Source organism: Chamaea fasciata, unplaced genomic scaffold, assembly GCF_029207755.1.
Source record: "Chamaea fasciata isolate MVZ Bird 193981 ecotype frontalis unplaced genomic scaffold, bChaFas1.0.hap1 SCAF_3, whole genome shotgun sequence".
NCBI lineage: Eukaryota > Metazoa > Chordata > Aves > Passeriformes > Sylviidae > Chamaea > Chamaea fasciata.
The window spans coordinates 75,180,124-75,324,302 of record NW_027094088.1 but is presented as its reverse complement, the minus strand read 5'-3'; the positions used below and the strand labels follow the sequence as shown (position 1 = coordinate 75,324,302).

The following is a 144,179-nucleotide window of genomic DNA, read 5'->3' as shown; positions in this document are numbered from 1 at the left end:
AAGACTCAGAAAGATCTTATCAGTGTATATTAACATCAAAAGGGAGGGTGCAAAGAGGACAGAGACAGGCTTTTTTCAGTGGTGCCCAGTGACAGAACCAGACGCAACAGGCACAAACTGAACACACAGATGTTTCCTCTGAACATCCAGAAACTCTTTTTCACCGTGAGGGTAACCAGGCATCCGTACAGGTTGGCCAGAGAGGTGGTAGAGTCCCCATTCTTGGAGATGCTCAAAAGCCACCTGGACATGGCCCTGGGCAGCTGACTCTGTGTCTGTGCTTGAGCTGAGGGGTTGGACCAGATAATGTCCATAGCCTCAACCCAAATTTGGTTCTGTGAGCAACACTGAGAGGCAGCAGCTCATTCTCTTCTAGGCAACTACAAACAACCTTGGGTAGTGAAGATCCATAGCCTTGTTTATATGAGAGCTAGAAGACACCATAAAGAAGTGGAGACTAAGTAGAATGAATAATAATAATAATGAATAATAGCAAAATAAATAATTTTCTTCATTTTTTAACAGAGCATGACGTTGACCTTGCAGATAACAGTAAGGCAAATAAATAAAAGTGTATGTTAACAAAAAAACTAAAAATACTGTAACACAAGTGAGAAAAGATCTCAAGGAACTAAACATATATGAATTACTCATAATCACAAGCTGAACTCCATCCCAAAATTGTGGAAGAACTGAAAACTGAAGTTGCATGTCAGACAGCATATATTTTAAGATAGCTTCCATTAGAGGAGAACAAACCTGAAAAACACAAAAATACTTGTATTCAGGAGAAAAAGAACAACCAGATAGAGTTTTTCACATTACTGAAATAATGTGCAAGGGGTCTGGACACATTCTCCATTCATCTATAGACTCAATTTTGTTTGTTTAAAAATGTTAAAATATAACATGAACTTTTAAATTTTTTTTTCCCCACAATAGGGCAATGAATTAAGGGCTTATCCATCTGGGATCTAACACTCTGACACACTGAAATCTAGTAGTCTAGCTAAGCAGATAAAGATAAATAGAAGTCTAACCTGAACAAGGGACTGGTCTAACAGGAGACAACACTGAAGAGAATTAAACAGGAAACTCCTGGGCAAGATTAATTGTGGAAGAAAAAATTAGCTTTAGGCCTGATCTCTTTACAAATTTCCATTGCTAGAAAAGGAGTTCTCATCCCAAAGATAGGAGACAATGTTAGCAAAACATAAGGGTAAATGTCCTGAAGGACCATGTCAGTGGACATTCAGCAATACTAAATACACATCTGTACAAAAATAACTGAAAATACTCAAAGTTATTTTTAATTTCAAATTTATTTTTACCATATGAAAGCAGAAGGACCTAATCCTATTTGTTGATCATAGGTTAAGGGGATACTAGGATATAAATGTGATGCAGCTACCTAAAAGGCAAATGCAATACTGGCACACCATCATTCAGAATATGGTGACTGTCAATCTTAAGACAGTAAATGAAAAGGAAGAGAATTAGGTAAGAACTATTAAGTTGGTAAGGACAACAAAATTCTGCCATAGAAAAGAGGACTAAAAGACCTCTAGATTTTTTTCTTAGGCCAAAATGAAGTCTGAGGGGCAATTTTTCTCCCTAAAATACTTCAGGACATAGGCACTAAAGAGGAGGAATAGTGACTTCAAGGGAGGAACATCATCAGCACAAATGCGGATATGAATAAACTTTCAAGGAGAAGGCAGGAGAAGCCCTCAAGCAGCTTTCCTATAGGAAATGGAGTAGAAATTGAAATGGGTTTTTATACACTTATGAAAATATAGCCAGCCCTCTGCATTTGCAGTCATCATTCAGAGACATCTATAAACTCCCTTCTAGTCCTGGTCTTCTTTTGAGGGCATGGCCTGAGATCTCATAAACAGAGTAAAGAGACTGCTCAGATTGCCATAGCACATTGGCATACGGATGTGCTTTCAACAATTTGACAGATTGGCTTAGCATTTCCACAGTTAGGCAGTACCTGTGCTACTTCTCTGAGGAAATTTAGATATTTTATTAAGTTAGGCAGCAAGTGAGAGATCTGAGGATCTCAAGTGATGCATAAATTTCACTCATTGGCCTGTCAGGGGTTCTAGCCCACAGTGATCTATGCATATGCACAATAAACTATGTGGCACCCTTCAGCTCCATCATGATAAATCATTTAAATTGCTTTCTGGTCCATGAACCAAGGTAATTACTGCTTCCTATAGTGTGGTTTGCACTGTACACACACCACAAGTATAGTGCCTGTAATGACAAAGAAATCTACAGCAGTAGACAGCTCTAGTAACTTCTGAGTGTTATTACAAAATAGTTCACATAGAAAGTCAGGTCTCTTCTTTCCCAGTATGAACTTTCTAGAAAAATAGGGGAAAAACTAAGAAAAGTCAGTCAGGCATACCTACTGAACCAAGCAAATGACTAACTTCTTAAATCATTGTCATCACTTTAGTACTCAAGCTTGGGGGACAGAATACCTAACACCCCTGGCTTAGGGTGTTAAAAAAGACTTACAATAAATGAAAACAGTCAAAATATTCCACAATAACAGAATAACTGAGTGATTTCTAACTAGAAATTTGGAACAGGAATTGAATGAGAATCAAGAACAATGCAAAAGAAGCATGAAGTGTCTGTGCTTTTGATAGATTTAGACAAACCTTTGCAAGTGGATCAAAACCCCTAAAATATATAGAAAACTTAAGTAAATTTTAAGAATTTAAGAATTTTAAGTAAAATTCCTATATTGACAATACCAGCTCAACAGAACTGTAAAAGAAATCAATGGAGGTGACCTGGGGGGAAAAAACAACCACCACACAAAAACAGAAACCGAGGGGTGTTCAATAATTTCTTATTGCTAGGACATAGAAGGACATATAAAAAGGTAATAGGAAGCAAGTGACAGAGAAGATGCAAGACAGAAAGTTGGAATTGAGTGGATGAAATCAACCTATTTTGAATTGAGTAAATTCATAGAATTAATTATAGACCAGCAAAAAAAGTAACAAAATATTGAGCATTTTGTGCATTTTTTATGTAACACATAACTTCGTATGTTACAAATAAGGTATATTCCAATTTATCTACATTTTGGAGTTGTGTTGTTTCATTTCGTTAATAGTGCAAAGAAAGGTGTTTCCTTAATTATATCTTTGACCTTTGATGTGGTGAATGCTAAGTACATAGTATATAATAAGTTCTAACTTTACACTGGACATGAAATTAAATACTGACAGAGGAAAAGCAAAACAGAAGGTGTTCTATCAGATCTGTGTCTTGTAGGAAAGATGGAGGAAGAAGGAAAATTTGTCCTATCCTGTATACAATGGGTTTAAAGTTAAATACCAGATTTTTGGATCCAGGTATTCACCAAAGAAAAAAAAAAGGAAAAAAAAAAAAAAGGAAAAAAAAAAGAAAAAGAAAAAAAAAAAAAGACCATGACCCTTGTCTTCTGTGCTGGAAAAATCTGGCTTTGACTTTCAGACCACAGAAGCAAAAATTAGGCTTGATGACAGTTTTCCACTGCTTTTTGTACATGTAAAGGTTTTCTTTTCTGGAATGAAACAAGTCAACCCTCTTGTGCATTCTCAGGAAATCCTTCTTTTGAGAAGGTGAGGATGTTGAATTTTGTCAAACTGTCATCAACATGAAGCAAAAAAAAAAAAAGATGATGCATAGCCATGTGATTTAAAATAGTAATGTAGTAGGGTTTAGCAGATGCTGTCTCATTAGCAGAGCTGTTAAAAATTCTCTCAGTTAATGCAAATCTCTGATCTATTGCAATAGAAAGTAAAATGTTTCAGCAAGTTACTATGAAAGTGGACTAGATACAAAATTTATTGAAAATGTATTTGCATACGAAATAATTTACAAAAGTTATTGGTTTAATTTACTCCATATAATTTATTCAGGTACTCATGATAGAGATTTTAGGAATATATTCTTAAAACTGTTCTGGTAGGATTTCAAATTAGATTTTTTCTTTTTTTACTAAGAATACTCTCAATGAGTGAATACCCATTTTCTTTGGGGTGCTATTTCACACAATAGAGCTGTCTCCAGGTGCACTGAAAACAAACTCACAATTACCTTTGAAATATTCATATTGTTTCCGAAATCCCCAATATATAAAAATTCTATTATATAATTCAAACTATAAAGGACCTTCAGAAGATGTCTACAGCAGACTGAAAGCCTTTAATTTAAAAATCAAGGATCTTAGTAAAGTCAAATAATTTTTATAATGCCCTGGTAACATTATGAAACCTAAACACTAGTATGGTTGCAAGAAAGTACTATGTTCCCTAAGAAAAAAATGTGTTCAGAAATCATTTGAATCTCACTGCTTCTAAATTTCTGTTGTTTTTTCACTAGTTTCAGCTGCTTCATTTGCTTCTTTTTACCCATACCTTGTCTATTTTACTCACTCTCCTATCCCCATTACTAATAAATCATCCCTTTATAGAATTACTTTTCATCTCTCTTGTTCATCTTCTTTTCTTTGTCTGAAGTTTCCAAGGTTTCTTTTTTTACTGAGGTTCGAAATAATAGGCTAGACTAGCCAGATTACCTCTGCCCTTATAGCACCATAAAATTGCAAGTAATGAAAAAATTCATTTATTGCAGTGTTATGGTTCAGAAGTAATAGAAGAAGATAGTAATTTTTTTGTTTAGTTTTCTTTAAAGAAAATTAATTAGCTGTTAAAGCTGTCACTTCAGCCTTTTTAAAACACCTTGATTTTAAGTACTATATATTTTAATCTTACATGATTACCTAATTGAAATAAAAATAATTCTAGCTTATTTAACAGTTATCTTTTTTTTTTTTTTAGAACCTAGTTTTCCTTTTTATTTTGTGTTACGTTTCTGCTTTCCCATCTCTTTCTATCACCCAAAAACTGGTGGAGATGGCTGGATCCCAAAAAGCTCTGCTTGTGCCCTACTGCTGTGCACATAAAGTCAGTGCTCTGCTGTAAGAAGCAGCCAAGGAGCCAAAGGTGTCTGGGAGGCAGCCTTTAAACCCTGAAAAGTTTTAAAACTTAATTTAATAGAGTTATAGTTGAAATTTCTATAGCAGGCTTGGGAGTTACTGAGAGTCCTAGCTCTTGAATCCGAATGTTAAAGCATTAAGAATGCCTATGAGCTAAGAGCTGAAAGGGACCATCAGGCCATAAAATAGAAGTTCAAAGGAAGAGTCAGATTCTGTTAAAATAATCCCTAAAGTCAAAGGAATTCCTCATGAAGGACAGTGGTAGTCCATTCAACAGATATAAGCTCTCACTGAATAATAACTAGATCATATGCCACTTAATCTGATGATCTAATTAGGTGAGCTAATGCACTTTACAAATACTTCAGGATTCTACTGTGGTCCATCACCACCTGTAAAGTGGAAACAAGAGCCTAATAGACTTCCACTCACCAGAAACTTTAATGAATTTGTGCTCTATGCACTATTAGAGAAGTACAGGAAAAAAAGAAACATGAATTCTGTGAGTACAATAGGTAAGAAATAAAACTTAAATTTTCTTGCAAAAACACTGCTTTAGATATGCATCACCAGTTTCAGTCTCCAAATCTAGATGTCTCAGTCTGTGTCAAAACTGACCTGTAAGCCTTCAGACCCACCCTAGATATATGAGGGGGGAAGAACGAAAAACTCAAAAACCATCTCCTTTCCTTCAGCCATGTTGAGCTCATTTTCTTTACATAATTTCAGCTACAATTTAAATCTCCACACTCAGCAGAACTTGGACCAAATGACCTTCAGAGGCCCTTTCCAACCTGAATTACTCCACAGTTCCATAACAGATTTTTTTCTCCTCCTTTTTATACTTTTGGTGAAAATAGAAAACTACTCAACTTGCTGATTTTGACTTCATCCCATGAGATGGAGTGTCTAAGCATAATCTATGGTTCCCTGAAAATGCATAAGCTTGAAATCTCTTTGGTGAGATTTCTATCTCAACGACAATAAAACTGGGTGGCAAGGGCAGAAAGAGATGTTGCTGAAGTTAGCTTTAAAAATAAACTTTAATTATAGATGAGCTCTTAGTCTGAGGGCATTTAATTTGACAATAAACAAGTAGCAATTTTTTTGACATCTAAATGCCAAGCATCGTATTTCCAGCAGTTTGAAGCACTTACATGCAAAGTTTTCATTCCCCTTGCTTCCAACTGACAGTCCCACGTGGATTTCTAGTGCAAAATTAACTATGACTGGCACAAAGCATATTCCTGCAGGCAAGGAGACTGGAAGAGGCATACAGATTTTGCCTTGGCTGAAGCTTTTACTAGTTGGTAACTTCAGTTACCTTCAAAAATGGTCTTTTGCAGAATGCATTGGTTTATGCTGGAAAGCAGACCCTTGAGTTTTAAATAAATCAGTGTGCCATGTTTTAATTATTCTCCTGCCTCTTTTGTCTAGCTGCATCAGATGCTGTGTATTTTCCAGCATTATTCTTTGTAATCAAATTCATACTTCAGAGAAACACATACATTTTACAGTAGCTTTTCTTGTTTGTATCATTATAAACTAAATCAATTGCTTCGTTTTACATACAGAGCAGAAAGTTTATGGTCTTATTAAAACTCCAGTAACAGCCTATTCAATTTATTGTTAAGCAAAACAAAAGACATCTTAAAGAGGGAAGTGTTTTATTGTTTGGAGGGGCTTCCCCCCAAATTTCAGCACAATATTCCCCATCATCATGCTTATAATAATTGCAATAGTAAAGAGTAAAGGACATGAAGAAAAGTAACAATTGAATGCTACTATGATACTTCATTTCTGAGTTCCCTAATATTCAAAGATATTACAGTCCTAGAATACAGTCACAAACGGCTGCCTTCTCTACTATATCAGACCTCCCGTAAAATAACCTCCTGATAATTCACTTCAAAGTCTATTTTTCCTTAATTCCCATTTCATTCTTCTTGAATCAGTGTCCTCAGAAAGGCACCTGACCTACTGCAAAAATATATTTCCCACAACCAGCATTGGCACAGGTCCTTGCTCTGCTCTATGGCTTGTGGACCAACAAATTTCTGCATCAGGAGAAACAAAGAAAGGAAGCTGAATTAATAACTACTCATCTCTGCTGGCTCTATTTGTCACTTCTTCTGCTATTCTATCATAACTAGAGAGACACATTGAGCATTGGCGCTCCTTATTGCTCGGAACAGTCAGTGGAACAAAAATACACAAAAACACAAGAAGAATTAGAAACACACAGGCTTGAACTCGATGAAATCAATCACAGAATTTTTGATATCAAGTAAATGTGAAAGGTGCTTCCTCTGCCTGAAAAATGAAGCTTACTGTGACACTCCAAGACAGGTGCTTTCACTACAGCTGTCCTGAAGCAGTGAAGCCCGTGAGCAAGCTTGCTAGCCTTCGGCATGCTCCCTGGCCTGACTACCTACCCAGGCTTTGACTGTCCACATTGTAATAGGGAGAAAAACCACAACTTTGTCCTCTTTGGTGAACCCATTGCAGTGTCAGCCTGATATTTCAACACATAATCCTGAGAACTGTCTAGGAAGGTTGTGGCACAAGGGATGGCAGATGTAGCCAATGCAAAGAAATTGCCCCAAACCTGCACATTAACTTGCCTGTCTACCCCTGAGTATGAGCCTGTATCAAAGTGCCTGTATCACCTGGCTTAAGGGTGGTTTCAGGCTACCTAGCTGGATCTTAATATGGAAACATAACTAATGAAAATGAAGTGTGCATTTCTGGAGAAAAAATTGGTACAAAATTGTGTTACCCCTGCATCTGGTACAAATATACCGTTTGTATAATACCATGTGCTGACAGTGGCTGTGTTTTAAGCAACATATTAGTGATTATTTTCTGACTAAAATAATCCCAGAAAAGGGTAACAGTCTGAGAAGGGCACTCTATACAGGGTTTCAAAGCTCTCTATTCAGTTTGTGAATGATCATGCCTAGGAATATTGGAATTTGTCTCTATTGAAGGTGTTACTCTTTGATTATCATCTAAGAAAAGTTACGTTTCCTGCAGTTGGCTATCTTTATGTGTAGACCTCAGTATATCGGTACCTTGTAGCAAATATACATAAGTTATTAGGTTTTTCACAACATGTATGGGTTCACTACATCTAAAAATATGAAAAACTATTGTGCATAACGTAATTCCTAAATAATAGTGTCACATATAGTAAAAGTTGAAAAGGATATGGACAAGTAATCTAAAGTGGTAATAGATAGCATGACTGTATATATAAAACACAAGGGAAAATTATGTTTCTCCTTATTTATTACCAGCAAAACAAGACAAAATGAACCCGTAAAATGACATTGCCTCACTTTATTAAACAAAAGATGCATTCTTACAAAAGACATCCTGACAGCTTCAATATTACCTAGTATCTTCATGTACAGACTATGAATCAATGTAGATATATTTGAAAGGGTTTCCTTCAAGTAAGTTGAGAGATTTCTACACTGAAAACAGTGACCTAATGAATTATATGTCATCCACATTATTGCCTTTATAAACTATTAAAATTTTCCTTTCTCGTATGCTCTACCCATTCTTATGTTAAAAAACTAAAAATCACAGCTATTTTTTGTGGTTTTTGAGAGTATTCCATACACCAAACTTTCTCCTCTGTTGTAGAGAATAAGATCATTTTCTGAAATGTAAACATCTCTGACAAATCTGCTTGCCTTCACTCAATCCTAAAACAAAGAACCTTTTATAACAAGATCTGAACCTGACAGACAATCCAAGAAATTACAAAACTTTGGTGCATTCACAAAAACCAATAAATCTGTTTCTATAGGTTCTGGAGACTTCTCAGGTGAGGGCCCAATATTTTCCAGCATTAAGGACAATACTATTGGCATCTGCTTGACTCATAACTCCCCCTCAGTACCCCTGCTTATGGTTCCAGCCCAAAACTCTCCATGCTGCATGAATTGCTTTCACAGCTTCTGAACACTCATGTCTCTAAGAGGCCTACAGTTCCCAAAGTGGCAGATCATTCAACATGCACCATTTGTTCCACCCCGACATTGGTCAAGTCATAACATCAAAAAATTGACATTTAGACTAAAACTGATGACAGTCCCCTTACCTACAACATTTGTTATAACTGTACAGGGAACACAGCTTAAGAGATTAACATTTCAAGCACTATTGATGAGTCCATACATTTCTGAATTAAGCCTGAAATTTCTTGGCTTACGTTTTAAATGGAGTTGCTTCTGAATGTGCTCCTTAGAGGAGGAACAGCTAAGCTACACTAGTACATGCACACAAATTGCTGTGCAAGACAAAACTGTACTATTAGCATAAATATATTCTTAGAGCAGCAGAGATACCAGGAAAATTTTAGTACTTAAATCAAAGATATCTAAAAAACATGACCAGAAATAATTTTACTTGATGTGTAAATCAATTCTCTCTGCTTAAATCAAGACATTTTATTTTGGCACAACATAGGAGACTTTGCAAAAGTAACTGAAGTGATTTGTCATGGTGGGTTTTTTTCACCCTATAAGTCTTGTCCAGGAAAAGACATTGATTGTCATGAATTCCATCATTCAATCTCCAATATTATATTTCACTTTCCTCCCTACTGAAGTTCAAAATGAGCATAGGATGTCAGGCACTTAGCACTGCATTGCAATGATGTGAGGCCTTTAGACAGACTATTACAAGTTCTTATCAACTCCACCATATGCTACAAGACAGAATGCACATAAATCTGTCAGCACACATAATTCTCGTTTTCCTATTAAAGAATACCTTATAGAGAAACCACACATACTCCTTTCCTCCAGCATTATGACCCTGTTTATGGGTATACAAATGCAATTATTCTGCCAGCGAAAAAAACAAACCAATGTATTTGAAAGAGGGAGGACTTGATTAGCCCATGAACTACTTCAAATGAATTTTTTGTATGCAATTTCATTGCCAGTCTTGTAAGAACACTTTTATCTAAACATATTAACATTCAGGAAAAGGATATTAAATAATACCTAATCTCTTTTTTTTTTTTCCAAATTTGGATGACTTTTTAAATGTGATTATGGACAAAAAGTCTTTCTTCACTTTTAGTAATAATTTTATCATCAGTTCCATAAGGAATATACCAACCAAAAAGAAAAAAAATCCATAAAATGTGTGACAAAAACTCCTGTATAATTCCCAAATAGCATATGAGTTATTTCTAAAGGGAAAGCAAAAACAAAAAAAAAAGAAAACAAAACCAAAAACAATAACAAAAAAATCAAAATCAAAAAACCCATGCAAACAAAATAAAACCACACAAAAAACCCAACAAAAAACCAAGAACCAACCAAACACAAACAAAAACAAAACAAAACAAAACAAACAAAAAAAAAATAACAAAAAACCCCTCCAGTCTTTGCATTTATAATTTAATTTTTTTTTTCTTTCAGCTGGGTAGCATAAAAAACTGAGAGCAGTAAACTCCACTGGCATATTGTATCAGAACTTTTCATTAGAAAAAAAATTTATTGTCATTGTAGCTTGATGGTCTGAGAATATCAAGAAAAGGAAATATCTTCTTTCATGTATAAAAAGATTATCTTAAAAAAAAGGTGAAAGAGTAACAGTGGATTCCCCAGGACTCTAAGAAGTTCATGGATCACCACTGAAACATGGACTTCAGAGGTGTGCAAAAACTGCTGTTTGAGTAAGGAGCAAAGCCCCAAAACAAAGAACAAGTATCTCACCTACACAAAATATACTATGTATTGTAAATTAAGACATATCATAGAGTTGCAGACCAATTAAAAAAAGCAAGATGTAAATCTTTTTAGAAAACATTAAACTACCTCAAACAGACATTACAATTACATGAAAAAAAATATATATATACTCTTTCAAAGAGAAGGGAAAAAAATCATCACCAGATTCAAACCCCACCCTTTCTCGAATTCTGGATCCCGACAACTCACTGCAACCCCACCCTGACTCATTTAGGATCACAGATGCCAGAAAAGGATGACCACAAAGCTTAATATAACCATTTAAAAGACATTGATAACAGCATCTATTTGATATTAATTTGGACAGTAACTGTTAGTATAATTTCACCTGGACTAATCATAATATCATTGTTTCATCTTAGTAAAATCTGTTAGGATTTTAAGGAAATGACCAATACATTTCCTTGTTTTACATTTAATGTATGTCCCCCTTTTTGTCCATTGCAATATTTTGAGTTTAACACCTATGGTAGGTTGGGTATACAGGAATGCAATTTAAAGGCTACATAATGCTGTAACATGAAAAAACAATATACAAATCAGAAAATAGAGAAGATACAAGTGTCCAGCCATACAGGCAGCATAGTGGTTTTCCCATCATTAATTAGACCCTAGTGATGAAATGATACTCTGCAGAATAACTTTCTAAGTTAACTTGGATAGTTAAAGTGACAAGATGATAAATCCAAACTATGTCTGTAAATATATATATTTATGTATTATTTATATTTATTTTCCATACATGTGTGTATTTTGCCTGGGAAAACAGTCACACATTCAAGAGGAAACAGGCCTTGACCTCACAGGTACAAATTCCAACAAGCAGCATTATGAACAAGACTAATTAGGTGTTAGCTAAACAAGTAAAAAGAAAAAAAAAAGAAATATATTAATTGAGCAAGATTACAGAGAGGCAGCATGACAAAGATGTTTTCAAGTGACAAGATGCCTTTTAAAGAAATACTGTGTTTGACAAAATATATTTAAATTACTATGCAAATCATATTTGCATGAAAGATGCTTGCCAGAAGTTCATTTAACTTTACTTCCTTTCCTCAGTCCTGGAATAAAAAGTATAGCATAAAAGGGCAAATTAATATATTTGAACCTTCTGCCACAGTTTTCTTGAAATTCACCTTTTCCACTCCCTGTATTGACATATTTTCAGCCTTTAATAACTTTAACCTTACATGACCTTTGAGGACCTGATTTATCTTTTCTAAGCTGCTAATAACAAAGATGGGAGCCATAGTGGCTGATTACAGGGAACAACCCAGCAAGTTCCAGACCAGGATTTACAGAGACATGCTGTTTGTTGTCCCAGGAATTTAAGAAGTTTAACTTATTTGCACTACAGTCTAAGCTAAAAGAGCAACAAATGATGTCACCTGCAGCATGTTATCACAGTTGTAAGTGGTTTAATGGCAATGTGCCTGCACATTTCTATACCAGATATAGTACAATAAGTTACTTCCAAGGTCTTCTTCTCTTAATTGCTCATTGATTACTCACTATACTTTACAATGAGAACCCCTGAGTTTAATTGGAATCAATGGTGACAAATGGTGTACTGTTCCAAACCCTGACTACTGACTTAATTGGAGAGATATACACTTCCAGTTTCAGTTTTAAGTATTAAATGCTACCTCACCTGTTTTGCTATTGTGCTTTACAGCAACACTCGGTCCTTTACTGTTTTGTTTGGATATTTGGTCTGAACTGCTCTGAAGTGCATCACTTCAAAATGTTTTGTTTATTTGCTCTCTAACGCAAAAGTGTTCTTCTCATGTCTTTTAGAACACTTTTGCACCCTTCTGCAGGAGAAGGTCATTATCCTGTGTTCCACATGCATTTTTCAATCTCAATATCAAAGCAAAGTAGGGGTTATTTTCAGTGTTCAGCAAAAGCAACAGACCTCATCTAAACCAGTGGAAATAGGCTTCCATCATGCATGTACATATTACCCTCTAGCTTAGGAAAAGTTAATATAAAATGTGCTGTAGTTTAAGCTGCAGGAGATCCAATTATGAGGAAAAAGCAGATTAGTAGACTAGGTACATCTATATACATCACTAAGGCAAATACATTTTTAGACAGGTGTGCACTGAAGCAATTATATTCTAATTATGTACCTGCAACATTTTTATCACACTTAATTTAACACATGACATAACCTATTCCAGAGGAATACAATTATAAAATTTTTAGTGCCGTGCTACTACTAGGAAATAAGAAGAATTTCTGCAGTGTATCTACTCAAGATTTTAGACTTAATTTACATTCATCTAGGAAAAGTAGAAAGTAAGTCTTGGAAGGATCATTGGAGCGATGCAAAATAATACCAGTTAAAATCAGAAGGTTCTCAAATCATGTCAGAACTTTAAAATCTAACTTTTAAAAATATAAGAGATGATAGATTTATGATTTTAAGCTATATCTGATATCTAATCCTTGGAAAATGATGCCATATGAAATAAACGTCATTAATACAAAACAGAGAAAACATACAGCAGTACTTTGGCTTAATAAACAATGACTTAGAAAGACCCTTCTCAGCTTAATAGTTCACATTTATTGATTATGCCTAGATTTTCTATTTAGCCACTTTAACTCAGATAGTTGATATAACATTTTGGCTATTATACTTTATTGCTTTAAATTATCCAGGAAAGGAAGTACAAGGGCAGACAGATAAGGTCTTTTTGTTCTTGCTATAAGTTACACAGTATATTGTCTTCCGCTCTGCCCTACTTTCTTTCTTCCTCTCCAATTTTCATTTTGAAGCTCTTTAATTGATCACAGTCTGATTTCAATATTTAGTTCTTTTTTTTCTGAAGTCCAATAAACCAAATAATTAAAGAAAGTACAGTGATATTCTTCTAGATACAAGAGTGACAAAGCAATGCAGAAAACATTAAGCTGCCTTGGAATTTGCAATCTAGTTTTGGTCACCTGCATTAGTCAAAATGAGGTTTGGATTTTTACAACCTCACAGCTAAGAAATTTGCAGGTATGTAATACTGTTATATGCAGCAAAATATATAAAAAAATACAACAGCTATTTCTAAAATGTCATTATCATTTTTATAATACCATAAGTTTACATTGGTAGGAAATTTAGGATTCCTGCTTCAGATGCAGTGTAAATGTGAATACTTTTCTTCTCCACTGACAAAACTTTCAAATTATTAATGGATGTGCTTAAGCCCCTGAATTACCCTTTTAGTGTACCTTTTTGAATGTGTCTATATTATGGTTCCTATGAGGGGCAGGCAGTATGTATGAATACCAGTCAAACAAAAAGGGAAGGCTTCATCATTTACTTGCTCTGATAATGAAGATCAAAAGGTCTTTACAAACCTCATAACAGAGTTCCCAAGCCAAGCCCAGCTTAGCACTAGGCTGAAAAGCTGAGGCAGAAATAAAACTTCTATGTTTAGATTATCCATTTGATTGAATAAAGCTTATTCCCATTTCGTCCTGGGAAAATGCAATCTGGTCCTCAGAGTATCTTCTGGAACACATGGGAGACTATGAATCAATCTCTAAACTTGCGTAAGAAGAAAGTTAAAGACAGAGTAAAATGTTCCCTCTGTTTCGCCTCATCCACTTAAAAAGAAAAATATTTTGTTTCTTACCACGTCATTTTGACATGTTCCCAGGTTGTTACCTCTGTTCTATGTTGAGACAAGTTATTCAACTAAGTAATTGTCTGTTATTTATAAATAGGCACATCTCCTGCACAAAGTTTAGAACACCCAAACTCTTTATGTCATAGTGCCCTAACAAAAAAAGCAACTAAAGTATCAGTTTCTTGATGCAGGATGTTAAAATCATCAACTAACACTTGTTAACTAAAACTTGCAATATAATAAAGTGAATTATTTTTTGGAAGAATTTTTGGTCAGAGATCATTACCTTAATTATTGATGCAATTTCTAATGAGGGAATTCTAGCATTCTGAGTAATTTTCAGTTACAAATTACATATAAATGTTAAATCTTGTAGCTTAGTATTTTGAATTCTATGGCATACATCAAGACATTTTAACACAGCTATTCAGCTGAGCATGGGGCTAAGAGCCTGGAAACTTGGCTTACCACCTCATAGTAGAAAGGTCTATACAGTGTAACAGGAATTTGTGGGAATTTCTTAAACTTTTTTTAACCTTATGAAACTCAACAGTACATAGTCTTTGAATGTTAGGCTCTGTAGGGTGTCTTCATTTTCTTGAAAGATACAGAGAAGCTTAAAAAAGTCCTTGGTGCACAGGAAAAGATGGGAATTGTGATAGACAATCTTGTAGCAACTTTTTTTAATACTATTAAGATTGCTGCTATGGCAGGAACACACAACACCAAGGTAGATAACTTTGATCCAATTCACATAGCCTAAATTCCACAAGAACACAAAACACAAAGTATTATTCTCCAGTTTAGGGGGGTTTATATTTAAACATACCCAATGTTTAAGCATTCCCTTCATCATTCAGTGAAAAAAAAAGAACATGCATAATTAATAAACATCCATACAGAATCATAACTTCCTACTGAAACCATGACTGTCTTGGTGGCAGAATCATTAATGGAATTGGGAAAAAAAGCGTACATACTTTCGTAAAAAGAAGAGACAAATGATAACTATATGGCAGTGACATGCAAGAATGTGAAGACTGTATCTTGCCCTAGAAATTGTTCTATGGATTGGGCCAAACATTTACAGTACTACAAAATTATTATATCCATTTAGTATTTAGGCAACTCCCTGAAAATGGGCTGATTGTACTGTCTGACAGGCTGGTTTTTGGGCAAATCAGTCAGGTTTGATACCATCTCCACCTCTGCTAAGACCTAATTGAATCTGTAAACAATTGCTTTAATTTTCCAACAATGGGGCCACAGCTCAAGTGCTGTCTCTAGTTCTGGGCCCCTCACTACAAGAAAGACATTGAGGAGCTGCAGACTATCCAGAGAAGGGCAATGGAGCTGGTGAAGGGTCTGGAGCACAAGTCCTATGAGGAGCAGATGAGTGAGCTGGGGTTGTTTAGTGTAGAAAGAGGAGGCTGAGGGGTGACCTTATTTTTTTCTACAACTACTGGAAAGGAGGTTGTAGCCAGGTGAGTATCAGCCTCTTCTCCCAGGCAACAAGAGGATATGGCCTCAAGCTTTGCCAGGAGAGGTTCAGGTGGGACATTGAGAAGAATTCCTTCACTGAAATGGTTGAGAGCCATTGGAATGGGCTGCCCAGGGAAGTGGTGGAGTGTTCCCTGGAAGAGTTCAAGAAACAAATGGATGTGGCACTTAGTGCTGTGGTTTAGTTGATGTGGTGATATTTGATTGAAGATTGGACTTGATCATCTTGGAGGTCTTTTCCAACCTTAATGATTCTGTGACCACTATCACTAATCTTAGGTATCAGCACCACTGAATACTCACTATTCCCAGAGGAGAAGTTACATTTAAAACTAAATTCAATACATCAGCTTGCACAGCACAGAAAGCACATGCGTTATTTCCAAAGAAAAGTAAACATCAGTGATACAGAAGTAACTCACATTTATGGCAGCTGCCACACATGTACCATAGTTTATACAGTGCTATTGTTCTCATTTCTAGTTACTAGTCTCCATATATTTGAAGGACAACACTCTAGACATTTAAACCTGGGACAAAGCTTCAAATTTGTAAAAAGAAAAACAAAAAAAAAAACCCCAAAACTTGTACTCTATACACTATGATTTAAACAAGGAATAAAAACTGGTTATGAACATGGGAAAATTACGACTAAAACCTCGACCTCCTGGTATGCCACATATAATTTTCAAAAGGCAGAATGCAGAAAGAAAAAATAATATTCAAAGACACAAGAAAGCATATAGCAGAAACAGTAATTAAATCACATTTAACATGTACCAAAAAACCAAACAAAAGCTTTTTCAAATCTGGAAGAATAATCTCCTGTCTCTCTTCCTCTCATTTTCCAAGTCCTTCAGGCAGTTCCAGTGACAAGAAGTATGGTCCATATGTATGTTCTGGTACCACATTTATAGAATATCAGGAATAACAGCTTCAAAGTTATTATATCTCTAAATTACTTTCTGGTAATACAAAATTGAATAATCTATATAGGCAATATGATTATATACATATATAATTAGAAAAAAAATCAGGTCATGGTCAGAAAGCCTTTCCTTTAACAAGAAACATAGCTTCAGGGTAATGATGTCTTCCACCATTAGAAAGCAAAAAAAAGGCAAGCCAGGCTAATCATTCTCCATGATAAGCTGGCTATTACACAGTAACTTCAGTGATTCTAATGGAATTTAGTTAAAGTCAGAAAACCTGAGGCTGACTAGTCAGGCTTGACTTTCCCTGCTAAAAAGGTTCCTTCATCAATTATACTTAGCAAAAAAAAGGATCTAAAATATTTTAATGAGAATATTTTTTTCCATCTCTTTAAGACCCTGTATGCTAACTGCATAAACAAGACAGCATGGCGAAGCCAAGCTACTTTTGGTGTAATCTGGGACCCTGTCAGGCCTCTGAGGCAAATCATACACCTGGTTGAGTAATTTCAATGCGCAACCCCCCCCAGAACCATTCTGTCTGAGACTTTAGATTTGCCCTATCTCATCTGAAAAGTACTTTGCCTCCAAAACATACAGACATCACGAAGGCTCCCAGATGTTGAAGACATCTCTCAGATGTCTTGAGGGACCTGAAAGACCTTGCTCCTCTCACAAATCCCCCATGGGTCTCCCTTCCCATGTAGTTCTGAAAATAAGAAGAGAAAGTGGTCCACAGCACAGAAATGCTCCAAGAAAAAAAATATTACATCTCAATTATTTTATCAAAATTACCTTACCTACAGAGAAATGGATAATATATAAGAAATATGAAACTTCCTAGTCTTGAATTTGGCCTTGACTTTCACCCTTTGGTGTATGCTGTACCTGTGCCTTTGCAGGATAGTTTGGTTATAAGCAAACTATATCTTCCTGTAAAAATCATATTATTATTAAATGTGTGAAATGTTTTTTATGCAGCTACTATTTTATGAATTCATTGGAATTAATCATATTTTTAATGAAAAATTAGAATAATTAGAAAGAAGCTCCTAATTGCAGTGGTTTGAACATTGTATTTAGAAAGTAATGTTACCATACAACATAATCACAAGCAGTATTTTGTACATAATTCAAGAGTTTTCCTAGTTTGGGAGTTAAAATAAAAAGTATTGAATGGAAACATAATTTCCAGTTTCCCTTTTGGGATCTCTGTGTTCAATTATTGATAATCAAAATAGTGATTCAATCACTTTCAAAACTAATTAATTCTAAATTATCCATTAGCTGTTCCAACTTTTTTTTAATTAAAGTAAACAGCAAGCAGCTGTTCTTTGACAGTCACTACCTGCTTCTTGTAACTGAAGCCCTTTCATTTTCTATCTTGATGGAAATTAAAATACTCTTTTGCTAATTCTCTTTAATTATTTTTACCCTCTAGTATATAGAATTCCATTAAACTTCAAGCATCTTTGGAGGCAAACGAAGGGCTACACAGAATGAGGGTGTGCATATATTTAACAAAAAAAATAGGATCTTCTAAAATCTGAAATTATGTGGGCAGAATCAAAATACTTATTATGTAGGCATCATAAAATTGAAAATGTAAAATGTCAATGAGTCCATTAGGCTAAAGCAAAAAAAAGGAAGATAGGTCTCTAAAATGAACCTCATCTGCTGCCCAGCTTTAAAAACAAATGTTCATTCTTATTTCTTTGGAGAATTCACTGTGACTATAGGATGAAGAGAGAGAAAGAAATGTCTTATGACCCATAGAGGTTTTGAGAAGCTCCCATGGAGAAAGGTACGATATATATTTTCATAAACTTTGTGAATTTTAATGAGAAAATTTTAAGCATTGAAGCAATATTCCACTGAGATAAAAATAAATATTGTTAAATTCTACCCCTTCATAAACATCAGATGAGAATTTTTTTCTTGTCTTATAATCACCTCCTTCTATTTTGAAAGAATAGGCATGTACTTTTTTAAAAATTTATTTCAAAAATTACTCTTGTTCTTTATAACTGTTTGGGCTCTTTTATTCCTTAGCATTATAAGCATTGGGTTTTTTTCCTTAGCACAGTTTTGCCCAGAGCTTTTGCCAAATTTTTTGGCCATGAGGGAGGTGATGGGGGGATAGGGAAGGGGAGGGGCAAGATTTTTTTTTTTGGTTTGGGTTTTTTTGGAGTGCGTGCACAAGTTGGAGTCTGCTAAAACAGGAGATATAGAGACAGGCAGAAGAAGCAGAGAGAGAGTCTAAAACAATTCCACTGAGAGTTTGGATGTGTATATCCCTTCTTCAGCTCTTAGGAAAATATGTGCTGTCAGATGTTCATGCTGTGTTCACTTAAAATATTGCAGACATTGTTTCAACAGTTGTGAAAATTATTTCTTAAAATTTCAGAGAATGTGGAAAAAATGTCTTGCTGCCTAAAAGTAGAATTTTCTGCTGAAATTAGAATGAATCTTTATTCATATAAAATATAGAATTCAAAAATAAAACCTTTACATCAGAAAGTACTTCGGGAAGAAATATGTTATACAGTTATCACATACATAGCTTTGAACTTCTTTTTCCTCCCTATCCTATCACCAAGGACTTCTCAGGCTATTTCATCCCCAGGATTCACATTTCTATACTGTAAAGCATTGAGTGCTAGGAGAAGCAGGAATAGTCCATTCTGAAAAGGAAATGCAGGGTCATTTTATACATCTAGGGAAATATGAATTATTTCCTCTGCCACCCTCCTTCTCTCCCTGTCAAGTTTCAGTCACCAGACTGCCCTGCCCTCTCCCTTTTCTGCATCTATGCTGTCCTATTGACAGTCAGTCACATCTAAATGATAAACAAATGCCTAGCATATTAAATCACACCTATATCACACATTCAAAGTTGGTCTGACTCTGGGTTTGTACTTGCACACTGTTAGATAGGTCTGAGTACTCTGTGGAATCCTGAATCTCAGGCCACCATGCCAAAGTGATACGTGAGCTGAATATTTTTGAAAAGCAAGTTTAAAAAGCTCTTTTGAAGCTGTTTACTGCTCTTTCCTAAAATCAGGAGAATGGAGAACAACTCCTGTTCCCTTGGGTCAGACTAAGGCGTGGTAAAACAACAGTTTTTAACAGCTGATATTGCCACCCCTGCTGCAGATCTGGCTCTCATTTCTGCTTCTCCCAAGAGCAAGCAAGCACAAGATTTTGGGGGAAAAGTGCTGTTATTTCCCACCTCTCCACTGAAATCAAAGCACAGATGCAGTGGCCCTACCACTCACCCCGGCTACTGGGAGGAAAACCCTTTCCAGGACAGTACCTTCAAAAAGTCTGAATATACATCAATACTCAAGCATACTAGTTATAGTTTAAGCACACAACCCATTAATGCAGGTGAGGTTTCCAAATTCTGACTTTGCTGGCAGGTAAAGAAGGTGAAAGGGTTGTGATGTTGGCAATGACTCCTGTCACGACTTCATTAAAATTCTATAGCATACTTCCTTCTCTTTTGTTGGTCAAAAGAAGAAATAATTCAATGTTTCTCTGCTTTCACTATAATGACACCCCATAACATAGAGGGGCAGTGGAAAGTGCCATCAAATTTCCCCTGTCACAAAGGCTCAAGGAGTAACATGAAGAGTAAAATACAGGAAAACCCTGAAGCACCTAAATATATTCCCATGTGGAAAGAGTAAGGATAAAAGGCTGTGGTCCACTGAACAGGACACTGATCAAGGAACAAAGGACTTCTGATTCACACCTTTCTAGCTTCACTGTTAATACAGTCTGCACTCATGTGACCTTAATCCCTCATGACTCAGAATTCCCATATGGGCAAGAACTGCAATAGTATTTTACAGATAGCTTGTTGCACCAGATTGAAATCCAAATTTTTTAGACCCATTTGTTTAAAGCTAGATTTTTTTCTAAGATTTAAAGTGAGCAGAATTTAGTAGGAAAGAAGCCACTTTCAGCTTTTACTCTGGCTTGCAGGAGCAGAATGTCAGTTTCCAACAAATATTGTGTGTCACTCAAACAGCAAAATGCAAAACTAGGAGGCAAAGTTTACCTATCCAAACATGAAGATTTCATTTCAGCTGCTATGATCTTAAACAGAAAAATTATAGATATTTTTCCCCATTTTTCTTTTAAATGTTAAATCACAGTATTTCAAATTTGGATCAAGTGAAACCAATTAATCCTTTAACTAAATCAATGATGTTCAATAGCACATTATCATCTCTAGAAATTTTTCACTAAACTTAAAACATCTCTCCTAAATTTGCTATAAATGTAGTGAAACATCTGCTTTTATATATTGTTGAATAGAATGATGTAGTTTAATGTTTACTGGAACCATGAGTTCAATTAAACACAAAAATCATATGAACAACAGAGTTTAACTGTTCAAATGAAATCTTGGATTTTTTTTTTTTTTTCAAATCCCTTGCAATGCATCTGTGAACACTTCATTGTTCTCATTTGCAATAATAATATGTATTAAGGCTCCTGGTTTGTCCTCTCTAAACATTTAAATTATAGCAAGTGCATTAGCAAGTGACATATTACCCTTTAAAACCTTTAAGGAATACCATTGCTTTTAACATATACTCTTCCATATTTGTTAATGAAGCATAATTTGAAGTAAGTGCATGATGTCTACTGCAAAGCACAACAGCAATCATTTTCCAAGGATGTGTGGATTACTTAATTTATAATTTGTTCTAAAATTCATGTGCTGATTTCTAGTGCTTGAAAAACACACAGGGATCACAGGAGACTTGCATTTTGGTATAAAACGTATAGTAAGAAGCTTTAGCTCTTCTGATGAGGTCTGTCATCTTGCAGGCACCAGTTTCTTAATACTTATCACAGCTATAATAAACTATTTTATGCATATACAGAAAAATACTAAGATATCCAAGAGGGCAGGGTGGGAAACAATAATCATGAGCGTTTCTATATTGATTGCACACAGAGATTTCAAATCAACATTTATTATGATTTACACTATTTATAAAAATCTGCACAAGCAAGCATGCGACAAAATTGAGTTTGCTAATGCTGATACCTGTGCTGACAATGCAAGTCTAGTCATTAAGTGTTGAACGAATATACTTTATGTTAAATCTTTAAGAACAGAGTGAAAAATAGACTAATGGCCTTGTGCACGAAAGCTTTGACTTAATGGACATGAAACAACAGCATCCATCTTACTGTTTTCTTAACTCAATTTTCTTTCTCACAGTCAAAGTCTCATTATTTAAATAAATTCATCTGGATGGTAAAAGTGCTGATTTTCTTCCAGGCTGTTACTTTAGATACTTATCTGCTTAGCAACAGTGTACAGCACCTAAGAACATTAGGGTTATCAAGAAACTCCATTACCTGGCCCAGGGACAGAAATGATGCCTTACACAGTGAAATGTCTAATGTTTCAATGTACTCTTACTGCATGGGAAGATTAATAAACATCCTCGCACAGAGAAGCCATAGCTTCTACGCTGAAAGATTTTGTTTTATGCATAAATCAAATGTATAGGCTGAGTTGCCAGCAGCTTCTTCTGAAAGCAGGCACACCAAAGGCCCTATGAATCTTTAATGCCCACATATTATTAGAATACAAATTAGAGTAAGTTATCTTTTAAAGGGACAAAGCGTGACTCTCCTAGTTGAGACAGATCAACAAGCGATTCGAAAACATTTTTTTCCAGGCCTGTTTGAAAGTTTAGAGAGTCCGTCCTTACCCTAGGAACTTTCAGTGGCTTTACATATTGTATCAAACACAGTCTACCCATTTGCTTTCCACACCTTCATACTCCCCTTCCAAGCCTCTGAGACCTGCCCGTGTTCACTTCCTGTTAAAAATCCCTTCTGTCCAACACCCCTATTTCGCTCATTTCTTTTTGGCCAACCTGCCTATCAGAAGGTTCTTTCAGGTGAGTAGTGTAATTTATTCTCAAGGGAGACATAGTCTCATTTCTCTCCATGAACTGGCAGGCAGACTTTGAATGGGAGCCATGCTAATCTTTTCTGTGTCATTTCATTTGGACTTCCACTTTTTAAATATGCACTACTTTCCTCAGCTGTAGATAGTATGAATTTCTTGGCTTACCTCAGTCTTCAGAAGAATTGTAGTTTTTCATGAAGAACAGAAGGATTCAGCACTTACTTAAATACATAGATTTATCAACAAATACCACTGATAACAAAGATTTCAGTGAGCCTTTTTAAAAAAAATTAAAATCTGTTTGACCTGATAAGATGTCCTTTTCTCTTGGTTATATTCAGCAAAACAATTTTTTTATCCACCATATTCCTAAATTTTTGGGAAAGCCTTTTGAATATTTTTCCTTTCGCTTTTGAAAGAAACCAAAAAGTCACTTAGTCATTTAATAGTTAAAATGTTAAACAATATCTGAAACAATCTCCAAGTGCACAAGAAAAAGGTTTATACAATTCTCAAGTAGTGCTTTGCATTGTCAGAACATCTTCTAACCATGTAATGAAAAACTGTTCAATAATACATACCTCTACCTCAGATGGAATTATTGAATATTATTAGTATTTGTGTAGTGCTCTGAGGATGTGAGAGGCTCTGTAAAGGACAAATTTTACTGTTATAGATGATAGCTGGAGCACAGGGACTTGCAAGACACAGGGGACAAATACTGTCTAATAGGTAACCCTCCAAAGAAATATTTTAAAAAAAGCATCAGCTTCCATGGTTGCCTGAGTGAATTTCACTTCGAGGGACTAACTTCAGTTCTATAAGATAATGCCAGTAGATGTGTTAAATTTGGCCATTTTAACCAGCCACTGAAATTATTTTTGTCTCTCAGTTAAAATGTGCAATGAATGAAAAAGTCTAGGCTGCAGTGATTAAACCCAGTTTTCAAAGAGTTTAGAAGTCAATTTATTCAGATAGAAGCCTACATATGTCATGAATTTATTTTATCGTGTAGACATTTAAAGATATTATATAACAGTATTTTTAATTAATATTTATCATGCATCTCAAATATTTACTAGAAGGTGATAAGGAATGGGATGACAGAGTATTTACAGAGAAACAGAATACAGGTTAAACCAGGAGAGGAAAGGACCTTTACATTAAATCATGTTAACTCTTTATCATCCACATCAACAAGGAGCACAGAAACCAAGCAAACTGAAACCCATGGCAAAACAGATAAAGGAAAATATTTTGCCTAAACACCCATGAGGCTAACAATGAGAAAAATTTTCTAAGTCAGAGATAATATGAATGAAAAAGTTAGCTGGCATATGAGGACTTCATAACAGTTATGTCCTTTGGAAGTGATATTTATGTCTCCTATTTATGACTCCTAGAAGTGATCAATGAGGGGACACCACCAGAAGAGAGATTTGTCTTCAGTTTGGCATAAAATTTGGAACAGAATGGGACACTTGAATATCATAATATAGTCAAATTTCAAATCATCTAACAAACTTAAAAGTTAAAGAAATTCACTAGTATAATATTTTAACTTTTGAAGAAGTATAAAAAATTTATATAAATAGTATTTTAACAATTGGTTGAAAGATAAAAATGGTTGGATAAAAGTGGTTGGTATAGAGACTGTTAAAAGGCACTCATTTAGAAGCTGGTAGTAAAAGAATATCAAGATCTGAATACACTCTAAAGAGTAAGTGGATAGATGATTAAAGGGGATAGATTATTAAAAGAAAAGATGATTTTAAAAATTGCCTATGATAACAGCTGAGTGGAAATTAATGTATCAGAAAAAAAGTCTATGAAAACAAATTCATAACAAAACAAACTGAAAAAGTAATAAAAAAAAGCAAAATACCAAAACCAACCAGCTATTTATTGCTAAAGAAATGGGCCACAGAGATAGTCTTACAAAAAATCTAATTTGTTGCTTAAGAGTGATCAGAAAATCAAATAGCATGTCAGAAAGAAATAAAGAAAAAAACATAAAACTAGTATCATGCCACGGTATAAACTCAGAATTGGTACCTATGAAAAATACTGTGTGTGGTCCTGACCTGCTCATCTCAGTAAAGTTATAATAAAAACATTAAAATAACATAGGTGGAAGGGAGGAACACAGAAACAAAAGAGCTTCTTTACAAGAAGGATCTAATTGATAACAACTCTCCTGCTGGAAGGAAGACGCCTGGGGGGAGATATGATAAATTATTATAAAATCATGAATCATGTAAACCTGAAATACCTGCTTGCCATTTTCTCACAGTGCAAGATCAAAAAAAAAAAGAAAAAAAAAAAAAAAAAAAAAAAAAAAAAAAAAAAAAAACCCTGTAAATTTTCAGACAACAACAGGTTGGAGGTTCTTCAAACAAAAATTAAAGAAATTTCATCTTACACATGCAACATACAGTTGAAGTGCAGAGCCACGTTACTACACAAACTTACATGAGTCAATGGTATAAAAGAAAAGGCAGAAAACAATTCAAAAGTTAAATTGACAAATCCATTGTGAAAAGCCTGTGAAGACAGTCTCTGGTATACATCTGACTGCTGGAAGCAAGCTGGTGTTCTAAGGGACTCAGGATAGGTTTGATTAATTCAGGTATTTCGTGAGTAACTGGAAAAAAGACATTATGGGCTGAAAGAGACTTGTTGTCCATCCTAGTGCTGAAAAGTGTGATGAATATCAAAGTATGTCACAGACCTGATCCTTGAGGAGATGACATATCAAACTCTTCTGAAGTTCTGGAGAGAAGATGGATGTCACAAATGTGCTGCTTGTCCAGATGGATCACACGTGTTGTTTACAAAATTCACAACTCATGTGCAAAATATAATTTTCCCCAGCAGTTATAATAATTGCAAAACTTGGCAGCAATACAAGCTCTTTCTTCTGAATTTATTTTCTATTTTCTATTAAATTAGTACAAAGCATCATATGCATTAAACAGTAGCACAGCTGCAATACCAATAACAGGACAAAACCTGGCGTACCATTTTTCACTGTAAGAAGAAAAGGAAATCAAGTAGCACAAATGCTGTCCCCAGGTTAATAAAACACTGGAGGACTGTTATAGTAATAAACAACATAGCATCCTATGCAAAACAGGTAGTATCAACTTGTTATTTCATACCATAATCATTTTTTGTTTCAAAAAGATAAGTCAAATTACAGAATACTTTATTTGGGTCTTCTTTAGATCACAATCCATGTGAGACTAAAGGAAACTATAAGGTCTTTCTTAAGTCAATGGCTTAGAAAATCATAATGAAGCCCTGCTATAAAATAGATTTTCTGCTGTTGGGTATTGAAGCTTCTCAGGAGACTATGGCTTTCTTAAAGTATTTGATTTTACTGAAGTCTTGTGAAATACTATATGAAATAACAGTAATTTTAGGTTTGGATGACACTGTTCTTAGCAAACTACAGTTACAATTTCAACAGATGTATTCAGATTTATCTTGCAGGAAATTAGCGACAATGTGATACTGTATTTTCTACCTCTCAAGCTGTCAGAGAAAATACCATGTTAGAGAAATCTAAATACTACACAGAGAAAAAAATGTGTATTTCTTGCTTATGTGATCTATTTATTCCATTTATTATAATACAACTATAATTATTCCATTAGTCCCTTTATTATCCAGTTTTCTGCCCTATCATGGGTTTACACATAGTTCGAGAAATTTATAATGGGTTAGGCTTCTATTCATTAGGAAAGCCAGTTGTAAAAAAATCAATGCAAAAAAAATTTGAAGACTGTTATAACTATTTATTAATTATAGATGTGCTTCTCTGAAGATAATTAAGAGAGAAAAGTTTAGTTCCCATTTTCCTCTTTTCCCTATAATATTCTTTTACTCTTTCTGTATTATCTTGCATCAGAAATGCTAACTAATAGACTCTCATCCCTGAATACACTGTTAAGATTCCCATTCATTTTAGCCTTCATTATTTTCATGTTGCTTCTCAACCACTGATCCGCCTAAGGTAATTATTTCCATGTTTTGTTTGAAATTTTTTAGCTGGACTTGTGTGTCACATGCTTTCAAGAAGCCCTTTTGTGTGGCAACATCTAAGCAATTATGATCACACACCTGCAGTCTTTCCCAGACTTGAAGCTCATTTACCCAATAAACACCATCCTTCTGCCTCAGAACAGTGGTATTTCAGCTGAGAATTCACATAGCCCACTTCTTTACCCTCCTCCAAGTTCTCTGCTCTAGTCTGCTTGTGTCGAAGCTTTGCAAACTGCCATCCATACCCACCCATTTTTGCAGTTGCCCAAGCCTTTCTCTCACCTGTCAGGTTCCAACCTCATCTCCTGTTCTGAGGATTAAAGAAAGCTAGGCACAACAAACACTCTCTGAAATTCTGCCTAGGTAGCAAGCAAAAAAGAGACATGAGAGCTTCACAAATAATGATGCCTAGTTTATTTATTTATTTGCAACTTGCATTGTACTGTATATATTTTACTTTACTTTAGAAATTGCTGTTAAATCATAGAAGTTTGTTGCGCTGCGTGTGATTATGACCATTTGCAAGCACCATCTGGAATTCAAAGAAAAGCAATAAAGATTTCCAAAAATATTAAAGAATACAGATATTCAAAACATAACCTGCAACCTAAATGAAAAAAAAAAATTGTTACTATTAATGCTAGCAGGAAGCTGTTATTGTCAAGTCACATTAGAAGTTTATGCAAGAGGTTGAAAGTGGACTGTCAAGAGCATGGTGAAACACACAAAATGGATAAAAGCCACTTTGCCAGTAGCAACCTGGAAGGAAAGTACTTTTCTGCAAAGCAGTATGAGTGAGGCATGCAAAGATTTATTTGCAAACTCACATTTTAAGTGTACAAGTGAGATGGATTTTTTCAGCTTATCTTTTCCTAGTTTAACAAAACATAATTTAGCCATCGAACCCTCTCTCCCCTTTTTCATGAAAATAATCTCATGAAAAATGTGCTGATCCACCTTAAAGCTTTAGCCTACATTACTTTGATGTCTGTACATCTAAAATAAATTTGTAATTTATAAGAAAAAGCTATTTGTTGACTACTAGGGATAGGAAGAGACACACAAAAGCAATACAAATAAATAAAAACCACTCCTCTTTAGTTATTTGTGGAAAAGATTTGTGGATTCTACTGTGCTAAGGACCTTGCATGAAACTACTCCTAATTGGCATACTATTTTAAAAATAAGAAGAAAAAAACATTAATTTTTTGTGCATTCATTAATTATTATGACAGAAAAGACCAACATGATACATCTCCTCTGGTATTTAAAAGTTACATGAAGTAGATTTGCTATACAGTAAAAGTGATTTATTGTCCTGCTGGGTAAAGCAAACTGTAATAAACACATACAAAAAGACCCTAAGAGTTGAATTTCCCCGTTTTGGGAGATGGTATTTCTCAGCATGGAAAACAGATTACTTGAACAGTCTAATTTTATATATTTTCTCCTCACTTCTTAGTGTCTGAAAAATTAATTTATTGTACTTTCCTTTCAATTCTTTCTTGATTATTTTGAACATTCCTCTATTTGATTCTATGTACAACATACTAGTCCTCCAAGAACAAGAACAAGTCCTCTGTGGACTACTGGCTGAATGAAGATTATCAAATGAGAGGCAATAAGTAGAATAGGAAAATACAACCCTGCTTACGGCAAATGAGGGAAGGGAACTATTTCTCCTTCCTTATTAAAGTATTAAATAAATTTCTAAGGATGTCATAATCCTCAGCATTATACACAGAAATTATGTAAAGCCTAATCCGGATGCAGAACAAGAGTGACACTCATTCTTGTCTTTCACATGGAAGGATAAAAGTTAAGTGCTCTAGAAACAATATATATTTGAACCTATAGTTTTCACCTTAAAAGTAAATACATAAGGACCTAAAAGAAACTGTCACTACTATTAGCCTGCTGGGGAACAAAATATTTTCCAGTCTGATCGCCATCAAAGTGGAATTAATACGGTTTCATGTCAGATAACAAAAAGAAAAGCAACTTTTACAGTTTGTTAAGGATGAATGCAAGACTAGACTGGATAGCAATCAATACTGAAGAAAAATATTTAATATTCATTAAATTAAATTATTTAATATTAATATTATTATTAATTTTATACACTTGATCACAGCCTCTGAACAAAAGTTGAAAATATCAATTTCCGGTGATAAAATGTAATTCTGGGATTTATATACAAGAATGGAGCATTAAAAACATTCAGAATACATCTTGCCATGTCAGTACTCTTCAAGCATCTGCTGGCCCTTTTTGTGGTTGTTGTTGTTGTTGTTGTTATTTTGAAGGAATACAGCTTAGGAAGGATATGGAATAATTTGAGACAGCCCAAAAGAAGCAAATAGAAAGAATTGGTATACATATCTTGACCTACAACATACACAATAACCTTTTAAGAATGCAAGAGGAGGTCTTAAAGAAGAAAATTCATCCATCTTTGTATAGTCTGAAAACAAAAAGCAATAAGGTAAAATTACAGAAAAGGAGATTTAAATTAGAAATCATGAAAATATCTTGAAGACTGAGGACAGTGAAGTACAAGAACAGGTTGCTTAGGAAGGCTGTGCAATCTGTTAAAGAAAATCTTTTACAACCAGCCTTTAAGAGTAACGCAACTATAGTATATTCTGTCCTCATGCACAAAATGTATCTAAGGACAAGGTAACAATTTTTACTGCTATTTATTATTCTAGTGATAAAATGTACCTGTAAATATATCTGTATAAGATGTACTTTTCCTGGGAAAAAATGCCACTGGAAAAAATTATTTTCAGTTAACATAATTTATCTAGCTCTTATGCCTAGAGTTTGCACTGGGCATAAGCAGAGAAGATTTGGGAATGATGCACAAGAATGACCACAGCCATATGAGGCATCTTTTCTACAGGTATGAATTACATTTAACTTATCAAACAAAAGAACAAAGAGTGAATTAACCTCTCTACCACCACAAGAATGTAAATTTCTAAAGTAACAGGATCTTCAAAGCAGCAGACTAAGATATAAGGCACTGTAACAGCTAATGAACAAGAACACAAATTTTTAACAATTAAACATCAAAATAATTTACCAAGGACTATAACAGGACATATACATTTATAAAACAGATATGAAAAATATGCTTTAACTATGAATTTAGACTCAGAACAAGAATTTTATATTGATCCATTGATATATGAACTTTCATTCAATGTCACAGGTGCAACATCAGTAGGCAGGAGCTGAGATGCTGAAGTGTTCAAAGCACCTGGTGAACTGTGAATACATGAAGAAAGAAACCTGACACACCATATAGTTAACCTTATCCAGAAAGTGCACCTGGATTTCAAGAACACAGAAGTATCTACATCACCCTCGAAAGGGGGAACTGGAGCCTTGCAGTCCATGTAGAATGTAGAAAACACTAGGGAGGCAATGCAAGTGGAAGTCAGCTGTCTAAACATATTCAGTCTCCTGATGCCTTCCTGTTCAGTATGTTTAATTCTAAGACATGGATGTTTTACCAGAAGGAGGCAGTGAGAATGTGTTGTGATGGACCAAAATCTTAACAATCTTTCCTTAAGGAAGGATAAAAAATAAGTAACAAGTAAATAAGTAATTATGGATTCACTGCCCAGTGAGGTCACTGAAGGTTCGAGGTTTGAATTTAGTCACCTCCTAAAGGAGTCTGTAGTTGTGTTGAAACTTTCAGCTCCAAATACATGGGAGTTTTATGAAGATTTAGTGGATCTTAGATGGCACTGAGTGTCCTTGTTTAGGTGACATCACAAAGCTGAGTGCTAATAATTTATCTTTTAAATCTTTTGGTGATATTTTTGTCATAGCTGTGGTGGAGGTAAATTAAGCTAATACAAAAACTGTCTAAACCACTTTCCAAAAAACTGAATGTCTGAGGACTTGAACTAAATATGTTCTGCTTCAGAATAAAAACAGGAGTAATGAAGGAAAATACTGACAGAAAGTACTTGTTTGTGTAACACACTTATTTTAATTTCAGTGGCATGCACAGGCTGTAATCAAGGATTAAATCCAAATTATTCTACATAGTTTGCATGCACAGAACACAAAGATCATTCCTTCTCTCTAAAATTTTAATGTTCATAGTCCATTGGGGTTTTCTAATAAATAATGAATTATAAATAAAGAAGTAGAAGGGCTCTTTCTTTGTGCTATTTTCTAATGCACTATTATGTAACTTAGTTCCCAGCACATCGCTAACCACTCATTAAAGATGATCAAAATGTGTACTTGCTCCCTGATTCCAATAGGCATACAAAGAATCAATCACTATGTATACAATATATCATGTTTCTTTTATAATTTTTTACATATTTTGCTATTTTCCTTTTTTTTAGTACCAGCTGGAGAACAGGTCACTTCCAGCCCCACTATGAAAAGCAAATACAGTGAACTATTTGCTTTTTTTCTTGTCATCCATTTTTCACGGGAGGCTGAGGCAAACAGTTGTTTCCTAGCATCTGCTGCTTTTACTCACAAATTAACACAACAGAATTCTAGAAGGCCATCAAAATCTCAAGGTTAACTTTCAGAAAGCAGCAACTGAAATGCATCAGTGCTAACATTAAACACTTCCTTTTATCTCCCTCTTTGTGCTGCATTGTTTTTGCTTCATGTGATACCATAGTGCAAAATAGGTTACAAATTATTATCTTTGATTCAGTGATTTTTTGTGTTAGTTAAATGAGTCTTTGTTTTGCAGGGTTTTTTTGAAAGTGTGTAGTAGAATATCCCTGAAACATAAAAGAAAAAATCCATATAAATATTATAATGGCCAGTCATGTCCATTAAAAAACTTTCTACTCCCTAATACACCTTCAAGGCAGTAGAATTAATCACCTAGTAAGATTTCATACTACAAGTTTATGTAAAGAAATGTCCTTGAATCAAGAGTAGAGGCTGAAATGTGCCTACAGCTCAGAACTTATTTGAACACTTTTGCAGCTGTGTTAGCTTTTCATAGCATACCTGACCCTCTGCTGACTCCTGTGGATAAAAAGCCTTTTATAATGGTTTCTAACTTAGCAAAACAGAAAGTGTAATTTCTCATGATCTGCTACTTATTTGTGGGAAAATTGCAAAATTACGAAATGGATTGAATTGCTTTTAATCAAGGGATATGTTTATTCCATAAAACTCACTTGTTTAATCTCCAGTGACTTCCTGGAAGGAATTCAGTCCCACAGCAGAGTTGCCAATCAGCATCTATATTGCCTGTAGCATAATACTGTATCATTAAGCAGGGCTAATTGTCTTTACAATAGAAAATCAGTAACTACAAAATGATTTTCAATTCATCATCTATGTTCTGAACTGTATTTTAATTAACCTCTTGGCTCACATAAGCTGATTTAAAAAAAATGGGCAGAAAATGAATCCTACAATAAGTCTTAAAAGTGAACTGCTCATATGTTTTGTTAAAGAGAGCAGAGAAAGTTCTTCCCCAAAGAAAGACACTCCACAGAAAAATCAAGAAGTCTAAATATTTCCAAGTGAGCACCAACTGGCATGTAATCTCTTGACAGTATTGTTTCCTGAGAGTAAGCCATAAACAGCTATACACATGGCTACTATATTTGTTTTAGTCGAACAACCACAACAAAAAGGCAAAACCTGTGCTCCTGTTCGGTATTTTGCTACCAGCTTCCACACCCATCTATGTAACTGTCTGTATTTTCCAATATCCTACATATATTTTCTTCTGAGGTGACTTGCAGTGCCCCTAAGGTCCTCATTCAGAACAATTTATTTTGGACATCCTACAAGAAATTAGCCAACCAAATCTAGTGTCTTATCCTATTTTTGGAAATACCAATATAAAAACGACAGTTTTACAGGATAAAGTCATCAATGCCCTTGACTACATCTCACTTCTAACACAAAATTAAATAACTCTTGAGAAGCCCTTAGGCTAGGCAGTATCTCTTCTCACCTATTTTGAGAAGCACTTTCATCCAATTAGGTGCTACAGTAATAAATTCTTATTTTTATTAGTAAAGAGGCACTGTTAATAATCTAATGCCAAAAGTTGTTAGTGTTTGTAATAATGAAAGCTGTAGTGTTTGATAATTTGCTAGCTTTATCAGGGTTCCTCTTCTCTTTGTGATAAATCAGATGACAAGTTTATCTACAGTCTTGAGACACTACTAACGAGCTGCCTGAAGTTTCTCTCTCACTATAAAATAATATGATCTTCAAATTAATCAGAAGCCTTCATGATGAAGACAGTTTTAACTGCATAATTATGGAAATGACTGCACTCACTTGGCAACTTTTCAGGCATCAATGTTTTGCTTTGGTGTATTTTGCGAACTGATGCAATCATTAGTAATTCCTAGTCTCCATGATCTTTCTTTGCTACTCCAAATTCTGTTGTTCCAAAACAAGATCCCAAACACAGAAAAAACATATTTGTGTAGAATAGATCTCCAAGTGCAATAGAAAATGACTGAAAGAACAATAGAGATTCTCTGCCTGTAATATGCTCCTAATGTTTTATGCATCTCAATTACATCCACCCAGACATACAGATGGAAAAAAAGTGCTATTTTACAGAACACTGTAATAAAAATGGTAAAACACTTCCCATTCTAGCTTATGAGCTCTAAGTAACTGGAATGGAAGACAGAAATACTTTAACACAAATTTTTTTTTTCTTTTCTTTAAGAGGAAAATCTGTGTTTCATAGTGCTTCCATTATTGGAAGTTCTCATTCCATCCTCTAATTCCACATATTTCCTTCCATTCCTTTGTGACTGCTTTAATGCCAGCATCTTTAACAGTGCAGCCTAATTAGGCAGAATATACACTGCTTTGTAATCTTCTGTCATCACAGCTGCCGTACCATTTTCAGCTCATGCAATACATTTTGGTGGCTTACAAAACTGCAAACTTTTGGCTTGAGTCAATATTTATCCTTAATATATGAAAGTCTTTAAACTTGTTTACTGGGAAATAAGATAAATATCTTTGCTTATTAGCAATCCTTAAATTTTAAAAAAAAGTGTATCTGTAACCATTCACTCACCTATAGATTAATCATGTACCTAGTGGTAAAAATGAAAATGTAATCACTTTTGTATGACAGTTACATGTTTCAATGTGAAATGTATTAATGATTCATTGATTCCTAAAATAAAAGATAGCAAAAAGTTGGAAGTGCAAGTATGGTACATTATTTGATACTTTTTCATCCTGATGTTCCACCAAACAAAAAAAGTCACACTAATAATGATAATACTGATTTGAAAAGGCAGCAATTAAGTATGTGGTCCCTTTAAACTTTAAAATTACTGTATCAAAGTTGTCTTTTGAGATTTGTAAAGAAGCAAGAGTATAGTTCTCCAAATAGAACGAAACTGTATTTGTACTGCTACAAAAATCTTCCAGTGAAAAACTGACCACCACTTTGCCACTGTTTTGTTTGTTTGTTTGTTTGTTTTTGGGGGGTTTTGTGGGGTTTGTTTGTTTGTTTTTTTATTGCTTGTTTTTTGTGTTTTTTTTTTTTTTTTGTTTGGTTGGTTTTTTGTTTTTTATAGCATAAAAGAAAGGTTGTCTTTAGCTTATGCTAAGGAAAAATATGGGATGCAGCAGTAAGAGGCTCTGGGAAGAAAAATACAAAGAGATGGCTATGTATCAGATAAAGTGGCAGAGATTCATAAAACTTCGAAGGAGGAGCTTTGGCTTAAGAATGATTGCTGGAAGGAAAATAGATTCATTATTTGGAGACAGATAGGACTATTGAGAATAGAAGAAAAGGCTACATGCACACACTATTCCCTCTTCTGTGTTTGTTCCAAAGCCAGAACAGTGTATCACAGCTACTATATCCATAAATAGAGTACAAGTGAGAAGACACAGGATATAATGGAGAAGAAAATAACAGAAGCTACAGGAAAGGTAAGAATATCAGAAGGTAAACTAGGGAAAAGTACATCTTGACCTTACACAGAAAAAAATTAGGAGTCACAAGACCAAGGAGGGAAAATAAATTCAATGCAAGACATTAAAAAAGAAAGTTAATCTTACCACAAACATAATAACATCCCTTGTTCCACCTAAAAAACTGAACATAATTACTTCATTTCCTTAGAGTGCAAAAAAGTTTGGAGGAAGTTGTGTGATATGTGATATTTCTTGCTTTTTAAAATCTTAGCCAGTAGATTCAGTCTAAACAGCAAAAATCCTCTAACATAACAGAACTATGACAGAACAGCTTTTTAAGGATTTTTTCCTTCTTTTTAAATGATTTCTTTTCTACTTATTCTCTAACATTAGTATACTTTTAGCCAAGTGAACATGTACTCTTAATGGAACATTATCAAATGCTGCAGGTTTTTTTTTTACATTCTTTAACTTTCTGATTATCTTATTTTCAAACAAATTTTCTTAGGTCCAGTAGAAGTTCTTCTACATGGTAAAGAGATAGTGAAAATCAAAGTTAGGTCCTCCATATAATAGAAGCCAAGAGCACCCCTAGAATACCTATTGTTTTGAAAGAGAGAAGTAAAGAAGGAAAGAAGAAAAAAAAAATAAAAAAGAGAATGGAAAAGATAAAAGAAAGAAAGAAAATAGTAAAGGAAAAATTGGGGAGACTATGAGGAAATAGAAAAGATATCAAGGTTTAATCTCCAGACTATTCATATGTCAACTAATTTATTATTAAACATGTCATTTCTGAATCACTTACAACACATTCTGCTAATGAAATTATTCAGATACATCCAAGAATTATCAGAAATCAGAATCACTGCAAATATTTTTCCCATAAGATCATACAGACAGCATAAAGAAACAATATGCAACAATTCCTTCAATTTTCTCAGAACTCAAGGAGAACCATGGGAGCTATTGTATTTACTTGTTTGCATCTACAGTATGAGACACTCATTCCAAGTCTTTTCATTCACATACGAGGTGAAATCCTGTTTCGGTTGAAATCAATGAGACTTTTGCTATTGATTTCAATGAAACCACAATTCTGATCAGTGTTTGTACTCTCTCATAGCTGTGTGAGATTCTTAACAAAAAATCAGGCAAACTGCACCGCAGGAATCCAATTCACTACAGTCATTTTCACGTGGCAGAGGGAAGAAATGTTTTGATTCAATGGAAAGATTGTGATGTTTACCGAGTGCAACAATTTGCATTGAGTCAATCTGCAGTGCTCACACACAAGTGTTCTTCTGTTCAGACTTCTTCTTCAGACTTCTGCTGTTACAGTAGACAACGAGAATATATTTCTTTCATTGATTTGTTTATTAATCTCATTATGACAGCTATTCACAGACCATTTCCACTGCTTAGGAAAAAAAGAATAAAGCACACATGAAATGTTAGTGGATGAAAGACCAGAGAAACCATTTTTACAACATTCCAATCATGTGTAACTACAAAATGGCTATATAACAGGATTATTTATTGAACTTCTATGCACATATTTTTTTCTGATTTATGCCCATATGGCTGACAGGGTATAAAGATGGGCAATCCTCCTAGCGCACTGACTTTCTCAATGTATCACTGTATTGAACACCCTACTCTAATGTAAAATTGAAAAACTACTCTTGGGGTGCAGAGGTGCCTTACACAACACTGCATAGAGATTCAAGCCCCAGGCTATATCCACCCATTACTTGGCCATCTCTGTCTTGAACCCTAAGTGGTAGGTAACAAAAGGTTAACTACAAGTAACATTGTAACAAGATGTGCAAGTAAAGCAAACAAGGTAGCAAAGCAAGCAAGATAACAAAGCCAGTGATATAACAAGTGCCATCAGGAGCAAGTTAGCAAGTTTTAACAGAACCTGCAAACTGCAAAATTAGCTAAAAACAAGCTAGACCGAAAAACAAGGAGCACCAGACACCTGCTGAAAATAGAGGTAAAAAGTTCAAACGTGAGGAAGACTACAGAAGCCTTCACCAAAAGACCACCAGAAGACTGATGACCACCACAGAAGGAACCGACTCATGTGTTGAAACAAAAAACTTATAAAACCATGACATAGCTTTATGCAAATATGAGTATGCTAATGATATGTTTTAATTGTGATGTTGTCCAGAAAGACTTTCAAAATGTATCTGAAAGCTAAAGAGAATTGAGTGAGTTTTTGGCAGAAAGACCTCCCTCACTCCCAGCACTGAATAAACAATTTGGCTACCTGCTCTGTAGCTGTCTGTCTATAGAGTTTTATTTTCTTGCACAGTCTAGAGAAGGGCACCAAAGCAGGTGAAGGGCCTGGAGCACAAGTTCCATGAGGAGCAGCTGAGAGACCTAGGGTTGTTTAGCCCAGAGAAGGCTAAAGGGGCGAAAGAAGGTTGTAGCCAAGTTGGGGGTCAGCTTCTTCTCCCAAGCAATCAGTCACAGGATGAGATGATATGGAGATTCAGGTTGGACATTAGGATGAATTTCTTCACAGAAAGGGTGACTAGACATTGGAACAGACTGCCCAGGGAGGTGTTGGAGCCACTTTCCCTGGACGTGTTTGGGGAGACTGGATGTGGAACTCAGTGCCACGGTCTAGTTGTCAGGGAGATATTCGGTCATAGCTTGGAGTCGATGACCTCGTCCTAAATCGATTCTGTGACTACCACTTCGCGGCTGAAAAGCAACCAACAATCCAGCAAAGGCTTTTAAGGAGTTAAAAGATTATTTTGGGCCTTTCGAGTAAAAAAAAGAAAAAAAGAAAAAGAACAAACAAAAAACCAAACAAACCAAACAAACAAAACAAAACAAAACAAAACAAAACAAAAAAACCCAATAGACAGCAAGCACAATCTGAAAGCCCAGCGGAGGCCGTTCCGGCAGCGGCGCAGCTCCGCGGCTCCCAGCGGAAAAGGCGGGAGGGCAAGGCCGCCCACCCCGCAGGATAACGCGGCCTGGCCGCCGCCGCCCGCCCCGCGCATGCGCTCCGGCTGGCGCACGCGCCGCCCCGGCCCACCCCCGCCCGCGCGGCTCCCGCAGGACCAGCCCCCGCGCGCGCCGCCAGCAGCCGCCCTGCCTCCCGCGGGTGAGTAGGGGCGCCGGCCCGAGCTGCGGCCGGCCCCGGGCACTGGGGAAGGGCTCCCGGGGGCTGGGAGAGGCCGGGAGAGGAGGGGACGGCGCCTGACCCTGCCCGCAGCCGCTGTCAGAGGGGCCGCGGCGGCCTCCGGGCGGTGCCGTCCCTCCTGCGTAAGCCTCGCCGCGCCTTCCGCCCGCGGCTGAGGCTCCTCAGGTGGCGGGGGCTGGCGCTTGGCTCCGCAGAGTGAGAGAGAAGTGTGAACGCTCGGAACTTGGCGGCTTGCTCAGGGGATGGGAGCAGCGCAGCGGGCTGGGTCTGCTCCCCGCCCCTGCGTTCAGCTCTTGCCAAGCAGCCTGGCCTGAAGTGTCCCGGGGAGCTCCCGGTGAGGACTGGCTGGGGGTCGCTTTCCTCTCATGGCCTGCAGCCGCCCAAAGTTAGGTGTGTGTTTCCATGGCCTTTCGAAGCAGGAGAAAGCTGGCATGTTGACGGCAAATACTCCGGTGTAATGCTGGAGGCTGTCTTACCGCGTTTACAGCAAAGAATCCAGAAGGATTGTGTTTTGTTACTGCTGCTGTCTTTCTTAAACTCAGATCACATTTACTGTTTTCTGGTTGCCAGATTTCAAATACCTTTTTCTAAATTGGGTAGACCAAAAAGAAATCTTCTATTTTTGGAAGTCTTTAAAAAGATAACGTTTTTAGCATGTAACACAGCTGTGAAGTGTCTGCATGCCATGCCTAATGTCTTATATCTTTAATGATTTTCAAGCTATTCTTTAAAAAGTCTTTAGAAAAAGACTTTGCATATATGGAAAGTTTTTGAGAAATTCCTTGGTTTTTTCTAATACTAGAAACACTCACAAGGTTCCCGTACATATAGTCAGCCTCTGTTGCTTTTTGTTCTTTGTGATCTCCAGATCAAAATGTGCTATGTAAATGTGGTGCTTTAAACACTCTTTCCAGTCTTCAGTAAATAAACCTCACCTGGTCTATCACTTGGAAACGGAATTAATTTTTCTAGGGGCACATCTGCACTGTAGCTCCAGAATCATGGCTTTAAGGCCTAGGAGCTTCAGCTCTGTCTAGAGCTGATCTGTCACTTCAGAGTTTTCAGTTTCTTTGAGCCGAGAAAACTTAGTAGAAACTAAGCTTAGATAACTTAGTTGAGAAGCTTTGATCCCATCCGTGAGCTGCCAGCCTCAGCGGCTTCTGGATGACCTTACCCTTGATCAATAAAATCAGATTTTCAGAGCTCTCCCCTATATTTCATTTCCATTTATTATGGTTAAGGAACATCAGAGCAAATAAATTACAGTATTTGCTGGTTTTTATTAAACTAGATAAATCTGATTTTATCTGAACCTAATTTTTTTTGCACAGTGTATTTCTCTCTTGCAATTTGTAAAAGTGAAGCAACCCACTGGGCAGGGCACTGAAACTTGAGTTGCCTGACCAAAATTATCTCATGTAATTAAAAACCATCACCCCTTCCAAAAAATTTTTTTTTTTAAATTGCTTTTTCATCCCTGACTAAAGAAACATGCTTATTTGGGAAAAAAATGTCAAGGGAGAAAAGCCTCATCATCTGTACATCTGTATGCTTTTTTTCTTCATATGGTGATAAGGACAAACAGAAGGTTCCCCTGCACAATAATTTAAGGGTATAAAAAGCAGTAGTGAGGGAGGAAAAAAAAATCAATGTCAGGTCAGAGCTTGAGAGATTTAATTAAGTTTGCAGAACAGTTATGAAAATACTTCGGATTTTTTCATAGACCCTTTTTTTCATGGAGGAGTTGTTTTAAGAAGAACAGCTCGAAATTTTGCCTACCATGATGAATTTCATGGTATTTATTACCAAAAAACCCAAATTAATTTGGAACAGAGATGATCATAGTGGGATAGACTTACATGTATTTTGTGCTTTAAATTATGTGCAGTAGCTTACAAACTAAAAAGCAAAATAACTGTGTCAGATGTTTTGGGTTTTTTTGAGTAGGGAACTGGATGTTAAGGAACTTTTCCTGGTAAAGCTTCATATTTTTCTTATTTTATGAAGGAAACTACTATCTGTATTTATTAAAGGAGAAACTCTGACCTGTAACAGATTTTTTTTTCTTCTTTTTAAAATTTATTGAGTAGGCAAGAGAAAGAGCCCAAACTGCTTACATTTTTGCCTGGTGTGTGTCAACAAGCATGGAGTTTGAATCCAAAAGTTTCTGAGTCAGGGTAACTGCATGTAAGATCTTAACCTTCATAAAGCTGAAGTTACTCAGCCTGACTTTTTCCTACCAAGAAAGTCAATTGCTGATCCAAGTGCACCCAAAAGTCCAAGGCAAGATTACTTTTCCCAGGTCTGTAGGAGTGACATGTACCTCAGTAAGTTGCAGTCAGACTCTAAAATTTGAATGTCCACGACAAATGCAAAATCACAGCTATGCTTTGCCTAATGACTGTTGAATCATAAATGTATGTGTAAGGTTTTTCCAAGGATAGACATAATTTCATATAACTGTTTCATGGGCATGTTTGCTCAGTCTGTTTCCCCAGTGTTGCCATTCTGCTGTGGCACTAGCACTGATGAGAGTAACTTGTCTGTTACTGCCTCTGTAAAGTAGATCTGAACAAGGTTAAATGACACATGAAGCACTGCCAGCTTGTAGCACTTCGATGTAGCTTTTACAATATAGGTGTTTGTGCCAGGTCTGAATTATGTTATTATCATTGAGGATGTCTCCCCAAAACACAAGTGTTTACATAGATATCACTTACTTGTTCTAGAAATTTTGCACTTTGATGCTGAGCCTCTGTTTAAGCATAGCAGAAGTTCATAGTACAGTATGGTAGACCAAGGTCTAAGTCAATGCTAATCAAATGATAATAAGCATCCTGCTCATTTTTTAATATACTTCAGTGATGAATATTCCATTGAAAAAAATACTTGTTGAAATAGTGATGTGGAGCACGAAGATCAATTCCAGATGAATGACTTAATGATAGTGAAATCTTCATCTAAACAGGAGGAATTGAGTAGCTGATATGTCAACTTAGAAAAAAAAGGAACGGCCTCTTTGGTATGGAATAGGAAAACCCAAATGAAAAACCTTGTGAACATTCCAGTTATAGGCATTGCCGTCATTAATTCTTTTTCACTGAAGAGATAAAATAATAATTGCAGAGGTAGTTTATCTCTGGCAGTCCTGTGTGTTGTTTAATGAAGATCAGTGGCATCTGGGTTAAATTAAATGGAATATATTAATACATTAGTCAGATGAATAATATTGTTTCCTTAAAAAAATCCTAACCCTTCAGAAAACCTCAGTTTATCTAATCTGAAAATTGAGGTAAATTACCAGGTAGCAGTAGCATAATGTACTAGAAAGAAGACTGGAAAGGTAATGAAAAATAGCAGGAGCAGTTTGAGTGTATTTAAAGTTAATTACTTATTAAAGTAAGGTGTTTTTGTACTCCAAACAATCTCTGACTGAATTCTAAAATCATGGGATAGATTGTTAGCCATAGAAAAAGAACCCTGTAATTTGACGTGAAGTGTTGCGAAATCCTCTAAACGTGTATGGAAAAATCATTTTCCCTGACAGTAGCCAAACGTATGGTATCAGAATCCAGTTGGGCAAAATGAACAATATTGTTTTCATAGTCTGGCCTTGCTCCATCTGTTCTTTGTTGGCTTTAGTGCCGTGATACTCATTCAACTGAGTCCACTTTCTATCAAGGTAAAAGTTCATTGGGATTTTCGTGTTGTTTGTTTTTGAAATGTTAACCGGGTTTTGCTCTTAAAGTAAATGAGTGACCTTACTGTGAAAACCAAATGAGTCCCAGAAGTAAGAATAGACAGTAGAATGAATGAATTAATATTGGAAATAGAAGCAGAAGTTCCCATTGTGGCAGTGTAATACTGCTAATCCAATTTAGACTGTATTGTTAAAAAGCATATTCGAAAATTGCTTAACTAAAATTATCATAGCAGTAGCAAGCAGCATATTGTGACAACTGAGCTTTGTGTTAGTCCAGTATGACATCAGTAGGAAATTATGGTCAAATAATTTATAAGTATTTTAAAATTACCTGTGTATATCTCAGTAAATTAAAATAAGATTATAAAATTTGGGGGTCAGTGATAGGAATACAAATCACAGCTATGCTATGTCTAATGACCCTTGAATCAGAAATTTATTCTTAAAGTTTAGTGTTGTCAGTTTTATGCATAATCTTGTTCCACATAATTCTGTGGTAACCTAAATTTTGTTAATCCTTTTCTCTGGTTCTCTTGTAATAATGTTGTACAGGAATTAAAGTTATAAATAAAGTAGTCAGGCCTTCCATTAGACTGATTTTCTTCCCCCCACTTTCATGGTTCAAATCTTGCTGTGTAGCATTGGTCTTGTTTTGAATTTAGCCCTGGAACACTACATGAAGTGTCAGGCAGCTGTGACATTGTACTAAGTGACTGCCAGCAGCTAACTTGCAGGCTTTCTGCTTGAGGTACATCCTTAATGCTATGCTGGTTTTTGCTTACATGATTCAGAAAAAGAATAAAAATTTTAGATCGGTAAAGTTGCAAAGGATCATGGTTTCAAATTTAATTTGCCAAGAGTGTTTTGTTAATATATTGGTTAACAGAACACAAAGTGGTTGGTCTGAAGCCAGTAAATAGGTTAGTGAATGAAACCTGCATTCTGAACATAAGCTGTAGCTCTGTCATACCCCATATTCTTTTTACTAGTGTTCTGCTGTTATTCTCCTTTCATGGCTTCTGCTTTTTTCTTCTGTTTTCTTTATTATTTCTACCTGAATAGCACTTATAAAACATAATAGTTCTGAAATAATGTAACCAGAATTTCCATTTCATGCGTTTTATCTGAGTTAAGATAGAAATTAAGTTCAAAAGTAAAATACTTTATAAAATATTTGAGTCCTTGGTGGTAGAAGCTCAGAATGTGACACATGTTCTCAAAGAAAGAAAGGGGGGGGAGGGGATTTGTGTACCCTACCCTCCACCAAGACTGTTAGTTTTGCAGTCAGTGTATGCATCACGTTTGTCTCTGTGTTATTTTTATTATGTAGAGATTTTATGAAGCATTTCATGCTGCTGAATCCTAGGTAATAAGAAATCTGACTTGAAAATATTTGTCTTTTGATCAGTTGCGGCCAAAGTCCTTCTGTTGGGAGTCTGAACTATGACATCATGGCAAGATTTCGCAGAAGAACATGCATCATTTTATTGCTTTTTATTTTGTTTATTTGCTCCATAATGATGGCTTTGAAGACTCTGAGACCTGACAGAGCTGGCTTTGGGGATCCTTTTGGACTTGGTTTATTGCCGGAGCTTCAACAACGGACGGTGCTCTTAGACAGGAAACAGAATTCACTAAATAGGGCTCAAGGAGATACTGTAACACATGTCAGTAATTTGCACAGTATTGCTGTCTATACTATGAAAGCATCTATGTCTCCAGTAAAAAAGCTGGAAGAGGAGCTGTCTTCTCCTAATTATAACTTTCATATATTCTACTACACTTGGTATGGGAATCCACAGTTTGATGGCAAATATGTTCACTGGAATCATCCATTGTTGCCACATTGGGATCCCAAAATTGCAAACAATTATCCAAAGGGAAGGCATAATCCTCCTGAGGACATTGGGGCCAACTTTTATCCAGAGCTTGGATCTTACAGTTCCAAAGACCCTACTGTCATAGAAGCCCACATGAAACAAATGCGTTCAGCTTCAACTGGTAATGAATGTTAACGTTTCAGCATATTGTTCATTTATCCAGCCTTACATATGTGAATGAGCACAACTGAGTTATCCTTCCATTTTTCTGTGTAATCCAGGAAATGTCTGAAACTAGTAAATGTCTTTATGTCTCTGAGTTTTAACCCCTAACTGGAGCCTACATCTTCAAAGCTGTGTCTGATGAGTGTAACTGCATAGAAAAGTAAGAATGGTGTTTGTAATACTGTAGGTATATGTTTTTCATGACTTACTGCTGAACGCTGATAACATAAATGAAAATACAGAAACCTTGACTAGAATATATTGTTTGTGTATTTTATTTTTGGAGATGAATTCAGGTTAAAGAACAGGTTTCAGTAAATTACACGAATATGGTTAAGGAACAGTCTGTTCAAATATGAGTGGGCTTTTTTTCTCTGAATGCTATGTGTGCAATAACAATTATGTATTAATTCATTACTGTCCAAAAGTATCTTTTTTCAATACAAATTGATGTTTCCTTTTTCTAAATAAGATGAACTGTATACATAAGAATATTCAATATATTTTGGTGTCATTCCTAGTTGTTGGGCTTTATGGTCCTTTTTATGTTAATCTTCTTAAAATAAGCAGTCATGTAGGCTAGTACTAAACTTTGAACAGCTTCTGTAAATTTAGTTGGAGCAACATGACCAAAGCTCATTATTGATATTGCTAATCACCTTATATTGAATCTCCTTCATTCACCTGATCATTAAGGTTTAATGTAATTGTTATATTTTGGTTAGTGATGTTTACTTGTGTAGTGTTTACTTCTTGGTTGTTGTCATCTTGTGGGTTTTAACCTAACCTTTATTTTGTACAAGGCTTAATACAAACGTAGGAAATTTCTCACCCTCTTCAATAATATGACTCCATCAAGAGGAGGAACAAGACTGTTGCAGAAAAATCTCAGATATAAGTTGCCAATAAACACTGTTTTATCTAAAACAAAATAATGTATGATAGTGTGATGAAGGCAAGGGAAGCACTTGCAGCTTTAGAAGAATATGTGATATTTCTCATCCTCTTAATGCAGATGTCTAAGAAAGTTGAACTGCTGGTGGAAAAGGTGCCACTTACTAGGAAAAATGCTTTGCATAATAATTTTTTTTAGTAACTTCAGTTAGTTTTCGGTTTAAAATTCAGCAATCTGAATGAGTAGTTCAGGCTTCCTGTGACACTCTTTGTAACATAACTGATATTTATAAAGAGTCACTTTTTTAAGTTATTCTGACTTAAGAATTTAAGTACAATTGAATTTCTTCTCTTCCATCTAGATTTGACTAACATAAATTGTCTACTTTTTTTTCCCTAAGAATTATACTCAGCTCATTTTTTGTGTTTTGTGAGGCTGACTATTTACAGTTTCTCCTTTTTCTCTTGTTGCCAGTGTCTCATCCATGACTGTATTTTACAGTCACATAATCATTTTTTCTAGCCTTTTTGAGGCTTTATCAAGGATCTTATGAAAAAAGAAAAATGTAAGTGGTTCTTTCAGCAAATATTGTCTAATGGTTGAAGGCACATAAGAGATTGGGGCAACAGGAGTCTCATGCAGTTCTTCCCTGTATTCTTCTTATATTTTACAATTCTTATGTATTAATTTCCTAATATTTTACAGATGAATACAGTCAATTTTATTCATGAGATTGCTTGGGGAAATTTATTTAAACTTTTTTCGTGATAGTCCAATTTTTTTTAATGACTATTCTGACCCTAAACATTTATGACACTGTTTTTAGTGTCAAGTCCGTCCTTTTTTTTTAGACTCCTGAAATGGTACGTAACTTTATTTTTTCAGTACAGGAAAGAAAATGTGTAGTAGTCTTTCTCAGGAAAAGACAAATGCAAATGTGAATTTAGGTTCCTTGATCAACAGTTCTGTCTTCTGAACTTTTTTGTATTTCCTAAAGGTGTAAGAGAGGGTCTTGTCAGATGTATTCAAGATATCCAGATTTGTTGCTGTTCTGCTTGTCCTTTATACCTTACTCATTTGCATTTCGTCCTTTTGTTTTGAGTGAAATAAAAGATAATTGATAAAATGCATTAAAATACTGCATTTTGCTTTCCTTGAGAAGACTGTCTCTTGTGATTATCTGTTGTGATTTTCTTTTTTATAAAATGCAGAGAGAATGTGTCTAAGGGTAGCTGAACTCCTTTCTGTGTATAGCGAGTGCAAATTTCTGGTTTAGATAGTATGTGATTCTGTATTCACTGTAATTTATGGTTTCTTTTCCCTAATTTTGGAATTTTTGTTGGAAATTGTTGGTCAGAAATGTTACAATGTTAGTAAAGTTGGTGTAATTTAGGATATGTACTTACCTAGCTTAGTGAATTTATTCATTTACTTAAATCATTACCTAGTTAAAAAGAACCATACTGACTTGCTCTTCTGTGTGTTCTAAATAGCATTGCTAGGAAAATATTTCTACATCAGTATTTCATCTATTTCTTTCAGGCTTAGCTTCTTTCTGATATTGTTTCCAGCTGCGCATCTAAGAGATCTAATCTGTTTATCTGACAGCATTTTATTTTAGAGGGAAAGGGTTTAACCTTTCTGAAGAGTGTGTTCTTGGAGAGCATCAGAAAAAATTACAGTATGAAAACATGGGGGTTTTTTGTCTTTTTTCTCCACAGCACTGGTAACATCCTTAAATTGTTGAGTTACTCAAGCATTTTTGAAGATAATAAATTTAAGAACTAATTTCACATGCTTCGAAGGATGGATTACACCATAGTGACTGTACCAGCACAAAGAAGGTTGTGGGTTTGAAGTCACTGCTTCTAGTAATAAATAGTTGTTTTGTATTTGAGCTAGAGGTACAATGATGAAATATGATAGGGAATAAAGTTGCATAAGATGAGAATCTCCTTCATCACATGCACAGCTCTTATCTCTTGAGTGTTCTATAACCTGTGTATCTTGATATTCTCTGCCTGTATCGTGGTGTAGCTATAATGTTTTAGCACTCTTCCTCTTGTACAACCTGAAGGTTGGAATGCTGCGCTGAAGAGTGGGAGGGAGCAGCTCATAAGTGTCAGGGTTAGGATGCTGAGTACGGAATTGTTCCCTTGACAAATAATTTAAACACTGTTTGTTTTGCAGTCCTTTAAGGAGAGGAGTTAAAGTCCACTCTGACAATACTGAGATTTTGTAACTGATTAAAAAGTAATTTGAGATTTTGATTTATTTTATGTAGATTTCACATCAATAATTGTAACTTGTGACAATGTTACAGTATACCTGTAATACGTTAAACTACATGATTTATAACTCAAGTTTTGTATTTTCAGGTGTAATAGTGCTTTCATGGTACCCACCAGGCATGGCTGATGAAAATGGAGAACCAACTGATGATTTGGTGCCAGTTGTTTTGGACTATGCCCACAAATATAACCTAAAGGTAAAGTATTTGTAAATGCATATAATAAGACCAATTAGGAAAGTAAACCTTGCCCTTCTTTTTGGTCATGGAAGCCTTTGAATTGCACTGAACTTTGATAGGACATAAGTAATATTCCCTTGTAAGTGGAATAAATATTGTAATCTGCTTTAGCTTGCAGAATCTAAGGCATAGTGTTGTGGATTTTTATTTTTTTGAAATTTCTTTTCAGAAAGCAGTTTGTAAAATAAGACATTGTGTTGTTTTCCCATGAGTCTTGGGAGTTGAGGGAAGTATTAAGTATTCCAAAATACTGTGAAATACACTGAGCTGTCAACTAAGGGCCTGTGAGAAAGTAGAAAGACTTATCTGCATTTTGCATTATTTCATGGCTTGCTAGCACCTGATCATAGAGCTCAGAAGCAAGCATCTGTGAGGAACAAAGATAGATTTGGAATATCTAGTTTGAATTAATGTCTTTATTCCAGAAGGTACAAGGAACACTTGCCTTGGACTGTAAGGTCAGAGACATTCTGCTCAGACTTCAGGGTTACTTCAGGGCATGACAGCATGAAAAATTGTGGTTTGGGTTTGTTTATTTTTAGAATAAAACTTGTATTTCCCTTTTGTGATAATGAAAATGTGTATTTCATTTTAATCTCTCCCGAGTCATAAATTTGAGTTTTTAAGTAGCTGCATATGTTTCATCTCTGGAGTGTGCTGTCTGTACTGTGTACTGAAAACACAGCCTGTTCATCTGCTTGGGTTTTAGTTGGTTATGCAAGTTGCTGCTTCTCAGTGAAATTTCCTGTCACTGGGGGTAACTGTAGATTCCTTAGCAAGCAGGAAGAAAACAGGATGATTAAATTGGATACAGAAGTAATTTTGAAACTGTTAAAAATACTGTGTGATTTGCATTATATGACACAGGTTGCACTCTATCTAATAATAAATTTCTAAAAAGAGAGGAAAAGGTGTTACCCGTTCCCAAAATTTTCAGACCATCTAATAGAGTTTGCTCTCACCTAAAAGAACTTGTTAACATTCAAGTCTCAAAGGAGTCAAGGCCAAATGAAATAAGCTACCGTGGGAAATACAGTAGTGTGTTATAGTTTGATAGTGATTGCAATATGGATGAGGCTGCTGTTATCACTTGGAAGAATTACTGGAATACAGATATTCAGTATAGATATTGCAGTAAATGCTATCTTCACTGTAATGTTTTTTAGCATTCTTGCACTAGTAAGTTATTACAATAAGTGTTAGGAGTCTCAGTAGACCAAAGCCAATATACAAAATATGTTTCTGTTACATCTGGTAAATAGAAGTCTGGGAGAAGATATGCACTTTTGATTTGCCTGGTTTTGGTAGTTGAAAGATGAAATTATAGTGCTCTTAAACTCTACTGTCAGTCTTAGTGATTTCCTCTAATGCTATTTTTCTATAGTTTCTACTTAATAGAGAGAAAGATTGGCTCTGCAATGGAAATTTTCTACTGTTGCAGAGTTGTCAAAGACTTTATTAAATACATTTTGCTCTAAAATTGCTTCTGAAAAACTTGTTGCTTTGATGAATGTAATGTATTCCTCCATGATTGTCTATTTGAAAACAAATTCATTTTTACATTGGCATTCACACATGCTGGTTAATCAATTCCATGAGCTCCAAGCTTGCCATTCAGAGCAATAGTGGTACATTATATTACATTTTGTTCCAAGAGCTTGTTGCTGATGATAAACCTATAAAATTTTAAATTAAAGTTTTCATTTTCCATATCTTAAAATGTATTTTGACTCTGAAAACTACCCTTGGAGCATTATCTTTAGCACATTTTAATACATTCGTTAGAAATTAAATATTAAAATGTTTCATTGGTTTTTAAGTTCTTTGACATTCAGATAATATTTTGGTTTAGGTTTTGTAGCTTCTAAAGTTTTTCTGAATCATTATTACCATTTGCTGTGGTCTAGGGTAAACCAAAGCAGTGTTCTGTTTTAATGTAAAAAACCTAAGTATTTAATACCAAACTTTCTGGAATCTGAAGCTTCTAATATCAGTTGTGCAGGAGTTATACTAGGATTGGATTATTCTCCATGTTTGGTCTGTAAAGAATTGTTTTTGTGGCTGGTACTTGCATCATATAATACCCAGTGCCCACGTATTCAGTAGTGTTTTACATTTGTGTTGCTCTTACATTTTCATCTTTCAGGTCACTTTTCATATTGAACCTTACAAAGACAGAGATGATCGCAGCATGTACCACAATGTCAAGTACATCATTGACAGGTGGGTATTTCAGAATGGTTTCCTTGGAGTTTCTTACATGCTGCTTTAGGGGACTTCTGTATATGAACTAAAGCTTATAAAAATATATCACAATGTCTACTGAGACTTCAGAGAACTGAAAGGAAATTTGTTAGCATTTCAGTGCTGAAAAACTCTGTTTTTTAAATATTGAAGTATTTAAATTTTACATAGATTCTGAAATTTAAATTGCTTTCAACATTCTTTTAGTATCACAAGTCATACTTCAGATATTTCAGGTAGCAACATGATATATAAATTAAATTAAGTAAAATGTCCATTTTGATAGTGATATACTAGCACATTAGAGGTTATTGTGTAAACCTCTAATGATTTTAATTTATCTTGACAAATTTTATACACCTACTAGTTGTTTTGCTTATCAGTGCTGCTTAGACTGTCTTTATTTCATACTGCATTAGAGAATCGCCTTCCAGAGGAAACTGATAACTGTAGCACAGTTTGACACTAAATTACTGTCACAATTTAATGCCAGCCAGCAACCCCTTACTTCCACTCTCTCAGCATTGGCAAAGTGAACCAGAAGGAAACAATAGACTTTGTGGGTTGAGATAAGATGACTGATTTTTGATTTAATGATTGAAACAAAATAGTATTATAATATGCCAATAGTACTATTACGAATGATAATGGAGAGGAGGAGGGAGAGTACCAGAACCCAAGAGGAATTGCTCACCACCTACAAAGCAGTAGCCAGCCCAGCCCTGGGCAATGTTCTGTCCACTTCCAGGCAGCTCCCTCAGTTTATATATGGGCATGACATTCTGAAGTGTGGCTTTCTCTTTGGCCAGCTCAGGTCAGCTGTCCTGGCCTTGCTTCCTCCCAGCTTTTTGTGCAGCTCCTCACTGGCAGAGCAGGAGACACTGCGAAGTCCTTGACTTAGGGTAAGCACTGCTTAGCAGCAGAAAAAACATTAGTGTGTTATCAATTTTATTCTCATGCTAAATAAAAAAAATCGCAGCACCGGACCAGCTACTAAGAGCATGAACTCTGTCCCTGCCAAACCCAGAACAGTTGCTAATTTGTGGTAGTTTAAAGGTTCTTTGAAGAGTCATTGTTTGATATTTCAGCAAACACTGGTCTGAAAGTGGATATGATGTGCTGTGTTTCAAAGTCCATGTCCTGTCTTTTTAAATTAGTCTTTGGGAAAAGTCTTCAGCTCAGATTGTTCAACAGTATTGTCCAAATGGCAAATTTTGTCTTAACGATACTTGTTTGCTTTATAGATACGGAAGCCATCCAGCCTTTTATAGGCATAAGACCAGCACAGGCAGACTTCTTCCCATGTTTTATGTTTATGACTCTTATGTAACAATTCCTGAAATATGGGCAAATCTGTTAACTGTCTCTGGATCCCAGAGTATTCGAAATACTCCTTATGATGCATTATTCATTGCACTTCTTGTAGAAGAAAGACATAAGCATGACATTCACAGAAGTGGTTTTGATGGAATGTACACCTACTTTGCCACCAATGGCTTCTCCTACGGCTCATCTCATCATAATTGGGCAAGTTTAAAAGCCTTTTGTGATAGTAACAACTTAATGTTTATTCCAAGTGTGGGACCAGGTTATATTGACACCAGCATCCGGCCATGGAACAATCACAACACCCGGAACCGTGTCAATGGGAAGTACTATGAGACTGCCTTCAGTGCAGCCCTTCTGGTGAGACCAGAAATTATTTCCATTACATCTTTTAATGAATGGCACGAGGGAACTCAGATTGAAAAAGCTGTCCCTAAACGGACTGGACAGGTGGTTTACCTTGATTATAAACCCCATAAACCAAATGTTTACCTAGAGCTAACTCAGAAGTGGTCTGAGAAGTACCGAAAAGAACAAGAGCAGTGGCTTATGTGAGCTGTCCCAGCTGCAGTTGTTTCCTAATGCATTGACTGTATTGAGAAAGAAATGGAGAGCTGAAGAAACTGTTACTAAATGTCTTTATTATATCTTTTGAATGTATATGCACTACTACTGAATTTTAATTTTGAAAAGTAGAAAGAGTATAAGAATATTGGCAATTCTGTCTTACTGGATATTTTAGTTCAAAAATATGCAGGGAAAGCTGTTTGTTGTTCAGTTCTTTTTGTTTTATTTTAACTTTGTAACTTGCATGCTGAGTTTTCAGAACATCTGCATGGGATAACACTACATGACCAAAGTATAACAAAAAACTGGCAGTTTCTTCCTTCTTTTATTCACGTGGTTGTGCTTCTATACAAACTGATGCTGTACTCTAAATCCTCATAGCTTCTTCCAGGATGCATGTCTATAGTGTGTGGAATAATCTACATGTACGCTTTTTGATGCTTTGCATACAGAGTTCTTGACATATGACTGGCTTGTGGTAAAAGCACTGAAGAGTTATGTGTTATGCAACACCACTGGGTTTTTTTTGATTTTGGTTTTGTTTTTTTGAAAAAGGTATTTCAAAGAAAGTTCCAAAGAACTGCTGAAAGATTTCTAGTTTACTTACATTTTTTCTGTTTGGTACATGGTGTAGACTTTTGCAGATTACTGGATGCTGACCAGGAACATTATTTTTTCTATTACTTTGAATTAAAAAAATAAAAAAAAATAAAAAAAAAAGTTGAATTAGAGTGGAAAATATTTAAATATTTTTTGAGGGGAAAAAAACCCCTAAAGATGCAAAAAATGTGTTAAAACTTCCATTGTTGCTTATTACGTTATTAGCTAGTTGATTGCATACACAGATCTAGTGTGCTTTTTTAAATGTTTAAAATTTCTAAACCCAATATTTTACTCATCCTACATAACTTAATTGTGGGAAATACTTTTTTTGTTTCTGATTTAGGAGCAACCTAGTTCAGTAGCAATGAGACCAACTACCCATTTGTTTAATTTGAAATCTGAGATTTCTGTTTTTCATCTAGTCCATTTAGTTGTTCCAGGATTCAGAATTGTAGATACTAAAATCTTGCTGTTATTCACATAAGCACCCTGCCAGTGCTACTTGTAAGACTGTGGTGTGGCTGGAAATGAGTATTTTCAGTCCTAAGAATCTCACGTGTGAAATGTTGTGAATATTAACTGGCATTTTTTATGAGGTTTGAAAGGTTGAATCACACAGACATACCTCCTCAGCAATCCTTTTTTTTGGGGGGGATTTTCATAGAATTTCATAACAAAGACGTAAACTTTGGGATAGTAGAAGTTGCATTATTTTGTTTATTTGCAGCAAGTGTTTAATCCTAGCAAAGTGGATTCTTTCCTAGTTGTCTGTTTTATTTTTTTAATCTACATATAAGGTTCTGATCCTGTGTTTTAGTTCATATGCTCAGATTGTTGTAACAGCTGGAATTCCATTGATTTCAGCACAACCTGTGGAAATTACACTCTTTACTCAGATCTCACTGTAATCTGTCTGTTAAATGGTAAGGTGAATGTGAGAACTTCTGTTAAAACAGAAACCAAAATAGTATATTTTTTCTAGAAAACTTTGTCATTCCAAATAAATATAAACCAGTTACCACTATAAATTCTAGAATATTTCTGGTATGAAAAAGGTTTGTTTATCTATCTCTTGCTTAATTACAGTTTAGATTTTTTGTCATTTCTTTGTGGTTGCTCAAGTGATGAAGTGTCACCTATTGCCGTCAACTGCTTGAAAAAATACAGAAATTGGATGGCAGATACGTAACCTGGCATGTTAAAATGTGCCTCTAGACTTACTGGAGTCTTATTAATCTCTCTTCATATTTTTTTGCATTTTCCTATTGCATTTCTGCGAGGTCTGAAATGCCTCTAAAGTACTTACTAATGCTTATTTTGTTTTCTGTACTCAGATGGTAAACTGACATAGGCACCACAGTCAAAAAAATGGTGTCTGCGACGTAAAAAGCACTTGTTAGACTTTGACCACTTCCTAGTTAACTACTCCCTTTTTTTAAGGAATCTGATATGACTTGTTTTACTATAACTCCCTTAAATAGCTATACATAACTCATTTTTATAATTTGTTGTGTGTTTATGCTTTTACAGCCCCGAGTCCATATATTTATTTTAAATGTGAGGGAACAATTAAATGTTTTACATATGTTACTAAAAAATCTTCTGAAATCAAACCTTTTGGAATGACGAGTCTCTTTGCTTAAACTATTGTCATCCACTGGTCTTTTCTCACTGTAGTTACCTGAGCACTTTACTGGTCTTGACAACTTTGCACTCACCTGTCAGCCCTTACTTTTTCCTAGCAGCAGTTTATTTGCTCTGTGACTATGAAAGTCACTCCTTTGTTGCTGTGTATAGAAACATTTGGAATCTATTGTATGGTATTGTACAACTAAGGTGATCAATCTTGTTTAAAATGCAATTTATGGTAACGATGTAATGGATCTTCATTACTCTGAGAGACTTTTGGAATTGCTGTAAAGGTATCATTTAACCCTTGCCATGAAGTGGTTTGGGCCATGGCACACTGATGTTTTATGGGACCTTCAGAAGAATTTACAGAATTTCTCTAGAAAAGAATTAAGTGCCTAGAAATTCATCACCCCTGAACACTTACTGTATTTTTATGTGCTTGATGTGTTTTAAAACATTCACATAATATTTCAGAGCTGAGAATTTAATTTGATGATCCCAAGGAAAGCTGACGGACTAGAACTACCCCACTGCCTGACCAATAACTTAGATCAATGTGCTGCTTCTTGTTCCAGGGAGTGGGGAGTTTTGCTTATGGACTGTTGCTGCAGTCATGATACTTGAAATTTGAGTAAAAATAGGTCTGTGGGGAAGAATTTGAACAAATCAAAAGAATAAGATGGTCACAAGAGCACAGTTACTGGGGCAAGGGAGAAGAAAAGTGAATGTATTCAAGAAGATGTATACATTACAGTAGGGAAGAAAGGGGGCTCCAGTGTACAACCAAAATGGAGAGACAGGGAAAAACATTTGAAATGATTTTGAGGTTTTAAATAGATTTAAGGAATATCCAGATCCCATTTCACTTTGCTGTCCCACCAGTTTTACTACTTGGCCAAGTGGAACAAAATACTGCAATGACCGTTTTTAATATTTTTACACTGATAAAATGCATTTGACCCATCTTGTTACGTGTAGTGGTTTGAAAGCAAAACAAATGAGAGGCTCCAAGTCAGAGATACAATTTAATAGGAAGAAAGGAAAGAAAGTAAAATTAAATTGATGCAATAATACAAAAGACCACTGACAGAGTCAGAATACAACCTGAGCAGGGTAATGGAAGCAGTCCAGATGAGGTGGTCTTCCTGAAGCACTGATCCTGTAGAAAGGTCTGGTAGCTTGGGTCCTCTGGGAATCCAGTGGGTAAGGGCCCCCTATACTGTCCCAAACCCCAGATAATATCCAAGTGAGAATGCTTGGTTCCTCCCCTTGGGCAGAGCATCTCACAATGGGATGATGGGTCATGCAGGGAGCCTTGATGGCCCATTAAACAGTGATAACTCCCGGAGGGAGTTATCTATGCGTCATGGGCAAGGCAATTGATGGGCCATTAACAGAAGATAATGGCCCAGAGGGAGGGGGTCTGGGAAAACACTGCCCCACCTGGATTCAACAGTTCATGAAGATGATGATAGAATACTTTGTGCACATGCTATACTACAACTCAGGACATTACGTTATTTCATAGTATTTAGAGTGATATGGAAAGTTTTAGAAGAGATTGTGCCATGTTGTGCCTCTGCAAATACAGAAATACCTAAAGTAATCAATCACATCCTACTGAATTGCTATCACCAGGGGGTAAATGGTTTCTAGACAAGCAGCAAGTCCTTGTGGTAAAAAGAGAAAATATTTTTAAAAGAAAATCTATAGGTTCATTTCTGCTTCTGTGAGTTATGATCAAGTAAATTGTTTTAGTTCTGTGAGTTGTCTCAGAACTGAAGCTTAGTGTGTCAACTATGAAATAAGAATGTATTAAATCTTGTACAGTAGTGCATGTTTGTCAGATCTATAATCTTGTACTGAATTTTGTGGGCAAACACGTGCTGATGCTGTTACTATTTTAGTGGCAAGCTGTAGATTATTGTGAATATAGTTTTTGCACTGATGTTCATCATATTTGTCTAGTGCATTTCTTTTGAGGTGCCAACGATTTGTCTCTTAAGAGGTTGTTGAAGCAGAAGGTTCTTCAGTGAAAGCATTTTTGTTATGAAACTTGGTATGTGTATGCTCTGCATAGTTTGAATTAACACATTCACACATGGTTCTTAGATTTAATTGAAAACATCTCTCAGGAGTGTTTTCAGCTCTGTGTTGCCAGTAAATGTATCTCTGGGCACATGGATAGGGACTTACTGTGATTTAGGGCAGGTTTTTTTTCTGAATCTCATGAACATAAAAAGAGGAAATAAAGAATTTATAAACAAATTATTTGCCGCTGCATATAAGATGAAAATCTCTCTCCCAGTCCTACAAGTACTTGTCTTCATCTTTCTACTTTGTTAAGATTGTGTCAATGTTTTCTTTCTTTTGGTCTTTTACTTTTGACCAGCATGTTAAATGTTCTATAAATTTCTAAAGTGACTGTATTTCTAAGATTTCATAGTTGGAATATTCAGTAAAGAGAATCTACAGGATTAGTGACACAGCAGAAAAGCCTGATGTGAATTTGATATTGTGTAGGTGAATTTGTTGTGAATGGATAATGTGTCTTTGATATGCATTGAACTCAAATAAAAAATACCTTTCTTTTAATACCCTACATGGTTGTGACAGAGATGAATTTGCCTACATAAAAATGAAAAATATGTGTGTGTCTATTTAATATGTGCATATACCTGATGTCATTAGTTTTAAAGTAAATGATCATTTACAAAGGATTCTGCTACTTTTAAGTAAGCAGTGGTTTTAATTCCCTATGATATTTACAGAAGATCTTTCTGCTTATGAATGTTTTCATGAATAATAAATATATTCCCAAAAATTGTGATTTTTAAAGGAATGTGTCATAGTGGGGTCTGTTCGTAATAGGAGTTTTGAAAGTTAATTTTTATTTTTCTATTACAATGTGTGTGTAGAATTTATTAGACTGAAAACAGCAGTCTTATCACATTTTTTTTTAAATAGACAATACTCCTGAAGTTTTTAGGCCTAGTTTTATTTCATCTTATTAGGCTGGTGAGTTTACTACTGCATGTTATTGCAACTGTCTTTGGGGTCCTGAGGTACAAGTGTATGTTGACAAAGTAAAACAGAAGTTTGCAGTTCATACTGAAGTTTTGGAGGGAGGGGCACACAAATAATTAACCTTGCAGGAGAATGGTTTACAGGTGATTACTGCAGAAGGGTGAATGAAATGTTTGTTGCATTCTGATAGTATACTGTGCTCTTCAGGTATAGAGGGTTTGGAAGGCAAATGTTGCCATTTTATTTTTTCACAGCAGTGTGAAATTACCTCCTTGGTGTTTGAAAAATGTGTTTTGTCATTCCAACAAACTAACTGCACTGGTATGGAAGAGATTAAAGCTGATTCACACATAGATTGTTGTGTATTCCTGTACATACAGTTATCTGCAGTATGATGATCTTATGGAGGGATGAGAATTCTATTTTGTATATTCCATTACTGCTACTATTCAAAGCTGGCTTAGCACATTCAAAAATGAGGAAGTTTGGGGTTTTTTTGTTTTTTGTTTTTTTTTTTTTTTAATAATTTAGATCTTAAAATACATGTGTGCAAATATGTGCACACAATATTTTCCTCACATCTTTTTGTGAAAAATGCTACTGCCCTTGTATGGATAGAAAAAATCTAGAGCAGTTTTAGTCAGTTCCTAGACCTTGTTAGTGTTTAAGGAGTGATCCAGAGTGGCTCACTTCTTAATCCTAGCAGTTAAGTAGTGTGGAACGTCAGAAATAATCAGAGTATTCAAGTTCATTTCCAATGATCTAAAATTTTTGGGTAAAAAAATGTTTTATTAGATAAGTTGAGGCCTGCTATTGCTGATTAAGAGTTGATGTACCACTTTCAGAAAACAATTTTGTTTTTAAATTGGTCTCTGCCTAGAGTATTTAAGACATTTTTATTTAGTTATAATAGCTGTTTTTTAAAACCTTGAAGAGGTGTATTGCTAGCTCCTCATAGAACCAACACAAGGACAGGTGGTTTGTTGTTTTTTGAGGGGGGGTTTGGTTTTGGTTTTGTTTGTTTTGGTTTTTTGGTTTTTTTTAGTCCATAGAAATGAGCACTATGTATCTGACAGCAGGACCTTGTCTTCAGAGTTGGTTTTATATTTTGAAGTCATTGCTATGGAAACACAGCACAATCTCTCAAGACTAATTTCTTAAACTGCAGTGTGATTCAACAAACAAAGAACCAGCCATAACTTCAGTTGATTTTTAGAATACTAGAGAAAATTAGGATGTTGGCTTGTTGTGATTTTAATGGAAGTTTCTTGGAAAATTCTAATATACTTTGGTAGAAACTGTGGTGGTACTGTGGTACTTCTATCATAGAGCTGAGATTGATTTTTCATTAAGATCAGATAGACAGTTAAAGTTTGAGAAGTATGACTTTAAATACGCTACATGTATTTCAATAATACAATATTTCATAATATCATTGCCACTTCAAAATAATTATTTGCCATTATTCAAAATAATTTCATAACAATAAATACTTATTTTTAAAGGGGAAACTAAAGGGGGCTTCTAAAGAAGCCAATAATCTCAGGAAGCAGTGATAATCAGTGAGAAACAATACTAACATTTTTTGGGGAGAAAGAAGTAGCCAGCCATTTACTTTGTGAAAAGCTCTGCAGTCCTTATTTTCTCTCATATGTATGATTCTTGGTGAGTACTCAAATTTTATTCCAGGTGAGTGAAGAACCTACTTTCCAAATATAAAATACATTCTGTAAACACAAATGATAAATTGTTTTAGTTGTACTCTTAGCATACCAAAAGTGTATGCATATGCTTTGCTACTTAGGTCCAGTGTTTGGCTGTCCAGCTTCCTGATCTACTAATTCTCTTGGAATTTTTTTGGATATATGTGGGGGTGTGGGGGGTTTTTTTGTTGGGTGGTTGGTTTTTTTGGGGGGGCGTGGGAGGGGAGGTTGTTTTCTTGAGGTTTTTTTTTTGTTTTTTTTATGAAAACATTGGTGAACAAGTGCAAAGCAAAATTTTAAAACTATTGCAGTAACATGACATTGAAAAAGATAAGCTGTATAGAAGGGAGGAAGGTAGTTAAGAGATGTCAAAATTATAAAATGTCTGGAGGTTTTATGCAGACAGTATAACCATATTCAGATTATTATATAAATCAGAAGATTTTTAAGAGACCTGGAATAAGTTCATGCCGTTAAACAACAGAATTAAGAAAAGTGTTAGAAATAAAAGATACTTTAAAATGCAGATTCTAAAAGAAAACTAAGTTCTGGCATTCATTCTTAAGCTAAAAAAAGAAAAATAAAAAAAAATCCCCTACCAAACCTGAAGGAGCAACTTTCCTGACCAAAAAAAAAAAAAAAAAAAACCAAACCAAAACAAAAAAAACCCAATAATTAAGTTTCCCCCATCCATCTCCCAGAAGTAAATACAGCAAACCATTGTAGGCAAAACATAATACAGTATTAAAGAAAAAATACTGAAACAACATTTTTTAAGAACAGTATCCTAGAGTCTTCTTTAATGCATGTTTCTAAAACATATCACAAGCAGGCAGAAAGCTGGTAGTGTGCTAATAGTGCTGGCAGATAGCAGAGCAGCAAAAGAATCTTTCAAGGATCCTTTGGATCATTGATAAAGCTGTAGTAGAGAAGCTTAAAGTATTTTGTGTGTAGGTTTATTACTGAAAAGGGTAGAGATTTTCATGCTGGAACCAGAATCCATTGGTATTTAACCAAGAAATATCCTAAGTTTAAATGTCATACAAATGGTCTTGTGACTGGATCAATAAAACAAACAGCAATGAATCGCCCCATCTCAGTAGTACTCATTCAGGGGTTTTCAAAGAACTCAAGTATGAAATTCTTGGAAATGTGTATACTTTGTTGTTTAAGTTAACGGTGGCACATGAAGGAAAGGGGACAAATGTGGTGTCAATTTTAAAAAGATTTCTAGGAGGGATGTTTGGAACTGTAAATAAGTCTGAAATCCATCCATGATTAAAAAAATAGTAAGAATAGACATTTAAGATAGATGTATTGGGCAATATCAATGTAGTTTTCCAAAGTAAAGTCATGCACCAAAAATCCATTACATTTTTGAAATTGTTACTAGAAATGTGGTCAAGTACAGTAAAGCTTCTGGCTAAGTACTTGGCCTTCAAAAGATACTAAATTTTTATGTAAGTAGAGGGAAGAATTTTCAATACATTACTTGCCATTAAAAGTTAAGAATCGTATAATAGAAATATTAAATTTTCATAGCAACAGGCAGGTACTTGTTAGGTCCCAAAGAAATCTGTTGTGTCATTTATGCAGTTCAGAAAGTCATTTAAAAATATATGTGCTAGTGCTGAACAATTTCTAAACATAGCCAAAATGAAAACCTTTATTATGTAATAGTAACAAATTGGGTGATAGAAGAGCTGGAAAAACATAGTATCATGTGCATATATAGTATCAGTACATACTATACACGCACAAAGCTGTTCTACATTATAGTGATCTACTGCTTAAAATAGATTTGGCTGTCCATTTGGCTAGTAGTGTAAAAAAAAATAGGCTCAAAGACAGTAAACTATATTATTCGGAAAGACAATTGAAAATACCACTATACCATTGTATAAATGTGCATCATGCTGGTGTCTGGAATACTGGTTTTCTATCTCCTTTTTTAAAAAAGATACATGGAAAGATTACAGAAATCAGAGTAAGAGAGATTTGAACCATTAAAAATACTCAGCTTCAAGAAAAGTTGTTCCTCAGAATGTGCCATGGATCATTGAAGGGCATAAAGATAGTTAACAGAGAACAGTAACAATTTTCTGTTCTTTATACCAAAGAAAGGTCATCTAATTAAATTTTCAGATAATGTATTAAAACACAGAACAGGAAGTTGTGTTTTTTTCACTCAATATAATAAAATTACCAAACGTGCTGCTACAGGATATTGTAGAAATTGAAAGTATAATAAATAGGTACAAAGTCACAATAGCTTTGATAAGACTTCATAAGCAGGGTGGTCCAGGTGCAACTTTTGCCTCAAAAATCTCTAAACAACTGATTATCAGAAAGCAAGAGAAAGTATTTTTGGAAGTAAATGAGTTCTAGTTCATATAATGCTTTAGGTATTTTGCAAGACATTTTGACTTACGTGTGAAAATCAAAAATGTCTTCATCTGTTTCTGAAGTTAAGAGGAATATTCATATTGGAAAGCAAGAAACTGATTTAGTGGCAGCTAATTAATATTTTGGTTTTCTTCTTTCTGTAAGGTTGAATTTGCTAGCTTTATACTCTGGACCATCACAGGAGTAACCACTCAGGCTATGCTGAACTAATGCCATTTATTCTTGGAGATAAGAAAGCATTGTGGTGTTGCTGCTTATGTGTTATAGAAACTAAACCCCAGAGGGTCTGGAGATAGACCCCACATATTGCAGAAAAGTTCATCCTATCTCTATGTACCTTTTTCAGCCTGGTGCTACAGATGATCAGTCTGATTGCAGCAAGTTTTGGAGTTTAGCAGAGAGATTCTGTGGCATTAGGGGCCTTTGAATATAGATTATTGATGTAAAAGAGAGAACCACAACATTAATGATAGGGCTTCCAGACGACGCAGCCCAGAAGACTTGATAGATACGTAATTTGATTTATAACCCCACAAATTTCAGTTTAGCAGTCGGGAGCTTTGTACAAATTAATGACTCTTTTTCCTTATATAGCCATTAATGTTTATATATTGAATTTCGCCTGCAAATTTATTTCATGATAAAATTAAGTTTCATAAAGTTTTCTTTTCAGAATTTGTGCAGTTTTGCAAATTGGTCTGTGATTAATCCTAATTCATGAAAAGAGTAAGTAAATTATTTAATCATTATGTGAAAAATGAGGTTTATTTTCTTGGTAAAATTTAGAAGTTTAATAAGGACAGTAGTAGAAAAAGACAGTAAAGCAAAGCCGGGTGCTTGGCATTTAGCTAAGAGCACACCTGCCATTTTGGAGACACCTTTTAAATACTTTTTCTATTGCATCAGCCTATTGCATATTCATAAACTAATATGCATATGAAAACTTTTCTAAAAATTAGTTTACATATTCCAGGAACTGTTTAGCATGGCCCTCCTTGGATCCACCTTTTTAGAGCATTAATGTTTTTTGGTTGTGTTTTTGGTCAGTGCTTCTTACCACTTCTAGTTTGGGTTTTTGTCTCTACTTCTTTCAGACAGCAGATGCTAATAGTTGGCATATCAGTAGCAGAGTCTTCATTATATGTTCACTGGATGTTATCCCAACTAAGTAGACAGTTTAAACATAACTATGTCAGCTATTTTATTATTATGTCTAAGTTTTGTTGATAGCAGAAATAACTGAATCTTTTTTGCAAAGTTATTTTAACATTATACATTTGGTATTCATTTTAATATTTATGAAAAATACATATTATAATATGTATTTATAACAATCACATCAAAACTTTTTGGACTGCTCACTGCTAGTTACCACTTATGATAAAGCTAGGTAGGTGACTGTGGAATCACTTCTAGTAGATTTTAGTGTAAAATAAAGCATGGCTTAAACTATCTCCAGCTACATCTGAGGTGAGAAACTGGATTAATATAATTCAGTGGGAGTAGAAGTATGTTAGGTCTTTACTAGGACGCAGCATTGCACGAGCAATGTGAGACTGTTCATGTGTTGTGAAGTAGCCAATTCTTAAAGTGGAATGTTTTCAACCATATTTCTTATTCATCCAAAGGCTTTTTGAATTAATCTACAAAACCTAATGATTAGACTATCAATTTTAGCAACTTAATATTTAGCAAGTGTGTTCTCCTGAGTTAAAATACTCATTTGTTCATTATAGGGATCTGTACTGTTTATTTTATTTGTTTCAGGAACAAAAGAGGGATTGCACACATCCCATAGATGCATCTTGAATATGTGTAATACAAAGGAGTATAGGGGTGACACGAAGGGTTTGTTGATAATTTTATGCAGATCAAATCGTACTTTTATCTCCCTGAAAATGTAATGCTTAAACAAATTTTCTCCACAGTAATATACTACTAAATATGGTACAACCAAATCTGTTCAGTAAACACATGAACAATTCATGATACTGAAAAAATATGCTCTTTTCAATTATATTCATGTTGTCCTCTACATTTTTGCCAAATGATATGATTCTATGTTCACAGGCGCTTAAATCTCTTTTTTGTGATTGGGAATATTAAGTATATTTCTGTGCCAAGTCTTTATTGATGAAAAAATACATAAAAATTTTAAATTCTAAGATTAATTGTTACATATAAAAAACTTCTATGACCTGACTTGAGAAGTTTTAATAGTTTGCATGATTATAAAGTTTTTTCCTCTGCCGGTATTCAGCCTTCAATAGAGACTTAGGATAAGAAAGTGAACAAGCAGAGAATGCAAAATATAGGGGGCTTGTTCCTTTATTTTTTTCTGCCAGTGCTTGAAACCTACAAGGTAAGATTGTCATACGATACAGAATCCATGTGCTCAACACTATGCACTCAATATTTTCTTTAGTTGAGATTTCATAAAATTTTAACCTGTAACATGTACAGAACATTAGAATATTAGGGTTTCCCATAAGCCCTTCCCCCACTGTCTCCTTCTTTACAGGAGCATATTTTATTGCATCACAGATGCAGAAAAATAGCTGTGTAGTATCTTTTGGTAAGATTCTTAGAGAAAGAATTTTTTTTTATTTTTTTTTTTTTTTAAATTTTTTTTTTTTAGTTTGCATGAGACTCAAGATACAAGATTTAGTTCCCAGCTGTGTTACAAAACTTGCTGGCCTCAGGCAATTGCCTTAGTCCCCAGTGTGTAAAACAGAAGTAATATTCCATATCTATTATGATCTGGCTGTCTGATTTATTCAGTTGTCAAAAGTTGGGGTTTTTTTCAGGCAAAGACAGTTGCTTACAATAATCTGTGTGCAAAGCACAGAGGGTACCCTGTCACTGTCACATGCTTATCTAGATGCTGCTAAAACAAGCTGTCTTCAGAAGCTAAAATCTCAGAGCTTTCTTCTGGAGGGGCCTGATGTTTCTGGTTTTTATGTAGAGCAGTTAAAGCTTAGCTTTAGATTCAGCTGCACAAGAATTGGTCTTCTAACCAATACCTTTGTTTTTCCTAAACCAGGAGAAAAAAGATGCCATCAGAAAAATTATTTTATCATCAGATACTATATCTGTACCATCTGGGCTGTTGAGAGGATGACGTATATATTGCAGTTCCCTTAGATGAGAAAGCAATGAGGGACCCTGAGGACCTCAGGGAATGCTGCAAATTGCGTGCGCTGATTATCTGAGGAAAAGGTTGTGCCAGAATTAATTCCTCTAGAGCTGCAGCCACTATTTGAGGTGACTGAAGAACTTGCCTTTTTCTTACTTTTCTGGTTCATGCCCTTCTCCTATAATTCGCAGGGTTTATGACATCTATTCTTCCTGCAGTTGGCATTCCTTTCTCACTGTTCTGTGCCAACTCCCATGCTTGCTGCCTCCTGTTTACTTCACAGTTACCTCTCACTTAAGATTTTCTAAGTTATCTAGTAGCTGATTGATTCAGCGAGAAGCAAAAGGGAGGGACAGCTGGAGAGAAAGAGAAGATTTTTTGAGAAAAAATAATAGCTTTCATTTTCTTTGGTGGAAAAGGGGCCTTCAGCAATGTAAACTGAGAGTGGTGTACAGGCACGGAGGGTAACCTCAGCACTGGACTGCAACATGGCATCCAGGTGTTTAGCCACAAAACTAAGTCCTATGGGTCCAATATGTAAAATAAGAGGTTCTACTCTTAACACTTTGCTGACTGACAAATCCACTTTCAAGTGCAAGATGAAAAATTACCCTGAACTTGCAACTATCTTAAAACCAAAGTATTGTTTCCCAGTTTTAAATTTCTGAATAGGTATTAACCTACCAGTAAGAGCAAAGTTCTGAACAGGAGTCCTTCCCGTATGCTCAGATGCATAAGCAAGACTTGCTCATAAGATAGCAAATGAGATAAATATATTACAGACAAGAAATTGCACAGTGAAAGTCAGAAAGTCTGTCAGAGTATGGGTGGTGAGGATCTAAGGAAGCAGATTAAAAGGAGTGGGATAAGGTTGAGACGTTAACTGTCAGAAAGGTGAAAGAACAGCAAATATAGCAAGAAGTACTACTACTATCTATATAGGTGTTCCCTTCATGAAAATAACAATGGTTGGGCAGGTTATTGAGTGCACACACTCAGGAATACAGAGTTAGCTGTGTTCAGGCGAGACTTGTGCTGTGGAGAGTAAAGAAAAAGCATGATAAAAACTGGGAAAACCTCCTTAGAAGTATGCGGTTGACAGACTTTGGAAAGAACATGACTGTATGTGACTTCCTTTTATGCTTTGTCTGCTCAAATTGCTAAATGGATGAGTCACTGTGGATTGCTCCTTACTGTCAGAACTATTGCTCAAGAATGGGAGCAGTTTGTATGAAATGGAGAGCCTTTCTTGCAATTTTCAAGTATGTTTCTTCTTTCCTAGCACAGGTTATGAATGGCTTGGTCGTGGGGTACTGTGTTTTTAGACATCCTTAGCACATTGCTCTCTTTTTCATACTGTAAGCAGACATATTATTGGTTTTATATGGGATAACCAGAGTTGATTTCCTCATAGAGCTCTCAAATTAATGACTTTTTAATGTGTAACTATAGAGTAGCTTTATGCACACATAGATGCTTATTCCCATACAGTTTTTACGTAGATGTAGAGACGCATTTAATTCTTTGCATCCCTTAGAGCCCTTTATTCACCTCCTCATGATACCCAAGTGCTTCAGTTCTCTTTTGTTTTAAATGGGTTTAAGTAATTTTGAAGGGTTTACAAGCTCTGCAGGTTTCATTATTGCGTCCAGGTGAAACTTGGTCTGGAGCTGTGGCTCATTTTTTAACCTCCGGGTCTCACAGAGGAGAGAACTGCATACTGCAGGTTGTCTTATTCCATATGATAAGTCCACTGCACCTGCACAGAGCAGCTGTGGCTTTATAACAATAAATCCTATGTTAATGGCACACTCACAAGGCAATGGACTTTTACACAAGCAATAACTTGGTCACCTGTTGAAAGCATTAGGCTAATTGCTGTTCAGCAAAGGAGCAAGAAAATGGTTGTGAACCCTGGAAGCACCAAATCCAATGTGTGTGTGCAGGGCTGAGCTATTGCATGTGCCCAGGGTGAGTGGTGTGCAGGGAAACAGCCAGACTTGAGCAGCACCAAGCAACCCACACAAATTCAGTAACTCCAGAGCTCCCAGGACATGCCAGTTCTTTACTGGTCCAAGGGTGCAAGAGGAGAAAGGCCTGAGTCCCCTCCAAAAAGGCAGCTAGGTGCTCCTATATCCACTTCCAGAGTAGTTCCTGCAAGTGCCCTCAGGTAAAATGGGGCCAGCACCACCAATGGCTGCATAACTGACTTAGGCCAGGAAGGCACAGAGCGTGACTAGAAACTAGTGCAAACTGAAAGGCAGCTGTGATCAACAATAAATGCTCCAACACCGTGCCTAGGGTGACTGCAATAACATTTTTATTTGCTAATTCATTTCTTCTAGCAATCAATGTCTCAAACTATAGTCTGTACAAATCTCAGCAATCTATTTAGGATTTAACATAGATATATTGCATTAAATTGCCCTTGTTAAGTGGAATGCCAGCAGTATTAATTACAAAATTATGCCATACCTAGAGCATTTTATGTAATGTTTTGCTAATACTCCATTAATTTATTATATTTTTGTCTCATAATTTAGAACATTTTGGCTAAATGATTTATATTCCCTTTTTCCTAATAATTTATATAACAATAATTTTTAAAGCATAGCTATTTTATAACTTTTTATCCAACTGAGCAAGAGTACTCATGATATAAATTAAAGGAGATATGTAGGAGTTGAGACAACACTTGGGCCATTAAAATTTTTTGGGCACGTAAGTTAATACCATTTCACAAAACATACTGATTTTTTCTAACAAATAAAATGTTTCAGGAGCTCTCTTAGTATTTTTCATTTAATAGAATGCAGAGAAGGGAATAAATTTAGTTTAGCAGAACCTCTCAAAATAACGTGTCATTAAAAATTGAAAATCAGCAAAAAGGCAAATAAGCATTCAAAACACAAGTATAACCTATTCCAGAAACAAACTGTACTTATTTCTGTTTCAGTGCATCATCAGTAATATTTAATCAAATTGTCCAGGACAGTCAAAACAAAGTTGTACAGATACAGTTGCGCACCTCTACCAACTTTTCCTGAAGCAATGTTTGGATTTGGAGGGAGAGCTGAGAGAGGTTTAGAGAAAGGGTGATGTTTCACTGTAATGCCACCTTTGTGTAATGCATGTACTCAGTACTTTGTATCTCATATCTATGAGATACTGAAATTTCTCATTACTTGGCTGTAACCTGTGTTCTCAATGTTAAGGTATTTCCTGACATTTCATCTCCTTTCATTTAGAATACTCAAAATATTGGGAAAGAGAGAAATGCGTAATGATAAATAATACACAACACATACATGTATGCATATATGTTTGGTGCCACGTTCTTCAATTTTTTTTACATGCTTTGGGAAGACAAAACTCATATTGGCCTTTTTAAAGCCTTTCTACCAAGCAAGTAGCACTTTTGCCAGGAGAGGCTATTTGATATAGGACATGAGAAATTAGCCTGATGATTTAGTCAAGTACCCTGTTCCTCACCCTATCACCAGTCTTCAGCATGGCTTTTGAAAAGCCATGTTCTCACTTCATTCTTCCAGCTTTGGCCTGGCTTTGAGACTAATAATACTGATTGTTCTTTTTACAGCACTGTGAGATCTACAGGTGACCAATGCTTTGTGAGTCTTTTGTTGGCCATATTTTGTCTCATTTGGAAATCTTCTAGCCTTTATGTCCCAGCTCCACTGATAAATTATGCAGGAATATTCATGTAATTTTCATTTTACATACCTAAAAATGGTGTTATGAAGAAACTAGAAAACTTGTTGCCCTGATGATTTGCATGATTACTGGTGAAAGCAGACAGCTTTAGGAGAAGGTTTAGAACAAAGTACATTCCATGAATAAGTCATTCCAAATATATTGCATTTTCTTGGGCCAGAAAGGGCTTGGCTGAAGCTGAGGAGTAGAGAAATGAGAATGGAATACAGAGAACAAAGGCAAAGGAAAATACACACAGAAAACATGAAGAGAATAGGACAAGAACAGCAGAAAATAAGCCCAAAAATAGGCTTAGATTTTAAACTACGTGTTGACCTTTTCCTTTCAAATCTGATGGCTCGTTTTTGCAAGTCTTTTTAATGTTTTTGAAATTGATTATTTAATTAAAACTTTATCCTAGTAATAGGTTGAGGTTGCTTCTTGATAATTTACCAGTACTAATACTATCCTTCTCTAATATACTAGGAGGCTTTTGGCCTCAGAAATTAGCCTGAAAATTATTTTTGTTATCTAATAAATGGGGAACTTCCTCAAGCTATCATGATATTATTTATAAATCTTCAGACTACACTAATAACTGTCCTGTTTTATCTTGTGAAGGGAATAAAAACATAGTTATGTGAGATCTTGCTATGTAGATCACTCTCTGTCAGTCAAAGGCAGAGGGAAATTTCTGGGAGAATCTTTCAATGCAGCCTTGTGGTACCTAAAGGGAGCTTGCAGGAAGGCTGGAGAGGGACCTTTTATAGGATGGAAAGGGCTTGTAATAGTAGGACAAGGGGGAATGGCCGTAAGCTGAAAGGGGGTAGATTTTGATTAGATATTAGGAAGAATATCTGTAATATGAGGGTGATGAGGCACTGGAATAATTTGCCCAAAGAGTTCGTGGACTCCCCATCCCTGGAGGTGTTCAAGACATGACAGTGCAGCTCTGAGGAAGGTCATCTCTCTATAATTAACAAAATGCTCATAACTTAGTCAATATGAGCTACAGATTTATTCTTCCCATGTGCGATCTTTCTGACAGAAGTGAATGTCAAGACAAGGTGTCTAATTTTCACTCATATTTTGTGATAGATTGCATTTTCTCTGTCACACCTTTAGAAGATGTATCTGCAATAGAATTTTCATAATGGCATGGGCCTTGCTTTGTTTGTATTCAATTCACATCTGTGATAATCCTTTAGGACATAGTACTGCAAGGTGGTGAGCAAAACTGGGAAGTTACTGAGCAATGTCAGTTCTCATAGAAACCGGTGAAGTTAAGGGCAATTTGCTACCCAAGGAGACCTTTAGTATTTCAGAGTTAGTTAATCCATTTGTCTAGTAAAATAAATGGATAAGACTAGGGAGGAAAGTGTCTTACCTGTGGCTCCCCTGAGGTGTATCTCTGCTGCAGTCACAGGACTGCAGGCTGGCTGCTTTAGCACAAAGCTCTGCATAGGCTGCAAAACCTGTCCTGGAGGGAAAACAGCACCTGCCAGCAGGGTTGAAGTGCTGGGCATGTGACAGAGTTTCAGAAAGCATCTGCCAAATCCAATCACTGGTAGAAAGTAGTTTCTGAATCTGACAAAGCACAGTCATGAACTGAATCCAAGTGTGTGGTGTGCTTGGGCCTGTTGGGAATTGGGCCACTCTAAGTATAAACAGAAGTAAAAAATCTTCAGTCTGGACCAGCAACATTTCCTTGGTATTTCATCTTAAGAAGCCCGATGTACACTGTAATGCCCTGTTCTGCTGCCCCTTGTCCCAAAGTAGTCAGCCAAGCCTGGATCCATATTTCTTTATAATAGGCACCTCACTAAGCCTTATTTTCCTGCACCCTCTCTACAGATAATGAAAAAATATTGAAATCTCTCATTTCCAAATTGCCCTTGAAGGCTTTGCTGTGTAAGTAAAACAAATTATATTAGGGAACATTTCTAGGTACTTCTGCTGACCTATGCTGTTGTTGTCTTAGGAGGGACCTGGCACAGTTTTAGCCAATGCTAATAAACTGTGCTAATGACACAGTTTTAGCCAATGCACCCATTTCATGTCTTCAACAGCTTCTGGTATAGTTTGAGCTTCAACGCCATCAATAGATAATTTCCAAATGGAAGTTTGGATGTGCCTCTGTTGTCAATGGTGAGAGTGTTCAGGAGTGTGACTGCAGGATGTTCTCTGTCAGCCAGCAGCAGCAACGGATGAAGATTGAGAGTATATTTTATTTGCTGGTAGAGAGAGCTTTCCCCTCTAATACAAAACACAGGTGGAAGAAGTGAAACCCGCTGTTATTTAAGTGTCGTAATTTCAGCATTCACACATGAAAAAAGATCCCTAGCCTCTAGTGTCTTCTAAACATTTGGTTTCCAAACACATTCTTGTATTTCCCTGGAGGCTCTTCTAATTGTCAGATTATTGACATGGATTGGGTTGAGAGCAAAGCTATTTGACACTTAAGTCTTGTGAATTCAAGCAATGATAGTGGTTAGTGGTGCCTTGTGTTCGAATCCTGACTGTAGAAGTTACATTTGGATGGTCCAAAGAAGGAAGGAAATCTTCCTTTCTCAAACCAGAGAATCACTTTTCCCTGAGTGGAGGTTGAGCTCAAACTAAGGAGAGCCACAATCCCTTTGAAAGTGTATTGACCACTGAATTTCATGGCCAAATCTGGCCACAGGTACTTTCAATTTCACATGCTGTACAAGGGACCTTGACCTTCTGAAATGTGATTAGATGGAGACAGCAAATGGCACAACCAAGTCAGACACCTCATGTTTGGCATTTCCTAAGCACATCTGCAATATTGCACATTTTTTTTCACTTAAACCTTTATTTCTGAGAATAGTCCTTATCTTTGCAAGAAATCTGAGTTATCTCCAGAGATTACTAATAAATTTGTTAATATTCAGATAGCATTTTGAATCCTTCTATGCTCTTTTACATCAAAGAAGGTTAACTCTTCTATGTATAACCTCATTAGTTTTGTTAGTTTTAAGTATATGCCTGGCCTTGTTCTTGGCTTTGGGAAAAGCTGAGCAACATTTGCAGAATCATGTTTAATGAAGCTTTGGCATTTAAGGGTATTGCAAATGCAAATATCATGGTATGAAAGTAGTATTTGTGTGTTACAGGAGTTGAATCCTGAAATACATTTAAATATAATAGTATGACACTTGGGCTTTTCCTTGAAGTTTACCAATATCTGCCAAGTGTTTGAGAAAAGAGGGGAGGGGAGGGGAAAAGAAGAGAAAAGAGAAAGAAAATTTTAGTATGCAGGAATCAATGAAAATGATCTACATTTGCACCTAAAGTACAGAAGCTAATTTTTTTTGTTTGTTTACTCATTTTCTACTGTTGGTTTTTACTTTGTAAAAAATCTTGTCTTGTATACAGTCAAATGCAGAACAAGTGCAGGGAAAGGCAAATGAATTCATGTGAGTAGCATATCCAGCCTGTCCTAGATGCTGAGGGTACATCTAGCTTCCTTGTAATATAATAATTTGTAATCACAATATAATGTATAATTGTAAGAGTATAATATGACAATAGTACAACATATCTATGTAGGGAGGCATCTTTTTAAACAGAGAAATGGGTGATATATAAAGCATAAAGAAGCATAAAGATTTGAATTCACCAGACATCTTAAGCTGACTCCTGAGTTATTTTATGCTTCTTTCAGTCTTACAATAGCATTTGAAATACCATTGTGCTCTGGTTCAAAGTCAAGTTAGTGCTGTGGTATATAAGCACATTCCTTTCTCCATTTTTGAATATGGGTTCAGCCAATTTTTTTGAGGGCAAGGCTCTGAGAAAAGATAAGCAGGAGTGCTTGATGACCTTGTCTGTACATGCATACATTCTCTAAAGCGTGTCACTTCTCATTTGTCCCAGTCGCACTGCTCAAACACAGTATCTTCTTTTCCCACTGTAGCGTGAGAGAATGCAGATGTCAGGACTGCTGGCCATGATCAATTTTCCAATCATAGAAATTCACCGTTTGCACCTCTACTTGAACAGCTGTAGGATTTAGGATGATGTGGCAGTTTCTAGTTCCCTGTTATGAATTATTTTTCTGTTCACTGTCAAGTGTGTGTGTGTGTGTGTGCAGGTGTCTGTTATGATGGGACAGCCAATGGATCACCATTTGGAAATTACTGCTCAGGCTAAGCTTGCACAGCCATCCTAGCTAAAGATAACATTTAGTTCTCCTCACACTGCCTGCATGGCCCGAATACATTTTCAAAGTGTCAGTCTTGATTTCTGTCTTTCTCTCTGCCCTTCCTAATCTCTGATGCATGTAGTGTGCATCCATGAAATGGATTTTTCTTGCATTTGAATTTCACTGATTTCCTTAATCCTGTTTGCCTGGAGGCAGAATGAGAATGTGATTTCCTCCTTTTCCACTTGGCCTTCAGAGGCAGTGCTCCGGACAACGCTATATGTAGTCACTTAAGCGTGACCAGAAGTACTCCCCACTATGGCCGGTTCTTCCCTTCGTCCTATTTTGCTTTCATATTTTTATAAAAACTTCACTGCTATTTCTTGTGCCCATTCATTTCTTGCTGCTTAGTGTCCTGAGCCACTGCTCAGATCATCTTACCTATTGAGAACAGAAAGGGAGGCCGTGCCTCAGGGCGGCAACCAGCCCAGACTGAGGGTGTGAAAAGCTCATCCCACCAAACTGTCATCATGCTGTTCCCACAGCTTCTGTGAACTTCTGTTTATTTTCTTAGTTTATGTCAGAGGCATACAAAAGCAGAAGAGCTTTTGCTGGATTTGGATCAGAGCTGAAGAAGGAGCCTGGTTTCTTCATATGTCATTGTGGTTGCAGGGTCTTCACCCCTGAAATTTGTCGTGTTGGCAAAGGTTTTTGAATAAAATCCAGAAACAGGAAACATGCTTTTATATCAAAGGTAAGCACCAGGTTCAAAACTGCAATTTGAAGTCCTTTCTTCTTCCTCCACTCAAAGGGCAGCTGCTTAGTCTTCAATCAATAAACATATTTTATTTTATTTCGTTTTATTAACTCCTAGTCTTTCTGGTGCATAGAGTTTTTCCCTCTTTTATGTGACCAGATTAAGACAACCTTGACATAGTTAAGTAATTCAGTGCCTAGATTGACTTGGTGTCCAGCAAGGATCTATCAGAAAGAGAGGTCGGTCTTCTCACAGCATTTCTAAGATACAGCAAAGAGATTATCCTGCTTTGAAAACATGATTATGGCAACTGTTTTCCTTTGAGGGTAACTGTAGAGTGAAAATAGCCCTCCCTTTAAGAAAAGAGCCTACTAAACATTTGGCAAGGAATTGGGAGAATCAGATCTGCTGTCCTGGAAGGTATATCTTTCTAGAAAAACTTTTGTAGTATTGTGCTACAAGTTATTTAAATTAAGGACACTTTCTACTTTCCCTCTTAATGTTATTTTGTGGTGGAAAAAAGCCATCAAGATTCAATGACTTAAGAGAGGGAGAGGAAGAACATTGACAAGGGAGCATCTTAGCCATACCGTTCACTGGTCCTTGCTTCCATAAGTGGTTATTTTGTCAAAGACAGCATTGGAGGGCAAATGTTACAGATAATCTGATCAAACAAAGGAAGTGGGTGATGCCTTTGATCAGGGAATTGAACTTTAAAGTTAAATTAATAAAAGGTCAGAAGTCTATTAAATTATTCCAGGTGCAAAGCATAGTTGTAAGGAAAATAACTTTGGCCTTAGGTACCAATCTTCACCCAAATACAACTAAATGGACTGATATGCAGTTTGTTGGTTTTGGCTTTTTTTTCCCCCTGGTTCTTGTCCTGAGGCAGCCAAGGAAGATACATGGAACAGCTGGATTTTTTTAGTACTTTTTCAATAACATAAAGTGCATTTTGTCTGTGATTCTTTTGGCACTGTGGGGATTACCAGTGCTATCTTTATGATGAGTCAAAGTTCATTCTTAGGAGGCCTTCAAATTGTCTAGTGCTTCAGGCCTGCTGTTGTATGTATTAATTTTTAGTGAACCTTTCCTCTAATTATAGCATAGCCACACAGCAGTTCTCTGGACTCTGTATTAAACTTTGTGTAAAATCCTCATTGTCTCTGTAGGAACATAGCTACCAGGAAACTCAGGGGACAACCATGTCAGACCTTTGAACATTTCAAAAACTGAAAAACAGTGTGCTCCGAGGAGCCTGCATAAAATGTTGCACTTGGATTTAGCTGATATTACCAAGTCAGCATGAATTGCTTGAGGGAAGAGAGAACAGCAATGCTTTTCTATTTCTAAACACTCTCTTCTGCATTTGTTTAGTTTATGCAGCATAGTTTCATTTCAATCTATGCAGTGTTATACTGTTGGCATGTTGCTTTCACTATTCACTTAAAATAGAGAATATAAAACAGGGAAAGTAAACTGTGGCAAGTAGGACAGATGGAATTTTTCCTCTTATGTAAAAACCAAGTAATGAATATGTATGCAGTCACTTTTTTACATGTGACATACAATGAATAGGTCTTTTTGTCTCTGTCATACCTCCCTAAAATGCTACAACTTCACAGAAATTCCTATGTAAATCAAATTAGGCAGAATCTAATGTCTTCTCATTAACAAAAGGGAAAGATGCCTCTTTTTGTGGCAAAAATAAAAAAAAAAAACACAGATATTTCATTAAAAATAGTAAAGCTGTATTTTTTTAGCCTAAAATAAAAGAATGCCATAATAAAAACAAGTAGCCTAGGTAGGAAACAAAGCACACTTTCAACAATTGATCTCTTCTACTCACTATCAGTTCTTCCGCAGCCATCATCCAAATAGCTGAAGGGCTTCTTTTAAGCCTCTGCCTGCATCTCTTTTTTATCTGATTTCTGCATTAATTTACAAAACCTGTGAAAGGAAATGTAATCACACCAACTAACAGTAGGATTCACATTCTGCAATATTTTCCCAGAAAGTTAGGGTCCTATTTTGTAAACAGTGGAAATTGTATGCAGTAAAGTATTTGATCAAGTAGTTTGAACAGTCAAATATAGTGAAAAGTTCATAATGAAAACATACGTTTTCAGAACAGAGTCTTCAAGTCAGTGCATATCTTTGAATACCTCTGAAGCTCCATTGTACAAACCAACTATTCAAAATAAGAAGTAAAATATGCAAAAGTGAATTTTCAGTTGAGTCTAGTGAGACAAGCATCAATCCCATTTTTGTCTCTACATTTGAGTGATGTGAACATGAATGATTTTATTTTCTCTCTAAAAATATGTTCAGGAGAAGGCAATGCCTAGACCATTGATTCAAATGAAATTCAGTAATTGAGTAAACAGTAGCTCATACTATATCCCCTGCAATATCTAAGTATGGCTCAGGAGTGCTGTTGGAAAAGATAAACTCCAAATGATTTCTGGACTGAATTCTTCCTCCTTGCTTACCTTCTACTGCCTCTGAACCCACAAACCTAATGCCCAATATGTTACTTGAAAGCAGGTGTGGCAGGTTCTTATCTAACATTTAAATCATGAGACTGACTAAATGGAGCCTAGTTGTTACAGTTTCTGTTCCCTGGCCTTTTTCTGTCAGGTTACTGTATATGTGCATTTCTTTTAGAACTTACTGTTTAGTTAAGTCATAATTGCTAAGCAAATATATTCTTTCGGTTACCATAACACTGAGCTATTGTTTTGAAAATTTGTGCCACTCATTTGCAAATCCAAGATTATTTCATCTGCTGTCTTTTCCAGCAACACAATGGACTTTGCTAATCATTGCACTAAATTTGCTTAAGAGATAAGAGTTAATATGAGCCCATTCAGCTTTGCCATCTATCATGCAGCAGCATTGAGTGTCCTCTTTAGTATGCAATATAATTAAATGTTGTCCTTGTAATTTACATGTTGCTTATTTTCATTCTCCTGTTATAACAGAAAAAATTCTTCACCTTATAAGCTTGATCTCTACAGTCCTGTATGAAAGATGTGCTTAGTTACTGTATTTTAAAATAGAAGAGATATATTGCAGCAGGTAAAGACCTTGTAAATGTACTTGCTTTTAACTGAACAAAAGAGGTGGTACCATCATATGTACCTGAGGGGCCAAATGCTGGGAGTGCCCAGTGGGCTGGACCATCCCTGGGGAACTGGCTCTGCAGAGCCCTGCTCCTGTTCAGCTGCTGCAGTGTGCTGAGGCACCTCCAAGACCAAGCCAAGAAATGAAGCATCAGCAAGGTTCATGGCCAGGCACAATCCTTGGTTTGTCCTCAGTGCAACTGAAGGCACAGGCTTCAGCTCCAGCACGGCTCCCAAGTGGAGGGACCTTGTCTTCCCACTGCTCTTGCTCACACAGCCTAGCCACATCATCTCAGAGCTGGTTTGAGTGCTCACAGCCAGAGCTCCAGGAAGGGCAGAGACACTTCAGAGCCTGTTGATGCTCTCAGGGCCCATCAAAGAGTTGAAACAAAGATTGCTTAGGCTGCCATAAAGTGCTGTAGTGGTCCTGTATTTTGTAGCATCTCAGAGTCATTCCCACAGTGTTTCCATGGGAAAGTAGAATGGGTGCTAAAGAGGTATCATACTCTTCAGCTTCTTCTGAATCAGGATGTAAAGCCAATGACAGTGTTAAACTGTACCTGTACGTAGAGCTAAAAATCTCTATAATTGTTTCCAAGACCACTTTTCATAGAATCATGGAGTCATAGAATCTTAGAATCATGGAACCACAGAATCGCAGAATCACAGCATGGCTTGAGTTGTAAAGGACTTTAAAAATCATCTAGTTCCAATCCCTCTCTGGCAGGAACACATTGCACTGGACCAGTTTACTCAAAGCCCCATCCGACCTGGCCTTGAACACTTTCAGGGGTGGGGCATCCACAACTTCTCTGGCAAACCTGTTCGAATGCCTCACCAACCTCACAGAAAAGAATTCCTAATATCTAATCCACACCTGCTGTCTTCTAGTTTCAAGCCAGTTCTGCTTGAAGGACACCTACTGTTATCCTAAACCTATAACTACATACCTTTGGTAAACAGTCCCTCTCCAGCTTTCTTGTAAAACTCCTTTGAGTACTGGAAGATTTCCATAAGTTCCCCCTGGCACCTTCTTTTTTTCAGGCTGAACAGCCCCAACTCTCTCAGCTTCTCTCCATAGGAGAGGTGCTCTAGCCCTGATCATCATCATGGCCCTCCTCTGTAATCAGTACAGTAGCTCCACATCTTTGCTATGTTGGGGGTATCAGAACTGGATGTGATTGTTATTTTGAAAGTTCTTTGACTATTTGAGTTGCTTTGCTTTTAGAAAACCAGAATTTAAACACACACTGTACTTTGTTTTTGCAAGCACAACTCATGTAGGACTAATACACTGTGCAAATATAAATTCCTTATGACACGATTTAAAGTATTCTTCATCTTGTGTCAATACTGAGGTTTGTCCATGTTTTTTTACACAGGCAGATTTGTATAAATATATATAATTTATTGTAGTTTCATACAACATGAATTTGCCAATTAAAAGCAGGGGGAAATGAGCAGAGAATTGCACAAGCATTAGTTTATTGAATGCTTTGATAAAAATTACTATTGTAGGGAATGATGTAGAAATACAAGAAAGTGTTTGCAGGAAAAACAAAAAAAAAACTACACAAACAAAAGATCTGAAAAGCAGCAAGAGAATCAATATTAAGTCACAAATCCATGATGTATGAAAACTTCTGGTTTTCCAAGTGATCAGAGAAAGACCAAAAAGGGCAGAGCTTGCATACATGAAGGCCATTCCATTACAATGCCCTATTCAAAACTTTTTGCAGCTTCCTAAGAGAGAACTTGCCCTCTTCCCAAAGGTGCTCATTGAGCATCACCCTCTGTTATGAGAAATATGTATAATGTACCATCAAATAGCAGGAACATAAAAATTAAAGAAAAACAAGACCTGCGTTTTTAATAGGTTTTCTTCCTCCTTTGTACTTCTCGATAAACTAGGTAGAGATTTTTAAATGTCATGGAATATTTAAGATCAATTCTTCTTCTAATGTTTGTCTAAGTTATCAATCAGATGCCCTGGTCTACAATATTTAGAGGCTGTTACTGGAATTTAGCCCGTGACACATCTGTGTCAAATCAGTTTGTCAAAAATCATGAAAATGTAAGTGCTGAAGCAATCTGCAAGGATGTGCCATAGTCTCCTGGTCACTCTCAGATAATATTCAAGTCACATGCCTTTAAGTAAAAAGGGCAACAATAAAAGTAATTTCTAGAACTTTGTAAAGTCTTTCAAGCAAACACTCACATATCTTTGAATATTCTTGTTAAAGGGTTTGCAGTCTCTAAACAAAAAAAGGGGGAAAAGTATTAATTGCTTCTGCTGTCTGGCCTGAAGAAGTAGGAAGATTACAGACAAAGCTACAAGAGAAACTTCACAAAATTGGAGTCAGATTTTTCCTGTATTTAACAGGGAATTACAGGATTTCAATTCACATCACAAAGTCTAGGCCAAGAGAGGAGCCTGTTTCCTTTATTCATTCACTGCTTGGTCTTGTTCAAACCTGTCCTTTGAAGCCATAATTTTGAGAACTATTTCACACATATCACCTGTCAGTAGGTAGGACAGAAGTGACATGAGGAACTCTGCTTCCCTTGGTGTCTGAGCTGGCAGGAAGCTAGTGAGGCTGCTGCTTTCCACCACCTCCTCAAAACTGAAGCAGATTTGTAATTAATTATCAATAATATGCCTTCTGTCTTTCCAGAACAGTGCTGCTTAGCAGTGTTTCTTTTGCTATAAGTATGTTATAAAGTTACAATCTACATTTCCTAAGCATTCAGGAGTGTCCAGAATCAAAGTCTATACGGAATCTACTTTATGAGCATTCTTCTGAGAACATCTGCTTGAAGTACCCAGCCATTTGTAGGTGTTAGTCAACGCAGGTTTTCACGGAAGATTAGAATCATGAAATTTGCTGAATTTTATATGCTAGAGATTTAGACAGAGATTCCCTCAAAACTGACTGGAAAATACATTGACAGCCTATTCTTTAGGCCTGTCAATTGTTGTTTTTCGCCTGCCTTATGTTTTCTCTATAAGATATCAACACAGAGCTGCTGCCCACAGAATGGTGTGCTTCACTTTTAGGCCACCCTTTTTACAGATATGCTAAGTAAAGGCCCAAACCAGGGTCAAAGTCTAACAGTCATTTAATTTATCTGCCTTTTTTCACCTTCCTGAAATGTTGCCTTGTTTTTAAAGTGGTGTGGTTTATAATGGAGACAGGAGAATGTTCCTTCAAAATTTTAAGAAAATTTCTAATCATATCTTTGAGTTAAAGACTGCAGACTTACCCTGACTTGAAATCTGAAGATTTGCATGGGGTTTGTTTGGTTTTGGTTTTTGTTTTGTTTTGTTTTGTTTTTTCCTTATTGCCTCAATACCTTCTTGCTGACAGCTTTGCACTAAAATCAAATCTCCCAGGACTCTTAGACACTAGCCATGTTTTTGACACAAATTCCTCACTTAGATAATTTCTTCAGGTGAATCTTTTTAGGTCCCAATTCTATGAGAACTAATTAAATAATAATTTCTTGTATATCAGATATACATGAGATATATATATGATATACAATATCTTGTATGTCATATCAATGGAGGGTCAACATCAAATTTGCTGTATTGTTTTGCTGTTTTATTTCATGGGCAGATTGGAGCTCTAATTGTTGGAGGGTTGCCATCAATTGTGAGTTAGACAGCTTCTGTGCAGCTTCTTTAAAAAAATCCAACCAACCAACCAAAGAAAAAACATCAAAAGCTCACAAACTAAATCTAACTTTTCACCTCCCAACTAGTGCAGTTGAACCAAGAATAGTTAATTTTCTTTCTGAAGGATGATAGATATATGATATGAACCAGAATCCCAGTTGGCAATTGCACCTGTCTAGTTCTGTAGGTACCTATTTTTTCAGGTGTATTGGCAGCACTGTTTCTCACGGTTTACAATAGCCCTGAGAAACAATGGCAGTGTCTGCATGAGAGAGGAAATGTCAGCTCAAACTGAGGCTGACATTGAATCAAGAAAATTTTGTGAGACTTAGATTATGGAAAACAGTGATTTCTTTCTCCTGATAGATGAAATGAAGTCATCGCTAATTTCTTCTGTCAAGGAATATTGTTATTACAGGACAGTGTCTGTACACCATTTTAAAGAATAACAAATTTTAGTTTTAGATTGGACTGGTCATTTCTTTCTGAATCCTGTGACTTAGTTACACAGGGAGCAGACCAGGCTGCCTTCCCAGCTCCAGCATCTCTCCTGAGTTATGACAAGAAAGGTTGTGTTATATCCTCACCCTATGTCTTGACATAGCATTCTTTGTATTTCACACTTCAGAGTGAGTTATGTAACAGTTATCATTAGGTAAAGCCCTAATATATGAGAGTTTTAGTAGAAGGACCTTCCATTCTATATGCATACAGAAAGAATCAACTTTCAGCCCGCTTACTAAACAAAAATCCCCTTGATTAAATGTGTAGTCATAATTGCATACAGATCAAAGTGCTAATCATCCTGGCTGACAGCACCAGTGATGCAAAGCACTAATATTCCATCCAATATTCCCTTTGAAAAATGCCCTCTGACTATGAAATACAGATGTGCTTTCCATTTGCTGCCCTAATATTTTTAGAGGTTCATCAAGCTGTGTTTCTATCTTACAAGATTTTCTTGGCAGATGTTTATCAATCAGCATCTTTTCATTAAGCTAGCTGCCTCTGTAAAAACCATTAAATCTCTGAGCAGTTCTGTTCTAGGCAATCTGTCCTTCAGTGTGGGTCTTTGCAGAGGTGCTTGTACTAAAAGGTCCTTGTAAAACTCACGCCCTAAAGCTTTAATTCTGTAAGGATCTCTCTGTCTAAGGATTCCTGAACCAGTGAAGGATTTATTATTTTGGCCTCTCCCCATACGGAGGTATCAGGAAAATAGGAACTAATGATAAATTAAGTGATCTGGGATTCAGAGCCACAGTCAAGGAATGAAAGATACTAATATATTTTTTTCATGCTTAGAGTGAAAAAAGAGGACTCTTGCTGCACTGAGGTATATTCATGTCAGTGATAAGCTGGCAGGCATGCTGGCCGGGAACAGTATTTTTTGGTACTCGATTCAAAGATTTGGTTTCTAAGCAAGTCTAAAAGGTACAGCACTAAATCAGGTATCAGCAAAGCTTGGAGATTCTGGAGAACACTGCCATGACCAGGCTCATTGGTTTTGTTAACTTGAATTCTTGTTACAGGTATTTCATGATAAGAAATTGAAACATGTTTCCAAAACAAGGATAAAGCCAGGAGAAAATAAAAATATGAAAAGATTAGAATATTCTGAGGATGAGAAAAAGAAATAATATATTTTCTTAGACCAGCTGGCAGAGCTTGTAAAAAGCCTGAGCCTTTCCTCCAGATGGGAACCAAGAGTTTCCATTGTCTGATAAGCATTAGTGGACCAGAGCATGCAGCTTCCAATAAAATAGGTGATAGGATCATTAGGTCCCAGTTTAGGAAAAGAGCAAGAAATATCACCTAAATCATGAGAAACAATGAGAGATTACTTCAGAATCAGAAGAGAAGAAAGAAATTTTATTTACTTTATTGACAAAACAATATTTCTTGGGGTCTGTATTGGGTCTATGACTTAAAGTATCTAGTAGAATGATTAGTTTTAGTTCCCAGGTTTATCTTTTGAAAGTATTTTATAAGTTTCCTCTGAATATCTGACTGAATTGTCAAAGATGAAGCAGCTGGCCTGTGGAAAAGTTTTTCCCAGTGATAGCTGTATTTTTACGTCCTGCATTGATTGGATGTGTTAATTCTTTTTAGTACCCAGTGGGTGTGTTGTTTTATCCAAGTAATTTCAAGGATGCTGTTTTTTGCACTTCATGAAAGTGTGGAATATACTTGTTTAGGTGTTTATTGTGAGCAAAAGCACTGTGATCTATGTTGCTATGCATTATTAAATAGAATAACCAAAGATCAGCACACTAGCCTCAAGAAAACTCACTCCTCAAAAATAATGATTTACAGATACTTCAATGCATTTGATCTGCAAAGAGCCCTCACAAAACCGCCTTCATCATTCTGAAGATGATACTCACCAAAAATCAGTACTCTTCTAAGAAAATAAATCAGACCTCAATATTGTCATGACTTGCTACAATATAAACTAAACTAAATACAACAGACCCCACTGACCGTACACTTTTGCATAGACCAAATATTTCACTAATCAAATTTCAATGCATATTGGTTTTAAAATTGAAGTATGCACTAGACTTGAGCTTTTTCTGTGCTGCACTCTGTGTTATCAAATCATTAAATATGTACAGCCTATTCTGGAAGACAACCCATCCAGAATATTCTCTGCCTCTGTCACCCTCACTACTCTCTTGAGCTTTCAAGTACTCTTCCACAGCATATCAAACTTCTCATCAAAGACAAGCTTTCCATAAACCAGCATACATCATACAACTGAAAAAATTGACAACACATATCCACAGGCACCATAATAAATGTCCCACCAGACTGAACCTAGACCTTCCTACTCAAATAGCCCTGACTCCAAGTTCTCATCCTTTTCCATGCTATTCTCCATCCATGTTTACCCTTTCCCCAAAGGCCCCATTTTTATTGACTCTTACTCAGTATACGTATGATCATTCTCAAAATTCTTACTTTTGTCAGCATCCCTATCAAACTAGTTTCATCCTTGTGTTCTCTATACTTTTCATATCAGTGTCTTGTTCACAGCATCCCATGCAAGAACATAAGAGCAAGAGTCAGTAGTTCTGGGTGCAGGCTTAACAGATCAATGAGGATGTGATGAGATTAATTGGGTTTTATTCTACAGTGTATAAATACTCACTGGAAGAAGTTTTCCTGGGCCATCTAACATCTTTTTGATCCAATGTTTGAGTGTTTTTTTACCGCATATAGTTTACTTTTAATCTCCCACAACACTTGCAACATAGCTCTTTTAGTGTTTACCTTATTTTAATAAATTTAACTGGAATGCTGCAGAGCACATTGTGAGATAAAGAAGATTTTTGAGCTTCAATTCAATGAGAAGCATTAGGAAGATAATAAAAAGCCTCACAGAATTAGAGTGAAGAGAAAAATATTACAAGGTTTTTACTAGAATTGCAAATAAACTGTATTCAGATACAATTTAGTTGATCAGAACCATGGAAGCTGGCTGTTCAAACATTGGAGCAAGGAGGGTGTTGGGGGACATTGCCTCTAGTTGTTATTGCAATGCACAGAAGGCAGTGAACAGGTAGGTTACATATGGGCAAATTTATTACACAACACAGACTAGAATGTTCCAGCATGACATGTCCCATGCAAGTCACCTTTCTCTTGTCATATCATCTATCCTGTATTTTATGATGTCCACAAAAGAGCAGGAGGGCTGGTGAGGGGTATAGAGAACAAGTGTTATGAGGAGCAGCTTAGGGACTGAGGGTTGTTTAGAACAGAGAAGAGGAGACTCAAGCAGGACCTCTGTACACTCTCTACAACTACGTGAAAGGACATGGTAGTGAGGTCAGCGTTGTTCTCTTTTCCCAGGTCACAGCAGACGAGATAAGAAAGAGCAGCTTCATGTGGTATCAGGAGAGGTTTAGATTGGATATTAGGAAAAATGTCTTTACCAAAAAGGTTGTAAAAATTGGAACAGGCTGTCCAGGGAAGTGATCTCTGGGAGTGTTTAAAGAACGCTAAGAGACATGTTCAAGTGGTGGACTTGACAGTCCTAGATTAATGGCTGGATTTGATGATCTTTTCCAGCCTAAATGAATTTATGGGTCTATTGATATCAATATATCAGTGCTTAAAATCCTCCCATCACACAGGATGGAGAATAAAAAGATCTCTTTATTACCCTAGCTGCAATAACCTGCTTCCTAGATATTCACTTCTGCAAATACTCTCCGTTGCAGACAAGGAGAGCATAGCCTGCTGCCCTGCCCATGCAGAGGAACACTCTTTCCCATGTTCAGGAGGAAGTAGTGCCCCTTGAAATTTAGTTGTAAATGCAGTGAAAGGACAATGAACAAGAGTGAAAGCTTGGAAAAGGAAAAGATTTTCCTTGCCTTGTTAGTCCATGCAACTGCTACCTATTTCTGAGGCTTCTGCTGGGGGAAATTTTCAGCAGAAATTTTCAGCTTCACAATGTCATGAAGCCCAATTAGGATGCTGCTGCAATTTATAGTTAAGGGACCAGTACGACTGTGAGCTTTATGGACAGTTAATGGCATTTATTGTTCCAGCAGCACAGTTTGTCTCCCCATAGGCATGAAAATAATACAGAGTGTACTGCAATTGTGCTGTTACATAAATGCCGTAGAAGGTATGATTGAGAAATCTTTATATTAAGGTTAGTAACCAGCCTTAGAAAGATGAACTCCATTCTACTTTCTCCCCAACACAAAAAGGCAAAATTATGTATTTTGGAAAATTGTTCATTCTTAGTATTTCTTGTCTGTAAGTGGATAAATACAGTAACTGCCAAAGAACTACTAATTTCTCATATTTTCTGTATTTCAATCTATCTTCCTTCTGCAGCTCTCTTTTGTGCTGGATTGGAAATCCAAGTCACAGTTTCAGCTTACACTCCAGTTACAAAGAGCAGAACATTTATAATATTAATTATTTTTCTTATTCCAGTGTTCTTATGAGCTTAGATTGAGTCCTTTGACATTTGCTTGCACATGTCTCTCAGAAACCATAAATAAATTCAGTGTCAAGACTTTATTTCTGACTTTTCTGGACTTGCAATAAAAACAATCCAATACATGACATATTGACTAGGGAGAACATTTAGTTTTTCAGCCAGTCCTCTTTAGGCAAATCAAAATGGGGGGCTTTTTGAAGGGGAAGCCTGTTGCCAAGTATCATTTTGTTGCAGTTTGAAGGAAGACGGACCAATCCTGCAAATGAAATCAAGCAGAATCTACCTATCTAGTTATCACAATAAATGTACAACTGTTTATCATATTATTTCTACTGGTAGGAAATTCCATAATCTCTCCCCTCTACTGGCTAGAAATATATCTTTTTCATTTTCAGTCTAAGTATATGGTTTATGTATGCCTTGTTCTTGCACCAGTATTTCCTTAGTTTAGATAACCATTCCTCCCTCAGTCCTGCTAGCCTCACGAGATGTCTAGACAAAGCAAGAAATTTGGATGGATTTGTGTATGGATTTGTCCTACTTTCAAACTTGCTTTGAGGCCAAAGAAGCCACATTCTAGTAGCTGTTTGTCTGAGAGGATCTTCCCATTATTTCTTGCATCCCTTGCTTTTTCCAATTGTATCTTCAGTTAAAATGAGATCAGGTTTCCTACCACCTTGCATTAGTTATAGTCTCCCCTGCTTCTTTCCATTAAATACCAGCCTCAGAATAAATGGGAAATTCAAGCCTGAAATTAATTTTCTCTGAACTTTTCTGGTAATTATCTAGTTTCTGTTACATGTTCAATGACAGAAGAGTAAATTGTCCAGAACCAGCAAATAGAATCACAATTTTTCTGTAGAAAAGGGGAAACTGCTGCATTGTAACTAGTCAGGCTTTCCTAACTTGAGTCTGTTGCCATTTCTGCCTCCTCAAAGTTCTTTCACACGAATTCTTTTTTGCATCAATTTTTAGGTAATTCTGTATATTGGTACATAATCAAGCATGAAGTTAATCCTGAGGACAGGACCAATGCCTTATTGAGAAATTCCCAAATTCTGGGGACTTGTTTAAAACTGAACTTTCGGTGGAGAGCAGTATTTCTTGGGGACAGAGAAATCTGATCAAATTATTGTATAGTGGATTACATTTAGGCTTATTCTGCCTAAAGAATTACTCCAAATGCCATGTGGAGAGGTCAAGGCCTGGTCTTTCGTTTGGCCATCAGGATCATGTGATTCAAAGGATTTGGTTCTGTATGTTTACTTCCTGATTAAAAGTTTGATTTGACTATGTCATCATGCTTTGTTTTCTACATAATTTTGGCCTTCTAAATTATAAAGATTAATCAAAACTGGAGTACTATAAAATGGAAATGAAGATAATTAACTATATAAAATCTTTGTGCTCCTAATACACCTTTAAATTTTTTATCTGTTGGAATTTAAAATGAAAAATATTTTTAGATGAGAATAAATGCAAAAAAACTGCATTTCTTCCCATTCTTGGTGTAGAATTGATGACCCATTATGATACATTGTACAGAGGTTTTGAAATTTCAGCTGATACAGACATTCTTCTCTACTTCACAGTCTGTTCTCTCTTTTGACTTCTGTCTATTATAAAGGTCAACTAAGCCATTTAGTCCACAAGCTGAGGAAATAAATCGTACCATTAGACGTAGAAAAATTTGTATAATACCAGTTTACCTGTATGTCTACTATATGTTTTATGCAATGATCTTTCTACATAAGCAGTTTTAAAAAGGCATTCTTTAAAATGAAAATTGTATCCCAGAGTATCATCTTTATATATGCTACTGCTCTTATTCACATGGTGCTGGTAGGGATTTTTTCACTTTTTTTTTCTTGTGTTCTTTACAATATCTTTATTTTTTATTTCAGTCTTAAAGTACTAATATTAAATTTGCCAGGCTAAAGAATGAAAATTGTTGGTGACTATGTGGGAGATGCTATTGATTCAGTAATACTGGAAATATTATAGAATATTTATAAAGAAGCTGTTGGATAGTTTGATGTCAAAGATGCGAAACAGCAATGACACTGAAAAGAAAAACAACTTTTAGAAATTCACTGAGAGATTCCAAGCGGATCTATAACAAATGAGGCAGAAAGCATCATCTGTCATAAGAAAAAAGTACTCGAAAGGACAAGGGTCTTGCAAAGTGCTGATTAAATGTAATATGCTACGTGACAATGCACAAATGTGAAATGCTTCAGTGAAGATGATGAACAACAGGTCCTCCACTGCATCAGAAAAGCAGATCATTCTTGCTGAGATCCATTATCATTAAAGCTGTTAGCATTTGTGTAAGAAAACATTAAGAAGAAAAAAAGTAGGCAAATAGTACCATGAGAGGGATGATCCAGATTCCAAATAATCTAAAAGACTAAAAGCTCTGAATTACTTCCATTCACCAAAAAAATCTCTTTTTAGTCTCACTTACTTACAAGTCAGCAAACCCTCTGTCTGTGAAGTACCGTGAAAGATGCTAAATAAAAGGTTCAACCATGAACCACATCCATCACAAACTGAAAGTCAATTTGAAGTAATGCTTCATTTTATCCACACCAACCTGGGAAAATGTATTTTCTATCCAGGATAAATTTCAAATAGATTATCTAATGCTACAAAAGAAAGAGCTGAAAGCAGCCAAACCAAAAGAAATATCCACACAGTTTTACAAGGAGCTGATTTACAGACACGAGTTGATATTAAATTTCAGGTAAGTTCTGGTATTCTCTACCTGCAGTTCTGAATCAGCGCACAATAAACTTTCATGCCAAAGGACTAATCAAATTCATTAGCTAGGACTGGAAAATTGATAATATTATTTTGTCATGACAGCTTCTACAGTCACTTGTGGATAAAGTCATCTATGAAAGCATCTGACATTTATCCAGAAGTTAATAACCATCAGTGTGAAGTTCATTGGATACTAAAAGAGATGGAAGACAGCGTCATTCATTGAACTGCAACCTGAAGTACCATTAGTTAATTTTATGAAGATTAAACAAAGATTAAGCAACATCATAGTGTTCTTTTTCCCCAACCAGTCTTGTGTTGCAGAAAGTCTGTAACACTTGCAATACATATCTAGAAAAATCTAAAATCACAGAATATCTCTAATTAGAAGGAACCCATAAGGATCATCAAGTCCAACTCCCTGTTTATCACCTAAAACTAAACCCCATGACTAAGAGCACTGTCCAGACAGTCAATTCCATTACCTCTTGTCCTGTCTGTGGTCATCAGAGAGAGGAGCTCAGCACACCTCTGCTTCACTTACCTGTTTGGGAAAGTTAGTAACTGCAATCAGATTGCCCCTCAACCTTCTCTTCCCCAGGCTGAATAAACCAAATTACATCCATCACTCCTCTTAAGTCTTGTTCTCAAGATCTTTTACCATCTTTGTTGCCCTCCTCTGGAAACACTAAAATTGTTTGGTGTTTTCCTTATATTAAAGAACCAAAAATTACACACAGTATTTGTGGTAGGGCTGCACCAGAGCAGTGTAGAGTGGGGAGAAAGCAGAAGGTGACGATACCCTAACATGGTTAATGTATCAAAGAAGAAGTATCTGTTCAGATCATTCCTTGCTTCTATCAAAAATAATCCAGGCTGGATTACATTTTATATTGTATTGTCTCTGTCAGACAAGATAGAATAGACTACCTGCCTGCTCTCAGTATCCCAGCACTAAAGATGCCTTTTATCCTTCTCCACTATGAACCAAAGCTACACAATGCAACTGTATGATTGACATAGACAACTATGACAACATAGACAAGGAATAGCATGAGACCTCTAGAATATATCTTCATTCTCCACACTTCATTCTCGGAATGAATAGCTTGTGCAACATCTGCAATTTCATATCTGATATGGTATTTTTTTAAAACTGTGCTAAGAATCTAGTTGAATTATCTACTCAAGGATAGTGGGTAGATGTATCTATGCTGATGTTAGGCTTCATAAACCCATACATGGGGCCCATCTCTAGATGCAAGGGAAAAATCCTTTCCTTGGTTACAAAATGATTACTTTGTTGATGGCTTTCACTTGGAAAAGGCATTTCAATTCATCAGCAGCGATGATATCTGCAAAATAAATGTCAATGTTGTAATTTAAAATTGTTTATTGTAATGAATCATGTGAATTTCTGTGATTGCATGAACTACTGAAAAGATAAAACATTCTGGTCTTCTTACATTTTTATCAGGCTAGGATTAGAGTAGTCTTGAGAGAGCAAGGCTGATTACCCAATTGCATCTCTCAACTGCATTGGATTTTGTATGTAAGTTAAACTAAGCATAATACATATCCAGTGATAATGTGATAGTTCCTTTTACCTACTGTTCCATTTCCTAAATATGTGTGTGTCTCAATTTAGCTGGGATATTCAAGCTCTTTGTGAGAATCTCAGTATTTCTATGAAACAGTTAATACTGATACTCAGATTCTGGGAGGCATGAGAATATTCATTTTACAACTGCTGATGGCTAGACGGTATCAATATGGTATCAGGGGTGTGATTCTCCATATAAATCAAGAGAGAAAGATGATAAAATATTTTTATTTTAATTCAGATCTTCAGATGCTCAGTGTTTAAAAAATGAGACAGATATTGAAGCCTTGCTTGAAATGATTTAGGGCAACTTGATGTTAAGAAGTGTGCATTCTGAACAGAACTATCAGGACTGTGTATTTCTCTATGTGTTTCTGCAAACTATTGACAGAAATGTGGAAATGTTCCCTGCTGTAGACTTCTACCTCACAGTGATTCCTGATTCACGAATGACAGCCAAGTATTAAACATAAAGGAAAGCCAAATACTTGTATCTTCTATGTAGAGAGGGCAAAAATTTAAAGGGTAGCCTCAAAGTTTTCTAAACTTCTTGGACTCTGGTTAGTTTCTAACATTTATGTCCAGTGCACATTCCTGGTTATGTGTCCATTTACTTTTGGCCTTCAATAACATGTCTCCAATCAAGTAAATTTTTCCAAGCCTTTTGCTATGTGATACCACAACATTAAGACTGAGAAAATAAAATACACATTTAGATTTTTTGCTTGTAACAGAGTTTTTAACTTTTAATTTAATCATAAAACAGAAAAAAAGTCAGTGATAAATCATGGCTTAAAAATTGTGCTACTACCATGAAGCCTAAAGCAAGACAGAAAAACAATGCATTACTGCTAGATTTTTTTGTGGGACAGACATTAGAGATTAAATTACTTGTATTAAATGAAAGTGTATAGGCTGTGGACAGATTCAGTCAGGAAAGAAGATTGACATAGGAAGCAGCTGCAGCAGAAATAGTAAAAGAAAATCTGAACAAGGAAAAGCTACTGGGAAACACTCTGTCTTTTAATTAATAAGATAATCAATCCCTTTCCACTGCAGTTCTGTTGAATATCAACTTTAGAAGAGTTGTTTGAAATCTTGAGGGAAAAAGATGTGAGTAATCAATACACAAAATATGTTTTTTTCTTCTTTAATATTATGTAAAATGGAAATACCAGTATTTTCATTCTAATATTGGACATTGATCTAGTGACACAAAGGGAGCCAGCCAAGAAACATGTCTGTAGTTTCTAAAGGCTCAGATGTAGCTGATGAGTGGTCATGTCTGAGGGACTATCAAACCAGCATTGTTGCTAGAGCTGCAAGTGATCTTAGCAGAGGTTCCAGAGAACTTGTGCTAAGACAGAGAATACTGATACCTGAGCAAACTGCTAATGTCCAGAGCCAGACAAAAAGTATATGGGTTTAAAAGAACAATTTCACTTACATATTTTCCCTGGCTTTCTTTACAGAATCTCAGAATTACACAATCACAGAATGAATCACAGACTGGTTTAAGCTGGAAGTAATCTCTGGAGACACCCAGGTCCAGCCCCCCTGCACAGACAGGGACACATTGAGTCAGTTAGCCATGACCATGCTCAGAGAGTTTTTTACTCTCTCCAAAGGATGGAGACTCCACAACATCTGCCTCCAATTTGTGCCAGTTCTCACTCATCTTAATGGTGACAAAAGTGTTTCCTGATGTTCAGAGGGAACCTCTTGGTTCCCCAGTTGTGCCTGCTGCCTCTGGTTCTGTCACTGGGTACCACTGAAAAGGGCCTGTCCTTCATGCTTCTTCCCTTCAGATGTTTTTGTGCATGGATGGGATCCCCTTGATTTTTCTCTGCTCCTTACTGAACAGTCCCAGCTCTCTCAGCCTTTACTCACAGGCAAAATGCCCCATAATAGTCAAACTGGCCATTCACTGGACTAAGTCCTGTAAGACTGTATCTTTCTTGTTCTGGGGAGCCAGGACTGGATGCTGAAGTGTGTATTTCATACAAAATACAAAGTTTTGATCTGAGTATATTTGATAAAATTAGTAACAGGATTCTTCGGATAGGATATTCCTTCAAAGCATTTCCTTTGCTAAGTGTGGATTACAATACAACAGAAATCAACAGGTTTCCCAGCCTTTGGGTTCCATGATTTCAATAATGCCATCTGAGTAGCAGGAGAGATTTTTGAAATTTTTTGTGAATGTGGGGAAGTACATAGCTTGATAAATAAATAAAGTTTTGTGTTGTTGTTTTCCTTGATGTGCAAAGTTCCCAGGTGTTTATTTCAAACAGAAAACTGGCATCATGATTAAAGCACAACGTGAGCTCTTTTATTTGGCTAGAGTTAGAAATGTAGGGGAATGGTGCCACACAATAATATAAATATTGCAGAATAAGTTAACATAGAATTCTTTAGAAGGCTACCATTAAATGTATATTGGGAGTTTTCAAAAGAAATACAAGTTGGAGGAAACATTTGTTGATGCTTTCATTCTGCTGCCATTATTGCCTCACTAAAATTCTCACTGTCTGATGAGCAAGTCCATAAAGCAATGCTTTTGGAAGTCACAACTACAGATATGTACTATTGCAAATGCTTTGTGGACTGTGAACTCTAAATAAAAAAAAGTATCTTGCTTTATCAGAGCAAATTAAGAGAATAATCTTCATTTCCAAAGCATTCAGGATGGACCCTCAGACCCCAGTGGTTCCACATGAGAACAGAATTTCTGAGACAGAAATTGTCAAATGACAAGTTTTTTGTGGGAGGTTGGGGCAGAGCACTAAGTGTCTATTAAGGTGTTCTGAGATATTTTAATATAGATAAAGTATAACTTTTACAGAATTTAGTTTTTGTCCACGTTAGACATATATTCTCCAAAGACGGAACACCTTCTAGAGATCAAAGAATGCAAAGAACATACAGAAAATCGGCTTCACGAGCTAGCAAAAGTCTTAAAATATTTCTTAGAGGCTCCTGTTTGTAGATAAATGCCAATGGCAGGGATTACTCCTCACTGCAAGGTAAAAATAAATTTAGGATAAAGTAAGTGAATTATGATGTACCTGTGTCTTTACCTGAACATGATTCAAAAACCATGTGTTCATCACCTGGATGGGTCTGTTGAGATGTGATTGTGATCTCTTGCAGAACCAACATATCAGTTTTGCTGGTAATATAATACCTGCACTGCTGACTACATAACTTTTATAGTCTTTCCTTTGATCAGTAAGATATGGTGACATTGTCACCTTAAACTACACAGTTCATCTAACCTGCAGCTAAGGCTCACATGCTCACATACTCACAGAAGTTCAGGCAAATAAGGTGGGAGTGAATCTGCCTGAATCTTATGTATCCCACCATGAGTTTCACACGATTATGGAATAGCTTGGATTGGAAGGGACCTTAAAGATCATCCTGGAAGTGTATCCCTGTTCCATTTGTGTATCGCTGAATCACCTCTCTGGTGATCTTGTTCTATCAGGGTCATCTGTAGAGAAGCTCATGGGCCTGGAACTTCAAAGGTTTCTTTAGCTGAGTATTTACTCAGTCGAGGTATTGAAATATGAAAATGTCAGTGACACTTGTATTCTGGCTTCCTTCCAGCATTCTTTTTTGATTCCTATCATATTCATAGGGGTTTCAAATATGGACATGAAATCTCAAGAGAATTTGTTAAGTATTTTGTACTGGCTGTAGCTGCCACTTTGGCAATCTAGGAGAAACTATTTCTTCTATAATCCTTGAATAAAAGCCTCCTTTTAGAAATATTTATGTCTTGTTATCTCAGGCATTAGATGCAAGATTTACCTATAATATCAGAATGAGAGTGAATTAGTATGAAAATAGGACTTCTGTGGTGTTTCCATACTGTCTGGTCACTTCCTCTTCAAAAAGAAGTAGGAACAGCACACATGACACCCTGACTGCCTTGGCAGACACTAAAACTACTCAGACTCTGAAAGGGCATGACAACTGTTTTAAAAAACCTGTTATTTGTGTTTACTCTTAAACTAAAACTTACTTACAATACAGTTCATCCTTAGAACCAGTTATATATATAGCTGGCAACTTGGAAAGGTCTTTGGAGATTGGTATATGCATTAAAATCAGACCCTTTTTTATCCTCTTTTTCTGCTGTTTCAGTCAGGGTTTGGATAGCTCATATTGACTGCTCTCTTTGAGATACAGCATAGAGAGCTTTAACATCCTGCTGCTGGTTTTTCATTACACCACAAAGCACTAAAGCTATTGGCCTTCTTCCTGTTGTTATTTAGCTTCTGTAGTTGTCGTGCATTCACCTAGATGATCTTTTAAAATCTCCTTTTTCCATCAGAGAATGAGAGTAACCTTTTCTATAATTGTTTTTTCAAGGAAAAGAGGGCCCCATTTCTCAGTGGATAATAAATGATGGTAATCGTCTGAGTCCTCCCATACTACAGAGCACTCTCTTTTCAGACAAGAAAAAAAAAATCAGGAAAAATAATTAGAAATTAAATTGCTTCTGAGCATTTCTCTTTCAATGAAAACCTCTCTCACCCTTAGTTTTCTACTGGACATATGTAATCTAATCATCAGCTGTCACCAAGTAATTGAAAATCCCTGATTTTGAACTGTTAGAGGGACAATGATATATGTCTGTTCCTGTTACTTTTGACTTCACAAAGGGATAGCTTATGTGTAATCGCACCAGGTGGTTCAGCATTCAAGCTCAATTTGCCTGCCAGATATATATATATATGCATATAAACACACACATTAACACAGTGAAATCACTGAGAGCAGAACATACTGTAGATTATAATACACGAATAAATGTATATATAATGTATGTAGTATTTTCTATTCTGTTTTGACATACACTCACCTCTTTTGGTGGTGGTGGTTAGACCCTGGCTGGATGAAAGGTGTCCACCAAAGCTGCTCTATCACTCCTCTCCTAAGCTGGGCAGGGGAGCAAAAACATAACAAATGGCTCATGGGACAAGATAAGGGCAGGGGGCGATCAGTGAGCAATTTTCATCCTGGGCAGAAGAGAGCTGACTTGGGAAAAAATGAATTTAACTTATTATCAAAGAAATCAGGGTAGGGTAATGAGAAACAACAATATTCATGAGGCTGTTCTTAACTAGTTAGCTCCAGGCAGAGATGTATTTAGCATATTGGTAAGTTACAGGTGCTCATCTTACCCTGAACCTCTTTTTTTTTAAAATTCTGATACACAAATAAATTGTTATGGCTTTCTCACTGGCACAATTTGTAGTTTTAGGGTTGAGAAGATATTCTTCCTAGGATCTATTTCTTAGAGCTAAAATCCATCATGGCATTTAATTGACCTAATGCCCTTGGCCACCGATGTAATATGCTTGTACATGTAAATTTCATGTGCCAAAGTTCATGGTATTTCAGCTCTTACTTTACAAGGACAAAAATGAACATGGTGATTAAACAGACAACCCAGATTTGCAAATTTAAGCATTTCAGTGATAGCATGACAGTCTGGGTACAATTTTTGTCCAATGTGTATCAGAGAGAAGTGTCCCTCTGCATGGTACATAGGTTATCTGGGGAAATGGAGACATTGCTGAGAGGGGAGGAGGAAACTAGCCAGGTGAAAGTATAACACAGGCTGTGGAAGAAGACTGCTGTGATACAAAAAACTTTAGTTCATCTAGTTAGCCCAATCACTGCAACCTGGGTCTCCCTTTTCCAAATTCTAACTCCTAATGTTTAAATTCTCCAAGCTATTGCAAAAAAAATCTGGACACAGAGAGTTTCAGATAAAGGAAAAAAATGGCAGATTATTTAAAGACAGACAAATAATAAATTGCTTAATAAAGTCCTGAATCTCTTCTTCGACAGGCATGACATTTTAGGCATCTAGGGACAAATCAGACTAGTCATGGCTTCACTCATGAGCAATGTTATCCTCTGCTGCTGATTCTCACATTTTATATAGTATCTTGGTGACTCACCAGTGAGTTAAACAGATTACTGTCTTCTGCAGCCTGGAACTTGGGCACAAATGTTCCATCTACACCTTATGTGCATAAATCTGCTTTTATGGGATATCTTCCCCTGCAGAGGTAGGGAATTTTCTATTTTATCAGTGCATTTTTTCATGCTTTTTTACTTTAACACCAACATGGTAGACCTTATTTTGCTTATTCACACTGCCTGTTGAACTGTGTAATGTTACTTTTACCAGCTTGAGCTGACAGTCTTTAAATCATTGGTGCTTTCCATTCAATCAGATTTCCATGATGCAAGGCAAGATCCTGGATCAACTTGCCGCCTGATACACCTTTCAGTATTACAATTAAATTATTGAGGCCACTTGCATGCTGAAAGTAATCTAACTGAGCAACTGTTGAAATTTTACCCATGGTTCAACAAGTGGAAAATAGAAGAATGCTATTAGGGGATGTACATAGAGTTAATTATATTTACATTGTGAGGTCAAGTAAGTCCTTCTATGCATTTATTTTGACTCCTTTCCATCTATGAATTTAGCTGTCCAATAAACACATGCACAATGTAACTGCTTGTGCAATGCCCAAAATAAGACCTCTGATCTTTAGATATACTTGCATTGAATGACACATATTTTAAAAGCCATGTTTGCTGTATCCAGACCCAGAGAGGACTAGCAAAACAATTTTAGGCATTTTGTGTTGAAGTCAGGAAGGTTAATTTGTGCATGTGTTCAAAGTTTGGCCAATAAGTTTATTCCAAGAAATCCCCTGAAAATTAGAATCTGAAAATATCTTTTTGTCCAAGTTAAATTTAAAATGGGCAATTTATAATTTTTTGAAAGATATGATTGCACTAGCTTTTTTTGCTCACTAAACTGAGGGTTTTATTTATAAGCACGTTTAATCACACTGCAGTGATTAAATGTATAAGTACATTTAATCCACACATATGCCTTAAGGATTTGGAACAAAATACTCGAGTTATTATCTGATTTAGTTCTGTGTCTGTAGCACAATATACAATGACTTGTTTGAAAATTTTTGCAATAAGAAAGAAAAAAAATCTTACAGCAATGTATTTAGCATAGTTTTCAGAGGACTGTAGAGGAATTGTCTTACAGTGCACAGAATTTGGTAAGGATATGCCTAAACTCTACTTTTATTTATGACTGCAACCATCACTAAACAGTGATATAAATTGTTGGGATCTCTTTTAAACCACTGGGGTACATTAGCTTTCTGTAGTTTTCCAGAGTGTCTGTTTTATTCCAAGATCAGCATACCCTAGTATTGAAAGTCAAGGGATGAATTTGCCCTGAAGGTTTTGCTTTCATCCACAGAGGCAAAAAGGGAGTATCAGCTCTATCCCTGTAAGCCCAAAATCTACACATAATCTCTTGCACATGATAGAAGGAGCATGTGAGAATAACAAGTTGAAGCCCTTTCCCAGCTTTACCAGGAAAGAAGAATTGCAGTAAGTCAAGCCCTGTTACCTGTACTGAAGACAGGCATTTATCCATTGAAGACAGCATGGAAGACATTGACACTCCATGCCAGGTAGAAGACAGACTTATTGAAGATAGTATTAATCACTGAGCATCAGACTGACCACTTGTTTATGAATCTCCAAGATTCTCCTCATATGGAGGCTTCATTTACTAGGTAGAGTAGATGCATTGTATCAAAGGAATCAGTTTAGTGTTTACCAAGCATCCACTCTTCAGTGGCGACAGCTTTGTTTATAGTAATTCTAAATGTCTTTCCTCATCCTATAAAACATCAACTACCAGTACATGTTATGTTTCTTGATCTCACCTAAAACTGTGATCTACAGTACTTACTCTGTCCAAATAAAAATACATAACTGTGTTCTATAAAAGAAAAAAAAACTACTCTGAACTGAATTTCAGGGGCAATTTGGTATTGAATTCTCATGTGTATGTTCAAAAGGTCATAGTATGCTTTTTTAATGGAAATTTGATATCATATATTTAACTATTTTGATGGTTCTGCTTAGGGCTGGACTGCAAGAGAAGACAAATACATCTGCTGAAGAATGGAGTGACTGATGTATAAGAAAAGAGACACGTGGTGGAAGGTCTAAAAAAATATCTAGCTCGGAGTCCAGCCTCAACACTGATGATTTTTGACCATCCTCACCTGAATCAGCATTTGCTCAACAATCTCCAGTGGTATAATGCCTTTTAATTCTGGCTGAATCTTTCAAAAATCCCTTGAATATTGAAGAGTTAACTGAGAAAGTTTAATCAGTGCAAAGATTTATTGCAGTAATGATGTAGGTTATCAACTGATATCCTAATTGTCTGAAGTATTCATCTACCTGAGCACCACGTAAAAGTTCTTTCATTCCCACAATTGTTCATTTTATTCTAATGCTGTCTTAGGCAGAGTAACGTTTCATTTGGAAGAGATCCAAGACAAACATTATTTAAATCACTTGATCCGTTTACTAAGTTGTTTAAAAATTAACAAGAGCATTGTTTAATACATCATTTTTTTTAGTAGCATGGGTTGAGTTAGGGAACTTTTGTACAAGCCTGACTACATAGTAACACTGAGAAATAAATTTTACAGTAGAAGGAGCAAAAATAGTAAGGAGTGTGGTCTGTGTGAAAAATATATTTTTTTTAGGGAGTTGGCTGAAAGAAAAAATCTGATCACATAATCTGTTTTTTTTTTTTTCCCTGAAAATAAAAACTAAAGAAAAAATGCCTGTGTAAAAATTTTAATCTGGAATATGTCTTCAAGGGATTCTAAGACCAAACATTTCAATTTTATTTCAGGTAAGTTTAGCAAAGCAAAGAAATGGAAATGAAGAGATATATTTGGCAAACCCTCCCAAAACCAGACATGAGAAGAAACAGTCCCTCACTTTTTACTCAAGAGCACTCACCTACAGCAGATAGCTGTAGCTCAAATTTATTTCTCTCCTCTGCCTCAGGGAATATAATTTTCCATGCAGGGTGCCTCAGCTGCTAAAGAACTCACTGAGCTGGGTAGGCTGCTCTCCATCTTTTACTCTCAGGCTGGTCAATTTATTCTAAAATATTTACAATTTATTTTGATCAGTGACTGGAAACTAAAAGTTCTCACTTGCTATCTCTTTACTTAAATCCCTCAAGTAACATCCCAGACAGCTCTTCTGATTCTTTTTCTCTCTCTAACTGGATTAATTTTCAATTATTCCATGCAAGGTGGAACAATACAAGAATAAGAAATAAATTGGCCCTGGCTCGGTCACTAGTATGTGATAATTTAGTTGAAATGTGTCTCAGCTCTAAACACAGAAGGACTTTGGCTCAAGGGCAGTCAGTTTTTATGAGAACCTTATAGTACTGGCTTAGGAGATATGCAAAGGAATAGAGACTCCCTCAGTCTCTCCTGTTGAAGGCCCTATAACATGAAAGAGGTAGGTTCATATTCCTTTTGGCAGAATAAAAATATGAAGCAGAATTTTTCATTGGTATTCAAATGATTCAACATTTAGAGCGAGTGGGGAAGCCCTACACACTCCAGATTGGTTATTGAAATGTAATCTTGAAAAAAGGAAACTATCTGAATAGTGACCATGCAAACAGATTGAGGAGGCCAGACCAGACAACTCACAGTTTTCAAGAAATAGTCTGCTTGCAATACAGACTTGAAATAAAGTATCTTCTTTCAGTCTGTATTTTCCTCAATATTAGCATATCAGTCTTGTTCTAAATTTTTCTCCTCAAGGTCAATAATTTATTTGTCTAAACATCTGAGAAATGACAATTTCACACTCAAATGGGTATTTTGAAAATAAAATGTCTAATTAACGACAGCTTAAAGATATAGCCTCTCACAACAAAGGGATATGGAACCAAAGGGAAACTTCCATAACTGTCAGGAGATTTTTGAGGGAGATAGTATCCATTTCAGGGTAAGAAAATTATTTTAAAAAATACATTTCAAAGTCATTTTGTGATCAATCTTTATTAAGACTTCTATAGTATGAATAACTTCAATAGTTGTCTTCAGTATAAATGTACACAGATTCTTACAGACACAATTTATTTAATTCAAAATAAGCTTCTAGAGCTAGGAGGTAAATAAATCAAAAGAGGAAAAACAATGGCATAAACCAAAAAAGTGATAAAGGTAAAACATAAACTCTCAGCAGTCCATAATAAAAGAGGCTTCACTTAGGGAAAAAAAGAGATCTCTTTACTGTTTCTCTACACTATCCCTAATGCTGGGTGTCAATATACTTTTTACAAAACTAATCCATGAAAACTGCTAGTAGTGTCTATTAATCTGAACCTGGACAGCTAGACCTTATTCTCTACAGATTTCCCCCAGAATAAAAATAATTGCATTAACTTCCTGCAAAGCAGCCTGGTACCTATTCTAGACCCCATTGTTTATTTCTATCTATTCTTGCAGTGAATCAATATCTAATTCTCAATTCCTCCCACAAAGAAAAAAAAAAAAAAAAAGAACTGGATTAGGCTTTATCAGAAAATTTCATTCCCATTAAAAAAAAACCAAAAAAACAAAAAAACCAAAAACAAACAAACAAACAAAAGACAACCACCAGGTACACTTCATATAACAGGATATTAGAAAATTACTTCATATAACAAAATACTAGAAAATCTACCAAGTTGTCAAAGGTAGACTACAGTTGAAAGATAATCTCCCACTGGATTCTTGATTTGATTTTTTTACCAAAGGGTTTACAACTTTCTTGTTATTTAATACATAGAAAGAAGAGAGATTTTTTAAATGTGTCCGTAGACTGAAGTATCAACATGGTGCAGATGGAAGATGGATTTTCTCTCTGGCATGCAATCTTTTATGATTTATTTTAAATTAGCTGGACAAAGGACATTTCCATATCTATGTTAACACAATTCCATATTTTAGCTTTTGTGTTCCCTGAGCACTTATACCTGAAAACAATAATATTAGATTCAAGTGAAAGGCCAAACAGTCCAAACCACAGTTTTTCTACTTAAAACCAAGCCACATCTTATTTACAATATGATTATATCTTATAAAATAATGTCAGTTTAAGGGAAATGACAGGTGTATCAATCAGGGCTTGTCTCTCTCTCTCACATAAAAAGTAGGGCAACCAGAACTTCTCTCATTGTGGTAGATTCGTTCATACATACCTCTAATAATTGGGTGATTCTTCCTTTGACTCTTGGTGACACTATATAAATTCCCTCAAATAGTTCCTCCATGTCCAAAGCCACTTGTTCTGATTTTCTGAAAATATAGGACAGGAAGACAGACTGTAAACAGCTGACTCTGAGTTGAAATGTCATTTTTGCACCACAGCTTAAAACATCTTGTTTGAAGATATTGCATTATGGGAAAGCAAGCTCTCTAGGCCAGCAACAAAAACAGAAAATTGTTGTTTCCACATACACTTAATATAACACATCTTTCATGATGTGAAGGAATACTGTAAACACATGGATTGGGTTTTCTTTGTGGGGAAGTTTGTTGGAGAGTGTGGAGCTCAGCTCATCAGATCTGTAACACCAATAAAATTGCTTGCTCTCAGCTGGGGATTTCAGGTTGGAATTACTCAGATTCTTTGGAAAAAGCATTAAAAAAAATTAAGGACAGTGTCTCTCTATTCTCTAGACTTTCAGCAAACTACGCTGAGAAACTATCTGTTGTCAAAAGCAGAGCTGGAGCTCCTCCCTCTTTCTTTATTTGTAACTTTAGCTTGCACTGCTGGAACAGTAACTTTCTCTCTCTTCCAAGGCAATCACAAGGGCAGATTAATTATTCTAGCTCCAGGTTTCAGATTTTTAACATTTAATAGTGCCGCATAATTAATGCAGGTGGTATTTACACATCATTAGATTTTATAAAGGTTTTACCTTTCTCCTGAAGCTACCATCCAGCTTATTTGTATGAATTATACCCCTTGCTCCCCCTGCTTCGCTTCTGGGTTTCCTTATTCTGTTTAGCCTTGTAAAACCATTCTGTGCAGAGCACGTCACATCATTTATTGATTCATGTTTTTTCTTTCTCCCCCACTCAGAGTTTAACTTTTAGATCTCATATAAGGCTTGGGGGCCTCCTCACCATTTCCTTTCTTGTATTTTCACACTTCAACCCTCCCTCATCTCCATCCCCCCCCCCGCTCCCCCCCGCCCTATTTTTCCAGAGAAACTTTGAGTCACAGAATCTGCTGAGATCTCGAGCAATCCCCTGGTCCATTTACTACCCTCTTGTTAAGATCCAAACAGCTCAGATGAATGTTTTTGTCAAACGTTGAACTGTCAGAGTCAAAATGGGTAAGGCTGTAAGCATCCAGGACAGAAAAAAGGATATTTCAGAGAAGATATTTTGAGCTGAAAGAAGCTCACACAGGCATTTTTTGTACTTGTGAGGATCTGTAGAAACAAAGTGATTATCCTCAACCTTTTGCTAGGATTTGTTCCAGGTATCTTGGATGTTTGTTAGGAACCAGTGGGAGAAAAAATGAATCTAAATATGTCAAAATTCTTCTCAGGGACTGGATGCACCGGTGAAGAACACTCTTTGTCCAAAAGAACAATAAAATTGTCTATCTCCCAGAAGATGCCTAGAAGGAACTGCTCCTTTCCCACATTGTTTGGCTTTCTGATGGACAGGATATTTTCTCAGTCCACCACAGTCATGCACCATCTCTGTGACCCCTCTTGAGACATCATTTTTTTATGTTGCCCAACAAAGATAAGCAGAAGATCTTCACCATCAAGGCCCTTTGCAGATATCTTCACCTACGAAGCCTTCACTCATTGCTGAAATGTCAGGCAGGTCTCACTTCCAGTCAGTTTGAGGAGTCAGCATCACTAACATTTGGCTTTAAAAAAAAACCCAAACCAACAATACCCCTAAAAAGTTTGATCTTTTTATCCAGAGTCATATACTTCAGATTTACTTCTCATAACATCAGCAAAGCCGTTTATTATCCCTTTTTGTCACAGTGACTGCAAGCTTGACAATACTGAAATTGCTATCCTTGACTTTGAGAACAAAGCTTGTTTCCTGAGTTATTTTTTAACTAGTTCATTTCTTGCCCTGACCCTGTACATACTTAGAAAACTGCTGAAGGTAGGGACTGTACCTTTTTGTTATGCAACATCCAGACATAATAAAAGTCATGATCCAGGTCTACTTCTGGCTTAGCAAGATCTCATAGAGTCTAGATTAAAAAATTAGCTTTAGATCCACCTATTTATATCTATCTAGGTATCTTTTTTTATGCATCTATTACATATGTAATGAGTCCATGTTAACATTAATATCAATATTTACAATTATTAGGAAAGACATGCAAGGTGACAGGGCTTTTAAATTCCACAGAAAACCAGTAATTCTGGTCAGGATTATTATCCAAGAAAAAGGCAGTTGACTCAACTTCTTAATATCTCAACTAGAGCAATGAAAATACAAGTTAAAAGGAAAAATGATGGCCTCATCTTGATTTATTTGATAACACTACATCTGTATTCATACCAGAAATGCCAAAGGGTAGAAATTTCTGCAGCAGAAGCTTAACTAATTTCTTTTACTTGGCACGGCACTGAGTAACTGAAAACTTTTAAATCTACTTTATAGAGAGTTTCCAGTCCTTTTACAATGCTGCTTGCAAGAGTTCCAAAGTGCTCAAATGGATCTACAGAACTGGACATCTTTTCCAGTCTTAGAGGTGGTGTAGGTAGTCAAATAAAACCACTTCTGGGAAATACAGATTGACTGGAAGCATAGTCTTCAGGTCAAAAGCAAGCCTAACAAAGGAAACCTAATTAGTCCTGACTCAGCCTTGTCAAACAGGGACATAAATGGCTTTGAGAAAATGACATAATATCTTCTTGAGCATTGACTCGCAAGATCAGGAAAAGTTATTCACCTTATCCAAAAGAAAAGATACATAAGTTGATAAATTTTTGTACAACTCTTAAGAGAGACAAAGCAATCATGCCCTAGGAGATACCATGAAGTAACAGTTCACCTCAGGCAATAACCTGAAAGGGTAATTGATCACAGAATCATAGAATGGGTGGTGTTGAAAGGGACTGCAGTGGGTCCTCTGGTCCCACTTCCCCACTCCAGCAGGGTCATGCTACAGCACACAGCACAGGATTGTGTCCAGACAGTTCTGGAATATCTCCTGTGAGGGATCCTGGAAGTGTAGCCTAGTTGCAAGCAGTGATTGGGTGTGACAGACACTGGACCCATCCAGAGTGTTCTTTTTCACGTATCAGCACAGGTATTGTACACTATGTATTTTGTTTAAAATATCATGGGGACAGGAAGCTGAGAAGAAGACTGTGTATTTATACATAGGTCTTGGCCTCTGAGCCACACTGTGCAGCCATTTGGTCTGGAGTAACCCAGTTTGCAAAGATGTGTTGTGGAGGAGCTGTTTGTTGCTTTTTTTTCCTCCCGGATGTTCTTTAATTTGTTTCATACAGTGATTGTAAACCATTTCCCTGCTTGAAAGCGTTATTGTGTACCAGACTATATTACTTTGTGCCCTAATAAAATCTAGCATAGGACATTGAAAGCCTTTGGGTTCTTTTGATAGTTTCACTAACAAGAAGAGTCTATGTAGGTTTTCCCCCCTCTCAGCACTGGTTAATTTAAGACCTTCTGCATAGATACTTTCTAAATTCTTGTCTTTCTTTCAAAAGCATCTCATGTACAAAACATTCATTTTTTACATATGGCTGATTTGTATCTTCAATGTGAAGGAGAAATCACTACTGAAGTCACTGAAAAGTTCAGCCTAAAATAAAAAATCAATCACATGCAATTAGTTTTAAAATATTAATGTGTATAAACTAAAGTTTTCTTTAGAGCTAAAAATATCCTTGACTCTAAAAAGAAGGAGAAGGAAAAAATCAATGGAAATTAAATATTGATTTAACAAAAATAGGCAGTTAATCTTTTATGTACAATTTCCTATTCATATATCCACCGTCATTGTAGAAGCAAAGTAATTAACACAAAACATGATTTTACAGACAAATTTCTCCTCTTGAATCTTGTAAGGAGGACTCAGGACTGCACCAAACCCAGCTCTCCATCCAGAGGCTGGTCTCACAGCCAAACACATGGTCTGTTGGCAAGGGCAGAGGAACACTCTGAGCCTCTGTCTCTCCTGGGTGCAGCTGAGCATCAGCACTAATCAATCTTCCCTGCAGTCTGTCCTACTAAGCCAAGCACTGGCATGGCTGAAGTATTGGCATACTTTGTGATAGGCTTTGTTGCAGGGCTGGAGATGGCCAGCTGAAGCTGGTGATTTCTTTAATCACCCCATCAAAATTCAGTGAAAGTCATTTGCCTGAGTCCTGAAACACTGAAATGAGATGATTTGGCCGGCATCCCATTACAAATCATTTCAGGAGCTAAGAAGAAAATTATGGTCTCCTCACTTGCAGACTTACATTCTGCAGTGTAAGATATTCTCTATAAAGTGAATGCTTCTTTTATTAGACTCAGCTGAGAAAATCCACACACCCCAGCTTTCATTAATTAAACAAATTAAAGCAGTAGATTTAGCCTAGTTCCCCATTCAGGACTGCAGAGAAATTGTTGAAAAAAAAATCAGCCCTCAAGCTTGAAAAACCTTACTTCATTTAAAAAAAAAAAAAAAAAAAAAAAAAAAAAAAAAAAAAAAAAGACAGAAAGTTAAGAAAGGCTTAGATACATTCAAAGGTAAATTTCTGCAATAGTTGCAGAGTCACCATGCTCTCAGACTAAATAACATGCTGGCAGAAACTTACAGGAGGGCCAGGAGTCCCTTGTCATAAATTTTATCACCTAATTGAAGACAGATTTGGGATGGTTTTCTTGTCTCTGAAGGAATTCAGCCCAATCTGTTTATTATCACATTTTCTCTGCCTGAGAGTGCTGATGATCAAGATGAGAATTAGTACTATAAGTATTATGTGTATATATATATATATATATATATATAATTACTGTAAAGGGTATTATTTAAAGATATTTCCCCTTTGCAACAAAGAGTAGCATGTCAACTGGCAAGAGTGCAGGTTTCTAGGTGAAGTATACCTATAACCACTTAAAATGTGCAGATCTTCTGTATGATCTTAATATTATGTACATTAAAAATTATCCAGATTATTTTTATATGAAACACCAGGGTTGAGGTTTTTTTAGTAAACTGATTATGAATGTAACACAACTGCACTGATCTTCACTGTGTCTGAATTAGTTTGGAGGAAAGTCTCCCTTTCTCAAGGATACCAAAAACTGATGCAGCTTTCTGTTTTTCTATTTTCCAATTTGGATATACTGTCAGATGATATGTGTGCTGATGTGTGGAGCTTTTAGGAGCTCTTTTTAAGATAATCAGAAGAGGTTTCAGGACAGGATCCTAAAGCAGAGAAACAACTGTATTACTTTGGCACACGAGCCGGTTTTTTTGACTCAGTTAACATATTAATTGATTTGTCTTTCAGATTTAATAAAGAATTTTATAATCTATACAACCAAATTATTTAAACAGTCTTTTCAGTTTTAGTAGAATTTTTAGTTTTACACTGTTCATTTGATCATTTCAGCAGGGTACGAAATTCTGCCTTCAGGCACAGCCTGTTGTGAGAAGCTGTGTGAAGATGCACTGCCTCATGGGGATGAAAAGGATGCTTCCTTCATTACTGGGTTATCTCTCAAAGCAGCCTGGTTGCACTACAGGAAAATAATTGATTCTCACTTTTAGATGGCTGCAATATATTGTCATTTCACTGCTGAGCCAATTCACTTGGAATTGAGAGGTAGAGATAGAGGGTTTTTTCTGACCCTTAACCGGTATCTTTCCCACAGGATGGCAATCAAATGTGCTTTCACAAGAACATAGGTTTCTGCTCCATTTGGCCCTGATATGATCTCTGCCAGGTCTTTACTTGCAGAAGTATCACTTGGTCCTCACAAGAGACTAAAAAGTAAACTGGTTTTCCAGATTTTAAACAGAGAGTTAATTTACTTTGGGCTTTGCTTGAGCAAATCAGAGTAGCTGCTCTTTCAGTTTTCAGGTTTAAAAATGTATGTAGTGATTCCTGAAAAAGTGTCCCTCAGACAAGATCATATTATTTTCAGCTCAATGAATTACCCAACATTAGGCCCTGCATCTTTCTATTATTAGAAAGGAGTATTAGAAAGTCTACCTTAGATCATGGTCAAGATCAGCAGCAACTACCTTTCCTGAGCCTTCCAGGCATCTTCCTTTCCAGCACTTTACACCAAAAATATATCTTGCCTTCCCTCTTCCTACTTTCCTATTCTGTCTTCTTCCACTGTCTGCCTGTGATCCCTATATCAAATAAGGATTTTATAATATGAGAATCAATCATTTCAATGTAGCAACAACAACTCTCCTTAGCATCTGAACATTTATGTCTTGGCAATGAATAGATATGTTTGACAAAGCCATTCAGTTAGTATTTCCTATGCTTGATAAATTCTCTGAGGACAATTTATTGCAAAATCTAAACAGTGGTCTTTAAATGATTCAACATTGTTGTTCACTGAGGTAGATTGTATCCTATGGCCCTACAAAGGTCACCTTGAAATTTAGAGAAGCGGTTGCATGGCGACCTGAAATTGGCAATTAGAAAATTAATTCCACAGTCAAGATACCAGACTGAATTAGCATGTTATTGAAGATCCATTTAAGATTACATTTACTACTATGAGAAATGATTTGTCATTTCCATTGCTAACTATCACAGAGGGTTTATTCCTAACACAGCAAAACTGTTTCTGCTCTTCACCAGCAGTATTAGCTCTGACAATCCTTCTTCCACCAAAGCTTTAACTTAAAGATACCTCATATTCAGAGCTTTCTTAAATAAATTCTTGAATGGCGTACCAAATCTTACCCACTGATCTTGCTCAGCAGTATAATCGCAGCTTTATGGGTTTTGATGGAGTTATGTGAGCGTAATGTACCAACCTTGTTAGAGGTTTTTGAAGTCCAGTCCAGTCAGAATACATGTATTTCCCTTAAGTTCAACTGAAATAAGTACTTCTGAAGGGGTGCAATATTAAAATCCTATCTGTTTCTATTCCAATTACCTAACAAAGTCCTAATGTACAAGCTAGGGATGATAAAGTTTCATTTAATTAGCAGACAGATAACCTGGTCTGCTGAAGGAATTATTCGCTTTATATTGAGATTCCTAGGGAAAGAGAGACTTTCTGAAATACATGTGAAAAACTGAAGCTACAATAACTGAAAATAGACTGAGAGAATTTCCATCAGCTTCAGTGACAAGTGAGCAGGATATCATTATAAATATATAGGTACTTTCTCCAGACTTTTTAGTCTAGTGTGACAGAAGATGATATTTAAATTATAGTCCGTTGTTTTCCCTTTTATTATCATTATTATCTCACATCCTATATTGTAGTTCTATATTCCTAAATGCATTTTTCATGAATTCTCTGTTTGTATTTATTCAAAATCCGTATTATCTAAGCATATACTCATACATAACCACATAACACATGGTGGTATCGAGATTCCTGTTAACTTAGTTCCTTTTCTGGCTTGTGCATATTGCATAAAGGAAAACTTTTCAAAAGCAGCTACTTGGCTTAGGAATTAAATTCCATTTTCAAAAAATATTTATGCACTTAAGAACACTTTGGCTCAGTGACCTCTATGTCCATTTGGAAAGATGATTCAAAGAGCACAGATAAAACCAATTGTTTCAGCACAAACTGAGATTCAGGCAGGCAGAAAAAAAGAAGTATGAAGAGATGATTGAGAACACTACAGCAGATAAAAGACTGAAAATTAAGTATAAAAAGCATCTCATACAATTTGAGAAACTAAATGCAGGGTAGCTGAAGAGAGGAGAAAAGGCTGTGTTGTGACTACTTATTGAAACTGTCATTGAGGTTTTTTGCTTCTCTTTTTTTCCCCTAAATCCTAATTTTCTCTTCACACTGACAAAATTAACTTGCATATTCTGGATCAGACATTTGTTCCATAGCTGCAGAACTGGCTCGTAGCCCTCTTTAGAAATGCAATATGCACATTTCCCTCACTTGCTAGGCCTATGCAGAGAAGTCGCTGCTCTTGAAGACCCATTTCAAAAGAGAGGCTGGTCTAGATGACCTCCAGAGGTTCTTTCAAACCAAGGTTAACATGGAGTATTCTGAATACTCCATTTCTGATAATGTACCTTAATTTCACCAAGATCTTTGGGTGAAAAGGATAAAGCACTGTGTGTGTATCTGCAGCTGCAATGAAGTTGTGATTGTTTGAAAATCCATTGACTGCATTTAACACAATTAAGAAAATAGTAAGAGATTATGCACACCATGCAGGAGGTGTTTAAACCAGGGAACTTACATCTCTCTTCAGGAAAAAAAAAACCTAACAAAAATTAAAGGCCTTGAAGGAAACCACTTGACAGAATCATGAATAATATCTATCTCATACATCACGTGAGAGGAAAGGAAAGCAGCACCTCTGTCACTCAGAACTGGAAGGAAAGGAAAAGAAAATGGCACATTCTCTCTCCAGAAACACCCTGTATTTCTGAAATGTGCAGTACTGCCTGTGGACTTTGTTATGTCAGTTTTGATTGCCATAGCATGGGACTTGCAAGGAAATGTCATTAAAGCCAAAAAGGCAGTATGTGTGAATTGATGAAAGAGAAATAACAACAATTTCCAGGTGAAAAGTACAGGAAATCAATTGGTCATGCATGTTAGCATGAAATTAAGATTACTGCATGCAGAATCAGAGCCCTCTCTATGTCATATTTCTATGGAAGTGTAACCAGATATTGCACCAGGGATTGGCACAGTTTCCTAAACTAGTCTGGAAAAATTACTTTACTTGACTAACATCCATTTGTTCAACTCAGGTTGTACCTTGTACATCTGAAAGCTCTTAGGTCTTAAATTTAAAATTAACTATATACAAACAAGGAAGCAGGCTAGAGTCTGTGGATTTTTTCCCCCTGGTTAACGTAAAAAAACATGTATGTCTTAAAGGCCCACTATTCTGCAGGTATTACATAGCCTGTTTATCTGTGTTTCATTTAGCCCAGAGTTGTGGTGATCCATCACCAAGCCACATGACACTAAGATCACACATCAGAGATTACCCTGTTTGAATGAAGATACTTAGTGCCTCCTAACACATTCACAGAAAATCAGAGGAGTTCCATTTTGCTGGTGTTGGCTTTCCTACAGGTATTTGGTGATGACTATTCACTGGTGGCACATCAATTTACTCCTTACCCTCCTTTCTCAAACCATAATCTCCCTTTTTTAATTAGAATACTGTTCAGTAAAATTGATTTTATCCCATTAATAGCTTCATTTTTCTTTAATATCTGTAGAGGAAGGTAGCTATAAAGGCTGATTGTTTCCCAGTTAGCATAGCCTGAAAATTAGTGGGGAGATAAGAATCTTTCCTACCTTTGTAGCTTTGACAGAAACAGGAAATTTTCATTTAAAAAGAAAATGTACTTCAACTAACAAGACTGAACAATTTTAAGGGTTATTAACTGTGTTTACATCGCTGTCAATTCTCTTACAAGTGATAAAAATTCTCTCTGTTCCAAAATCCAGAAAGAGGATAATTCAACCATAAGCCTGTGTGGATGCTGGGGTGCACATGTGTGTGTAGATGTTTGTACTGATGTTTTCCCTGGAGGTTTGTTTGTAGTTTTAGGGATGCCTGTGTGCTTCCCCCTCGACAGACAAAGAGGAGGGAACTGCTCTGGTAGGAGCCCATGCCCTGACAGTGACCCCTGCAGGGATGTACTTGGGTGGGGGCAGTGCTTGTGATCCATGGGCCCAGGACAGACTGGGGATAACTGGGGACCTAGGGGGTTGAAGGGAGGGGGAGGCAGGGGAGGGGATGTTCCTGGGGATTAGTAACGGGCTGGGAAATAGATGGTTTATTAATGCTCTGCATGCATCTACTATCATCATTTATTTGTTGGATTGCCAATATTGACCCTGAATATATAGTACACTGATTGTCCTGGATATGTAACACACTGATTTTCAGTGAATTAGGTGTCATTAATTAGTCAATAAACAACTTTGAATGAGTTGGATTAAGCCACGGGAACTGAGATGGTTTCTCCCTGCAGCAATAGCCATTGCAAGAGCTGCTTTGCTCAAACAACTAGAGGGGAAACTCGGGAGCAGTGTGTCACAAGCAGAATGCCTCTGGCTCTGCTCTGGCAGGCTGCAGGAGCAAGATCTTTCATTACCCCCAGGATAGGAGCAGCCCAGGCTCTGCAGTAAGGTGGCTTCTCAAATACTGCCAAACTGTCCTTTTCCCCCACATTTGCTTCTGACTCCTTTTGCATGAGGAGCTGAGAGGTGTGCATATTTCCTATTTGCCTTTGCTGAAGTCATTTGCATCACTCAAAGCCTGTGGAGTGGAGATGCTCTTATCCATCCAGAAGTGTCTCTGATGAGTGATTTGAGGAAAGATTTCAGGAGCCAGTTTGAATATTATTAGCTCACCAAATCTGAATTTTGAGACTCTTTTGGTGAGTAGGTCATAGGAAATAGTCTAAACCATACCCCAAGAGCAGCTGCTTTTCAACCAAAGTTTGGATTTCAAAGACTCCTTAAAGAGTTCTTAAAGTTCATTAAAGACTCTCTAGTATATAAAGATTTTTGATCCTAGAAGAGGATTTTCAGCTTGTAAGGACATCAGATACCAATTTTTTCTTCAATCACAGGTAAATCAAGAAGTCATTGTGGGAAATTAAATCTATAGTCTTTTATCCAACTTGAGTGGAACCTTCCTTGAGTGGAACTTTTCTAAACCCAACTTTTTTTTAACCCTTACCTTTGTGAGAAATAGTGTAAAATCTTAACTGCTGATTCTTTGATTCCAAGAAGAAAAATCCATGTTGACCACCCTTTGCCCCCAAGGTACAGAGCAAATCCCCAGCATCCTATAGAATAATTCCTGCAATACATGTGAAGACATAGTCAAAGTACTAAAGAACAGACTTTGAAAGCCTCAAGTGGAAAGTTCAAAGATTAGAAGAAAGAATAAATCTTTCCTTAGGTCTCCCTGCTCTTAAACTGAACAATGGTTAGGAAAATTACCTTTAAAAAAGATGGTGTAGCTTACTCCTGTATTCACCAATGTGTGCTCTTCTGTTCTTCAGAGGCAGTTCAGGGTATTTCAGCCTGATCAGGCCTGTCTCCCCAAGAATTTGAGATGTTCTTGCCATTATCTTCATTGGCTCAGTCCCTAAAAAGATGTCAATACATTGAATATTAATGTAAATAATTCCAAATAAAATAAACCAATACCACCACTAAAGTACAGAAGAGTTGGTCTTGTTGATAAAGACTTGGTTTTGAAGAATGTTGTTTCAATTTCTTATGATACTACAAATTACTGCTAAGGAATATTACTGTGATCACTAAGCAGTAACGGTTTATATTGACACAAAATTGTAACAGTAGCATATTATTCTTTTTTTTTTTAATAAAATTAGTCCCTTCTTTGGGGACTGGAAAGGAAATCATACTAATTTCTAAATTGGTAGGAATTCTTATAAATGGAGAATAATAGCAAAGAATAGTTTGCCAGACATGTGAAGAACATCAGCTGATTGCTACAGGTGTTGTGAAAGTATAGAATACTTGCCAATCTTGCATTTGCAGGATGAACAATAAAAGAAAACATTTAAAGTCAGATTTTCAACTTCCAGGCAATACTTTTGGACTAGCAATATTTTAAGAGTTTGCCTTGTTGATATTCCTGCTTGGTCCATAGTAATTTCCAGTTCCTCCGTTTCCCTCTGTGAAATCACCCTGAAAAATATCTCCACTGAAAGACACAAATCAGTCTCCACAACTTCCACTGAAGAAATAGCACATGTTAAAACTTCAGACTGCCTCAAGCCCAGCAGTCTGACTTGCATACCCTTCTCTATAAAGTAAAAAAAAAAAAAAAAAAAACCAACTATTAACCTCCATCCACATCAAGAGTAATGAACAGTATTAGCATAAATTTTAATTATAGGAAATTCCATTTTTTTTGAATCTCTGTGTTGCAATAATTTTAGCAATGATGTTTTAAAATGTTTCTTTCTTCCCATACAGCTTTCTTGCCAATATTTCTTATAAATGGAGACATTTTATATACTGGAAATGATGGATGTAAACTATATAGTTTTAAAACTGTTCTCAATAATGTGTCAAGGAAAAAGTGCAAGCATGACAGAAAATGCAGACTTCAAAAAGTAAGAATGTTCAGAGGTATTTAAATATGATTCAGTACATAAGGACAAAAATATTTCATTTTAGAATAAATTGACCTTTCATATTAAGATTGTCCTTATTTAAAAATCACCATTAAAATACTCTAAGAATTGGCAATTGCTTTCAATATATTCATCACTGCTTAAAGTCAGGACTTTTAGACACAACCAGTATTAATTACGTAGGAAAGAAATGCTGTAGGAGATTCAGGGGGCTGTGACTTCTTCCTCCACAAAGAGGGAGCTGTGAGGTCATTAGCACTCTCAGCATACAGAATATTTTTACATCTGAGTGTGCTCAGAGGATAGGACATGTCACATAGAGACATCTAGAGCTGCCAAACACAGTGAAGACAAAACCATTGCAGTGAGCACTCGGGTCTGGAATTTGGCCTTTTCCTCCTTGAACACAGCTTTTAAAGATGGATGCAGTCATATTTGACAGATTAGTGGCCAGCAATGACCTTGTTCCTTAAATTCACCCATCCTCAAAAATTCACTTAAATAGGGTGATACATAAAGTAAAAATTATCCCTCATAGCACGGATAAATATACTGTGTTGCTTTCAGAGATCAGAGACAAAACTACACAGGAGATTGTTCTCAAAAGCAGCAAAGCATTGCATCGGAAGCCTGTTATTCACCTGTACCAAGGAGTAGCTCAGTAACACTTTGGTAAGACAGAGGAAGAAAGATTCAGTGCTGTCCTTGGAAAATGACAGCTTCTGGGAAGTTTTTAAACCAAGTAATATAGCAGGCAAGGGGACAATATTAACAGTCTGCTGCTATTGTCAATTCTTACTGAAAAAGCGAGGTAAAATCTTAGCCATAATTTTGAGTTTGATGGAAAGGAGGAAAAGTTATTCTTTCGCTACAGAAAAGGGAAAAACGTTGATTTAACAAACAAACATCTTCCCCCGTCTTTCAGTATATATTATATCCTGTGCAGCTACATATTCTGTTCTCAGTGGGGTTGTTACTGGCTGAATCACAAGGAAAAAATTCGTAATTTTTTATGCTTTTGGTGTCTCATTTTTATGATTCTTCTGCTGTACCCAAACATTTCAGCCATTCTTGTTTTGTGGATAAAGATTTCAAGAGTGATAGTAACTCACAGTGTGATGGATGTTTTTCCCCCTCACTGAAAAATCAAAAAAAACCCCCACACTGTGATCCCAGCATTGTCCTCTTCATTGCTCTGGAAGACAGCCAAATGTTACCTACAGATAGTATTCATGAGATTCATATATCATGTTCAAAAAGGGGGGGAAAAATCTCAATGTTCCCAGTAATACATTGTAAAATACCAGGAAAAACAGCAGCTTAAAAGACTTATTAAATAATTTGTACCACCAGGAGAGAGCAAAGCCCAGTTAACTGTCCTTTGTCACAGAAAGCTTTTCTGTATGTTCTGTTTGGTGGATGATTACTGTGGGGAACAATCTAGGAAAAATGCTGGTCTGGGTGCTCCAAAAGCCGATTTATAATCATATCTCTATCAGAAATATTATTTCTCTTTTAAATGCAAATTTCTCACAGATGAAGGGTATAGGCTAAATCCAAATAAGAGCAGAGCACTTCTGTGTATTGCAGACGCCGGGATCTAAAACTAAAGAGTTTTTCTCCATTCCCCACACTGACCAGAAAAATCCTCTTTTATTTTGTCTCGGTTTCCTGCAGTTGCTACTTATTGCTACTTATGTTACTTATGCCCACCCTCATGACTACGAACAAGGCATCGCATTAGGTGAGTCAATGAGTCAAAGCAGTGCTGCATTCTCTCTTTTTCTATGAAGAAATCCTACTCCTTTTACATAAGAGGTAATAGTATACAGCAAGTTATTGCCACATCTGCTGATGTTCTTTGCCTTCTGTAGCCTGAAGGGATTCAGGGGCTTACATAATGTATATGTACACCCCTAAACACAATCTGGTTAGGACACACCAAGCCCATGCTCTGAGTCCCTCCTGTTTTTAACAGCACAGAGGTAGCAGCATTTTTAGCAACAAGCAATGCATGGAGAGGCTCCCTTTGAGGTTAGGATTCTCCGAGTTAGTTGTCCACATATAGAAGTCCATATACATCCCATGCTTACATTTCCACTGCTGTTGGTGGAGTTGGAGAGGACTTGAGCTGGCCTGTCTCTGGCTGTCAACATTAGGGTGAACTTCACTCTTGTAGGCTTCCTGAGCTTTTGGGAGCAGATCTGACTGCATGGGAGCTTTGGCACCTTGGGCCCCAGAAAAAAAAATAGACCACAGGAATCTCAAGGTTGCAGCATTTGCCTGGGAAGATGGAGCTCCCACCCCTTTGGCTTTTCTGGTTTTTTAGCAAGCACTGTTCAGTGTGAGAAACAGGACTCCCTGCACTTAGAACAGATGCTTTCAGATGAAAGAAGCTAGGCTCCTTTTTTTGTCTTCTTTCATGCCAGTTTTCTCCTCTGTTGTGTCTCATCACTTTCTAGGTGGTTATTAGCTGATATGACCAGGACTCACCTGACAGAGTTCTTTTATTCTGCATTTCTTCCCTGGAACAGATTTATAAGCAATCAAACATCTCCTATCTGGTAAAAATAAAATGCTTTTCACTATAAGCGAAAGTTACAGACAATCATGAACCGCTCATGGTTCCCAAATCAATTCATTTGAGTACTGAAACAGCCTCTGAGAAACCTCTGTCTCCTGCAGACAGAACTGTAACTTCATAGTGCAATCTCCACTGTGAAAATAGAGTTTGCCAGAGTGAAATTGTTGAATTCAGTCTTTGTTTCAGACCACAAGGATCCTATTTCATGCATTAAGTGCCAAGAAGCTCAATTATTTATTACTTTATAGTTGAAACTGGAAAATTTCCCAGATTACTTATCTAATCTTGAATACTTGTAAAAATGAGAAAAGCAGGGGAAATTTACTAGAATGAGTAAATAACCAGTGAATGGAGACCTCTTTCTCAAAAATATGCAGTCAATATCCTAGATAACTCTGAGTGCTTGGTTGGTTCATGTAGCATTTAATATCCTTGTTTCAGCTAGAAATACTGCAAGGATACTTCTCTGTTTGCCGTTGTGTAACTCTCTGCTGTACTCTTGTCAATTTAGACTGGAAAAATGAAGGGAACAGAAAACCAGAGAGGCTTTGTAAAAAGAAGTTTTCAGTTATTATTGTTAAACATTTACCAGCTTTAAATGAGTGAATAAAAATTCAGTCCATTATTATAGCTTAATCTGATCTCCCTTTTCAAAATGGAATGGTTTTGCAGTCCTTATCTATTTTTGCATCAAGATAATTGTATTTTATTTTTTATTTGCCAAGAGTGTTGATAAAGAAAAGAAAAGCTTCTCTGCAGACACAGTGGCACTAATGTCCATTAAGGAAATGATCTTTAAAAACACTTCTCTTTCATTCAAATTACAGAAAGAAGAAGTTAACTAAGCTAACAAAAATGATGTAAAACATAGATCCTGTTGTGGGAATGTGAGCTTATTTTGATACGTTCAGGATTCAAAAGAATTTCTTTTAATCCATAATGTGTGTCTACACAACCCTGGCTGTGAGAGCAGTGCTGACTCATTGCTCAGAGCTTACAGAGAACCTGGGCAGACACATCAGCTTTCTGAGGGGTGAAAGTGTGAAGTTTAACAGAATCTGGGGTTATTTCCAACACCACCAATTCTTATTATCAGCAGGCTTTTCCTTTGCATTTCATCCACAAAGCTTTTACTGTCTGGAAACCCACAACTACTTGTCTCAGGGTTTTCTGCATCTAACTGCTCCTCTCCTCTGTTCTAACTGATTATAAAGTAATGGTCTTTCAGACTTCATCCAGAGACCCAAATGGAAACTCCTATTGATCCTGAGTTTGAAAAATCCTTAAAGACCAAAGAACTTCCCTCTTTTACAGGGAGACACTGCATATTAGGGGATGTAAATAGATTAAATCTCTTAAGCCTCTCTTTCACAATTCTTTCAGGTGTTACAAAATTTTGCTCCAATTGTAAGTAGCTGTATATAGCAGTCTGATGAGATGTTTTATATCAGACAAAAGAAATGAAAGGCAATGATTCAGTAAATGACCATCATGGTAAAAATCATTTGATTCAATAAAGTTATAAAATCAATAGTGAAATTTGACTGACAGATTCTCCATCATGAATTGATTAGCCTCTTTCAGTGACCATTCATGACAGAATTACCAATGGCAATGGTAATTACCAATGGTTTTCTGTATAATAGAGGAAGATTAGACAAAAATTTTGGAGGAATTCAAAGAAAAATCTTTTCTTCTGTTCACTGAGAATTACACTAGGGTCATGCTGATCACAAATAACTAACACAAAAAGATGTAAAACAGCTGTCATCTGCCTTTGAAGGACCAAGTCTCTGGAAGATTTGGTTCTCAAAAATGTGTGAGGACATTTTTGCGTAATTGAATGAAAGTAGCGTTGCCTATTATTCAAAATGTATTTTCCTTTCCCACAGACAGAACATAATAACTAGACAGCTAACAAGGATTTGTGAAATTATTAGCAATAGCATGAAGTCTTCCTCACCTACAAATGAGGAAGAAATTCTGTTTTCACTCACATATTAACAGTATGAAGTATTATCAACACCTGCAAAGCTGGTCCAGCCTGTACGCATTCCCCTTTCTGATATTTCTTTGGACTCCCTCTCATCCTAGTATTTTATTTCCCCCCTAGCTTCCCTGCCAGCCCCAAGATTTCTTTATTTTAACTAAAATTACCTTCTTCCTAAATTGCACCATCATCTTTTATCTCGTGGGTTGATCCAAACTCTCTTTTCTGTCTTGATTCTAGAACAACGAATTCCTTTACATCAGGTTTCATTGTCTCGTTATGTGTCATAGTGCTTTGTTGGGAGGAGAACCTCAGGAACTCAGGGACAGTTAATAAAGATAAGATGCTGCTCGTCTAACTGAGAGCTGGTGGCATATGTGCAGACAGGTCTGTACCCCTGACCTTTAGCCACCACCCAGAAACTGATCTTCTGTGGTTGCACCATGAGCTGGTTTACCAACAAATTGGAAAAAAACGTAACAAAGACACTGAATATTTCCCTGAGCTTTAGCACTGTTTAGCCAGTTTAAATTGGCTCATTATGAGGTTGTCCAAGAGCCAAGAAAAGGGAGCTGGGGAGTGTAAGCTGCCAGGGACAGTGTCCTGGGTTGAAGTATATTCTATCACCATCTTCATGAACTGTTGAAACCAGGTGAGGCAGTGCTCCCTGCCTCCTCCACTCTGGCTTATCTTCTGTTAATGGGCCCATCAGCACCTTTGCTACACAGCTCACAGATAACCCCCTCCTGGACTATCTCCTGTTAATGGGCCCATCAGGCCTTATCACATGACTCACCATCCCATTGTGAGATGCTCTGCCCAGAGGGAGAAACCAAGCATTCCAGCCTGGATATAAGCTGAGACTCTGAACACCAGAGGGGCGCTTACCCACTGGATTCCCAGAGGACCCGAGCTACCAGACCTTTCTACAGGATCACTGCTTCAGGAAGACCACCTCATCTGGACTGCTTCCATCACTCTGCTCAGGTTGTATTCTGACCCTGTCAGTAGTATTTTGTATTATTGCATCTATTTTATTTTATTTTCTTTCCTTTCTTCCTATTAAATTGTATCTCTGACTTGGAGCCTCTCATTTGTTTTGCTTTCAAACCACTACAGACAGGCTGGGGTTGGAAGCACTTTGCCATCATATGGACTCAGCCAACTTTGCACTCAGAACAAGATGCCCAATCCCTTCATCCTTAGAATAACAAGACCTCAAATATTATTTAAAAATGTATAAACAGGGAGTTTACAATAGATTCAATATGTCAACTATTTCACTGGACTATTGCATTAATCTGTTTTATCATGCTCAGCTTTTATTTGAAATCATAGCATTTATTTATGTCTTATATATGATGTCTGTAAGATAACTTTCACTGTAATTTCTATATAAATTGCTAGACTTAATGAGAAAAATCAGTGCCTCACAGAGATATGCAAGAATTTCCTGGATCAGCTTCATAATGCTCATTTATTAATCAAAAGCATGAAAAATGCTACCCCCTTTCAAATATAAATTATGTCTTGTCCTCATTGCAAAATAGCAAATTCTCAAAATGGAATAAGCATGTCAAGCACAAAATTAAGTTTTGATTTACACATTTCCCAGGGTACATCAGTCTTTATTAATGAAAACTAATATGGCTAAATCTTCCTTACTTTTCTTATATATGTAACCGTATTACAGACTTGCTCTGACATTCCTGAAAAGATTTGTCATTGTTTCCAAAGACTCCAAATCAGTCTCAAAATTTTTTTTTTTCTTTAGAGACAATCTACTTCAAGATCTTTTGAATTAGGCAAATAATTAGAACTTCTTGTTGCAAAGAATAACAGACATATATTTTAAATGGCTTCATCATGTGATATTTACCCCTAAACCAAAACAAGCCTTAGGAACAGGCCAGAGAACACCACAGATTATTTGACAATCTTTAATGTTTGACAGTAAAAATATTCATATTGTTTTGCAAGTTGTTTTATTATGAAAAATGCTGTGTGACAGAGAGGAGCATTTCCTGTGATATTTCCATTGTTTCTGCTCCTGGGCTGGTCAGTCTAAAAGAGGCATCTCTACATTCACAACCTTTCCAAACAGCAACTTGAGGCTTTAGGCTTATTCTCACTACAGTTATTGATATTAAAATTATTCTTGATTTCCACATGAGTCAAAGATGAATTTGTCTTACTGATTTTAGAAAGTTTGTTCCTGGGTTCTGCTTTTGTGACTTCAGAGGCAAACCAATGCAATAATTTTTACTGACTTTTTCTCTTCTTGCTTTATACAGTCTGTAGTTTTTTCTTTCTTGTCTACAGAAGTATGGAAAGCTGCTCGAAGACAGCAAGTGTTTCCAGACAAGTCTGACGCAGAAAAGCAAACAATAGACATCAAAAAATATATAATGTCAGTATGATCGTTTCACACTGTCACTCCAGACTTCACTGCATTTCGACACTTTTGCAACCGTGCTGACTGACATTATTTCAACACAGATACAAAACATTTATTAGACCTCCAGCTGTTCTGTGGTAGCGTAAGTGGGAAGACAATGATAGAATTGTATCCAACTGGTTATATATTAATTCCTTTTTTTTTTTTTTTTTTTTTTTTTGCAAATATTAGATCTTTTAAGATCTAGTCTTACCAAGGGAGAAGCATGCTGTTCTCAAGGGAGCTACTCTATACAGAATGCAGCTAGTTCAGTTTGTCTAAGATTTACAGTTTTACAGAAATGCTTTTGCATTTTCTGCATGTGGGCGATGGTGAGTACAAGATTTCGTGGTAATTTGTCCTAAAACACAAATCAGACACTTATACCTTTTGCTGAATTGTTATGCCCTGAAAGAGGTATTGGCAGCTACACAGATTGTAGACCCAAATCTAAAGGTCACATATGTCAGCTGGATACTTAATATTTTCATCCACAGTTGCAAATCATTGCATAACTGCCATTTGTTCCTTTGAAAATATGCCCTTAAGTGTTTTGCTGAATCAGAGCCTACATGTGGTGTAGCTCACATCATATGGTACACGGTGAAGTCTATAGCTAAAGGCTTCACAAGATTAAGGAAACAACTCTTTCCTGATGTACAGCTCTGTTTCTTTGCTGTCTGTAACTTCAGTGAAAACAAAATGTTTCTCAATTCCAAGAGATAACAGAGATTGAAAATGAAATAAGGAAAACTTTGCAGGACAGCACAGGGATACCTGTGATCACATTGCTGACAGGGAATCTCAGGAAACAGAAATAGCTTACCAGAATCAAACGAGTCTTGTGTTTTCCTAATGTTTTTGGGGAAGGAAAACAGAGTTTGTATTAGCCAGCTGTCAGTGTCAGATCTTGGTCAATTACAGAACTGATGAGACATAGAACTTCACTGAGATGAGGAGAGCGAGGCTGTGGCATTCCTATAGCCTGTTACTTTTACCTGTTTTATCAGGTGCTGCAAGCTGGTGGGTCAGGAAGCACTGGGGACTTTCCAAGTTCAACAATTAAAAAAATGTGAATAATTTATTCAGAGATATATGTTAATAATGATATTATTATTGAGGAAATACATTTGGTGGAGAAAGGATATGATGGTAGCAATGAACAAAAATGTTCCCAGAATTTGAAGGCAGCCTTTTAGATGTACTTACACAGTGCTGAGTCTCTCTTCACTGATGTCTTCCTTTTCCATTGTTGCTAATGTTCTTTGCCTGATCACACAATAACAATCTCATCTCATTCTCTTTCACCACATTCTACTTTGATAACTATTTGGCAGTTTAGACCCCTTTCAGATATCCAGCCCATCAAATAGTCACAAATGGCTTGTCTCTGTTTCATATTAATTAGATACACAATACTTGAAATTATCATTCCCATATTTGAAATTTTCATAGCTAAAATACCCATATTTTACTTATCTTTTGGTTTAATCTGTAGGGTAAGTTCATAAAAGCAGGACAAGCTGTATCTTTCTGTTCTGAATTGCAGATCAAATGTTGAATGTGAGTTGCTTTTTCCTTTTTTTCCCCAGCAAAAATATATATTCATATTCAGTGGATTTTGTCATAGGCTTTGTCATGTCTTGACAAATAATGTTGAGCTTCAAGTTTGGTTACTCAGGTTCAGTTTGTAGAATTTCTGTAATTTGAGTTTAGCAGGTGATTTATTTATTGGAGTAGGTACATCAATCTTACATCATTCATTCAAATATACCTGATCTTATTAAGATATTGTCCTGGTTTCAGCTGAAATAGAGTTAATTTCTTCTCAGTTGCAGTTACAGTACCGTATCTTGGATTTGGAATGAGAATAGTGTGGATAATATGCTCATGTTTTGGATTTTGCCAGGTCGTGTTTATTCTAAGTCAAGGACCTTTTTCCAGGTCTTGTGCTCTGCAAGTGAGGAGGTGCACAAAAAAAATAAAAAATTTAAAAAAAAAAAAAAAAAATCGGAGGGAGGATGGCCAGGGCAGGTGTCCCAAACTGGCCAAAAGGATATCCCACACTGCAGGGTTTCATGCCCAGTATATAAACTGGGGGAACTTACTTGAAAAGGGGGCTGAGTTGGACTGAGGAAGAAGAGTCTAGCATCAGTCAGTGTGTGGTGAGGAAATGTATTATGCATCACTTGTTAAGGTTTTTTTACCATTATATTATGAAAAATAGTAATATTATTACTATTATTATATTAATAATTTTTACTCTATTTTACTTTGTTTTCTATTTTTAAACTGTTCTTATATCAACCTACAAGTTTTACTTTGTGTTCCCCATTCCACCAGGGTGGCAGGGAGAGAGGGGTGTTGAGGGAGCAGCTGTCTGAAGCTTAATTTCCAGCTCGGCTTAAACCATGACAGATACCAAAAAGATTTCTGAGTGGGACTGCATAGCAAATGTTCAAAGCAATAAAACACATTACTGGAAACCATAATAATACAAAATATTATCCCATCAGTAGTAAGCTTTGTGAACATTCCCGGTAGGAGTGTACAACACCATCTATCATTTTTTAAATATTATAATATAAGCAAAAAAGTGGTGTTTAGTATAAATTACATTTACATTATGAAGCAAATATATTATTTTAGAAATAATAATAATAATGCTGAATGGGACATACATCAAATGAGAAAAGAGATGGAAGCATCCTGTGCTTATTAATAGTAGTCATTTCAAGGCAGACAGCTCAAGATTAGATTGTTCTAGTATTGTTTTTCATGGTATTCAACAACCTTATTTACAAACATGTAATAAAGTCAAACACAGAGAAACATGTTTATTCATATGTTTTCTTTCCTTGAATGTATCTATATCCTTTGTGTTGCCCTGATTTTTCACTCTTCGGTGTCCCAAGCATCACTGGACAGGACTTGGTACAGGTTTACTCCACCTCAGTTTGAGCAACTCAGCCATTGCAGAGGTTAGGCTGAACAGAACTAACAAATTTTGTGATTTGTCCCTGCACACTTTATTTGGGAATATCTATTACCTTGAACTCCTCAAGAAAGACAGCAGTCAAAAGATGAGTGTCAAAATTTCTGGGATCTCAATTTCCTTTTGAAATGTCTGCATCTTATAGTTTTACAATGCAGAACTATGTTTTTCTTCTAGCCAATCCATCTGTTAAACACTAGAGGTAACGGAACTCTTCACTGTGTTTCTGCAACCTGGCGTATTCTCATGCAATTTTCCAGGCAGAAAACCTGTGGAAACACCTGCCCACGCATCACACCCATGCCAGACCTGTCTTTGGCAGATACTTCCCCACTCACCCAGCAGAACCAGCTGCTACCAGACTCCAGGGGCACCAAATCCTCATTCCAGTGAGTGAAAATTGAGGTAAACATGCCGGGTTTGTAAATCTTACTGGGACTTACCCACAGGAATAACACCAGTATCAAGTTCTTCTTCACTGTTAATTCTGAGCACACCTAAGGATACACCAAAGAAAGTCAAATTACAAATAATCAGGAAATTTCTAGGTAAAAAATTAAGCATCTTCTGGATAATGTACTCTTCCATTAAGATGTGCATTTTCTACTTTTTTCATTTAGGCATACAACCTTTGTCTTCTTTTTGTATAGTGAAGTCTGTTGTAAATCTTCTTCTTTTATCCTCTTAAAGCCTTAATACAGAAAATATTCTATTTACAATGAAGCCAGTACTTGGAGAAGCAAAAATTTCTCTCTCTGCAGCATTAAAGAAGGACAGAGAAGTCAGTATCTCACCTTCCATTTTCTTTGCAGTCTGGGGCTATAGCCTTATGATACGAACATCCTATGTGGAGAAAATCTATGCTTTTATCTGAATCTCAGATATCCTATTTCTAGTGCAAGGTGATAAGCTACTATGAAGAGTTCAGACAAGGTTCTGTGCTATCATTTCCTATTGTTTATCACCAGTTCTGTTAAAAAAAAGGCTTCAAAGTTTATAATGTTTTTATTATTACACAGTATCCTCACCTGATCTGCAGAGACATTGGCTCTTTCAGGAAACACTTTTACAATGTAGTCTTAATTCCGTACAAACAGAGGATATAAGACATAAAGAATGAGTAGCCAACACCTGAACAGCATTTTGCACAATTATGCCCATTCTTTCACTTCAAAGTGTTTGTAATTATGTTTTATCATACTCAAAAAGGATGCGGAAAAAGTAATAGGGAACTCTCACTGTAGTGCCTCATTGTATAAGAATCAAGGACATAAAAAGAAGATCAGGTAATTGCCCCAAAATGACTGTCTCATCAATGTCTCAAATATGAAAACTTACAGTTAAAGTGATGAAAATTATGCACATAAGAAGGTAATGGCATGTAACAAGGAAAAACACTCTTTCACAACCATAGCTATAAAAGCATCTTCTAGCAAAATTGCTGTTTTATAGGTATGGTATTATTCAACAACAGTAAGGAAAATAATCTAAATGTCTGCCAGCATTTAACTGCATTGAAAACCACTGTATAAAAAGCCAAGAATCTCTTTGGATGTCTTTGTCAGTGACTTGAACCTGAGTGCCAGGAGGGGATTCAGCTTCAGATAGAGACATTGTCATCACAGTATCTTTGTGTGGGTATTTACACAAGGTAAACATTCAAGCCCCACCTGCTAACAGATTTTTAATCAATGGATTTAGAGGCATCCAACTAAGATTTCAGCAGACACTAGCATTTGATCAGCTGAATTGTTGCCTCAGCTGTATCTGACAGAGAACTACATTTCATTGCCTAAACACAACTATCTCATACTGGTGTTAATGCATTACAACATTCCCTTGGTTTCTGCTTATCCCTCCAAAGGACACAGGGTTTTTTCTCATCCCATGCAGAAGGCTCAGCCACTACAGAGAGCTTCAAATGGCATGAGCTGGCCCATATTTAAAGAACTGCTTTTGTTTATCCTACTTTTATGAATTGAAATAGGAATTTTTTTTATTCAGCTTAATGTTCGTGCTTCAGTTTTTGCAGACAGGTCTTTCTCCAGTAATCATGAGGGACCTTGGCAGTTAGGTTTTCCCTTAGGTCCCAAATATTTAGTCATACATATCTTCACTACAATAAAAGAACAAATTATAAAGTCATAGAAATATGACCACTAGATTTTAGAGTTATAAAGCTTTATTTGAATGCAGTGAGCATTCAAATAAGAGTAATTTATTTTATATAACTTCTGGCTATTGCAAGTTCATGACTGCATAACAGGTATAAGATCAGTGGAGACATTCATTAAAGAAAGCACAAAAGAATCAAAAATCATGAATCATACATCAGAACTACACTATGACTCCTTTGAGTGGTACAGACATTATATTCACTGTAGACATTCATTTCATTTAATTTGTTTTATTCATTTGTTTTCTTCAGAGAAAAAATGTAAAATATATCAAATCAGTGCTGACATCTGACCATTAAGGGATCTGCATCAATAATAAAGCATAAATTCTCATCTCAGATAATTCCCTTAATATAGAGCAGAAATAATGAGTTGAACTTGATTTGAGAGTTCAGTATTATTAACAGGTATATCCAGTTCAGAACCTGATTGCCCTTAAACTGAGGATGCAGCCAAGGCCTCTCTAGGACTGACTCACTTTGACAGTACAGTTCCTGCTCGCAGTACTAGTCAAAAAAACTCATATGCAATTTTTGATGGAGGAGCTATTGTACTGTAACTTAACCTTGTGATAGCTCTGATTCATGGACTGATCACACTGATAGTTAAGATACTTCTTGATTTTCCTTGAACTCCCTATGGGAGCTGCCCTTCCTTGGTGGGTCATACACTGGGACCAGCACAGTGGCCAGCCACTTAGTGTGTCTTGGATCTTCTTAGGAGTCAGTCTACTGGTCTCCATCCTTTCTGAGCTGTTTGCAAGGAAGGACTAAAAGTCAGGGGAAAAGAATTGTGGGACAGCTATTTAGCTGGCAATTGCACAGTGTGATACATTTTGATGATTCTAAATGTATGTGAAAGGTATATAGAGATGCAGCAATTCCTGCATGTTTTGTCTGTTTGAATAATTACCTATAATAGTATTTTTATTGTTGAGTTGCTAGATTCAATTAGGTACCTATTATATTTCTTTTGCTACTTACACATCAGTGGGGCTTTAAAAAACCTTAAGTGTTTTTCCTCAGATGCTCTGTGCTTCCTAATGAATAGAAGTATTGCAGTATAATCACATCTCTCTTATCAGTTGCAATATTAACCTTGGCCACTTTAAAAAATGTTTTCATGTTTCTGATATCATGATGCCATATTCTACCAGGGCAAACAAATGAAATTTCAATTGTGAAATCTCTGACAAAGCTATAACAAACATGTCATATTATGAAAATCACTCTTCTCTAAAAATAGTCAGGAACAAACTCCATCCCTTTTTCAAGAGCCTGTCAGACCGTTTCCTAAAAAATGTTCATACAATGATTCTCTTCTTTATTATATTTCCATATTATCACTGAATAATCTTTCATAATTTCTTAAAATTATTACAAAGTGATGGATTGTACGACAAAGAGACATTAGGAAAGTGATTTGTTTGTTTATGGGATGTTTTAAGGAAATTAAAGTGCTGAAAATATTAAAATGAGCAAACAGAAGAAAAAAGCTGTTATAAAGGCTCCAAAAGCACTTGAATTTAATTGCTCTGACCGATTGTACTCAGTAAACAATACTGTTGGGATTTTCTATTTTGGTGCTAAGACATTTCTGAAACAGAATCGTTAGTAGCCTATATGCATATACTTTTTTTTTTAACTAAACAATAGGGATTTGTAGAATATTTTTGCTGTTCTGGAACCACAGTACCACAGAGGTCCTCTTGATACCCTCTCTATCCTGATTTTTTTGATTCATTTTAACAAGGGAATCTTTTTTTTCCCCTATTTCACATTGGCTGTAATTTCTCTATTACACAGTGCCAGTAAATCAGTAATATTTTTTCATGCCAATATATTTTTCAGATGCAAATGGGCAGATTACAGATCAGGTGCAGAAAGGATGCTTTTTCTGAAATGCACAAGCTTCTCACTGTCTTTTCACCAAAGCTATTAGTCTTTCAATTAGCCCGAGTGACAATTCCTGAGCATCATACTAACTTTCTATTCTTTTGCATTTCTATTTTTCATTTTTATTTCACTTCAATTCACTTGACATATGAACAGTTGGGTTGTAGGTTTTTTATTAAATTCAGTGCATATGCTTCACTTCTTGGTTTTCTCAAACTATGCTAATTGTTTTGCAAGGAAGAGAGTCAAAGATGTTGATGTTACCTTAGTTTCCTATGCCTGTGTATTTGCCAGAAATTCCACACCAGATTTTTTTCATATTTTTCTGTGTACAGGAATTGTTAAAAGCATATGCAATATTTATTTTCCCATCTAAAAATGTTTAACATCTATGGGGCAACTCTACCCAACTGTAGAGATAAAAAAATAGAATAAGGATAGCATACCTTGTTTTCAGTTTCTTTTACTTCAGTGTAACAGATAAAAATAAGGAGGTGGCAACGATTTATGGCCTCATACTCGTAGCACTGCTTCTCTATGCTGCATATTGACTATATTTAAAGTCTAGTTGGTGGTAGGAATGGAAAACATCCATTTGAAAAGAAAAAAAATGACTAGATTATTCACTCATGTCCATTTCACTTGCCTCGTTCTTTGTTGATCACCGTGTGAACCTAGTATATGTTAAGCCTGGAAATCACATAAGTGCCCCTTACTCTTCAGTCAGAACTCTAGAGAAGAATTAGATTATCTGCTTGACCATCTTTTCTCCAGGGAAAAAAAAAAAAAGTTACAATATGTACATTGGTATTTTAGAAAAATGGAAGTTCAAAATATGTGGTGTGCCCTTAGAGTGGACTATGATCATGTTTGACATCTGTTAGTTCTCAGGTGAGGTCATTAGTTTGTGAACAGGTTATGTGATGATCTGTGGACAGGAACATTGCATTCTCCAGGATTTATGTTGTGTCTTTTGCTTCATACAAGCAATGATGGAATTAGGGGATATTTCCTTCCTTATTTTGTCATAAACCTTTCATCTTGGGAGACAGGAAGTAGTGCTTTCAGGTCTATTAATAACATCACAAATCTTGCTGACATGCACATTAAAAATTCTCATGGTCTTGTGTGACAATATTCTGAAGTCTTCAAAAGAATTTCCAGCACCCTTAAATTTAGAGGATGAAGCCTAAATGACAAAAATTGCTCTTTTGTGCCTACTTGTGCACAAGAGAAAGAGAACCAGTGGGTTAGGAAAGTTAAATAATAGTGATGTAAATACCAACAAAGTGTTATCATAGGAATGAGAAGAATACTTCAGGGTACAGAAAGAAGAAACTGAGAGAAAGAGGAAGAAGAAAATGTGAGGTAAGATAATGTAGGTGACTTAAGAGAAGAGGTCAAGGGATGGAGGAATAATTTGAGATGGAAGATAGTGCAGGGAAGGTCTGGAAAGACAAAGAACGTTAAGACAAATCTGCAAGCAGTGGAGAAGGGGTCTGTCTTGTTGAACATCCAGTCAAATTTGCAGTGAAAACCTTATATCAATAAAATTTTGTCATAGTCGAGACAGCCACTGCCTCAGAGTGCTTCTTTAAAAACTTCAGGGGGCTTCAAGAATCTGCACCGTGTTATCTGGAAGTCTTTCATACCTTCTCTATGCATCAATCCTATGGGCAGCTCCACACAGCTCTGGCTCTTTCTTTCTTCCTTCTGCAGTCCCAGCTCTCTGCTCTCTGTCCCTAGCATGGCCACCTAAACCTCTCTGTCCTTCATACGGTGGCTTACCTTATCTGTTCCTCACACAACCCCCTGTCCCTTCCTCCTCACAGCACGGCCAGCAGACTCCAACTAACTCTCCACCAACTAACTCACTCTCGTCACACCCATAGCTGTGAGGGCGAGGCTGTTCACACTCTGGCAATTAAGACAGCTGCAATATATCAGAGGCAGGATTGCCTTTAGCACTATCTCTGTCTGATTTCCCTCACAACGTAATCAAAAACAATGGTTCAAAGCAAGGTTCATAGGAATGTCTTCAGTGACTATACTTGGCCAGCAAACATGAAACATCATTTTATAGCCAGAAGACCTGGGATAGGAATAGTTAGACTCAAGAATAAATCTGAAAAATATATTGCATAAAAAGCAAACAGAAAAAGAGCATCTCACCATTCCTTTATTATGTCAGGATTTGAAATATGAAATCAATTAGCTTGCTTATATTAATTTATTTGTTATGGCAAAACTTTATTCAACAAATATTCAGACAGATATGTTGTCTTGGTCAGACAAAATCGCAGCATTCTCCCTCTTTTGAACTAAATCCACTAAATACAAGGAGAAATGAAAAGAAAATGAGAAGAGCAAAAACAATTGAAAATGAAGGTTGAAAGCCACATAGGAAAGAGAATATATTATTAGACAAGAACTCACATATTAAAAACACATAGTCTTTGATATGAAAATGGGGTTTTGACCCTTCTGGCCAGTCACACAGTTGCAATTCTGAATCGAGGAAAAGTAGAGAATAGCAAACTGGGCACATCTATCTCTCAAGCTGGTTTACAGAAAGGCTGTAGTGTGTGTAAATTCAGGAGTCCTCTAGAGTTAATTGCCAAGCATTTCCTTTTTGACAGATTATGGGTAGTAAAAAAAAAGTTAAATATTGCTGTGATATAAATACCAGTTATATATTGCTGTTCTGGAAAAAAATAAGTATAATTATCTTTCTAAGCAGCTTCAAATCTCTTAAAAACTTTTAACAGAGTTTCATGCTTTAAATCAGAAAACAAAGACTCTAAGAGTGATGGTCTAGCTTGAACAAAACTATTCAGCCTTTCCCCATTATCTGTTTAATTTCCCAGGTAGCCTTTTCTAGAAGGGTGAATAGAATTTTCATACCAACTTTCATTGGTGACCCATGTAATTGCCTTTAGTCATATGTTACATGAAAATCCATCTTTTGAGATGTGTAATGACAGAAAGGCAGCTTTTTTTTCCCGTAATTGCAAGCAACCTTTATAAGAAAGAAATCACTAGCAGCTATTCTGCTAGTGATTCTGATATACTCAGCCAAAAAAAAAAAAGAAAAGAAAAAAAAAAAGAAGAATGAGAAACACCAATTTTAAATTGCCCCTTTTTCAATAAAACAGTTTTATTATCAGCTCTGAAATGGATGTGTGTTCACTCATAATAAAGTTTGATAAAATACAGTCTTATTGACCTTAACAATTTTTGCTGTTTTTCCTGTTCATCACTTATAGTGATATCTGTAGAGAGCATTAAGGCTTTTTTTATATTTTAAAATGAAAGCTCTTCCTAGAGATAATGTACCAGCACTCCAGCTATCTGCATGACTTGTCCATATAGTCACATTATTTTAATATATTCAAGACATTTGCATATTGATTTATTTACTGTGAAAGACAAGATCTTTATTCATTTGCTCTTTACAGGTAGGGAAGCATCCCCAAAGAGGAGCATTCCTTGAGACCAACAACAGCATTAATTCAGTGCACCAGAGTCCTTGGAACTGGTATCCTGGAACACCATTGCCTATCAATTTTCTGAGGATTCTCTTGACACCAGGAGAGCTGTTATATTTAGATGCTTATCTGCTTTTGACTGCAGTGCAGTACTTGCGAAGATGTCTTTCATTTTGAGGCTTAACACATTAAATATCACCTGATCTGAAGATGTTTGAGAGTGTAGAGCCTCTTGCATAGAATAAATGTCTTGTCTAAAAATAGCATTACATTTCTGCGTAGTCCTTCATTTTGTGTAGCTCTACTTTGCACATAAATTAAGGCACAAAAAGAAACTAAAGGTCTGTCTTCACACTGACAGAGGTAAGAAATCTCAAAGCTTAAAAAGAAGGTCCTCTGACATTCCTACTCAAAATCTCACCAGAATGTCCAAATACTGCATTGAATAGCAGAAGCTACCCTTCAAAGGCTTTTAAATGGAAAACAGAAAAAATGAAAGCTGTAGTGTCATGCTGAATCACAGATATAACAGCACAGATTAAAGCTGCAATAACTCACTGAATATTCACTTTGATTATGTGAGGTTTAAATAAGGCCTTTAAACCAAGATTCCTCTGTGATTAAATCTTTAGTGTACACCCACTTAATCTCTTAAATTACTCTTTCCTAACATTTTAGGAAATAATGGATCATTAGAATAAAATTACTAGTCTGGTAGATTAAAAGAGAAGAACAAAGTAACCATAAGCCACACAGGCTGTGTTGTACTGTGGGTTAACAATCACAAAGCACTGGACAACAACAGCCTGTTTGCCTATGTCATATGAATATCCCCCAAATGAGGAAATGTGTCATTTGAATGTCTACCCACTGCAGTCCTTTTGAAATCACATTTCTCGTACACAGATCTGAAAATATCCTGAGCATATGCTTTTTAACACTAAAGATTTGAGCTGGATCTTCACAAATGAAAAATAATTAATGCTATGCTACGAAATCATCATCTGCAAGCTGTCCATAGCTACCAGTCCAGTTCTCCTAAAGCACTCTCTGGTAAGGGGCCTATTCCCTGCATACCCACATAGAATTGCTTATCTTTATTTTATTTACAGCTAAATGTGTAACTTCAAGTTGTGCTCATTTAACAGGAAGAGGAGAAAAGTTAGCAAGACTGTAATGCATTGAAGCTGTAGGATGACTGACTAGCTTGTCAAAGTTGACTTGGAAAAAATCTGGGCCATAACAGCAATAAAGAAACATAGGATTAGGGTTAAGGTTAAGATTTTTTTACAATATAGCCCTGATGTCTTACCATGCCTATTAAAGAAATGAGGATTTTCTTCCCTACCAGTCTATTCTGTGCTCTTTCCTTTGGTAGCATCAGAGCTATTGACATGGCTAATCATAACCTTTTCACTCCACATTTAGGACAGAGAGGACAGCACGAAAAACACTTGGGAGTTTCATTCCTATTATTTTAGTGGTTTTCCTGTATTGAGGGTAGGCAGATTGTGTGAGAGCAAATGAAAAAGGAAGGGAAGGGAAAGGGGAATATAGGGAAATCTCTGTACTATTGAAGAACTGGAAAGACAATAATTTCCTCCAGATGCTGTTTTTAAAGATGCTGCTTATAAAACATGGGACAAAATCCTACATATAGAACAATCTTGCAAGTCCAACCTATGAGGTATTTCCAGTCAAATGCCTTGGTGAGTCATAAATTAATTGAAAAGATATAACTAGCAACACAGTCCTAAAAATTATAGTTATACAGCAGACATCCCCAGCCTGGGAGCAAAAAGATGATTTAATGAATTGCCATCATACTACTCTCCTTTTTCTTTCAGTATTAGTATTTGTAGTAGTGGATAGGATCAAGGTGGAAATTACTTTTCCAGACCATCCTCTTTTTTTCTTTTTCCAAATTTATGACATCTGTGTTGTTGGTTCATTCATAATTAAGACCATGAACATATCTCTCTCCAGCACGTGTATTTTTCATTCATTTGTCATACCAGAATGTACACATCAAGGAATGTTCCTTACAACAGAATTATTTACACTGTGTTTGGGGAACCAGTTTTTTATGTTGTTGTTTTTATTGATTTTTTTTTCCCTTGAAGTCAGCTCTAATTTCTTCTATGGTTATACTGATGGAGAAAAATAAAAATTCAGTAAAAGAAAATAAAATTAATTTAAATTTTAACTGCTTTAAAACAGTTTCAAAAACTGTTATGTACTTTGTGAAGTCTGTAAATTCCATTTTAGCACTTGTATAATCAGTAAAGCCACAGGCAACATGTATGCAAAATGTGATGGAATTATGAGGCGAAAAAATGTGACGGAACTGCAAGGATAATGTGGTGCTCTGTTGCTCTTTTCTATAATCTCTATCCCCTTTTCCATCCTCCATCCTTTATCTCAACAGGTAAACTGAATAGATAATGCATAATAAAAGAGAATGGTACCAATACTAAAATCTTCAGGAAGGCATTACAAAATAAAGTTGGTTCCCAAGGGAGGAATAATAAACCCAACATGAATCTGTATTTCAGACAATATTTTGTAATTTGATGAAAAATGCCTTGGTATGTTCAGTTTAACAGTAAAAAAAAACCAGAAGACAAATTTTGTAGGGATAGAATAATTTTTTAGCAACCATGTAACTGTAACAAATTGATTCTTGACTCTCTAGGATAATGTCAAAACTGTACCATTGATTTGATTGGTGCTACTCATACTAGGCAGGGTGGTGTGTTTATAAAGTTATATAAAGTTAAGAATAGTGTATAGAAAGGTAAGAATGACATCCAGCATATTTAATCTCTTTATTTTGCATTGAATTGCATCAGTGTCCATGAGCCTCTATAATTCTAGAGACATATTTTATTGTATTATTTTAATGAAAAACGCTTGAACAATTCCAAGAGAGTATTAATGTGCAGTGGTTTCACATTTTCTGCAGTTTTCTAAATCTAGCCTAGACCTTACATATACAGTATTCATTGATCTATTTGATTGGGAAGCAAAGAAATTACAACTCTACTATGCAATGCTAAGTGTCTTTATGGACAAAAAGCTTTTAAGAATTAGAATAAAGATGAAAGAAATACCCTCACATTAAAGCTTAGGGTACCGCAGGGCAAGTGAAATACATTAAGTGGGCACTTACAGCAATTAAGTTTAAAATTAACTTCTGATATAAATCAGCAGAGGTCTATCAGATCAAACTCTTGGGATAACTAGGATGTAATTTTTACAGCCTATTGTAAATCATAATGCCAAGCACTGCAGAGTTGCAATTAGCCTACACAGACAAACAGAAGTTTTATCAGTGAATAATTTGATGATTTTAGGAATATTATACCCAACCAAATTTCACAGGACAACTACTTACATACTATTTAAGGTTAGGCTTCTTTAACTACAAGCAATTTTACTGAACTCTGCAGGAAAAGCAGTTGGTAGGACCATAAGACATCAATGTTTGCTTGAATAGAATCATTAGTGCCTTGCAAAACAAAATTAAACTATTTGTGTATGGTAATCATGAAAACATGAGTTTATAGTCAAAACACTAGAAATTACAACTTTCAAGGTTTTGGAGGACTTTAGATTTTCACTTAAGAGACAGATGATAATTTTCTTCATTCAGTAAATGCACCTGACCTCACACAGAGGAGCAAATACAAAATGGTAAGCAAGATGTCCCTGGATATGTGTCAAAACCCACCTCTCAAAACCCCATGTTAAATCCCACTTCTCAAACATATTCAGAACTGGAAGTTAAAGGTGGACAGATGTGAAACAAGCGTACTGTGCCCTTAGTGATAGCAGCCTTTCTTGATGCAACAGACAGAATCTGGTTAGCTTTCCTACTTTTTGTGGATGAAATCATTTGTGAGATGAAATTATTTTGGTAGAGTAAGTAGTGTTTGGTAACTAGACGTCATGGGGAGAAAAAGAGATCAGACAAAATCTGTTTCAAGACTACCAAGTTTCAAATCACACCCTCAAGTAAGAACCTCGTTTTCATACTGGATTTTTAAAAATAATCCCTTCTGAGACACCAAATACTCATTTGAAGCACACCAATATATTAATCTGGGTCACATTTTTTATAACCCAGGTATATATTTAAAGCTTGCCTTTCCATATCTGAATTTTGAACTGAGTGAAAGTTGACGTTTTCTGTAATTCCTGTCATTACGTAAAAAGTAAAATATGATTTCAGCTGCAAAAATGCTTAGAACTTTATCTAAAAATAAACTGACAGACACTGGTCTTCTGTGGCAGTGGCTTTGAGTCCCTGATAATGAAGTGTTACTTGTCAGTGAAAAAACAACTGCATTGTGGATTTCTTATAAAATTAAACCCAAATTTCAGACGGGGATAACAGCAGTCACCAAATAAAAAGGATAGAGCAGTCACCAAAAAAAGCCAGTTACCAAACAGAAATTATAGGGTCTCAATGAATATATTCATCCTTCAATATAATTTCAGCCTAATTGAAAAATACAGCAAACTAAATTGCACAGTTAATTATAGGGCTTGCTTTTACAAACTTCTTACTAACTGTTAACTTTTTTTCCTTGGGAAAAAAAAAATGTACTGAAAAGATAGTTCCTAATGTTATTTTGCTTTTGCAGAACTGGCCAAAAGCCAAATTTGAATGGGTATGCTTTATATGTAAAACTTATCATGCAGTTCTAATTAAAATCTACTGAAGCTTTCAGCTTCATTTAAAAGAGTTCATCTTCTGAATACTTTTCATTTTCTTTTGGTTGCGTTATATCTCAGGAGAAACTTTTACATTTTCTTAAATTAAATAAGATGGACTAATTTTCAAAACATTGGAAAGCCAAACTCAAAATTTTCTTTCTTAAGGACAAAAATCTCTGCATATCTTACAGGATTTTTAGTGACAGAAGTTCTGCCTCCAGTAAATATTTAATATCAGCATGTGGAGAAATAAAAAATATTTCAAAAAAGACAGTATTTAATTATTTATTCTCATCGATAGAATATATGTTTTTACTGGTATTTATACTGAATGTAACTGATTTGACCACAAGTTCAAAGCACCTAAGTCTGTTTCTCTCTTTTAGTGTACTAATTTAAAATGTTATTTAAATTTGTGCCACTGCTCAAGTGGTGAACTCTGGGCAGTTTTTCTAAGAAGTACATTTTCTAAGAAATCTCCTCATTCTAGTAGGTAAACATTAACCAGAAAGATAGCAGATATTTAGAGGTATAGACTACATTTATTGTCTTCTGTCTATATTATATGTATTGAGAATGTGTATCTATTGTATTTAATTTATATTAAGATAATAATTAATAATTCGACAGTAATACTGCAATGGAGAACAGAATGAAAAAATGAATAATACTAAAAAAATTATAACAAACAAGATAGATATAGATATAGATATAGATATAGATAGAGATAGAGATAGAGATAGAGATAGAGATAGAGATATAGATAGAGATAGACATAGACATAGATATAGATATATAGATAGATAGAAATAGAAATAGAAATAGAAATAGAAATAGATATAGATATAGATATAGATATAGATATAGATATAGATATAGATAGATATAGATATAGATATAGATATAGATATAGATATAGATCATACACAATTATACAGATAGAGTGCCCTGTAGAAAGAGTAAGTGAATTGGTCAGACAGCACAGACTGAACTGCCATCAACAATGCTGATAAAGCCTACCTCCACCCCTCTTTTGCTCTGAGCCACTGTCTGACCCATGGCTGGCTCGCTGTTAATGGCACCCAGCTCAGAGCCACAGCCATGCAAGGCAGGCAGGAGAAACCTTCAGAGGAGCTCCTGGCTAAGGTTAGTCACCATTGGCAATCTAGTGCATAGTTTTGATGCCTTAAGTTTTAGCTTTCGTATTTTTAAGGTTCTGTGCTGCCTAGGTGTGTAGCTCTGAGCTTCATATTAAGTGTTAACAAGTTCTCTTCATAGGGTAGGTAGACAAAAAAACCCTTTCCCAGCTTGAGGCCAAGGACAACCATTACAAGCTTTAGGCCCAAAAAGCATAAACAACAGACAACTGAGGAGAGCAAACAAGGAGGATGGAACTTCATAACCTGAAGCTGTAGCTGGACAATTAACCCAAATATGAAAACGAACCAAAACTTATAAAAGTGTGAAACCTCATGACCGGTCTTCCATTTTGTGATCATTTTGGATACGTCTTGGATGTAGCCTTGGCCAGGCTCTTGTACTGCCCAAAGTGTATCCTTAAAGGCCTTTTAATAAATGTCTACTTTATTCTTTAACTCTGTCTAGTCTCTGCTGTAGGTCAGCCACTCAAGCCATGTTGGTGGGCATTTTAGGATTTACCGGGCAAAAAATCCCCTAGTATAGCTTTCTTTCACCTGCACTTGAGTAGGACATCCTGATGCATCCTGACTTCAAGAGATCACAATGGACTGGTGACACATAATAAAGCTGGAATCTCTCAGGCTATACCAAGGCAAACACCTCTGTGTGATGCCTACACCCACAAATCCTGAAGTACCACTGCAGGCTGCAGTGCACCCCAGCACCAGTGATGTCACCAGGAGTAGAAAGAACAGTATAAAAAATAGTCACTATATGGGATTTCTAGAGAATTACAGAAGGAATATAAGAGTTAATTCTTAAATTTGTTTCACTGCCTGGGAAAGTAAAGAGGTCTAAGAAATGAGGTAAAGTAGTCATGGCAGTATCAAAGAAGTTCTGCCAGCCTGAGTCTCAGCGTAACTTCTCCTTGAAGCTGATCTTGTTTAAATATGTATTAATGATGCAATTTGGTTTTAATAGTGGTAAGTAGGAACAGGCTGTGAAATTTCCTGATGATATAAGTCTGGGAGTGCACTAATAAATGAAAATTTCAGGACACCATGCAGAAAGAGCTGAGTGATCTTGCAGAATGGAGAAATAGGACAGGGAAGAAACATGAGAACTGATAATAAGCACTTCTACTATAGGTTAAGAATTGGAAATGACTGAAAAGTCATGACTGTTGATGCACTAATATAGTATAACACTGAAATATGCAAATGTGATCTTTGAATGAGTCAGGAAGGTCTTTCCAGGAGGTATGAAATAAATGTTTGACCCTTTCTACTCCTGCCACTTTACTCTGGACTTCCATATTTAAAACAGATGGATTCAAACTGAAACAAGCCCAAGAGGGCTATATGAAAAGACTATAATTCAAAGAGAGAAGAGTCATTACATTTTTTCTTACTGTAGTAAAACTCTGGCTGCAAGGGAATACCCTAATACTGATAAGTAAATCTTAATGCCAAATACCAAGGTATATATATACATATAGATAGATAGATAGATAGATTATATATATATATATATATATATTTCCAGCCTACATGTAGGCTGGAAATCAGAAGAATGTGCCCTAAAGACGAGACTTTTGAAACAGTTTTCATTAACAAGCAGTGGAAAAAGAAACCTAATTACTTCTGAAACGTATAAAGATTACCACTTTTGATTCATTGTCTTACCAAGAGATTGGACTTGATGACCTGGGAAGATGCTTCTTATCCCACTATATTTGTACAATATTAAAATTACAGCCTTAAATTTTAGGGTTAAATTTGCAATGATCAGCTTTATTCTTCTAGTATAAATGCACACTGCAATCATAGTAAAGGCCAGCTTTTGCAGAGTCAAGATTCCCTTGGCATCAGCATTATATGAATAATGAATTCTCCAACATCTGCAAACTGGATCAATTCTCCTAAATTCTTATCCACTGAGTAATTTGGATACGATTGTCCCACATGATCAAAAAAAATCTCAGAGGTTTTAGTGTCTACATTATAGAGTCATTTGACTTCAAGAAAGTCCTAGCCCTGCCCTGTGAAGACAAAAGTCAGACCACAGCTCTGTGGGATGGTGTTTCATCTTAGCAGGAACAGCAGAAATATAATTTCTGCAATGCTCTTTTAGTTGCAACAGGAGCAGCTTCTATTTGCTCAATATCTTTGGATAAAACTGGCTCTGCTTACAATTAAACATGTTTCCTTCTTCCCTCTAGCTAATGATTTTTCATCTTTCTCATTGAAAATGAAACTCAAATGTTTATTTCAACTGGGCTGCTACTGATATGACTCTATTTTATAGAAGATCCCTCTTCATTTACATCTGGAGTCCCAAGGGAATTTTGCCTTTTAATACAAAGAGGGAAGATTACACTTCAAAGATATTCATCCATTTTACTCCAGCTGAAGTCAATTGAGGGTGTGGGAGTTTGGAGGTTTTGGCAAATTAAGTTCTTACACAGCAGTCGTGTTAATGATGGTGAGTCAGAAGGGAACCCATACCACACTCCCACAACTGCATCAGCTCTCTGCTTCTATCATCAGGATGTAGAATACATTTACTTTTTGTCATTGAATTCAAATGTGACTGAATATAGAGCAGATCTGCTGAATAGGAAGGTGCAATTTTCCATAATGCCTTTTCAAAGCTGAATAAAGGTCAAAATCTGTTTGACTTACATTGCATGAAATTAATTCAAAGGAGATAATTTAGGACAGAATTCAGCCCCAAGCTCCTGTAAGACAACAATTACAGATGGCCTTTTCAGAAACAAAAGAACATGCTACAATGTCTCTCACGCATGTCTTATAAAACTTTTCCAAACCAAATCTAAATGAAATTAATGTTAGATACTAAATAGTTACTGAAGAGGATCACAAAAATAGTAATTCCAACACAATGGGGCTAAAATAAATTAACTAACTTGAGACAAGATTTAAAGCTTGGGTACCTTTCATGGACTACTCCTAGTTAGAGAGATCTTAATGAAAACAGTTAATGAGGCATTGCATAAAAGTCATCCTGGAGAGATATGATGGTCAACAAATATCTAACATAAACCTAAGAATTTCCTCATTAGAAGTCATTTGTTTCAGCCTGAATGGGCCATTCCAAAACCTGCTAATTACTTAGAGGGCTGGTATGCTCCTCATTTCCTGAGAATTCTCTCTGCTCCTAGCACACTCACACTAACACTTATATTGTGATGGCTTAAGTCCAGACTGCGAATGATGTATAACAGAAGGAGCAATCAAATTCCCCTAAAACCATTAAAGTCACATTTTCACTGCTGGTTGGTGGCACAATACTCCTATGACCAATAATTCTATCTGCTAGGAACACATAACAGTAATACTGTGAGATTGGTTAGAAATTAATTTATACTGGGCTACTTCAATTAGTTAGCACATCTCCAGAACCAACAGATGTTCCATACTGTAATGCAGTATCATGGAACAAGAGCATGACAGAGCTACATTGATTTTCTCTTCACTACCTTTCCTACTTAGTATCAGACTATGGGCAGGATATAACATCAAATGCAATTATGAGTCTTTAGAGCTAGCAGCTGGACATGTCAGAAAATATTAGTAAGCTCTCTTGCCCTTAGAAGACCACCATGTGGAAGAAAATCAATTATTATAAGGTTTTGGATGGTTTCCCAGATACACTCCAAAAATTGATAAACACTTAAATGTTTTTCAACCAAAAGAAGACAGGTGTCAGAGCAAAGAGGAGACTTATAGAAGCAGTTATACCCTACTTTACAGTGGTGCATCATCACAGCAGTGGCTGACCCAAAACCATGGCACTGTTCAGTGTCTATCATATAAATTCATCAATTCATCAATTCTAAGGCCAGAAGCAGCCCCTGCAAACAGAAAGTCTTACTTCCTATTGGAAACAGCACAGAGGATACCCAGGATTCAGGACGACGTGTTCAGGTCAAATCCAGCTATAGACAACCTTTTCAACTTTTTCCTGTTTGGAAAACATCCACAGCTTTCTTTTGATGTGAATTTGTCTCATTTTAACATCTTGCCCTCAGACCATATCAATAATTTTTAATTTTCTACTTCGGCTTCCCATGTAAATGCTTTAGCTTGCAAACCTTTGATTGTTTGAAACTTAATAATTAGTTACTTGATAAATTTAACTAGATTAAAAGAGGTTAAGCTGCTAGAGTTATGTACTGTAGGGTTTATTTCCCAATAGGATAATCCCAAGGATTATAATGTAACCTCTCTAAACTATTTACATGTCTGTAGCAGCAGATGTGGACATATTACTGCTCTGAAGTAGGAATATTCAAAGGCGCCAAAACTTCCTTCTGTACAAATACTGAGAGCAATAACATCACAGCTCATGCAAATCTGGACTTTGGTTCCTTGGAATTGAAAAGTCTTCCCGCTTTATTGGAAAAAATATTCTTTCATGCTAGGCCTAAGATTTTAGGCTTAGCCATGTGTAAATTCAGTTGATTGCATCTAACTTGTCAGTCAGTCTTGATCAACTTGCACCAAAGACTTTCCTCTTTATTATTCTCTACACTCTCAAAATTATTCATCTGCAACTATAAATATCACTGTTTTTTTCTTCCAAGCATTGAAAAAGAATATTAAATATAACAGAGTCAAATACTGATCTCCATGGCACTCGTAGACAAACATCTGAAGAATGATTCTTCATTAACAGCAATATTTTAAGACCTTTCACTTGCCCAGGTTTTAGTCACTTCCGTATGTGCCACGTTGATTTTATTTCTTAATCAACATGTCATGTGCTACCAAATGAAATGCCTTATAGAAGACTAAGACTGTTCCATCAGTTTTATTACCTTTATAAACAAAACAGGATTGCAGCATCATCTGTATTATTATTCTGCCTGAGATCATTATCAGGCTGACAAATATATAATTATACTTTTTTCTTGTTTACATTGGAACAGAATAGGATCTCCTATTTACATCTGGGACTAACCAAAATGCTTTGTGTGTTGAAATTTCACACTGAAAATCAAGCCTAACAGTTCAAGGATATCATCAGACAGCTCTCAGTTAAAAGTCTTGGATGAAGATTGCCTGGATTTGCTTATTTAATATGTTTAATTTTATTAGTCCTTGTTTAGCATATACTTTTGTTTTATGAACTGAAGTATTTTTACCCTTATGGCACACTTGATTCAACAGCTCCAATACGGATATAGGACTGCATGGTATTGCAACCTCTTCCTTATGACAAGACAGAGGATATGTCTCAGATGTGAGCTTGAAGAGCAAATGCCTCCTCTCATAGCCATCACTGTGCTCTGATATGCCACATCTGGCTTTTTTGTAAAGCAGGAGCTGTAGTATTTTACTTAATAGATATTCTCCCTCTGCTGCATTATTATTGAAATGTTCCTATTAAGATCTGACTTCAGACCAGTGCTAGACCAGAACACCCTTGTCGTTATCTACGTCAAAGCATCCTTCATGTTTTACTGGCATTTCTTAGTACCTTTTTGTTCTTCAGCTTCTCCCATTATTGCTCTGTATTTCATAGTTTTCTTTGTAATCTGTGGTTGTAGCTGACCCAACATATTTTTTTTTTAAAACACAGCTTTGAAAGACCGTGGTAAGAGAGGTATGCTTCCATAGGTATGTTTAGTCTAGAGTAATCTAAAATTCAACAGAAAATATTACATTGGCTGAGATAAAAACTGGTTTTACTCACTAAAATGACCATATAATCTCTATCTATGCCTGCATTAGATACGGGTAGTGACTTAATTAAATATCAACAATATGTAAAACATTAATTTTTCTTTAAAATGTCAGACAATATACCAGCACAATACTTAAAATATCTTTTACTTTTAAATGTTAATATTTGCAATGAAAAGTTTCAGTTTTGCCTCCTAAAAATTATATTCATATGGTAATTAAAAAAAAAAAAAAGTAAGTTAAAATGTCAATATCTGGTCAAACCTTTCAATTATGTTGAAAAAGAGACTCCATATAAACTTGAAATTGATCTTCAGAATGTTGTGGTTTTGTATTTTCACCCCAAATACTCATATATACACTCACATAAGCAGGATCAAGCATATAATCATTGAGAAAAATTAGTCTTGAATCCTGACCTTGAAACAGACTTGAAAATGTAGATTCTTGTGGCTCATTTGTCAATGAGCTGGACTCTGTAGAAACAGAAAAAAATGACAACAGAGAACTTGCTACAGAATTAAAACAGTTATTTGCAATCTTAAAACTCTAATATCTATTCATTTATTGGTGAAATATTCATCCTCAGTACTGTAGAAATTGTTTTCAAGCTCTCTTCCTTTATAAAATACAATTACTTGTACAATTCTCTATCAGTTCTGTTTGCCAAAGATCCTGAGGCATCTCAGGGAAGTTTCTTCAAACAGAGCTTTAAAACTTCATGATTCCTTAGATATTGTAAAATAATCTAACTTGTCCGATATTAATATTTATTTTGTACAGTTTGGAGCCTTTTTGTGTCCTGTTGTCTGAATACCTATGGTGAACCACACATGAAACTGGATGTTGTTTACATTGTAACCTGACAATCAGCCAGATCTGCACCCATTTTATGTAAGCACAAATTTTGCTCTGTATCCCAGTGTCATGGTTTAACATAGCTTGGTTTTTAATTGAAGAGAAAAATCCACCAGTTACAGAAGCGATTCCCTGTGAGGACTGCTAACTTCCGCTGGACCCAACAGAACCAATCAGCTGGCTTGTTTTGAATACTGCACCCTGTTAAACCATTTAAGAAAGCTGAATACACCTCTGTGAAATCACATTTAAAAATCAACAAACCCTGGGAAAAACTGTCTTGCTTCCAGCCTTTGAGCAGTTAACTGGACGCCTGCTCTTCTGCACGGCCCAGCTGGCTCAGGCCGCAGCATGGTTCAGCTGAGATTCTCCTGCCGTCAAGTTCCAACCACGGCCAGCAGGTCAGGCTGGCTCCACTCATCTTCGGGTGCAGAGCTGTCAAGCCATCCTGCTGGCACTGTGGAAAAATCATACAGCTAAGAACAGAGGTGGCCTGGCAGCCCCACGCAGAAAGCAGTCCTACAACTGGAATTGAACGTGGCAAGGACCAGAAAACAGCCATACAGCCAGAGCAGCCACCACCCAGCAGAGATCGCATGGTCGTCCTTAGGCCTAGGCGAGATAGTAGCTCTTTTGATGCACAGATGAAATTTGCAGACACCAATCCTCTCTCGTGTGACAGAAAAAGGAAAGGGTGAAGACGTAAAGAAAATGACACGGAGACACCGAAGAAGAAGTCAGTGAAGAAGGGAGTCAAATCCTAGATGGGAGGAGAATGAGAAGATGCCTTAGTCTTGGGCTGAAATTCTCTTGTAAGGCTATAGTGAAGATATAATGTATATCAGATATATATCAGAATCTTTTCCCCTGTAGCTCATGGAATGCACTGGGGGGATGTAGCGTTCTAACCACAGCTGTGAGCAGAGGCACCAGTGTTGAAGCAAGCAGTTGTTGAAGTAGCTGTGATCCAATGAGAAGCTTGAACAGAGAGAGATGAGAAACCTTACTCCAGGGATGGAAGAAGAAAACCTCCGTAACCAGAGATAAGAGCTCCTCCTTCAAATTGCACCCCAATAAGCTGAAATGACCCATAGTGGTAGTTATGGAAGACGACTAAACCGTGGGAGGGACTTCAGAATTTCAGAATTCCAGGCAGCTGCTATTAGTGAAAATTAAAACCATGAGAGAACTGTTCCTTGTGGAAAAGTCTCCATGGCATAGCAGGAGAGACTCCTCTCACTAAGTGAACTGGAGAAAGATTATTTTAGAAGTAGTAAACTCACTGAAAATACCAAATTTTGTCTCTATGTCATCAGTGGGAAAGGAAGAACTGGGTGGCAGAAAAGTGTTCTGAAGGTTTATTCTGATTCTTATTATTCTTCTTTTAGTTCTGTTAATAAAAACTTTCTTTATACTCTTAAAAGTTTTGAGTCTGCTTTTACCCTTTCTCCTAATCCTTATTTCACAGCAGAAAATGAGTAAATAATTTTATTGAGTGTACTGGCATTGGGGCAGTACTCAACCCACCTGGCTAAACTGAATTAGAGAACCAAAATCATTCCACTTCATTGGTGTTTCTGCCCAGTTGAACTGAAACCGCTACACCCAACATGCCAAGGTCACAGGGCTTGGTGATGGTGGTGGGGAGCCAGAGAAAGGCAGAATAGTTGTTGCACTTCTTTTCTTATACAGTCAGGAAAGGCAGCTTTATTTTTGCTGTTGCTCAAGCATGCTACACCTCTCCAGCTCTGAATTACTGTCCAATGTATTTGATTTATAATAGGAAACAATGTTTATTTTTCAAGTCACCTAGGAAGAGACGTAGCAGGGCATAGTTGAGTGGAAAAAAAGAAAATAGCACAGGGCTCCCTTTGAGTGGCTAAGGAGGCTATATATGAAATCACTGCCATAGATCTGTGCTTTGCTCATGAGAACCTAACACTGTAGTGAAGGTCAGTGTAACCCAGATATGCATGGGTAAGGCAGTACTGCCAACAATAATCCTAAAATCCCAAAGCTGATATTCTTCATTTATGGTGTATTTATTGGTAAAAAACAGAGTGAAAGTCTTCAGCTCAACTACAACTCAAAATATATTTCTCACTATGACTACACGATGTCTGGCCTGATGGAAACAACTCTGCAGAGAAGGACCTGGGAATCCTGGTGGACAAGCTGTCCATGAGCCAGCAGTATGTCCTTGTGGCCAAGAAGGCATCCGGTGTCCTCGGGTGCATTAGGAAGAGCAATGCCAGCAGGTCGACGGAGGTGATCTTACCACTCTACTCTGCCCTGGTGAGGCCACACCTGGAGTGCTGTGCCCAGTTCTGGGCTCTCCACTACAGGAGAGACCTGGAGTTCCTGGAGTGGATCCAATGGAGGGCAA

At 36.2% G+C, this 144,179-nt stretch overlaps 1 protein-coding gene across 7 annotated transcripts; it reads left to right on the top strand.

Annotated features, from left to right (window-relative positions):
- The first annotated feature begins 37,827 nt into the window (after positions 1-37,827).
- MANEA (mannosidase endo-alpha) lies at positions 37,828-129,553 on the top strand. Of its 7 annotated transcripts, none has more exons than XR_010720071.1 (8): positions 37,828-37,893; positions 43,044-43,636; positions 46,954-47,063; positions 49,252-49,328; positions 50,159-50,251; positions 50,594-51,035; positions 96,517-96,691; positions 129,333-129,553. XR_010720071.1 is itself a non-coding variant. In XM_066179533.1 (7 exons), the coding sequence occupies exons 2-7, from the start codon at positions 43,087-43,089 to the stop codon at positions 96,550-96,552; spliced, it is 1,308 nt and encodes a 435-aa protein (XP_066035630.1). In that variant the 5' UTR covers positions 37,828-37,893; positions 43,044-43,086; the 3' UTR covers positions 96,553-100,983. The 7 variants fall into 7 exon arrangements, 5 of the variants coding, with proteins under 5 accessions (XP_066035630.1, XP_066035632.1, XP_066035628.1 ...); XR_010720070.1 differs by lacking the exon at positions 129,333-129,553 and adding an exon at positions 101,026-101,060; XM_066179533.1 differs by lacking the exon at positions 129,333-129,553 and having other exon boundaries at positions 96,517-100,983.
- Positions 129,554-144,179: the final 14,626 nt, after the last annotated feature.

Bases quoted from the DNA above. Each gene is read 5' to 3' on its own strand.
- MANEA (XM_066179531.1), top strand. From the start codon at position 43,087: ATGGCAAGATTTCGCAGAAGAACATGCATCATTTTATTGCTTTTTATT. The intron at 43,637-46,953 runs GTAATGAATGTT...TTGTATTTTCAG, and splicing joins AATGCGTTCAGCTTCAACTG to GTGTAATAGTGCTTTCATGG. The intron at 49,329-50,158 runs GTGGGTATTTCA...CTCTTTGGCCAG, and splicing joins GTCAAGTACATCATTGACAG to CTCAGGTCAGCTGTCCTGGC.